Here is a 144,179-nt window from a genome sequence, read left to right on the forward strand (position 1 = left end):
CAGAGAGAGGAACTGGCGGACTATCCGCGCCGTGTCCAAGATCACCGCCTTCTGCATCAGACCCTTGATCCAACCACCTAGCGAGAGTCTCTCAAGGTGTTGGTCGAGACTCTTCGCTATGAGACCGTTCGCTGAAACGACTATCGGGACAATGATCGTCGAATCAACATCCCACATGGCGGTTATCTCGTGAGCCAAGTCTAGGTACTTACTGGACTTGTCCTTCTCGGCTTTCACGAGATTCTCATCATGGGGGATGGTGATGTCGACGAGCACGGCCCGGCGCTGTGATCGATCTATTATCACAATGTCAGGCTTATTGGCTACAATAGTCCTGTCAGTGATGATAGATCGATCCCAATAGAGCGTGGCACGACCATTCTCGAGAACTGGTACAGGTAAATACTTGTAGTACGGTACTTCGCAGTCCACAAGGCCGTATAGAAGAGCAATCTGCTGGTGAATAATCCTGGCTACGAGATTATGTCTGTGCAAGTACTCGCCGTTAGCAAGATGAGAACAACCGGAAATGATATGCCTGAGTGACTCTCCGGGACGGCGGCATGCCCGACAAATGTCGACCGTACCGTCCTTCAGGATATATTTCCGATAGTTGTTCGTCATCATAACTTCGTCCGCAATTGCACAGGCAAAACCCTCGGTTTCTCCGAAGAGGTCCCCGAATCGTAACCAGTTCACCGACGCGAGCAGGTCTACATCAGGTCCCATGAGGGCCTTGTAGAACCGCCCGTGTAGCACCTTACTCTCCCATATCGCCCTGCGGCCCGCAGCACTTTGTACCACAGGTTTGTGCCAGTTCTCGTTTGCCAAGGAGAGCGGCGTGAAGTAATCTTTGAAATTTGTTGAATTTACAACCTCCCCAGCTGTACATGCATAACCGCACACTTATTGACACCAAACTCCATTCTGATGGCGGTACTGAAAACTTCTGTGGTTTTCAATAGCACCATCACCTATTATTATTATTATGACTTTGAATCCCATCGACTTATGGAACTAGACATGGTAATACGGGATGAGCTGAAAGCCAGACCACAGATCGGCTACGAAAGCCATACGCGGGCACATGAACGTCTTCAGCAGCGGAGTTGAAGCAGTCGCCATATATACATAAATATACATAATATTCCCGAAGTTTGAATTTAGTTGTAAAATATCCCATGTAATGTGGTAAACCTACCCGTGACCGTAGTGAATGCACATGATTAATGGACACGTTGGCTGACGCTAGAGGTGCGAAGTGACACTGGCCTTGGGATCTCAGATAATGAAAAAATGCCTGACATTACTTTAACAGCGGTTTTCTTATTGTGTAGTGGATTTACCAAATTCATTTTTTAGGTTTCTAGGACGGTAACCAGAATGAGTCGTTTATAAAGACTATGATTATGATTATATCATGATTAAACTTCAACGCGACGCGCAGAAACAATCGCCGTCGTTTAGGTACCTCGGTGAGGTAAAAATGCATCAGGTGGGTTTTTGATGTCTATAAAGCACATCACTTATAGTAGTACCTCCAAACACCAGTGAACTTACCTAAATTCTGACAAACCATTTCCGTAACTTAGGGCATCAAGACATCAAGTATTTGCGGACACACTAATAGATAGATTTTAAAATTTGCACGCGTACCTAAGCAAATAGATACATATTATTCCTGAAGGTAGTTAACTGAATTCATGATTTAATTTTATTCGGTAGGTTTCTGACGTAAAATATAAGTTTAAGTATGTTTATAAAGTATGTTTATTTTTACCTGTTTTATCGATCATATTTTAGTATTTTAAGTTAATAAAGTAGCAGAGTAGATATTCTTTAACAACTAATTGAAAAATCTGCTCTACTCGATCACACTGAAAGTCAAGTCATAGTCATAGTTCAGTCATGAATGAATGAATGAATTTGAAACCAGACTGTACCTACCCAAGACATTACCAAATGGTTGAAAATCACACCATAAGAGGAAAGGGGACAGACGTTTCTCCATACAAACGTACTCCCCATTTTCCTCTCTGAATATTGACATTCTTCTTTGTCTGTCCCTCTTCCCAGTTTATCTGGGGTCGGGTCCCCTTGTATGTCTGCGCCAGTGCTCTGTTCTGGCTTGTCTGTGTACTCAGGTTCTCTTTCCAGCGGGCTTAGCACGGCAGCATGTTTATCGCCTGTCACCATGCCTGTATCGCGTTCTAACAAGTATATAGGTAAGTGTGAAAGTGACAGGCATAGCGACAGGTGATAAAATGTAACCATGCTGACACCGCAGGTATATAATTGCCAACGCGTACATATAATTTGTATGGCAGTTCTTATGCCAGAAAAAAAGCTAAATCGAGAGTCACACCGTGGCAGCCGCGTAGAAAAATGTTAACAACCTGTACATAATGAAAAGAACCCACCTGAGAGGTGACTAAGAAAATTTGTTTTAGTTTAATTAAATCTGATTTAACTTGCAATGTTTAATAAATTAAAAAAGTATATATAAATATATAGGGACATTCTTACACAAATTGACTAAGTCCCACTGTAAGCTCAAGAAGGCTTGTGTTGTGGGTACTCAGACAACGATATAATATATATATAATGCAAATACTTAAATACATAGAAATCATCCATGACTCAGTAACAAAATTAAATATCTGTGCTCATATTTACACACACAAATATATAAATGCCCTTACCGGGATTCGGCTACTACCCACTAGGCCAGACCGTTCAAAATAATGTTTACTACCTAGGTATTATTTATTTAGGTCAAATCTTACAAGCAAAATTTAAAACTGTTCCTATAGTTTCCAAGACCAAAATAGGTACTTAAGTTTTCATGACGATAAATTTGACCATTGGCGGTGGAGATTTTAATCCGTTGATTACGTCCGTTAAGCCCGTTGTTAATTAAAAGTATTTTATCAATAACCCCATCAACTTCGCACTAACCAACCAACGGACTACAATTAATTGCTATGGGACGAACGCGTTCCTAGCATGCGCGAGCGCCTGCCACGCGTCAGTAGGCAGATCGTTGCCTCGCGCTGCCGTAAGTAAACTGATTAATTCATTCACTAACCACCCGAGTATGAATAGCTAGTACAAAATGGCTCGATATACCCCGCTGATTACGAGTTGAACCGAAAGACGCACGCAGCCACCGTAGCGTTCAAGCCTCCCGCTAGAGCGTCATTATTCAAATTTTCGCTGTGCCAGTTGCCCGCTTGTTCCGGCCTCAGCTTTCTGCCCTATTTCCTAGCGGTCTGAAATTACGATTAGTCCGGCCGAAATGAGCGGCGGTCATCCGTGGTGGATGGCCGTGTGAACGGCCCGTTATGCAAACAGTTTACGCGTTATACGGATAAAATTGTAGCTTAAAACCTATAAGTCGAATGTTCAATGCGTTTGGACAGTACTTAGGATCTATACATCTGTGACACAAAGAAATTGTAGTTCAAACAAAATGGAAGCTTGTCATTACAGTAATTGTTAAAAATAACATTTCTTAGAATACCTAACGGCAACCAGGGCATTGTTTAAGAGCATAGTTTAAGAAAGCCTTGTGATAAGCATATGTCGGATTTTACATGACGTAGTACCTTCCATTAGATTAGGTCTTAAACAATCAACACTCATTTAAACACCCAACAAATCAATTATATGAATGTCATCAGCACGTTGTATGATATCACTAAATGCATTTTCAGCGGCAATTTATTATTTATTTATTTATTTCAAACTTTATTGCACATTAAAAAAACTGTACAAAAGGCGAACTTAATCCCTCATGGCATTCTCTACTAGTCAACCATAGAGCCAAAAATGTCAAGGTGGGTGCAGTGAAAAGCGTTTAAAAGCAATCAATACAGAACACACATGGCGAAGTGATAGTTATCACAATACCCATTTCTTCGCTTTGAATTGAATGTCCCTTGCCATGTCATGAAACATGGAGCTCCACTAATTTTATACTCACTTGTTCGGTAGGTACCTACTTGTATAATCATATCTATCGGAAACACCTACTAGGTCCTTATCTAGTTGTTGTTATATTTATGTCTTATAAAATCATTACTATCTTCTTTAACTTAAGCTTCACTTTTAAGCTTTCACGAAAATAGAGTAATCGCGAACGGCCTTCCCTCGTTAAGACTCGTTTGAATGCGTATGTAATCCACATACAGCGGGACATAATTCCCAAGTACGCCAGTAGCGCCTCCGATTACTACCTACAACCAATGGTTACTGGAATACTCAGCCCAGCACTTACGATTCAAGCCTTACCTTGAACTGCCACTTAGCCTAACCTAACCTACGAGAACATGCACTACATACGCGTATTATTGACTGTTATACTCAGTTGACATGAATAATCATGTTGACGTCCCATTTGGTTGTAGGTACACAGTGGTTTAACAACACCATCTGAGGGAGTCCCTTGGAAAATTAGTCTAATGGGGACCTCATAAGCCCTCCTAAATTTTTCAGTCCTTATAATATTATATTATGTTAGGATTCCGGGCTTGTAGCCAGCGGGGCCAGGTATTTTGCTCATTCAGTTCAGCCATATTGTAGTTTTGCTACGAGACAAGTACTGATTTTTATTTGTAAGCAGAATGGGGTTGGCCGGTGGAAGTATTTACAGACGGCGCCAGCATAGCTTGCCCTGTCAATCCTTAGAATTTTGTAAAAAATTTGTTTTTTAATGGAATTTTATGCCAGCCCTTTAAGCCAAATTTCATAGAAAAAGGGGTAAGCTATGATGGCGCCATCTATGTAAATCTTTGACGGTTGCCAACCCCATTGCAGAAGTATATATGTATTATAGTTAAGTAAATACGTACTGTTTTCTCTGCTGCTCAAACCGATTGGAATTTTCTATTGTTTTCGGAAGACGGTCAGGATTAATTATAAAAGGTACCAACCATAGGTACCAAGTACCTACATATAAGTTATGACCAGATTCAGATACTGTTGATATTAGGTATGATACCTATTGTGCACCTGACTGTTAGGTTCAGCACGAGCGCTTCTGATCTTTTCAAAAGTGTTATCTTTCTACTTAGGTGCCAACTTACCTAAGTATGTACTTACTTTCTTATTTTAACATATTCTCATTCAATATTACGGTAAAATATGCAGTTTATTTAATTGGACACATACTGGGAGTGTAAAATTGTAAATAACGGTAACACTTAAGACGTCCGAATTGAATGAGACAGAAACGAGTCATCGCAATTAAATGCTTATTTTATCGCTAACAATTGAAATTTAGGGTAGACGTTTTTGTTCCGGATAAAATTTGAGGTCAGTCGAACTGTATTCCAAATTTTCTAAGCCATATTATATATAGGAATATACCTATTACCTACAGTAAACCTAGGGACATATCAGGCCAAAATTCATAAATTCTAAGCAAATTTTGTCTGGATGAAATATTCACTAGTTCATCTGTTAAGTTCACCTGTTGTACTCTGCTAGTCTGTGTGGAAAGAGAAGATTGATTCGTAGAATGTATGGGCTTCCTTTTAGTTTTTAAAATCTCTTTAAGGGGCCCACTGACTATCAGTCCGCCGGACGATATCGGCCTGTCAGGTTCTAGAACAAAAAAAAAACGGCCAAGTGCGAGTCGGACTCGCCCATCGAGGGTTCCGTACTTTTTAGTATTTGTTGTTATATCGGTAACAGAAATACATCATCTGTGAAAATTTCAACTGTCTAGCTATCACGGTTCATGAGATACAGCCTGGTGACAGACAGACGGACAGACGAACAGACGGACAGCGGAGTCTTAGTAATAGGGTCCCGTTTTTACCCTTTGGGTACGGAACCCTAAAAAGTGTGTGCGTGTAATCTTTACGCGCGATTGAAGTAAAACTTCTTTGACGATGACGTTTTATTGCTATGTTGGCACTTTGACTTGTGGCCTATTGTGCGTGTGTCACTACTGAGCGTTACTTCCGTTAGAAAAAAGTCTGAGTTACTCTTTAGTCGCGCCTAAAGAAGTTCTACTTCACAAGGTTGACAGTTCCGAACAAATGACAGGCCGATATCGTCCGGCGGACTGATAGTCAGTGGGCCCCTTTAGTAGACAGATTTAAAAAATACGGAAGTTGTATCTTTTCATGAAATTTATTTGTTATTCTATCGGCTGTGTCTATGTGACTAACACCGGGCCGTGTTTAAATACGGAAAACACACGTTTTGTTCCAATTCCCACGTATTTAAATAACACTTAACTCGATTTGTCAAGTAATAAAAACAGTGTTTACAAAATTAAGTTTTAGTAAGTTAAATGCCGACGTGACTTCTTAATGGCAATGTTTAAGTGATAAGTAGCTGTTTGCTGAGGGATTTTATGTGATAAACTACGTGTCTCTAATATAATGAAAATCATATTATTTTATAGCGGCATTGCCATTGTACTGTGAATCATCGTTGAGATACTTTCTGTATAAACGTTAGAATTGAAATGAAGTAACATAGAAAAAAAAACAGATATCAGAGAGATAGGGATCAGAGAGAAAGGCTTAGGAATGTAAACGTCTATCTAAGTAAGTATTTAGTAGTCTATACCTTTAACCTTATGGGAATTGGTCTAAGAGATAGTTTAGATTAAGCTGATTAGGTACTTATAAGTTTAGGGTAAGCTAGACAAGGCGTCGGCAAAGTGAAGTAGGTATCGCGGGTCACTATCGCCGTTAAGTATCACGAAGGAATTATGTAAATGCTGGCCATCAGGGTGATATATATCTCGTCCTGTTTAAATGTTATATTTTTACATACTTATGTGATAAATTCCATGGTATAATAATATACTCCGCCCGGTACTGTTTTCCGCAACTCGCGACGCTCGCCACGTGACTGACACAAGCCTACGTCATCATGCTGTTCACAGGTTCATGATGACGTACCAGTACCACTCGGAAGACAGTACCATGCCAGCGGAGTATACATGATAAATTCTAAATAATAAGCATTCAAAGTATACTTTATATTCTATCTCTCTGCTTTGCCTTAAGGTTGACGGTAGAGAATGCTTTTTGGCATTAAATCCGCCTCTTATACGATAAATTTTTCCTTTGTGCAATAAATGTATATCTAGTAATATCACTTTCGTAAAGACTAATGCCTACGCCAATTCTTGGGATTAACGGACCCCATCAGGCTTCCATGTTATACATACTCTTTATTAATAAGATACTTTCTCTCTCTTCCTAGCTACCTCTATCCCACATGGTGGTGGGGTCAGTTCGAGCGCCAATAGTCCGAGAACGAAATGATGCCTTTCACCCGAGTTAAAAACACTACTTTTTATTTCGAATACGAGGAAAGTAAAATGCATGTGTTTTTTTTTAAAACATGACTAAGTATAAATTTTAATTTAATTAATTTACAATTTAGGCAAAAGTATCGTTATTTATGGAATGGGGAGTCAAATATCAGAATGGAAATTGTATAACAAATCCATTTAAACTCAAAATTTCAGTGCTTATCGTAAAAGAATAAAAGAAATCGTACTTCGAACGTAAAATGCTCTAGTGCAGACACGTATCATTTTCTGCACACCTTTTAGAACAACAATGACCCTCTTTCAGAGCATGAGAAATGAAAAGAAAATTAAGAGTAATCGGAGGTTGATAGACCTCATCACTCCAAACTAGAGGTCCACGCCGCGCCGGCGTGCCGCCGCCGACCAACCTCAGCGCGCCGCCGCCGCCGCCGGGTTGTTCAAAATTTCGCGCCGACCTCGAAATTCGAATAAATATGATGACCAAACCGACCAAAACAAACAATGCGCTGTCGCCATTCCGTGCGCTAGCGACTGGTCGCTGCATGCATCACTCCCGCCCGCTCCACTGACCCCCATCCCCACCGCATCATCTATCCATCACCACAGATTAATAAATAGTTACTACCATCACGCCGCGTGAGTGAAGTGAACGAACGAACGCTGGCTCACTCACTTCATTGCAGTGCTTGGCTTGACTAGTTTTTTTATGTGATAGTCAGCAAACGAGCAGACGAGCCGGCTGATGGGAAGCAGTAATCGTCGCCCATGGACATAAGCAACATCACAGGAGCCATTAAGCATTGCCGACCCTTGAGAACCCTAAATACCCGCTTCTTGAAGAATCCCATGTCGAAGCGCAAAGGAAATACCTCACGAGGCAACTCATTCCACATTCTGCACGTTCTGGGAAGAAACGAGCGAGATGCCCGCTTATTCTTGGTGTGCCATGTATCTAAGAAGTGAGGATGAGTTTTGCTCCTTTGGCGGGAGGTGCGGTGATAGAAACGAGACGATGGCACCAGATCAAAAAGTTCTTCGGAACATTCCCCATTGTACAGACGAACATGCAAAGAGAGCCAACGTCTCTCCGAAGACTAAAGAGGCTCTAAGCCGTCAGTAAGTTCAGGATCGCCGACACTACGAACTGCCCGCCGTTGGATGGAGTCAAGGGGAAGGAGCTGGTATTGTGGAGCGCCAGACCAGAGATGAGAACAGTACTCCATATGAGGTCGAACCTGCACTTTATATAACAAAAGTCGGTGACCCGGTGTGAAGTACTGTTTGGCTCTGTTAAGCACCCCAAGCTTTTTGGAGGGCAGTTTGGCTTTTTGTTCTAGATGACTACAAAACTGGACTTCGTTCGTAATGTCGACACCAAGTATCGCGATACTTTTAGCGGTGGTAAGGGGAATGCCCTGAAACTTTGGCGCCGTGACAAATGGGGTTTTTTTGGCGGAAAACGCGCAGACTTGTGTCTTACTAGGGTTGAACTGGACGAGGTTACGTCTACCCCATTCGGAGACCTGTTCAAGGGACGTCTCGATCTCAGACACAAGTCTCATCCTGCACTCCGACACCTGCTCAGGGGGGGCGTTTGCACGACCTGTATAACAGCTATCACCAGTGCTGTCATCCGCATAGCAATGAATATTGTTAGTAAATAACATATCATTGATATGCAGAAGGAACAGGGTAGGCGATATTGTATTTGGAACAAAAAAAATGTTTCCTTAGCTTGCAGGGTTGGCGCGGTCACTTTTAAGCATTCCAGCTACAAGTACACCCAGTGAAAGGGTGTTTTCTGTAGCTGGGATGGTTTTGACTGCTAAGCGATCGCGCTTAAATCCGGCAAAGGTGAACAAAATATTTTTTATTCACGATAATTACAACCACTGTAGCTATACTGTAAACAATTTTTAGTCAGTGTTTGGAGATAAGAAATAAATCTTTATTCCTAGCATAGTTATGATTTTTTTAATTATTCCTCCTAAAAAATGTCCTCACGCCGGCGACGCCGCGCCGCGCCGGGTTCAAAACCCAGATTTAACAATTTTAACACATATCTGTAAAAGAACATGGGTCAGTCATATGGCGTTCTAAAAAAAAAAAATGTGTAGATGGCAGTAAATTTACTGTGACTACAAAATTTACTATGACAGTAACTCTCTATACACTCTATTCTCTTTGGTAACAGTAGAATAAAAAAACCGACCAAGTGCGAGTCGGACTCGCGCACGAAGGGTTCCGTACCATTACGGAAAAAAACAGCAAAAAAATCACGTTTGTTATATGGGAGCCCAATTTAAATATTTATATTATTCTGTTTTTAGTATTTGTTGTTATAGCGGCAACAGAAATACATTATCTGTGAACATTTCAACTGTCTAGCTATCACGGTTCATGAGATACAGCCTGGTGACAGACAGACAGACGGACAGACGGACAGCGGAGTCTTAGCAATAGGGTCCCGTTTTTACCCTTTGGGTACGGAACCTTAAAAACCGGCCAAGTGCGAGTCGCACTCGCGCACCAAGGGTTTCAGACAGAGGACAGACGGACAGCGGAGTCTTAGTAATAGGGTCCCGTTTTTACCCTTTGGGTACGGAACCCTAAAAAACTATACTTATCCCCCTTTTTAGGGTTATGATATGATACTGGCATAAGAAAACGACAGTGTGATTTTTCTGCCTATGCACCGATTCATGACAAACGATTCATACCAAACTTTTTCTATCGACTCAGGCTTAAAATATAATGAGAAGAAGAGCCAGTAGTCTTTGAGAGCGGCCGCAACAGGTCTTCTGCAGAGTTTCCCGCAATCTACCGAGTAACCCAATTTAAATATCTAGGTCATGTTGTTGCGGCCGACCTCAAGGACGATATGGATATTGAACGGGAACGAAGGGCCCTGTCGGTGCGGGCGAATATGATAGCTCGAAGGTTTGCGGGCTGCTCCGGGCGGGAGTCATTTTGATGACGTCATTCCGCTGAAATAGATGGCCGGCGGCCCGGGGGGGTAAAGATCACTCTCTTTAGAGCGTTCTGTACTTCCCTGTATACATGCAGCCTTTGGGTTCAGTATTCGCAGCGGGCCCATGGGGCTCTCCGTGTCCAATATAATAACGCGTTCCGGGTGATTGTGGGACTGCCTCGCTACTGTAGCGCATCAGGAATGTTTGCGGAGGTGCGCGTTGGTTGTTTTCAGACGACCTTGCGCAGGCGCGCCGCATCCCTGGTGCGCCGGGTGCGGGACGGTCCCAACATCATCTTAAGAATGATAGCGGATAAGCCTGATTGTCCGCTAATGCTACACTGCGCGGGGCTACATTTCCCAATGGGCTCCATACAGTGGTAACTTGTAGGTTAAGTGTGTAGGTTTAGGTATAGGTATAATTGTTATTAGGCTTAGGTACTAACTCTTTTGAAACTGTTTTTTTATTTATTTTACTAACAAAATGTATGTGTCACAGTTACATGAAAATAAATGATTTAATTTTTTTTTAAAGACTCGCATCCAGGCCGTAGTTGTTTAAAAAAAATCAACTGACGTATAATGACAGTGACAGTTGACAGTTGATACACGCACGTAGACTCAGTCCTGCGAGGTATATAAATAGGACATGTTTAGCTGTAATTAATTTAAAAACATCTCGCGTGGAAGAGATGAACAACCAAGAGTACTTAATAAGCAAATTAGTTACTTAAAGACATAATCCACGATGATTGAAGGGTACGGGGCAGTGACCCAGGCCCTTCTGGGGACTCTCTTAACGTGGGGACTTACAGCAGCCGGCGCTTCTTTAGTATTTTTTGTACGAGGAAAACAGGTACGAAACTTATTACAACTTAGTTATGAAACCCCCCAAATATGAGAATTATATGATGTGCTCATGCACAAAAATAATTAAAAACTTTAATGTATATTTTGGTGGTTACAAATAAGACAGTAATATTGAACATTGCACGTCTTAATGGAGAGGAATGTCTTAATTATTTGCTACCAATTGAATTTTGATCCCACTCAATAAATTTAAAGGAGAATTTAGATAAATTGTAAAACATAAGTAATTTTATCATACTTGAATCTTATCATAAATCATAAGTAATTTTAACATGAAACTATGATTAGGTATGCTAATTGAAAATGTTTTATTGCAGAGAAAACTTCTTGATGTTTCACTTGGTTTTGCCGCTGGTGTCATGACTGCGGCATCATACTGGTCACTCTTAGACCCAGCAATAACCCTTTGTGAGAAGCAAGGAATATATGGCAAATATGCTTTCCTGCCTGTTGCTGCGGGATTCCTTCTTGGAGCTGTATTTGTATTTGGAACAGATGTATTCTTAGACTATTTGGGACTCAACTCAACCAACATGATGATGTGTAAGTACAATACAATTTCAAATATATCTTTTTTTGTATTCGTTTTTTATTTGGTGGTTTGTAATAACATTCTATGGAGGCTTTTTTTTGTGCTATTAAAAAAAGAGAGGCAACACAAATATTTGGGAAAATATGGCCACATGGTTGCTGATATTACACATATGGAGCATTCTACGAAATTTTCTACCGTTGTCCCGTACGAACGCGAATTTTCTCAGGATTTGCAGTTATAAGAGTTTGCTTTTCTGTGACAATGGGTCAAAAATATCCACAGAACAATAGTCATCTGCTTTAAACGCTGAAAAGAAAGTCGCAACACAGGAAATAAAATGCGTCTGTACGGGACAGCCCGTGGAATGCTCCATATTCAGTTGTTTGAACAACACTGTCATCTATTTTATCTGTAACTAGATAGTCACTCAATTTAGTCTCATTAATCTGACTGTATTTCTATAGTAAGTTGAGGGATTGGAAGCCAGTCCAATGATATTCTGACTGTTTTTATTGAAATTCATAAATGCACTGCGCACATGTGGTAACAATAATAGCAGATAATAGTCAATCATTTGGTGGTTCAACATTTCTGGTAACAGATTTATTTTCAAACAATAGTTTTGGGTATCATCATCATCATTTTAGCCTTCAGTCGCTTACTGCTGAGCATAGGCCATCTCTTCGTGTACGCCACTTATCCCAGTCCTGGGCTAGTCTCATCCAAAAGTGCCCCGCGATTTTTCGAAAAAGAAAAACTAAAGACAGAGAGAGTATGTGAAAGTGAGAGTTTTTTGTATATGTATGTATAATAAAAGTTTTTGTTTGTTGGGAGTATTTGTATGGCATGTCTGTTGCTGTTGTCCTATGAAGGTTTCCATTACCTATCAATATAAAAAAAGGATTTTATGTATCATTTTAACCTTGAATTAACTTGCCACATAAATATGTATTTTATTAAAACATTGGCACTGAGAAACAATATGCCAATAATTGTATTAGGTATATTAATTCTCTTTGTAATTGAAAGCCAGCATAAAATTCAATGAGTTTCATAATTTGTTCTAAATTCTAAAATGTGCACACAATGCTTTTCAATTCATGACAATTAAGTGAGCTTAGCTTTCAAAATATGTCTATAAATTATTTATTTAAATTAAGTATTACCTAGCCATGACTTTTATATTCATAATACCAATGTATACATATGTATGTATGTTTTCTGAGGTGATGCATTTATTGCACTCAGTAAAAGAATTCAAGTTCTGCATTGTATGAAGTCAGATTAGGTTGTGTATTAAATACTCATATAATATATCATGGGATCAAAAGGTTTGAATACTGTACAGATGAGAAGTGTGTGTTTAATGTCTGGGCAGTCAGTGCTTCAGAGTAACTGATAGATGTTTCAATGCTGATAAGCTATTCATGCAGTACCTTATTGCACCAACATGTCACACCCTTGTGTGCATATGTTATATGATATAAGTAGACTATGTTGTTTTTTTGGAACCTTGTCTTATTGAAACCATACTTCGGTGAATGCTAATATTGCTAATGTGTCCAACTTTATTTACGTTTTTTATTTTAAAAAAATATACAAATTGGGAAGATGTGTACCATATGTTCCCAATTTGTATAATTTATTGTTAAATGGAATAACAGACGTTAAATAAATATGTTTTCTAATTATTTGAAAGGTTACTGGCATATATTTAGTAAAGATAAAGATAGAACCCCAAAATACTTTTTCGTTATGGTGTAATGCGAGTATGTCTTTTTAACGTGGGCTGGTGCTAAATTTTATTCACTATTAAACAACCTACCGACTATTAGTTGGAAGCTGTTTTAATTATTACTTTTATTGCTATTAATTAACTACGTAGTTCAAGTCACGTAGATGTTAATCAAGCCAATGTTTAGTTTCTCATTATCATAACAAGAGATGAAATGCTAACCCTTTTCTCATTACCAAGGAAATAAAAATCTTTGTATTCAAAGATTAGTAGCTTATCAAAGGCTTACAGTTTACTACTGACGACGGACTATCATAAGGCCCCGCTTATCATCGCTGACAATGAACGACTTTATTTATATTTATGCCTTACTTATAGTGATATATGTCATTACGCTTGTAACAAGGACAAAGGCAGTTTCCTTCAAATAAGCCGATTTATGTGAAATGGGAGGCGGGAATGTGAAATATCCTGTATATTTATATAAGTTATCGCGGTCTTTAGGCGTATTTCGATGTGTGAAATATGATATCAATTTGTTTCAATCTCTGCGTCAACCTCGCGCTCATTAGTTCGATGGCGTGGATGTAATTGGTCGCATATTTTATGTATCTGAATTTGCCTCCTTATCTGCCCTGCTGCAGTCGGCATCGCTCATTATTCGTGTTAATTATGCAATTCTTCAGAGATATAATCATATGAAATTGTTCGCTCATAGATGGATTCCGAGAATTTGGTGGGAGCAGAGAGAAATAAAATATGTGCTTCTTATTGAGTATATTGGGAAAGTGATGTACTTATTTAACTAGCGACCCGCCCCGGCTTCGCACGGGTTAACAAATTATACCTACATCTAAACCTTCCTCAAGAATTATTTTCTATTTTATAGGAATATTGTACCACGTCCAAGGTCACATTTTCACTTTTACTATATTTTGTGTGTTTTATTAAAAAACTAACCGCCTCGGTACCGCCGTTTACCGGCGTGACCTTGGTAGCTTTTTAGGGTTCCGTACCTCAAAAGGAAAAAACGGAACCCTTATAGGATCACTCGTGCGTCTGTCTGTCTGTCTGTCTGTCTGTCTGTCCGTCTGTCCGTCTGTCACAGCCTATTTTCTCCGAAACTACTGAACCAACTAAGTTGAAATTTCGTACACATGTAAGTTTGTGACCCAAAGATGGACATGTAACGTAAACATATTAATTTTAAACACGGGAGCCGCTTTTGGGGGGTAAATGACAATATTAAAAAATAAAGCTTGTCAAACTATATCGTGTCACATATGAAATGAAATAGCTCATTGTGAGAATCTCAAATATATTTTTTGTATAATTTTAAAATAAATAGTTTAGAAGTTATTCAAGAAAATAGGCAAAAAATGACCACCCCCCCCTTTATCTCCGAAACTACTGGGTCAAAAATTTTGAAAAAAAAATACACAATAGATCTTTACCTATAGATCACCGGAAAACCTATTAGAAATGTGCAGTCAAGCGTGAGTCGGACTTAATTACTTAGTTTTTGATCCGACCCCTACGGGTTTTTTAAAGACATTTGACATAAAAAATACATTAATACATTGTTTAAATTGTGTAATGTACGGAACCCTTGGAACGCGAGACCGACTCGCACTTGGCCGGTTTTTTTAAACATCTTTAGAGTACATATCGTTATGTATAGCTGTGAGGCCTGGTCCCTAGCTAACACTGAAAGAAGAAAGTAAGCTCCTGGTATCGGAGAGGAAAGTTTTTCGCAAGAGCCTTGGACCTATTAATAGAGATGACGGCACCTGGAGGATCCGGAGAAATGCCAAGATCGAGGAGTTAGTGGCCGAACCCAATATCATCGGCGAAACGAAAGCCCAAAGACTTCGCTGGTTCGGTCACTTAGAATACATCTTATTTAATACATTCTAACACCAAAATGGATGTCACTCAGCATTTGCCGATGACTAAGATACTTAGCATTTTTCAGTATGGTAATTACCATATAGCAGATAGTGTAATAATGTCGATTATATGTATATAGGTATAAGCGTGTGTTTAAATTATCCTCTCTAATTAATACAGTGTATAATAGGAATCTTCAACAGAAAATATACCAGGATTTATTTAAGCAAACAAATAAATGAGTGAAAATATGTATCAGTGTTGCGATCTGTGATATCATTTTGTTACATTGATTGCACGTTTGAGAATAATATCTTGTTATAATGTGCTTTTTATCTATGGAGATTGTTTAAAACTAAACTAACGCGCCTCTTTGTTTTAAATGACGTCAATGCACGTGTCGTTAAATTGCTTATTATACCTAACATTAACATTAGTACATTAACATGCTGACTGATCTAACTTTCTGCATCGTTTGTTATAAACGTTTTTAAAAACCGGCCAAGTGCGAGTCGGACTCACACACGAAGGGTTCCGTACCATTAACTATAAAAACGGTCACCCATCCAAGTACTGACCCCGCCCGACGTTGCTTAACTTCGGTCGAAAATCACGTTTGTTGTATGGGAGACCCACTTAAATCTCTATTTTATTCTGTTTTTAGTATTTGTTGTTATAGCGGCAACCGAAATACATCATCTGTGAAAAATTTCAGCTGTCTAGCTATCACAGATCACGAGATACAGCCTGGTGACAGACAGACAGACGGACAGACGGAAGGACAGACGGACAGCGGAGTCTTAGTAATAGGGTCCCGTTTTTACCCATTGGGTACGGAACCCTAAAAACGGAAATAGGATTTAATGTCGGATGGCCTATTAAATTAGGTACTTCCCATTTTTATCACAGGTTCAATGTAGTTTTTACATAAAAAGCGAATGATCGTGTTAAAGCTAAAAAAATCAATTTTAAATTTTATACCAGTACAATCAAGGCCTAATTACTAAGACTCCGCTGTCCGTCCGCCTGTCTGTCTGTATGTCCGTCTGTCACCAGGCTGTATCTCATCAAAGATAGATATAACTCCGTAATAGATGGATACAGTCTAAGAAAAAAAACGTGCCTCGAAAATCAAGAAAATTTGATTCTTGTTCAGAGGGCGCTACTAGTTTTGGCCTACTGTCGTATAGATGGCGTTGACGGTTTCGTTTGTTATTTAACAATTTTAACGCATATCAGTGAAAGAACATGGGTCAAAATTATAAAAATAATTAATGCAAATTAAAAAAATCATTTATCCATATTTAAATACATTTTTTCGTATTTTTATAAATCTTCATTTTTAGTTTTAAAGTGTGTCGACAGATGGCAGTGAATTTACTGGGGTTACAAAATTTACTATGACAGTACCGCTCTAGTATAAGTTACTCTATGATCTCATGAACCGTGATAGCAGACAGTTGAAATTTTCACAGATGATGTATTTCTGTTGCCGCTATAACAACAAATATTAAGACCAGAATAAAATTAATATTTAAGTGGGACTCCCATACAACAAACGTGATTTTTTGCCGTTTTTTGCGTATTGGTACGGACGGAACCCTTCGTGCGCGAGTCCGACTCGCACTTGGCCGGTTTTTTTAAAGTCCGTTAATTTCAAGGGCGCATTCCTGAGCTTAAATTACGTAACTTTCTCAGAAACCGATATTTTAACACTTTAACTGTCCCTCGCTTTCAACAACGACATGGGTCGATACGTCCGTGCATTATATGTGATGCACCAATGAATTAGAGCCATCCATTTCTGACGTCACGTAGACTTGACAGAGTAGTTTGACGGTGCATGTCACGGACAGTAAAAGTGCTAAAATAACTCCATTTTAGAGATAATCAATTATTTATTTTTATCTGATAAGGCCTCTACGAGCGATTATGCCTTGGGGCTTGTTTACTAGATCAGTGTTTAGTATGCGTTTATACATTTGCTACTAAACGCAAGTACAGTCAAGTGTAAAAATATGGGTGCACAAATCATCACAAAAATATGTCCCATAGCTTAATTGGACATATTTTTGAGTAAGTTGTCTACACCCATATTTTTACACTTGACTAGTAGTCAAGTGTTGGACGATCGATATTCGAAATGTCACTGATATGTCATAGTTTTCAATTATTTGGTGGATCTAATTGTAATGTCCTTGTTACAACGACGCTTTTTATAAAAAAAATAACTGTGCCATTCAGTTTCCTTAAATGTACTAAGCCATACCCCGAAATTAACGGAGTTTAAAAAAACACCGTGTCAGATGTACCTAGTGCATAATTGTGTTTTCCATCGTATTTTCTCGGAAACTTTCGTATTTGTCAACCTCAGTACTTTTTGTGCCGAGACTGACTGAAATAGCAAGACACGTTCATACGTTTCCGTGAAAATACTACGATGGAAAATAATTATGCACTATATCGACGTTGTCAATTTGCTAAAAATATATACCGCTTTACAGTTTGACCCATCCACGAAGACGCACCCCACTCTTCTTCCTAATCGCTTATAGTTTATAGTACAAGTGTGCAACCTTTTAGCAGTGTAGTAGTTCTGTCTATGCACATTAATTAGCTATGTGTGCAAATGCGCGTCTTCGTGTATGGCACAAACTATATATAATGTTATGGAAATAAGGCCGTGTATATGTATTTTAACTAAATTGATCCCTTCGATATTGACATTAACACTAGACTTATATTGACCGGGATATAGACCGTGATTACCTTTTGTATTATTTGTGAGCTCCCGATATTTCGACGCAGTTACATGCATCATGTTCACGGGTGACTGAAGATAGCGGGTGGGTGTCAAAGTTGTGTAGACAGCGCTCTGTCTACCCTCATTCTTGCGCGTCGGCTGCGTTCACTTTCAACGTTACCAACGGTCGCATTCACACTTGTTGGTCCGGTCGCGTTCACACTCGTTGGTCTGTCCAAACACACTACACTCACGGTGTCACTACGCCTAGTACTATAAGTCTAGTGAAACTAACCGTGAATCATTCAAAACTCTAATTTGACATTAACAGTTTCACAAATGTTACAATTACATTTTCATACAAGTCAATGTAACCTAACCAACTATGCTCATAAATTTGTATGTTGCATTCCCCAGCCATAACAAAAAGTAAAGAAGGAAAAGAGAAAATAGAAGACTTGGAAATGATGGCTGCGCTGAACCGGCCTTCGGGGCCCACGAGCGTGGTCACGTTAGACCCGGTGCAGCCCACCGACTTCGCGGACTGCATCAACAGCCAGCACTCGGCGCAGCGCCGGCGGCACCACCACTCACAGCACTCGCTCTCGGTAATACATTTGCCTCTTTAATGAGTAATAGCATAAAGTAACTTATACTAGAGCGGTACTGTCATAGTAAATTTTGTAACCCCAGTAAATTCACTGCCATCTGTCGACACACTTTAAAACTAAAAATGAAGATTTATAAATATACGATAAAATGTATTTAAATATGGATAAATGATTTTTTTATTTGCATTAATTATTTTTATGATTTTGACCCATGTTCTTTCACTGATATGCGTTAAAATTGTTAAATAACAAACGAAACCGTCAACGCTATCTATACGACAGTTGGCCAAAGCTAGTAGCGCCCTCTGAACGAGAATCAAATTTTCTTGATTTTCGAGGCACGTTTTTTCCTTAGACTGTATCCATCTATTACGGAGTTATATCTATATTTGGTAATAGCGTAGTCACGTTAGCCCCGGTGCAGCCGACCGACTCCGCGGACTGCATCAACAGCCAGCACTCGGCGCAGCGCCGGCGGCACCACCACTCGCAGCACTCGCTCTCGGTACTTAATACATTTGTGGCATTAGCTATTAATCGTTTGTTTTAGGTCGGGTTGCACCAAACCGTCTGTCACCGTTTTAGCGTTCGCTAAATTGTATTCTATGGGAAGTTGCATAGTTCTCTGCTCAGATTGATCAGTCTGTTAATTTTGGTTGGTGCAACTGGCCCTTAATCTGTCATTTTCACTTATGGAATTGTAAGAAAGGGATAAAACATAAATTAACTAATTGAGGGTTGTAAAGTTTTATGAATAAAGGGGCTAATATTTAAAGAGGTCTTAAAAATTCAATAATGAAATGTGCGAATTTTATATCTTTCAGCATTCCGCTTAAAAGTCAGTGAAATGAAAAATACACAGAATAATAAATTGAAGTTTAAACTACTAAGTATAAAGGCATTGATACTAAATATACCCATATCCGAGACGACACGAGCGAAAATCGATTTCTAGAAGACTTCTAGGCAAAATACCACTCACTATAGTAACTTTGTGCTAATTATTAATATGATAATTATGTTGCTGAAGTTTTTTACATATTTCTCTTATCTTAAAAAGCATTAAAATTGTTTTCCTTTTAACACCATTATTTGTGCCATTAAATCATTAAAATCAATAAGTACAAGAATGTACTAAATGTTCCTAGTAATATAAAATTTGTATGTATTATTTGTGATAATAAAAATGTCATGTGGATTATTAGATCTATGTTAATTTCACTAAACCTCATCGGGACGAATTGACTAAAATATTTTTGCCTTCGTGTTGGGTGTTTATCCTCGTTCCTCAAACCAACAACGGTTGGCAGCATAAATGATTTCATAATTATATTTACACGATTTTGGCACGGCAGTAAGTGTTCAGCTGTTTTTTAACCCTAGTAATCGTCTTGTAAATAACTTCCCGGTTAAAGGTATGTTTCCCGTCTCATTTATAACTATATAACAATACAAACATAGTAAACTATGAGTCAGTCAATATTTAATTATGTACTCAAAGTACACTTAATTGAAGTTACCGATAAGAGAAAATACCCATCAGACTACTGTTTGTGTACAAAGTTAAAAAGATTATAACCAAAGATATTTTATATATTTCAATGCCTCCAACCTTGTATTTTTTCATGCCTTTACAAGATTATAAAGGTTATCTTTATATCCATAAAATAATTTGGAACTATTTCAAGTTTTTTGATTCCAAGTGGTCACAGTCACAGCTTATAGAACAATGTGAACGAATATTTGAATCGCTGTATTAATTTACGTATTAGGTTAAGTATGTACAAAGATAGATATAACTCCGTAATAGATGGATACAGTCTAAGGAAAAAACGTGCCTCGAAAATCACGAAAATTTGATTCTCGATCAGATGTCGCTACTACCTTTGGCCTACTCTCGTATAGAGGGGGTTGACGGTTTCGTTTGTTATTTAACAATTTTAACGCATATCAGTGGAAGAACATGGGTCAAAATAATAAAAATAATTAATACAAATAAAAAAAATCATTTATCCATATTTAAATACATTTTATCGTATTTTTATACATCTTCATTTTTAGTTTTAAAGTGTGTCGATAGATGGCAGTGAATTTACTGTGGTTACAAAATTTACTATGACAGTACCGCTCTATAATATTATATCCTCTTTGGTATGTATAATATAGTCCATTTTAGCAATTTGTCACTTTCGAAATTCAAATTCGTACAGAGCGGTGCGGCGGTCGATATGGGACAGGTTGTGTCTGTTCTCATACACACGGTATTTTTACCCTGTTGATCCAAGTGAATGTTTGTGAAAAAAAAATATATTTTATAATATTAGTTTAAACATAAAATACCCAAAATTGGTAGGTGTCCTATTTTCGGAAATATAAAAAAATAAATATTGAAAAATTAGAAGTGTATATTTTACTACTTACAAGGATATTTGGAACTCTATTTTTTTTAAATAATTCATCTACATTACTCACATAATGTGTATGTTACAAAAAAATCGGTTCAGTAGTTTAGATAATAAAAAATTAAAACCAGTTTTCATTTTTTTCTAATTTTCTCAAAAACCTGCAGCATTTTAGAGTTAATATTTGGTGATATAGCATCTTATATCTGAGCTAATAAATTGGCAAAACGGCAATCAATTTGGCTTCTGGGGCCAATGTCCCAGACAAACACGGCTATACCGTTTCCCTGTAAATTAGTATTAGGTTTTAATTTGGAAGCTAAAAAGCACCATTCTGCTGCTCTAAAACAGCGTTTGATTGGGCACAATCAAACGTCCGACGATGAAGGACCATAAAATATTTCGATGGCAGCGAGGTGATCTGTGATGGTGACCGAAGGTGGCCATAGGAATTAGATAAATCAAAGCAATTCATCAACGCAGTCATTGACTTTCGGTTTATTAGAATCGTATTACCTAGATGACGAATAAAAGAAAAGTACAGTAGGCGAAATAAAACTGCTTTATTTACAACGCAAAATACGTGTAGTAAACACATTCAATCGAAACAGATTGTTTATACAAGATAAATAGAAATGAAATTTTACTGCTTTCTGCACATAAAGAAATTAGAATTAATAGTTTGCCCGAAGCCATAAGATGTGAAAATAAGAAGTCTAAATTTAAATCTATGTTAAAAATACACTACCTCAATATTTTGTAGTAATTGCACTACTATAAAATTAAGTTAAGTACATATGTAACTAGAGACTGATGACCCCACAGTCAAACTCTTTATTGAGTTTTGCGGGGCTATGATTATTGTAAGAATACTCTGTATTTTATTAAATAAATAATAATAAAAAAATATAATATACTCTACCATATTATATTATATTTATTTATGTGCGCTCGTGTTTTGTATCCGACCGAGGCGTTTTGTCGTATCACTGTTAATCTGATGGTGGGAACCTTCTAGTAAACCATCGATTGATCGTATTTTAGCCGAATGATGCGTTTTAATGGTATCAATTATTTGTTGAGCTAGCGACCCGCCCTGGCTTTGCAGGGATAAACCTTAACTTTACTGTCTTGCAGTTTGTCAGAAGAATTAATGTAAAAAAAAGGGTTTATTTCGCCAGAATAAATGATTTAATTATTTTATTTTATTTAACAAATTATGCACCTAAAACTTTCCTCCAGAATCACTCTATTGATAGGTGAAAACCGCATGAAAATCTGTTCAGTATTTTTTGAGTTTATCGCGAACATACAGACAGACAGACGCGGCGGGGACTTTGTTTCATAAGGTGTAGTGATGTGCCAATGAAATCATACTTATTTAATAGCCTATTGTACATTCCAGAAACCCACAGAGAACGGCGAGGGCGACCGCCGCGACAGTCTCCAGCGATCGCTGGAAGCGCGACAGTCGCAGTGGAAACGCATCATGTTACTGGTGGTCGCCATCACCGTCCACAACATTCCCGAGGGGCTCGCCGTCGGTGTGTCTTTCGGCGCGGCGGCGGCCAGCGATGACGTCGCTAACTCCTTCCATGTCGCCAGGTTAGTTTGATTTTGAGCTTTATCTTAATGCGCGCAAGGTCGCTTTCAGGCTGGAGGTCAGAGAGACAATCGCAGTGGAAACTTCAACAACTTCCATGTCGCCAAGTTTGTCAAATGAAAACGTTGAGCCGCGTCAGATAGGGGTTGCGACGATATTATTACACACTTTTTTACACACTGCGTATATACCTTTGTATATATAGTGCTTCAAATCTTGTAACTTAAATTTGAACCACTTCCCGGTATCTGATTCAGTTGAAATTTGGAGTATTATCGTAATTCCGGTGACAATGCAATAATATGCTAACATGGAGGTGTTCTGATGATGCAGCCGGTAGGTAGCCAAAAGAATTCCTTGATGGAAAAACACAAACACATCAAGTTTAGGCTCATTAGAAAGGTCTCAAGAAGTACTTGATAGACATGCAAATGAGAAGAAGTATAGCCAGCAATAAAAGTTTGTGTCACAAAAAAATGTTTTGACAGTTACTTGTTTTTATTATGTCAGTAGTCAGTTGTAGATATACCTAACTTTTCAACAATATGCATGGTTCGATGCCTGGTTGTACTTACGTCTCTAGGCCTTGTTGTCTCTATCGCACAAAGCATCGCGAAAAGTCTGCATCTCTTTCGAATCTTTTGGGACAGTACACAAGATTGTGTCTATTTATGGTGGAAACAGGGATGTTACTCGTATCATGCATTTAGTCATTTCCTAATCGGCGTTTCCACACTTTCCTATTTCGAAAATAAGGCATGCCTGTGCTCCGGCATCGCTGTCTTCTGCAGGTTTATTACATTAAGAATCATGCCATCTAGCGTTAGTTCTTAAAAAGTTTACGACACGTTCACCAAACGCTACCAAGTAAGTGCTGCCATCTACCGACCATGTACGTATTATATTTGTTTCGCAAACGCTAATTAGAATATTCTACAGTCGATAGATGGCGACTCAAGTCACATTTTTTTAAATTCAGATCGTTTTCTGTAATCGAGTTGTGTAATTTTTTTTAAATATTATAGTTCTTTTTTTATAGCATTACAAAAAAGGTAAACAATCTTGACGTCTTTTTATTGTATAATGTTGAAAAACGCTTTTAAAAAATTACTTTATAAATATTTCTTATGAAAATTTACAAAAGAATGTAAAAGATCTTATTATTGTGACATATTTGCTGTGACTTATTTTTCTAGTGATTATTAAAATAAACCGGCCAAGTGCGAGTCGGACTCGCGCACGAAGGGTTCCGTACCATTACGCAAAAAACGGCAAAAAATCACGAAATAAAACTATGAAAACGGATTATATCGCGTATATTGAATTTATAATACATCCCCGATACGATGTATTATAAATTCAATATACGCGATATAATCCGTTTTCATAGTTTTATTTCATGAGTAACTATCGCGGTAACCGAAGACAATGGCAAAAAATCACGTTTGCTGGAGCCCCACTTAAATATTTTTTTTTGTTTTTAGTACCTATTTGTTAATATAGCGGCAACAAAAATGCATCATCTGAAAAACTTCAACTGTCTAGCTATCACGGTTCATGAGATACAGCCTGGTGACAGACGGACAGATAGACAGACAGACAGCGGAGTCTTAGTAATAAGGTCCCGTTTTTACCCTTAGTCGTATGGCGTATACTATTTTACTTGACTAATAAAACAGTCGTCGTAAAACATATAAGAAGGATCCGCTTAAGGGTCCCCGGTAAGCTCGGTTCTCCATACAAACGTAGTCTCGCTCTCATTTTAAAACGACTAGCTAGATTGCTCTGAAACTTTGTACTTACAATAGGATAAGATATATCTATGTCTGTAATTAGTTTGTGTGTTTAGGTTATTAATTAGATACCAGTTTAAAAAAAACAGCTGATTTAAGTTTTTCATACAAAACTTGTTTTTGCTCTATTTCGTTTGTTTTATAAACTGGAGCTATATAAACTAATTACAGACCTAGATATACCTCATGCCATTGTATTCAACACGTAGTTTTAAAATGAGAGCGGAACTGCGTTTGTATGAAAACGTGCAAATCGGCCGAGCTTGCCGGGGACTCTTAAGAATATGTGCCGCTACTTGGTTAAGTTAGAAGAAATCCGAAGCACCGTTAAAGTGAAATACGAAAAAAAAAATGTTCACGTTACTTACTAGCCTTTCTCCGTAGACGTCTTGTCTGGTTGCTCTTGGGCCTCTTGGCATAGGCCTCTCCCATCACCTATCTTTCAATAACTCAGACGAGAAATCACAACTGATATTTTTACTTTAACGTTCATGCCATCTACTGGTGGCTTTTGCAAAGTTTACGATATGATCTCTGAAACACCGACTAGTTCACTACTGCCATCTACCGGCAGTGCTCTCATCTCTGCCTTTTAATACTGCGCAAGCGCTTATAATATATTCTTTCGTATAGCCAATAGATGACGTTTAAAATAACATTTTGTAATTTCGTCTAGCTAAGTAACTTACTTAGTAAATGATAGTTAATAAATTCTAATAGCCAAAAACTATTAGTAATCTTTATAAAGTTATTCTTTCACTAAAATAAATAAAAAGGTATATTAATATATATTTTTCATTCTTATACATTATACATCTTACTTATCAACTAATTAGTCGGATTAGCTACCTAATGACGTAGGATTTGTTAAATTACGTCTAGAAGGATGCGCTTAGGAATGCTCAGTCGCACATGTGTGCCGCCATTTTGTTACGTCAGAAGGAACGCGAGGCACCGTTGGAGCGGTGCGCAGGAATTTCATTGATAAGTAGCGGGCGCGAGCGGGATGCAGCTAGCGGCATAGGGCCCGCACTATCACCTTATTACGGTTACAACACTATTGTATAAATAAAATAGTATCGGCGCGATTAAGCCTTAATATAAGTTAAACTAAGGTACTCAAATTGAAAATGAGCGCATCATTTCGTGTAAATATTTTTTTTTTTACACGAAATGATGATGATGATTAGTTTGGCGATTCTAAGAAAAGTATAAATTGTAGGTACAGTCGAAGGCAAAAATATCGATTCAGACAAATGGCTCAAAAATATATGTGGACACGACTAAGGTGTAAGAGCGTATACATATTTTTGAAACTTTAGGAATGTATAGGTATATATTTATGCCCTTGACTGTACTATACTTTTTTGGAAAAGAAAACAGCGCGAACGAAGTAGGTATATTGGCAGAAGATGGTTATTATATTATTTTAAAGGAGGTATATGGGTTTATGAACATTTTAGTTCTGAATGGTAATTTTAAAAGAATTATCGGACATTACTTTGCGTTTAAGTGGATTTTATATGTAATCCATTTTTTAATCCAAAAACGAATCATGGTGTGGATGAATAGGGTCCGCTTGCACATATATGAATACATAATGATATTTACGAAGTTTTTAGATATTTCAAGCATTTTTGTTTTACTTTAGGTGGTATGTTAAATAAAAATAAATAAAAGTTGTTTTTATTTGTAATTACGTAATTAGGAAGACAAAATTATTGTCTTCGGTTACCGCGATAGTTACTCATGAAATAAAACTATGAAAACGATACTATCCGATATAATCCGTTTTCAATTATTCTCTATTTCTAAATAATCAGTGTAAGCAAACTCGAAACTTTGAGTACCTACTTTTAGAAATGGGCGGTCTAAAATAAAGAACACCACTTTTTATCTATTGTTTCTTTTATCAAACAGCCAATACAAGTTTATAGGGAAAAGGTAATAATTTGGAAGTAAATATTAAACCTGTACGGAAATTACGGGACAGTTTTCCTCCTATCCAATTCCTCCTATGTATCTAGTTTGATTTGAGTAGAAATAATGTAAAACTTTAAAAACCAAAAAAATATGGTTCCTCGAATTCAGACATCCTTTTTTTTTAAATTGGGAAACAGCCCAAATTAACTAAAATGAACACGTAAAACTTCATGTATTGACATTAGTGAATTAAAAATATCTATCCCAGATTTTTTTTAAACTTCGAATGTTTGGCATAAGCAGTTTCCCGCCTACTTGTTGGCTTGCCGATCTCATTTTCGCCAGACAGTCAATTTTGCCAGGTTTATTCATACTTTTCGGAGGTTCGTTCCAACTTGATATACTAGATTGTTAATCAAGGGATGACAGGCATACATTTGTGCCGAGGTTGTTAGTCAGCCAATAGTCCGAGGCTGAAATGATGCCTTTCACCCGAGTCTTCACCCTTCTACTTTTCATTTCGAATACGAGGAAAGTAAAATGCATGTGTTGTTTTAAAAACATGACAACATGACTAAGTATAATTTTTTATAGTATTTCTTGAGGGTACTTTCAATTAACAGTTTAGGCAAAAGTATCGTTATTAATGAAATGGGAAGTTAAATATCAGAATGGAAATTTTATAACAAATTCATTTAAACCCAAATTTCAATTGCTTATCGTAAAAAAATTAAAAAATCGTACTTGTAACGTAAAATGCTCTAGTGCTAAAACGTATCATTTTCTGCACACCTTTTAGAACAACAATGACCCTCTTTCAGAGCATGAGAAATGAAAAAATCCTTTTTATTCGGTAATTCTTGCACATGGCAAATTTAACCTATAGAAAGCTCCACGCGTACCTAAATTTTTTCGACTTTCAAACTTAAATATGGACTATGAGGAGTTTTTTGGGTTTTAAATCAAATTTTGTATGCTCTACAGCACAGACAAGGCTTAGCTCAGATACGAATTTACCTCATATGATAGAGAATTTAAGATCTATATGATTACATAAAAAAGCACTATAGTTTTGTTTTGTTATTTAGAATCTAGATTTTTATGTGATCTCTGCATGCGTATATATTACCTACATCAAACCAAAGTTAGATAAAGTTGAAATTATCGCTTCTAAAACCTATGTCTAGGGGTTGAAAAATTACCATCTTCGGTTAGGTTGCTTAAGGCGGTTCCCTGAGCCAGAAGGCGAAAAATCTCCTTATATGATCATGTTTTTCTAAGAGGCGTTGATATTTGTAGACGTGGAAAAAATATATGTAGTTCTTGACTATATTAGCTTTAACAACATAGCTTCCGATACACGAATTATGACACTTCGCTCGATACAATTAATTCCCAAAGTAACCTCTAACTCGGACTTTTAATCCTACTTTACTCGGTTATTTATTATGTGATACTATAAACAAAAAAAGAAGAAAAAACAATCTTAACTTAAATAGTAATTTCATAGCTTTCGAATTTCGATATTGCAAGTAACGTTTTTAAAATAAATAAAAATCGACAAAATTCTATCAAAATTGACACTTGACGCGTATGATCTTTCCCGTTCTTTCTTGCGAAATGTGACAGTGACAGCGGCAAACCGATGGAACGGCCTTAAGGGAATTTAATGGTGGATTAACATTTGTGTTGTTCTGATAGATTAAAAGAAACGTCCTATCACGGTCTAACACGCTTACTACCTGGCACGCTATGGGAAGGGGTTATAAATACCACAAAAATGCACGTTTGTTAAATTCTTGTACCATAGGATAAAGGGTTATCCTTCTCCTTTACAACTAACGGTAGTCATGGCAACCAGTGACACTAAATAGTTGATTCAACCCAATCGAACCATTATCGCCAGCAAAGATACCAAAGCACATGAGTATCGGTTCGCCGCCGAATAGCGTGGAGCGGTCGTCGACCCGCCAGACGCTGCCGTCACCAGCCCGGTAAACTATTTTACTGAAAAATTTGCCGCCGCCGTGTCATTGAAGCCAACCTTGACGTATTGTCGCGTCTGTGCGTGGGCTCCCAGCCATGTTCACAATACACTAATATTGCCACTTCACTATTATGTACATTGACAGGTTTTTAGGGTTCCGTACCCAAGGGTAAAAACGGGACCCTATTACTAAGACACCGCTGTCCGTCTGTCTGTTTGTCACCAGGCTATATCTCATGAACAGTGACAGCTAGACAGTTGAAATTTCTGTTGCCGCTATAACAACAAATATTAAAAGTACGGAACCCTCGGTGCGCGAGACCGACTCGCACTTGGCTAGTTTTTTTATTAAGTAGAGGTTTATTCTCTCAGCTGTGTCCTCTTTGTGTCTTTTCAAAGTTATTTATGACTGACTTTGTTTCACATAGGTTCCTACACACAACACAACAAATTTTCACAATGAAAAATGCAAAACAAACCTATTTTGCAGAGTAGGTATATCGATGAAACTAAATTTCTTAACAATTAAAATGTTACTACAACCATTATGATATATGTATTGATTAGTAGTAGGTAAAACATACTGAACTTCATATTAATGATTAACAAGTTTGGGAACACATCAAATTATTTTATTAAATATTTTGATTTGTGTTTTTAAGTAGTCAGTAGTAGTAGTAAGTAGTGTCTTAGAGCTGGTCAAAGACGCCTAGTCTTAATAAGATGGCATATAGTCGAAAAATTGAGACCGGTACCGCCGTGGCGAGGTGGCCTAGGGGTTCATGGCGTTAGCCGCGATAGCTAAAGACGCCGGTTCGAATCCGGCCTTCACTGGAGGGCTTCGTCACTTTTTCTTTAATATTTGACATCCATTACAGTTTTTAATTCATATTAACGATTGTTTCGGTTTCCATCTGTGTGCGGCACTGTGCGGCACAAGCATTTTTGTCTTGAATATGCTCGTGCCGATGCCTCACAGTGCCTCACAGCACACTGGTGGAATCCTGCCTTAATGGTATCTGATTGGACGTGCTAGTCCGATCCCCTATTTAAACCATTTGGCCCTTATTACCTGCTGATAATAATGTACTTTGATATTTTGCTATTTTTACTAAGTTAAGTTACGCCGCGTGCTGTCTTTTCACTAACTTCTAAATAACTTTGAAGGAAATCTTCGTCTTTACAGTTGAACTTTTAAAATGCCACGTATCTATACGCTACAGACGTCGCTGCTACTGCTGAACATAAGCTTCCCCGTTCGGCAATACGAAGGTTCTATACGAAGTGCAATCCTACCGTATTCATTGGCTGAATTAGCTCCCAGTAAGCCTTAAAAGGTACTCCGCATCTACGCGGGAACACTGCGGTATCTTGTGTACTTTGATGCTCCACTAACCTTTCTACCTCACCTCGAAAATTAAATAAAAAACTTCAGCTAAAGCATATTTTAAAGTTTTTGAATATTTAAACGATAACTTAATCGTAAAACTCAATAAGAAAACGAACGTACTACACTAGAATACCTACGCATGTCGCATATTGAATAAAAGTTTGAGGATTCCTTATTCCTTTGAATTATCTTGCGAAAGTCCTCCAAAAGCGACATTACTCTATTATCTTAAAGTTGTTAGGTGTATTCAAGTTGCCTAAAAAATACTTAACTTAACTTATTTTTGTTTACGAATCGCAAATTGCCCGTGATTTCAAGTAACCGAAGTTATAAAACCGATCCCGATTGAATTTGCATCGCAAAATAACGATCTCGAAATGTTATATCGGCGTTCTTGATGCCACAGTTAATAGCGGGTAACAAGCCAAAACCACCCCTATAAATGAACCCAGTACTTTCCTTGTCGTGCTCATAAATATATAATCATACATATCTTTGCTAATTACCATGACATATGATTTAAATAAAATAGTCTACGTGTTTTTGACTTTCACTGTAAGTTCTACATTTTTCTTCGGAGATAAGTAACAATTCTTTGTTGCGGCCGGGTGCATCGCCCTTATTGTTATAGGAATAGTTGCGCCTCTTGACGAGGTAACTAGGATTAATTACATTGGAACGATTAATATTCAAGATGATAACGCGTACCTACGCGACGTTATGATGAATATGACGATCCATTTCTTGTAAGTTTGCCGCAATACTCTTTATATTGTAAGTACGTAAGTATGAAAAAGCTAAAATTATAAATTTTTTTTTATACCATAGCGCTATAACGATATACTAAACAACGTCTTAAAACTCAAGGCAAGGGATATATATAAATTTTTGACAGACAATACAAATATTCGAGCATTAGGTCATTTAGATACGTTAAACAATAAGCCGTCTTAAAGCTACAAGCGATATTTTACTGACATTCTGTAGGTATGCGATTGACAGCTACTACGGTAATTTATGTAGTAATAAGTACAGTACCTATATATTATCAGAGCCAGGAATTTTCACGGCAAAATAAAAGACTGTCGCAAAGTTACTAGTGTTAGAAACATTTTTTTATCGATATCGAGTAGTTTTATCGAATTTTATATATTATTTTATAATAATTCGCGACAGTTATTTTAAAATATGCAAAGATAATCTAAATCTTAACAATAGTTTGTTATATATATTTTTTTGTTTCAAGATTCTTTTGAAGATAACGTAAATAATATACTTCTACTTTGCACTGATAGTGCCGCTTAATATATGCTTAAAGCTGGTCGTATTTTAAAAGCAACATTTCCTCGTATGAAACACATTACGTGTTTAGCTCATGGTCTGCATCGAGTTGAGATAACTAAATATGTGGACGTGTTGATCTCTAATGTCAAAAAGATTTTCTTGAAATCTCCCGAGCGTGTATGTCTTTTTAAGGGAAAATACGTTCATTCCCTTACCTCCCGAGCCAATAATTGCCAGGTGGGGCACTAGGATAAATGCTGCTGTTTATTTCGCTCAATACTATGAGCAAATACGTGAAATCGTCTCCAATACTTGCTAATGAATCGGTTGCTATAAGAACTGCAAAAAAATGTTTCCGAAAGAGATTACAAAAGGAGATAAATTTCATTCTAGACAACTACGAAGTTATAGCCTCTTCAATAGAACAATTACAATGTTCGACTCAATCGTGCAATGTCCATTACGGAATCTTTCCTAATTCTGGACACTGTTCGTTGTTACATAAATTGAAGTGAACTTTTACCGGTGATACGCAAATTTGAAGCTGTTCTAGACCGAAATCCTGATTACAAAAATTCACGCGAAATACCTGAAAAACTTGCTCAACCTGAACAACATACCAATTATAATGAATTTTATAAATTTGCACCTTTGACGTCGAGTGAAGTTGAACGATCATTTAGTATACGTAAATGGGTTTATAGTGACAAACGAAACTGTCTACTCCCAGAGAATGTCAAGAAATTAATGATTGTCTCCCCTTATCACTATCAGAAACCAAATAAAATGTCATGTGCTGCTGTGTGTACTGACGTGGATTTCGAAGAATAAAATGCTTCTGTTTCATCATGTAATTTTATACAAACCTCACGTATTTTATAAAAAAAATATTTTGTTTATTTGGTGGACTGTTTTTTTTTTCTTTTATTACACAACTATCGAAATCGAAAAAAAATATGTTTCTAACACTAGTAACATTGCGACAGTCTTTTATTTTGCCGTGAAAATTCCGGGCTCTGCCTATTATAAATAATATCCATTTGTTTATTAAACTCATGTATATGCTAACATTGCTAACTCATGCTTGTCGCATGCCTAAAAGCTTACATAAATTGCAATAAACTTCAGCTACTACGGTAATTTATATAGTAATAAGTACAGTACCTATTATAAAAAATATCCATTTGTTTAATAAACTCATGTAAATTAACATTGCTAACTCATGCTTGTCGCATGCCTATAAGCTTATATAAATTGCAATAAACTTCAATGCAAAGACCGAAGCTACTAAAGACGCCAAGCCTTATCCAACTGTATTTGAATCATAACAATTATCGCATAACGCGGATCATTCTCCATAACGCATCGATTAAGAATGGAATGTAATAGGTACATGTTATACAATGTTACATGTGATTGTCAGAATGAGAAGTAGCGGGCGGGCGGTTGAATGGTATGCGATAAGGCGGTCCATTTAACATGGTAGTTAGTTGGTGCTGGGAAGACGCGTTATATCGCGCTGCGCCCTTGGGACACGCCTTGCCACGAGCGGAAATTATTTTTCTCAAACATGCTATGTAATATTGATATTACGTTCTTTATATTAGGCTGGGAAGTATCACGACTCCGGCGCGGCTAGACGAGGGGCCTGTAATGAAATTTCATACAAAGTTGCAGGCCTAGGCCGGGAAGTGGCTCTTGTTTAATTTCCATTTCACATATATTTGTGACGCAGCATCATGGCATTCGGCCAAAAAAAAAACTATAACCAATATTTGCTTATGGTTCGGAATGATATTCTGCCAATACCCCTTAAAAAAACAATAAACGATAATTAATATATTTTGCAGTTTTATTTGTATCGAATTTACAAAAAATATATAAATAAAACATTATTAACAAATTCCAATAATATTGAATTGCAAATTTACCTACAAATACAGATTTAAAATATAGTTGGTCAAACCAGTTTGTCAGTAAATAAGAACAAAAAAACTATACTCATCCTTTTCTTTTGGGTGCTAGTACCAGTGTAAGACAAAGATAGTATGATTATCTCAGTCTATGTTTGAAATGAGACAGTCCTTTGACAAACTATATTTCATTTAAATATTAGCGGTAAAAATGTCTACTCAAACACGCGTTGCTGTTTTTTTAATCGTTTTGGAGGTAAAGTTGAACATTTTTCATTGTGTATCTGTAATTCTATTTTATTGGATTTATTGTGCGTTGTTTATTGTGTTATTTAATATCAGTTCCGACGAAAATATTAAATGAATACCTGTTAACTATACTCCATGTTTAAGGCAACGATGTATGTGAAGCATAATATCAACATAAAAAACGATGTAATCTTATCTTAGTTATGTGGCTAAAACTACAGTCAGAAGGATGCAAGGCGAAAAATCAAAGATACATAAATATACCTTTGAACATTTGTGTAATAAATTGATTAACAACTACATGTGTAAAATATACGACACGTGTGATAAAGATAGGTACAGGTGGTAGTTATATTTTGTGCCTAGTTTACTTTTAGTTTCTTTAGAATTAAAACTTTGATTTCGTGGAGATTTCTTTATTTATTTCATTGCATGTTTGAGAAAAGCACTATACATATACCGGCGTGAAAAGGGGTTGTCGGCCTCATAACTATCCGGCCTCACTACGTTCGGCCGTATATATGCATTCGGCCGGCAATCCTTTACTTCCCGGCCTCTGTAGTAATGTACTATTTAAAGGTGGTAATTTTTACACATTTATATCCTACTTTTATCCTACTAATGTTCATATGCGAATGGCACACTTAAATTGCAAACTTGGATTGTTTAAAAAAAATAACAGCGTTTGTGTTACTAAATTCATGCCTCAACGCCAAGTTAACTGTAACACTCAATTTAATTTTTCGTCAATTATGTTCAAGCAAGTAATAAGCGGATCTATGTATATCGGAATCCCTAATTTTTTTATCCTATTTTTACATTCCCTAATATTGTTTATCATAATGATAATTAGTTCTAACACTTATATGCCCTAATTTTGGTTTCCCTAACATTGTATGCATGAATTTTTTTGCCCTAATATTTTATTTCCTAATGTCATTTGCTATATTAATTATTTATCCTAATGTCATGTTCCATAATTGTTATTGGCATAATTCTGACACAGCTTGGTAGTAAGAAAAGCGCGTTCGTCATATCATATCGGCCGCGAACCATAACGACGATAATAGGTACTCCCGCTGACAATCGCTGGACATTAGACCGCAGCCTGCAGGAGATCTCGCGGGCGAGTGGCGCCCGCGCGTAATGGGAGTCGGCGACTGCTTTGTGCCGACGCTGTTATTATGCAGATTAACACCGTCGGGGATTTGTTCGAAATATATCGTAACAAGCGCTCCTCGAGGCGCCGATGCGCGCCCCTAATTTACGAGGCACCCGGGAATGCGACCGAGCGTTAGATTCTTCCATCTTTTTCCTTTTGGTCGGTTGGAGGTTTCGCGTTCGACGATTGTTGTTGATAATGCTTGGGGTTTTTTTATAGGCACACCGTTTGTAACATGAGTGTTTAAAACTTTTATTACTTTTAGATAATTTAATTACCGTCTTTAGATTCATTTAGAAGCGCTAAGTATACTAATATATAAAATAGTATATTTTTGTAATGTTACTATGATGTTAATTAGTAATTAATTACCTATATTTACATATGTATCATTATTATCTCTTTTTCTCCATTTATCTCCACCGGGTACAACATCATCTTCGGATACCAACTTAACTCTTATAAGCGCGCGGTTGTTTTATGCGGTAAACGCAGCGTTGAACGCATGCGATCAACGGAATGTAGGAAAAATGACAAATAATCAAATGCCACTATATTTCAATTCAATTTCAATTTATTTATATAAAAGACAACAATGGCCCATAATGGTTAGTAACAATTAAGATTAAAAACTAAGTGTTAGTGGAACAAAAACTGAAAGAGACAAACAAAAACAGACAGCACTAAATAACATTAACTATCTAGTGTTGTTAAAAGACTAGTCTTTAAGACTTTTGAACCTTAACAACTCGCGAACCTTTAAGGCTCAAGCTTTGAAAGCTAGAGCGTTAAAGGTTTGCTCACAAAGCGGTTTAGAACCTTAACGACTCAAACTTTTTACGACTTGTCAAAATGAAGTCTTTAAGACTCGGGCCTCATAGGGAACTCTAGCTTTTTAAGTTAAGCTCAAGCCCCCGAACCTTAAAAGCTTGTGTCAAGCTTAGAGCTCATACGTTGAGCTCTCTTTGCAGAAATTATTTTTGTGTAGAGAATTTACGAATATTATAATATACCTATCTATATCGGAAGAGTAACTTAACATCAGTTAACGCATTTACTGCCTGCAACGAATACAGGGTGGACCATTTAGAACCGTGATTCCGTTGCGTATGTACATCCAAATACATTTTCTATGAAACTATATTTTAAAATATTCCCGTTCCGTTCCGTCCTATAATGAGTGAGTCATAAGAAATAAAAATAATAGTACATTATGATACAAGTGTGCTAAGTTGGTCATTACACACGAGGCGATATTGTGCGCGCGAGCTGTAAGCGAGCGCGCAATAAGAAAGCCGATGTGTGTAATGACCAATGCACACGCGTTTCATACATCGTTTTTCAACACACTTGCGTGAAAAAAAGAAACTCATATTAATCAAATTTTAATAGTTAAAACAGTTAGTATTGTGTGTTGCACCTGTCATACTGCCGGCCGCACCTCGCCCCGGCCGCGGGCGGCGCGGCGGGCGGGCCGGCCGGGCCGCGCACCGCGCAGGCGGTCGGGCGCGCCGGTGCCCGCCAGTCTGACCAATTAAAGAAGGCTCCCTTTCCATGCATATTATTAGCAATCAGTTACCTTCTTAACTCAGTTGGATAATATAATGAAAAAGCACGAGTGGAATAATACACTAAAAGAGCACGCGTGTTTAATATCTAGGATTATGAGCCAAAAATCGGTGGAATAAAAATGTCGTTTTGAGCAAGTGTGTTGAAAAAGTATTAAAAAATATATTTGTTACTTAATTAAGACTGGGTGATTACTTGAACCGCTTGAACGTTTTAACATTTAACCGCCTCCGCTATTGACTAATTCATGAACGCAAACTAAACAACTAAGAGACAAAAAAAACAAAACGGTTTCTGCAGAACTGTAAAAATTCCGCGGCATACATTTATGGACTGACAGACAGACGAACGGACAGACATGGCGAAACTATAAGGGTTCCTAGTTGACTATACGGAACTCTAAAAACGCGATAAGTCATAATTATCTTTTTCTGTTTTTCCCTATTTTACAACAACGTATTAAATTTCACCCTACCCTATAGCATAGGTTGATCTTATTTGTTAAAAGCTTTTACTTTTTGCTCCAAACCTTTACTGCTAAAAACCTTACAGACTTAAACCTTCAAAGCTTAGGAGGCTTTAAAGCTTGAGGCCAAAAGACTCGAGGTTTCTTTGCTCGTAAGCAGCAACACGAACTCTTAGTTCGAGTCGTTAAGGTTTCGAGGCTTTAGGGTTCGAGGCTTCAAGGCTCAGCAGTCGCGACTCAAGTCTTGTAGTTTACGCCTCAAAGCTTAAATCCACAAAACTATAACTATGACACACTCAAAATGCCGCATTATAGGTGAGTCGTATCTGTACGCTACAGTAGCCAGGATGGGGTTGGAGCTGGCTCGCACTCTGCAGAGCAACGAGGCAATTCTCTTGCGTATTATGGCATAGTAGTCATTCGTGCGAGCGTATATTGTTTTACGCCGTAAACGCAGAGCGGTAAGCGCATTGTCATTTTTCATACATTCCGTTAACGCATGCATTAAGGCCGCTTCCCCACTTGGCGGCGCGGTATCGGTGCAGTACGCAGTATTTCTTCCTGATTGGCGCGCCCGCGACTCCGCTTGTTTTGTGTTTCAAATGTTTCAATAAAACCAATATAAATCTTGTTAGGTAAGGTACTTCGTAGTTTTGCCAGCCAGCAGACAAGAAATGCCGCGTTGCGATAGGACTATCAACGGGGATTAACCCACAAGCGCCGCAACAAGCATCTACAGCAGATTATGTGGCCAATGATGATGATTATGAAAAAAAGCTGCTCTTACTTATTTTAAGATGCACATAAAATAACAAGGCGTTATTATTGTTCTAACAGTCTAACAATTTGCAAGGATTATCCGTAATAACGTAAACTACATATACGTATTTGAACGACAAGTCCAAATGAGGCCGCGATGACTGAAAGCCTTCCCCTGTCGTAGCTTTTATATTTTTCATGGTGTCATGTAAACATTGCAATTTGTCATGTCATGAAATAAAACTATGAAAACGGATTATATTGCGTATATTGAATTTAATATAATACATCCGACGTTTCGAACCCTTTACAGCGTTCGTGGTCAACGGGTGACTGACCCACTGACTGGTCGGACTGACTGTGAGACCTTTGTGTTGGATGATGTTGGACATTCTGACGTATAATATGTTTTGAAAAGATGTGTCCCGCCCCGCCGAGTTTGTTGCCGGTCCCATATTGGGATACCCTCCTACAATTTAGGAGGGAATTAAATCTTCTCGGGTCTGAGGTGTAGGGTTGGAGCCGGCGTAGTTTTATCGCGTAGCTCACTAGCCTTAAGGCCAAACACACGGCGTGACGAAGCGCCGCGTCCGCGCCGCGTGATGCCTGTTCAAATAAGTCGTGCGCGGATCGCGCCGGCCTCGCGCTCTCAACACGCCCTCATCGCGCGCGCGCGGAGGGTTTTTCATTCCTTCCGATGCCATACATAATCCATAATCACAATCACAAAATAACTAATATATTGCTACGCTCGCACCACGCATCGCGCGCTGCCTAACGTCCGACTGATGTGACCCAGCGTGCCGCCGTGGGCCGCCGCGTCCGCGCCGCGTGGACGCAAGGGGCCGCGCGGCGCGGGGCTTGACAGAAGCGGGGCGCGATACCGGCGGGACGCAGTCTGTTTGACGACGCTAACCTGTTAGCATGGGCGGCGGTCGCGCCGCGTGACCGCGGCGCTGCGTCGTGCCTTGTGTTGTGTTTAGCCAAGCCTTTATGAACCGATTTTGCGTGTACAACCTGCTTTAAAGTTTATAGTTTATGATGGTTCATTATTTTTGTATGTGGGTATTTTGCATTTTGTAGCTTTTCCTCAGTCACCCGTTGACCACGACCACGAACGCCGGCTCCAACCCTACACCTCAGACCCGAGAAGATTTAATTCCCTCCTAAATTGTAGGAGGGTATCCCAATATGGGACCGGCAAGAAACTCGGCGGGGCGGGACATATCTTTTCAAAACATATTATACGTCAGAATGTCCAACATCATCCAACACAAAGGTCTTACAGTCAGTCAGACCAGTCAGTGGGTCAGTCACCCGTTGACCACGAACGCTGTAAAGGGTTCGAAACGTCGGGATGTATTATAAATTCAATATACGCAATATAATCCATTTTCATAGTTTTATTTCATGAGTAACTATCGCGGTAACCGAAGAAAATATTTTATCATGTCATGTCAAACATTAAAACTTAGCACCATCGGATGTAAGTAAATAAACATTGCAAAAAACTATCAACATTTCGGTATTACCTACAGATAAAAATGCTGACAAATAAAAAAGAAAGTTAACTTGACACATTTTGTGGATATCGTAAATTTTAGTTTCTTAAGGCCCACTTGCACCATTTCACTAACCCGGTTTAACCGATTAAACCTGGAATTATCATGGTTACCAGTACAATTTGATACTGGGTTAACGTTTTAACCGCTTAAATTAAGGGTCCTCGGCAAGCTCAGTTCTCCATACAAAGGTAGTTCGGCTCTCATTTTAAAACAACTAGCTAGATTGCCCTGAAACTTTGTACATTACAATAGGATAAGGTATATCTATGTCTGTAATTAGATTATGTAGCTTCAGATACCATAGTTAAAAAAATACAGCGATTTAAGTTTTTCATACAAAACTTGTTTTTGCTCTATTTCGTTTGTTTTATAAACTGGAGCTATATAAACTAATTACAGACCTAGATTATATTATACCTCATATCATTGTATGTGCAAAGTTTCATTACAATCCAACACGTAGTTTTAAAATGAGAGCTGAACTACGTTTGTATGAAAAGGTGCAATTCTGATTTCTGATTTCTAAATGGGATGGGGCAAATGGGCCTAACGGGTTTAACATTTATACTAAATGTCATTTATTTATATTAACTAATAATATTCGTTGTAGGTATCCATGAAACAAAATTGCTAGTAAATGTGCTCGCAGCGGCGGGACGGTAAATAAAAAAAAAGAACCTCCTCATAAAGGCGTGAATTCGCCGTAGTTATTATCTTTCGCAACGAACTTAATTTACAAATGTCAAACTTTTAATATTTTCACATACCAACCATAGCCGCTAACAAACTGCAATTTTTGATAGTTTCAATAAAATAAAAAAACCGGCCAAGTGCGAGTCGGACTCGCGCACTGAGGGTTGTTATAGCGGCAACAGAAATACATCATGTGTGAAAATTTCAACTGTCTAGCTATCACGGTTCTTGAGATACAGCCTGGTGACAGACAGACAGACGGACAGCGGAGTCTTAGTAATAGGGTCCCGTTTTTACCCTTTGGGTACGGAACCCTAAAAACAGACAATTTCGAATAGAAGCAACATAGAGAAAAATGCATGCAGTGAGACATGGAGAGATTGGAAAATCAGTACCTAGCAGCGAAAATAAGTTTGATACCCAGTAAAACTTAACCCATACTTGGTGTAGTTTTTTACTTTTCTAAGACTGCTGCTGTAACAAAGAGGTTGCACAAAATCTTCTGTAATATTAATATAGTTCGCTAAAGTTTAATTACACACGAAGATTTAAGGTTTTTTGCTTAACTTTGTTGTGGTTGATGTCCGTACATTGCGGTCTATGTAACCGAACCTAAATAGAGGCAAATTTCAACGAACTGCAGTTACTATTTTCTGGTTCGATTTTAGCGGAACTAAACGTCAAGTTTTCATTATAATATTTGCAGTATCCTTAAAAAAATTGCTGTTCTCTCGCTTGCGGCGCGGGGCACGGGCAGGCCGCGGGCGTCCGGCCGCATTCCTGCGAGGCTCCCGCCCCGCCCCGCGCTCCCTGAAGGATGGAATGCTATCTAAACATGCTATTCATTAGCCTTTCACAGGCCTGTATCTGACTTATATGATTTAAAGTTTTTCTTAGATGAAAATCACCATTTCCACTACTTTTAGCGTTATCGCGAGTTTGTGCCACTCGCGATGACAAGTCGCTTTTCCTGAAGAATGGAATGCTATTGAAACATGCTATTCATTAGCCTTTCACTGGCCTGTACCTGACTTAGATGATTATAAAGGTTTTACAGCTTAATATCGTAGTTTCCACTAGTTTTGGCGTTTTCTCGCACATTATATTGCGAGTTCATGCCCTGTGCGGCGGCATGTCGCTTTTCTTGAAGGATGGAATGCTGCTGTCCAAACATGCTATTAATTAGTCTTTCACAGGCATTACTTTAATACTTTTAATGCTCTCCTTTCTCTTAAAATCCACTTACTAACAAGTTTCCATCGGTTATTGCGATTCCTCGCATTTCTGTATCTTTGTTACCACTTCTCACCCCTCTCGAAGGCTGATCGCTCTACCTGAAAGATGGAATGCTAGATGGAAAATCTTTCACTCTAGCCTGGGCCAGACTTAGATGACTGTAATATTTTGGGGCTGAAATAATGACCTGAAAATCATCTTTTCTACTAGTTTCCACTCGTTATGCCGTTTCCTCACAGCCTCTTGCCCTGCCCCCTGAAAAATTTATATCTCTTAGATGCTGTTTTAATATGCATTTACTTTAGGTACCTACTTAAAAAACCTTTTGAAGATTCGTTTCATACCTGCCGCCCAACGTTCAGCCGTTATCGCTGAAGAGTGAAATACACTATGTTAGCACGCTATTCATATTGCATAAGCTTTCATCTTGACCTAACGTACATTTTTTAACAAGCAGATACATCTGCGAGCCATACTCCAAATTGTATATTAAAGGAAAAAATGCCGTTAAAAGATGTAATTGTCTTTCGGTAGATATAGGATTAGACAGATACTCTTACTCGATAAATTGGCAGAACTAAATAAGGAAATCACTTCAATTATCTGTAGCAAATTTTACTTTAGCTATACTTCTGGACCGATACTTACTTTACAAACCGACGCACTTCAAATATCTCAAGTCGTCGACTAAAACAAATGAATACCTACGCACGCCGATTTATTTATATTTAGGCAACTTAATGTTACTACTTTACTAGACATTGGTTAGAGGTTTAAAGAATTCAGGTTTCCGTGGCTCGGTAGATCGTTGTACTTGTTGCGCGTGGCGCATGACCCCGGTGGAATGCGCCACGTGCATACCCGAATGGAATGCGCAACTGTTTGCTTTTTCATTTTTTCTCGCTTCCACCACAAACAATACCAAACATGCCATTTCACAACGAATTCTTGGCTAGCGCGCGTTGTAATAGCGTTTAGAATTGATATTTTACTGTATGTATGTCGAACGGCAATTAGTATTAAGATGTCAAAGTAATTGCTTAAAGGATAATTCTGACTGAGATGTAGGTACTTATAAATACTGTGTAATCGGTATAAAAAAGATAGGTGCAATTAAACATAAAAAGCAGTGAATTGTTATTAGGTACCAATTCTTTTATGTAAACACTTAAACAGTCTTAATCTATGTTTATAGAAAGAAAACATTAATCGAGTTTTATTATTTATTGTCATAGAATCGTCACTGTGAATCATCACAACGGTGAATCAGCTGCGTAAAATTGACGTTCAAAGCAGATATTTTTAGGGTTCCGTACCCAAAGGGTAAAAACGGGACCCTATTACAATACTCCGCTGTCTGTCCGTCGGTCACCAGGCTGTATCTCATGAACCGTGATGTCTGGACCGTTGAAATTTTCACAGATGATGTATTTCTGTTGCCGCTATAACAACAAATGCTAAAAACAGAATAAAATAAATATTTAAGTGGGGCTCCCATACAACAAACGTGATTTTTTTGCCGTTTTTTGCGTAATGGTACGGAACCCTTCGCGAGCGAGCCCGACTCGCAATTGGCCGGTTTTTTTTTGTAATTACCCCATAAATGAAACTTTTCGGAAGCTTCTTAACTAAATTGATTACTTTGCAACAGATGTTACCTACTTTCATAAACTATTAATTTAATTAATGTTACTAACGGGTCTAACGCGATTAATTTATTATTTTTGCACAGCTTAAACGTCGGGAAAAAGGTAACATAATGAAATTTTATCGCGTTAGACCCGTTAGTTACATTAATTAAATATGTGTACAAAACTATTAATGTGTTTTCATTTCTAATGAAAAACTATAATAAGCTCCTTTGATGTATTAATTTGGTCTAAATTTGGTTATACTAAGTATTTACAGCTTAAATTCCTTGATTAGATAGGAGGATAATTATTGCGGCCCGAAATAGCGGAGTTTGGCTCGCGGCGCTCATAAAGCGAAGGATATTAGGCGGAAGTGGCCACGCCGGAAAACGCGTTTCCGGAAGACGCATCAATAACGCTCTCGATGCGCTTTTACGATTTCCTGTGCGCTCCGACGGCGCCGGACGCCGGACGCTCGGATCGTGAGCTAAAACTGGGCACAATCGCTCCTTTATTAGTGTCTGTCTGCAAGACATTCTTATTTATGCAGGTTTGCAAAAATTTTAAATTGCAATTTTGAGGATCTGTCGATGATTTGACTCATAGAGAGGTTCTTTTTGGGCGCTTTTATTAACTCATTTAAACTTAAACACCTGCCTGACTGGCAACAGATTATGCAAAGTTATATTTGATTTATGATATCAACTGTTCCGCCAAAAAAGGAAAATGCACCTGACCAAAGAACATTTCTACCGATGATTGCAACATATAATTTCCTATTTTTTCACATAGGTCGAACAAACTAATGTAACAAATACCTAATACGTAAAAATGCAGCGCATCAAACACCATTCGCAAAAAAATTAACGTAGCTTTATCTTGCTCTTCTCACAGCTAGTGATGATGATTATAGTTCGTTTTCGCATGCACTTCCTTTTTCGATTCCGTTCCGTCGTTCCGTTGTTTTGTTCAAAATATCGAATATATCTATTCACCTCAGTAGCTCGAACAAGCCTACTTTCGTCACTCCAGAGAGTGAGGAAAGTGCGACTTTCGTCACTCCAGGGAGTGGAACAAAGAAGCTTTTTAATTTAGTGAAGGCCATGAACTGTCACTTAATACTTCGGGGTCTATTACAAATTCGAAATACATTTTAACCTTTAATATGTTCTCACTACTGAGCTGAAAAATTATATGTGTCACACGAGAGCAAAGTTATTTTACATTTCGTGTTTTTGAGTCAAAATCTCTCGCAAGTCTCTCTCAAAATCAACACTCGCAAGAAAAACCAACTTTCCTCTCTTGTTGCACAAATAACTATTGATTGACAATGTCTTTTTAAAGTTTTTAATAGTTAATCACCAAAATATCACATGGTTAAAAGGACCTACGTTCATGTAGGTATGCGTTTTCCATTTAAGACTTCGCACTTCAAAAGGATCCTTTATTCGCTGGTCATGCAGGCCACGTCGGGCGTGCGCATCTGCGTCATGCGCACGCGCGCGTCACCGATCTAATTGCCTATTAAGCGTTTAGTTTACAGCTCCCATTATTCAACTAAGGGTTGACGTTGGTTGCATTATGTAATATCAGCGACATTGTGTTGCGGGCTTACCCTTGCGATAATTACTCCATTATAGGAGCTTGGATATGATTATGTATGTGCATATTAAACATGTGTAGCCTAGCTTTCAACTGTTTTTATACGTACGACATGGGGGAGTGGATCTACCTGACTTGTATATTGATTTGACGCATGCAATTCTTCTAAGTAAGAGTGGATATTACTAACGAAGTGAGCTACATTTCTGTGTCGTTACTTGACTAGAGAAAAGAGAGAAAACACGGAAGGTATTTGTAGGTCAGTTTGTAAAAATACCTAATGAATGAATGAATAATATTTTATTTCAGATTTAAAAAAAAAACATAGATAGATAGATAGATAGATCATTTATTGATAAAAATATAAAAAGATTTACATGTCAATTTTGCTTATTCCTATTCTATATTATACATTATTATTATTATATTCTTGTTAGTACACATATGTCAAAACGTTGGTTAGTAAACAATTTATGTAGTAGATGAATTAAAATTAAAATAAATTTAATTAAATCATAAGCATAACACATAATGAATAAAATAAAATAAATCTGTGATAAATTACTAATTTGTTATTTAAATCTTATATCCTGTAGCTGTTGCTTAATGTAACCTCTTACGAATAATATTGCCCTTAGGAAAATTCATAATTATTGATATGGCCAGAAAATAATCGCCGCAAATATTTGTGAGATAGAACGATCCAAAGCAATCTTTCATGATTTAATACAGACATGACATAAATTTTCTTTGTAATTTACTCCATAATTTTATATACTTGGTATTCTTCTTAGATATATTCCTCATAATATATTGGATAGGACAAAACATTCCTTTAGTTGTAGTATTTATTAACATTTTTATATTGATATATTAATAATTATTCATTAACTGCTACATTTGCTCCCCTCTATTTTGCACTTCCTCGGAAGTTATTTTTCCTTTCCCCTGCTAAATCTCTTGTGTATTGCTCTCAGTATTAGTCATTATCAGTCTTATAAATTACGCGAATCAGCCATAAACTGCAAAAAAGATTAACCGTTGTAGCTACTACTACTTATTTGAAGTAACTTCAATTCAAGATGACTTGATCGACAATCGATTTGTCTGACCAAATTGAATATAAGTAGGAGGAGGAGTGCCCACTTATTATAATTGTCGTCGGTGCCGGTGCGTGTTGGTGCGTGGGCGTAATGACGTGGCCCATTCATAATTCACCTGCTTACCATCGGCACGATTACCAGGGTTCATTCACAACATTTACTAAGCGTATCGCTTTAGAATAACCAGGATACATATGATCTACGATCACTTAAAGGTAAAACAGCGTTCGGGGACGAGATACACTAGGGAGATAATGCAAAGTCAAAACAATGTTCACTCAACGAAATCCGCAGTAGTGAGTAACTCGAAAGGCTTGCAAGGAATGTTGCATTAGCCGAAGGAAATCCGCATGCACGGCGCCTTATGCATGTACCTACATATTGCTCAGCAATGACATCATGTATTTTGCATAAGATGTTTGTCATAAAGGGACCGTATTAGGTATTGAGCTTGCCTGTGTTTCTAGGAAATAAGCTGCTGGCATTTAGGTTACGAGGAAGGCTAGGCGATTGTGTTGGTACAGCGTCTTATTTTATGTTAATTTAATAATAATACGTGTTTGCTTAATATAGGTCTTGTTTAAAATGTATTTTTTTATTGAGCTTTTACAAAGATTCCATTCATTTTGGGATATGTCGATTTGCGAGTAGATTATCCTTTTATATTTGTTTACTGAAGTAATCGAAGTATATAGCTAAATTAAATGTGCATGTAGGTATGTGGTGTTGTCCCACGTTGCAATTACACATATTAAGGTTCACAGTGTTCACACTCTTGCAATGTTTGAGTTACAAAGATGGGGACGATATGTTCATGGTGGCACAGTCAGTATACATGAAATAAATTCTTGATTTGTAATAAAGCTTTTGCAAATAGGTTTAAGAAACATTAGAGTACACCGCGAGCTCATTTTATGATAGAGGGGTGTTGTTGAATATGAGTAAAACAACCATTTAGAAAAGCATCCATATGCTTATTAAATAGGAGGCCGCATTTGTCCTTACCTTCACATCTATAGGTATGTCCTGTATGTTAGGTGAAATATAATTTCACTTCAATCACACTCAGAAATACCTGTCAGTTCTAGGCTTATGATGTCTAAGTAAATGGTTATTAGACCCTTACAGCTGTTTAGAAATTAAAGTCAAGTATGCGTTTATAAACATACCTATATAAATAACAATATCACGATTTCAAAGAGTATGTGTACCAGGACAACATCAAAGACATGATTTATTTCTTAATAAAAGCTAAGCGCCATTCAGAGTAGGTATATACATACATATATGTATGTATTAGAGAATCTAAAAAATTCGATCAAAGAAATATAACGGATTCATACGGTCTATTTTTAAACCAACACAATTTCGCTCGCATGAAAGTTTCAAAAAAGCATCCAAAATATAATGTTTGCTCTATATTTAGGATTGTCGCTATTGTATGTTTATAGGCGGACGTGACGTGACTAAGCGGCACAGAATCGGGGCGACAATGCTCTATTCTTGTATTGCTCGAGAAACGTTTCGTTCGGAGCTACCCATCAGATCTTCACTTCTCGATGGAGATAATTATTTCCACACGTTATTTGAACACCGCTCATGTAATTTAACGTCGTACTTAAGCACGAGGTTGAATGTTATTAACCTGTTTAAGCTACCCATGGGTCATGTATCGTGCCCTAACCACATTCCACTTAGGTAGCTCGAACACAATAAAGGCGCCGCACGTATTAGTTAAGCGCATATGTTTTATAATGCTGTCTTGTTTGACTTTTCTACCTCGGTACTTCGTTTGTTTACCAAATTGTTTTCGACTGTTTTCGGTATCGATGTTTAATCATGTGACTTAAATAGACAAGACAATAAAGAACGAGCATTGCGTGCGGCCCGGACACACACAAAGAATTAACGGTAACGCACCTCGCCACCTAACTCGACAAACAACCTGTATTTCTCACAGGAAACTGGCGATCGATCAAATCACACCGCCAGTATGCAAGCAAACAGTGGCATCGGTAGATTTGCTGCGCTAAAGAGCGTCTCGGGGCGGGAAGGGGACGCCGCTAGGGCCCTGCACTCACGTGGAGCGAGACATAGCAAGTCCGGCATCAAATCCATGCGCGTGCGCTTACGAATTGCATTCCCATACAGGGTAACGGCGCTCGCTCGCCCGTCTCGTTCTCACCAAAGGTCTTCAGTGACCTCTCGCTCGCGCTTCATGAATGGAGGCGCCATGGAATGCGGTCGCGTGACGTGCCGGCGCCGACGCCAATCTCGGTGCACTTCACCATAGGGCTAGTTGAACCATTGTACTTACCTCTGACTTCCAATTCCAATCGTTGCTTAGCTAAGTGAATGCATGTTACTTTCACACTTACCAACACAATTAATTAGGTATGCGGTAAAGTTTATATCCAGTAACTTAATACAAAAATAGTTTCGTTTTCCTGTTTTTATCCTTGCAACTTTTTCTAGCAATAGAACGTAGGTGTAAATTGAAATCGTCGACGGTAATTATGTCAAAGCCTACTACACAGGTAGTTATAAAAACGTGCGAAAATTGTATTCATACCTAAACGAAAAATGCAAACTCCATTCCCAGTATTCCAATTAAATACTTAAACGTCGATCAAACCTGTTTATTGCCTGAGGACTAGCTGTATGCAAAAAGAAATCTAAACAAAGAACTATGTTCGTCAGTTGATATGGTAAAACAGGGGTGTGCAATAAGAAATAGAGGGTAATAGTGCAGGAGGTCTATTCGAACTTTACAAATTGGTCTCATTTTTACATTACTCGCGCATTTTGCTTATACAATTGCATATATATGTAAGTACAAGCGAGATGCACAGCGAATGATCAATTGGTGAGCATTGAATAGGCCTTCAAGTCAGTTGGCTCTCCAGGGCGATGGCGATGGCGATGGGAACGGAGAGGTGGCGCGCGGCGCGAGGTTGACGGACCACATGCCATGATGCCACAACCGGTCCACGGGACCCTTCCGAACCTCCATACTCGACCAGTCTTCCACTTGATATCTCTACAAGAATTAATTTATTTCGAATAATTTCAATAAATTCCAACATATAATTAACATTTACTGGATTCTTGAATGTTGATCGTTTGATTAGTCATTTTAATGATGCCTTTTTACAGTTAGTGATCTGAATGCGGTGTAAATTTTGTTTGGCAGTCGGACTGTTCCTATCTCAGATTACTTATGTTCTAGACGGATCATAGAAGATTACACATTTGCCCTACGCTCCCATATTAGTTTAGTAAATAGGTATCCACAATAATTGTGTTCTGGGGTTAAACATTTCTTCAACCAAAACCGTAACTTTTCAAACTGACAGATCATAATAAATCCAGAACAAATTCATAATTACAATCAGAATTCGTGTGGTGACCGCGCGTCTTAGTAAACGCTCCAGAAATAACAAAATACGGTTTCCATAGGACATAACCTGTTAGTTATTAAACCTCTCACCTGCCCGATCTGATTATTTATTGATGCTTCATATCTGCCTCGATCTTCCCATGCAATTCGGCGGTGTGTTTTCACACGTGTGGTGCTTGCAAGTCGTCTTAAAAGCTTCATAATGCGCTGTCTGTGAGACATAGTCTATTATTTATAGATGCTTCTTATCTGCCTCGATCCTTCCCGTGCAATTCGGCGGTGTGCTCTTTACGTGTGGTGATCGCGAATCTTCGTAAACGCTTCATAAAAGCCAGCTAGTCAAAATCTATGACTGCTGCTCGACGCAACGTTGGCGCAACTGCGAAGCGACGCCATTTTTCATAGCGCTGACTAGATGCCGACGCTTAAAAGATGCTATGCTAGTGTGGGGTGGCCCTATTGCGGTGTCTGTGGGACATAGTCTATTAGTTGTTAAGCCTCTCACCTGCCCGATCCTTGCCACGGAATTCGGCGGTGCGCTCTCATCTCGCTAATCCTCTACGCTTTCGATTGTTGATTTATTAATTGCTCGTTTGTCTAATGCCCACATTTTACATTCCAAGCATCCGATTCATATTTTATGTGCGATTTTAGATATCGAGCCGATCGATAGATATTTGACTTCTTCTTCGTGTGTTAATGGGGTTGGCCGGTCGAAATAATTAGCAGATGGCGCCAGCATAGCTTGCCCTGTCACAATCCCTAGAATTGTGTCAAATTTTTGTTTTTTTAATGCCCTGGATGCCAGCCCTTTAAGCCAAATCTCATAGAAAAAGGGGCAAGCTATGATGACGCCATCTCTGCAAACCTTTGACAGTTGCCAAGCCCATTATTTGACTCTGATTTGAATAGAAAAGGTTACATTCACTACATTGTAAGTTGTTGGTTACAGTGTACCTAAGAGATAGAAACAGAAATGAATTCTAAAATGAAGTAGTTTCATTCAAGGAGGTTGCGACATATAAATACGGGTCAGCCAGACACTATCATGAGTAGGTACAGTTAGGTAGGGGTACAGTTAGCACCCCTGCATATAAAAATGTATGCAGAGGTGCTAAGCTAATAGTTTTGCTGACTGTACATGACATTACTATATACTGTACCTTACCTACAGGACATAATCCGGGCATGCGTGATCTGGTGTATTTCAACTAAATCGGTTCAGGGTTTAAGCGTGAATAGGAGTTTAAAAAAAAGTCATTTATTGTCTTCGGTTACCGCGATAGTTACTCATGAAATAAAACTATGAAAACGGATTATATCGCGTATATTGAATTTATAATACATCCCGACGTTTCGAACTCTTTACAGCGTTCGTGGTCAACGGGTGACTCCGGGGGGTTCGGGTGAACGCTGTAAAGAGTTCGAAACGTCGGGATGTATTATAAATTCAATATACGCGATATAATCCGTTTTCATAGTTTTATTTCAAAAAGTCATTTGTTTAAAGTTTATATGTTTTTACTTTGGGAAGGTGTCAATGTTGATTCCATAAATGAATTTAGCACCCCCGATTTATACGAAAACGTAACCAAACCCGGCCTAGGAGCTTCACTGATGTAGATAATCAAGATAGAAATGAGAGCCCTAAATAAACCTTCAAGAGCGGATATCTCAAAAACTATACAAGATATCAAAAAACTTGACCTAATAGAACTTGTAATAAATTAAATCACTTTTCATTTCGTATAAGTGGCCATGTCGCTCAGACGCATAGTTTCCGAGATATAATCGAAAAACCGAAAAATTGAACCTTCAAACCCCCCTCTCCCCCCAGCACCAGGGTTACGGTCGGGGACTTTTGATATGTTCATCTCCTTACTAGTCCAAACAAAGCTACGAAGTCAAAAATTGTGTTCCTAGCATTTCCCTCTATACCTTCTTATTGCTTGGCCTAACCATACACTAAAGAAAGTATGCCACCATTGCCACCTTGCTGGGTTTTTCAGCGTGATAAACGACCCCAAACACAAATCCAATCATGTAAAGGCTTTTTTAAATCGTGAAAAAATCTAGGTTTTTGAGTGGCAGTGGGAGTAGTCAAGGTCTGATCTTAATGCTATTGAGCTTTAATAGAAAGCGTTGGATCGTCCAGTGAGGTGCAGAAATAATTCTAACAAGGGGGGTTTTTCCCAGTACTACAGTCAGAATGGACGAACATATATATGATCAGTAATCACAATACAGAAGTTAGGGGACTCTATGCCGTCTCGATGTACTGCTGTGAGGAAGGCCAGATGATATGCCATTAAATATTAATGAAATGTTTTATTTAACCGGCTTGCCAGTTCAGCAAAAACATTTCATATATTCTATTCATAAACATATTGAAAGAGGTTCTTGTCAAAATACTTTTGATCGCTACTGTATATAATGGTGTAAGTCACAGACAACCTAATGTTAAATTATGTTTGTAATTTTATTATGTAGTTTGATAACCACAAATTGTAAAAAAAGTACTGCTTGATACTGCGCATTCATTTAAATTTAAAATATTTACCGTATCATGCATGCCCGGATTTTGTCCTGTACAGTCTTAAGTTATAGCGTGTAATTGGAATGAAGGAATAACGGCAAGTATGTATGTATGTAAACACTTTATTGCACATAAGACAGGTTAAGATATACAATTAAACAGAAAGTATACAATGTACAAAGGCGAACTTATCCCTGTAAGGGATCTCTTCCAGTCAACCTTTGAGCGACTGAGAGTACTGATAAATATCTTGCTTCAGTATTGACAGTGTACCTAATGATTGTAATGATGGACATTAGATAATTAAATTAAATTAAATATTCGTTTATTTCAGGCCTGGGGCCCATAAAAATGTTGTTAGTAACAATGCCTTACTCTATATTAATATATACAACAAGTAATAACAATTAATTATTAATTAATTAATTAATAATGAAGCTATTAAATAACGCCGTTCGTAAATTAAACCTTGTGTTTAATTAGATACAAAGGACAAACTTAATTTCTCATAGCATCCGCTACAAGAATAGACAATAGAATTCGCTACTTTGCAACATATATTTAAGTATCTATAATACAACTCAAATGTCCAGTCAAAGATGTACCTATTAACTAACTCTCCCACTTATAAAAATTTTTTTGTGTTTTAAGGTAAAAAGGTTTTAATTGACAACGAACGAAGTGACACACATTTAATCTGACAACATCACTATTCACCGTGGACAATTCATTTAGTCTTGGCGAGTATGAAAGTTCAGTATTGAGTGGCTGTCTTATTCACATCGTCATCACAAGCTCTGAGGGAAATCAACAGACCTTGATCCGATTTCCATCTTTTTTATACGTTTGTGCTCATACTTAAAGGTAAAATATGCATCAATTAATATTGCAAGCTTGGATAAGAGGGCTTTCGAATCGAGTTTAATAACAAGCTTTATAGATTAAATATTAAGTTTTAGGTACTACCTAATACAAATATTACGCGATTATAGAAAATAGAAAAAAAAAATGTGTATAACGAACAGCTATCTTAATGTACACTAAATATTCGACTCATAACCTCTTTATTGAAGTGACAAAATACATCACACTCTTGGGAGTAAAATCCACCATTAATCCCTGTACGCCTACATGAGATAACGCTTTACCAGAGCATAGATACTTACTTGACTGGGCTGGGCATGAGTTTTTTGCTTCTGCCTCCCATTTTTACAGCCTGCAGCAGAAGTAGGTACCTAAACGAGCGAGATGTTAAAAATGATGTGTACACTTATTCTCACAACATTAAAGAGATATTTAAATTATTTTGAATACCTCGTCTGCTTATTTACTTCTGCTGCTGACTGTACTTAATGTTAGTATTAATTATTTATACTGTGATCGAGCTGCGCCCGCGCCGCAACTCTTAAACATAATTTTCACAAGTAACGGTCGCCAACGGCCCCAAGATTACCGCCGTCGTGGTGTATGCTCTACTTGGGTTTGTCTAACGCAGATTAATAAAATTATAAACGTTGAAAATTTAAATGGGTTTAGTTGAAATATTATTGTTGACTCTTGTGTCAGTGAGTAAGATACGTCGTTACAATTTTACGCCAATTCGAAGGACTTTTTATCACTTTAAGAATTTAAGTTTTTAATGCGAATCCCATTTTTTCAAAGACCTACCTATACTCTATTTCATACACCATACAATAACGTATTATTAAAACAACATGTTTCTGCTCAGCTACCCTACCACTGCGAGCTGCAAAATTACATTCGTAGGTAGTGTGTTCTTTTTTTTGGGCTTTTTAATCTCTCGTTGCGGTCATTACTCAAAACTAACTAAACTTATAGTAAAAACCAACATTGCTCTTTTGTTTTTCAGTAGGTAGTTATTAATCTATATATATATATATATATATAAACGTAAAAGTCGTGACTGACTGACTGACTCACTTAAATCAACGCCCAGCCCAAACCGTTGGACCTAGAGAGCTGAATTTTTCACAGTGGGTACATTTTATAACGTTAGTATCCACTAAGAAGGGGTTTCTCAAAATTCATCCCCCAAGGGGGTGAAATGGGGGTCCAAAGTTTGTATGGGGTTCAAGTTTTAATCTATGAATTCGAACCTTGGGTAAACAGATATTTTATTAAAAAACAAGAAAACTACTTTCAGCGTTTTTGAAAATTCATCCCCTAAGGTGGTGAAAAAGGGGTTTGTATGGAGATTAAAAATTTTATCTAATGCGGGACTTAAAACTTTGTATATAGGCATATTATTAGAATACAGGAAAAGTAATTTCAGCGTTTTTAAAAATTAATCCCCTAAAAGGGTTAAAAAGGGGTTGAAAATTTGAAACCATTACAAAAACTTCTTAGAAAGGCATAAGAGCCGCTTAAAAAAAAAATATTACGCTTTTGGAAATTTAACCCCTGCGGGGGTTAAACAGAGGATGAAAGTTTGTCTTCGGGTTTAAATTTTATTATAAGCCAGGAACTTGAAACTTTTCAAAAAGGTATTATAATAAAAAAAAAACAAGAAAACTAATTTCAGCATTATTAAAAATTCATCCCCTAAAGTGGTGAAAAGGGGGTTGAAAGTTTGTATGGAGATCAAACATTTTATTGAGTACGGGACTTGAATATTTGTATAAAGCTATATTATTAGCATAGAAGTAATTCTAGCGATTTTAAAAATTCACCCCTTAAAGGGGTTGAAAGTTTGTATAGGGTTCAAATTTTATTTTTAAGATAGAAATTAGAAACTTCGTAAAAAGGTATATCATTAAAAGAGTAGAAAAGTGATTTTAGCGCTTTTGAAAATTCATACTCCAAGGTGGTGAAACGGGGGTTGAAAGTTTGTATGGAGATCAAACATTTCTTTAAGTGCGGGACTTGAATCTTTGTTTTAAGGCATATTATTAGAATACAAGAAAAGTAATTTCAGCGCTTTTATAAATTCATCCCGTAAAGTGGTTAAAAAGGGGTTGAAAATTTGTAGGGGTCCTAATTTTATTTTAAGCTAGGTACTTGAAACTATGTAGAAATATATTTAATTAAAAGGGAAGAAAACTTATTTCAGCATTTTTGAAAATTCATACCCCAAGGTGGTAAAAAAGAGGTTGAAAGTTTGTATGGAGATCGAACCTTTTTTGCGTACAGGACTTTAGTCTTTGTATAAAGGCATATTTTTAGAATACAAGAAAAGTAATTTAAGCGTTTTTAAATATTCATCCCCTAAAACAAATGCTTTGAAATTTCTTAGAAAGGCATTGTATAGTATTACAAAAAAAGTTATTTCAACGTTCTTAATAATTCAACCCCTAAGGGGGTTAAAAAGAGGATGTAGTTTATATGTAGTACAAGTTTTCGTTTAAGCTAGGATCATGAAACTTGATAAAAGGGCATTATAATATAATAGACGAAAACTGAGTGCACCGTGTTTGAAAAGTGTATTAATAAAGTTTGCATCGGGAGCGAACATTTTATTTTAATAGTGGACTTGAAAATGTAAGTGTTGAGAAGGATTATATCGAGAACAATTTTTTTCAGTTAGGGACTTGAAACTTCGTACTTTGTGAAAGACAAATTTCATGCGTTGTATAATTATTAACAAATGAATTAACCGTCCCTACTGATATCTTTTGCTGCATAATGTTACAAATCCACGCGTACGAAGTCGCGGGCAACAGCTAGTATATATATATAAACTTAAAAGTCCTGACTGACTGACTCACTTAAATCAACGCGCAGCCCAAACCGTTGGACCTAGAGAGCTGAATTTTTCACAATAGTTAGTTTTTATAACGTTAGTATCCACTAAGAAGGGGTTTTTCAAAATTCATCCCCTAAGGTTTTATTTTAAGCTATAAATTCGAACCTGGGGTAAAAGATATACTATTAAAAAACAAGAAAACTAATTTCAGCGTTTTTGAAAATTCATCCCCTAAGATGGTGAAAAAGAAGTTGAAAGTTTGTATGGAGATCAAAAATTTTATGAAATGCGGGACTTATTTATATAGGGTTCAAATTTTATTTTATGATAGGAATTAGAAACTTCGTAAAAAGGTATATCGTTAAAAGAGTAGAAAACTAATTTTAGCGTTTTTGAAAATTCATTCCCCAAGGTGGTAAAAAAGAGGTTGATAGTTTGTATGGAGATCAAACCAATTTTTTAGTACAGGACTTCAGTCTTTGTATAAAGGCATATTAATTCTAGACAATACAGCAGGGGAAAGTCTCTTATTAAATTAGAAAAGAAAGGAGAGTATTTCGAAATTAAACGTGGCGTAAGACAAGGAGACCCAATCTCGCCCAACTTATTTACGGCTCTCCTAGAATACATATTTCGAAGACTAGACTGGAAAAACTGTGGTATTTCTGTAAATGGAGAACGGCTTCATCACCTACGTTTCGCAGGCGACATAGTTTTGATGACGGATGACCACGACGAGCTCGTATATATGCTGAAAACTTTACAACATGAAAGTAAAAAATGTGGTTTAGAAATGAACTCCGAAAAGACATGTATTATGACTAACGGCGACGTTAAATCTACGACAATATCATCCGAAAATATAGAATTCGTTAAAGAATACCTATACCTTGGTCAAAATATAACTGTCAAGGATCGCGACCCGGTTCAAGATGTCGAGAGACGAATTAAAAAAGCCTGGCAGGCGTACTGGTCGTACAAACACATATTTAAGTCTAAATTTGACATAAAATTAAAGAAAAAAGTCATGGACTCGGTAGTAACGCCCACTCTATTGTATGGATGCCAATCATGGCCATTAACTAAAGAAATTGTGCACAAACTCAAAGTGTTTCAAAGATCAGCCGAAAGAAGTATGCTAAATCTTAAGTTAACAGATAGAGTACGCAGTTCAGATATCCGCCGTCGCACAAAGATAATAGATGCAGCGGAAATGGCTTCCAGATTAAAATGGCGATGGGCTGGGCACACGGCTCGCACTAATGACGGACGATGGAGCGAGAAAATCCTGCACTGGTACCCGCGCGGCGCCACGCGGCACGCGTACCGCCCGCGGCGACGCTGGCGAGACGACATCGTCGCCGAGGCGGGCATCACCTGGACTCGAGTAGCCGCCGACAGGAACGAGTGGCACAGGAGGGAGGAGGCCTATGTCCAAAAATGGACAGCCCAATAGAAATAAGGAAATAATTATAATAAATAAATACTTAGTTAAAATTATCACATCCTATATGTAAATTACCTAATAAATTCTACGAATGAACGCTGTACTAATACTAAACTTAATTATTGATACGTTAATAGTTAATGATGTGTTAAGTTTATGATATGATTTTAATGTAATTAATATATTTATGCATGAATGTAATCTTATTATGTTAGAATCTATTGGAAATAAAAGGCTTAATTATTTATAAAGGCATATTATTAGAATACAAGAAAAGTAATTTAAGTGTTTTTAAACATTCATCCCCTAAAAGGGTTAAAAAGGGGTTGAAAGTTTGAATCCATTACAAATTCTTTGAAACTTCTTAGAACGGGATTGTATAATATTTAAAAAAAACGGGCAACAGCTAGTTTTAACTAAAAGTGCATGCTGAGTGGTATGCATTATGATGTGATTTTATTAATGATAAAAAAACGATTTAGCTTGCGCTGGTGCTGCTAAACTCATTTGTCAACATATTTTTCGCGAAACACCAACCACATCTAAATTCTAAGTGGAGCATACTCCGCGCGTATCCGTTTCAACGGTGAGCAGTGAGCGATGCAAGAGGTTGCTGTTAGCCTCCCATGCGGAGCCCCGCTGTCTGGCAGCCGGCGCCCCCCTCCCCCACCCGCCCCCTCGGCCTCACCTCACCTCCCTTCACCTCTCACCGACGCCGTCTGCACCTGCGACACCTATCACAACCACCACATAATACCAATTCAACATTATATGCTTATCAATCGCTTTGTTCTAACTCGGCGGGACCAAGCGCGCTGCCGACAAGCTACCATCTTCCGCCCCATATGAAAGTCAAATGCTTTAGAGACAAAGAAACAGGGCAAAACATTACGGCGTCAAGCTCAAAATAGACCAATGCACGAAATTTAAGCGTCAAACTACAAATAAAACAGACATAGATTGCGTTTCAATCTAACAAATGACATCAATGTCTGTATGTTTTTCTGAATTAGCGGCTATTAATTTAAATTCGTTTATTTATTCACAAAACTCATGGATCACGAAAATATAACTCAATCATAGTTTAAGATCTTTATTTTTACTACGATTCTGAATCGCGTCAACGTTTGAAACATTGACATGGCTCTATCAGTAGAAGGCCTAATGTTCAATTTCAATATGATTTCTATTTACGAAAATAAAAACAAACATTTAATACGTTTTAGTTAATTTGATGCCATCAGGCATTAGCAGGTTTCCGAATAGTCGTTTTATGAATGTTCGTTAACATAAAACGTTCTAAATTGCGCGGATTGTATGAAAAGAATTTGTAAATGGGAACGTGTGAGTGAACATGTGTTTCTCACGTTTAATCCTCCAGTAATCTGCGGACGTGCGTGATGCTGGCTCAGATGACATCACTTGCTGTAGCTTCCACGGCGTTTTAGTTTCATGAAGCTTGTCAATCGACTATTTCATTAAGGTCACTAAGCCTAGTTTCATAAACAATGTGCGTACGTAACATTCATGATTGTCGCTTGTTTAGGTATAAAGAAAGACATGTTTAGCTTGTTGATTGCGCGTATCATAGGTGTTTGATTGTACAAGTGTGGTGATGAAGCGGCCTCGGCAGCGGCTCCGGCACACTAGTCCTATTTCGACAGCGAGTTGTGCAAGTCGATGGAAATTCCGGTGTCGCAGCAGCCAAGTGTGCGGGCAGGTCCTGCGCGCGCCGCGCCGCGGTATGAATGGAGCTTCGGTATGTGGGTCACGATGTCGTCAATGGCCCGTCGGCAGGGCCTCTCGCCACCGCCGTCTCTTGCTCCCCCATCGGGCCGTGAAAGTTGTCAGTACTTTCGCGACCGAACCGTCAAAACAATTTATGCTCTAACCCGCTGAAACTGAGTCATATTTCGTACGGCGCTTACGAACGTTCACATCCGCTTCGGCGATTCGTGCGTGCCTTCGAAACATTCTACTGCAGTTTACTGCTGGAACTCTATAGTCTTAGATTTTCGGTCGTGTTTAGCTTGTCCAGCTGAAATTTCGGCCGCGCCGTATGCTCGTGCTTAGGTATTCACTTCCGGGTAAGTCGGAAAGTGAAATGGACTCGTCTGTGATGTAATTGGAATTCGGATATGTCCGGACTCGAACCATTCAGTTCACCGAAATATCTGTACGGTTGACATAATAGGTTGCGGGCCTCACAGTTTTACGTGACAAAAAAAACTGTTAAAGCGACGATAGTGCGTAAGATATTCTTTTGTCACTGCGGGATAACTTTATTGCCACATAACTGAATAACTTAGAACGTCACCGATGCGATACGGCTCATTTTAATTTACAACACAAAGTAATTTATTAGGTAATTGATCACGCCACTTGACTTAGATCCGACTAAGTTGATTATTAAAATAGAAATTTGACTTACTTTTAACAAAGGAAAATCGTGAAAATATTCTTCATTGCGCAACTATACTTATACACGTGTTAAGAATTCCTTATAGCATCATTAATATATATGTATATATATAATTAACGATCCTGTAAGAAGTCAACAAACTACGATTCTGCTGTTTATTGTATAACTGAGCCAAACTAATAAAAATAACGAAATATAGTTTGCAAATGCCTTATCTTTACATATATTATGATGACCAGAAGTACGAGGGTTGATCCGTATGCACCACCCCTGACCTCTTTGCTGTCACTTGGTTATTAAAACTTTTTTGCTGTAGGTTTATAGACATTTAGACGTTATTAAAAAAAAAAAAAAACATTTTTAAATGTCGAACTATTATTGAGCTACAGCTTACTGTAATTGTTGAGTCGTGGTTTTTTTGTATGAAAATTGATTTTGTTGAGCAGAGGGCGGTAATAAAATATCTACAAAAAAAATATTTTACACCAACTCAAATCCATCAAGATATTGTGGCAACTGTAGGGGAGTGTGCAGTATCCTATTACATAGTGAAACGTTGGTGTCGAGAGTTTAAGTGCGGAAGATCAAGTTGTGAAAACCAACATGGCGGTGGACCACCTGTAACGGTCACTCCAGACGAAAACATTAATAAAGTTCACGATATAGTGTTACAAAACCGGCGAATACGTATCAGGCAAATTGTTGAAGAGACTGGCTTGTCATATCATGTAGTGCAACAGATACTTACTAAAGAGTTGGGTATGAACAAGATCAGTGCAAGATGGGTGCCACGAATGATCAGAAAAGACATAGAGTATTGATTTGCCAGCGTCTGTTGGATATGTACCAAGCTAATAAAGATAATTTTCTCTATAGATACGTAACCATGGACGAGTCTTGGGTACATCACTATGATCCCGAAACTAAAATTCAAAGTAAGCAGTGGAAACACAGTGGTTCTCCGCCACCACGTAAATTTAAAGTGGCATCGTCTGCAGGAAAGGTTATGCTGTCTGTATTCTGGGATGCTCAAGGAATAATCCTGGCTGACTATTTGAAAAAGGGAGAGACTATTACAGGGGCCTATTATGCAAACTTAATTGTAAAATTGCGAGAGGCTATTAAAGAGAAACGCCGGGGCAAGTTGACAAGTGGCTTACTCTTCCACCAAGACAATGCTAACGCCCATACGTCCTGTGTCGCTAAGGCTGCCATACACCAAGCAGGCTTCGAATTGGTTGAGCACCCACCGTATTCGCCTGACTTGGCCCCCAGCGGCTACAGGCTATTCCCAAAATTAAAGGAATTTTTACGTGGAAAATTTTTTTTGGATAATCAAGAGGTGATATCTGTTGTGGAGGAGTGGTTTTCAGAGGTCGGACATTTTTTTTTCAGGAGGCTATTGAAATGCTGGAGCACCGATGGAATAAGTGTATTAGTGTTGAGGGAGACTATGTGGAAAAATAAAAAATAAATCTTGAATGTAGTTTCATTGTAAGAGGGTTAGGGGTGGTGCATACGGATCAACCCTCGTAATAACAAGCAAGAACGCTCGTTGATGTAAAGATATAATTATGTAGGTATTATGTAAATAAAGTGTTACATGTAAAATTCTTCAGCGCTGTGCTGTAACAAGTTCTGCTTTAAACCCGACTGATTAAAACATTATAAGTCAAACCTTAAAATATATAAAATTGCCTACACCTTACAATCAATCAAATGGTCGGAGCAACGGGCGCTGCTAGTATAGGTATACTAGCACCTACAAGTATTCGATTTGTCAATGGATTCCATGAATCGCCATAAAAGTAGTAAAACGGTCGATGATCAAGATAAACACGGGGATCGGAGAAGTGGATGCTCTGTGTACTAACACTAACAGCCACTTTACTGATCACTGTTAGTCCTTATATTATTGCAATAAGGTTTACAAATGGACAGTTATCTGTGTGTAGTAAACAAGCAGCTCGTGGTCCAGTACATTCCTTCAATTCAGCAGTAGCTCCGCGGCAGCTTTCTCCTCCTCAAAGGCTCTGCCGCCTCGTGCATGTTTATTGAGTTAACCATCTCAGCAGGAATCGTGCGCATTCCGCTACATATACACCCAGCGACTTGTCGTGTCCAAACGTAAATACACCTTTAACCGGTAAAGATTAAGAGCCAATTTAGCCAGATACACACCACAATATCTGTTACTCATTGTACTTACTTGATGTGTTGTGTACTAAGTTGACGGACCTCGTTGAAACATCAATTCAATAAAATTTGCTATTAAGTAGCGAATATAAATTTTATTTAATATTCTTTTTATGTGATGATTGGGAGACATAAACAGCTTTACACTGAATACGATGACGGATATTATATTTAACATATCGGTAGTTCATATTTTAAATTGATATACCTACTTTGCATTATTGTCACGTGATTTGGTTTTCCTCTTAACAAGCCTTGGCATAAAGCTTAGCATTAGCTAACAAGTAAAAAGTTTTAAAACTTAACCCCGGTTACGGATCTTTGCGTAGAGAATCTCCTCCTTTTTGAAAATTTGCAAAACAAGTATGTTACAGCCGCAAAACGAATCGATTTACACTTCAATATTATAAATCAGCTCAGTAGTCTAAACGCTACTGTGGAAAGATTATTTTCAAAAAAACACTTGATCATATTCAATGCATTTTGTATTTATAAAGTTTATATCTTGTTATCAGAGTTAACCTGGCATCGCAGGTTGCAGGGTGTACAGTTAATCGCATTTCTAGAGCGCTGCCAGACGTCCCCGCTTGGAATGCACTTATCTCCTTAAGCAAAATGGTTCTAACTATGTTTAAACTGACATACTACCTACTACTTTATTCTTTTAAACAACTCCTGCTCGTATAACGAGGTACGTTGTCCGTCACTCTTACCTACTCTACTCGTTAGCTTTGCGTACGTGCTTGATCTTTTGTGAGGAAAATAAATAGTACTGGAGATTAGGAAGTAAAGTTAGGCTATATCTAAAGAATTTAAAGATACATTGTACATACAAAAAAAAATGTGACTCCAATAAACCAACCTGAAGAACTCGACAGCTTGTTAAACGCATTCTCATTAAAGCTTCCACCTTTTTCAACTCCTAATGTGATGGTTGTTGGGATACTTAAGATTAAGGAAAATTTTCCGAGATAATAAAAACCTACGGGATTACCTCATAAGCTTCTCCAGAACTTGACTATGTATCTCCATTCAGAATTCCATCTAAATCAGCTTAGCGGTTAAGCGTGAAAAGTTAAGCAACAGACATATATATACACCATGCTGAGTCGGGACCATTTCGTGGCTTATATTATTTATGTTGTGTTTCCTATGTACGTGTTTCCTCTTTTTTGCCGCGAATAAACGCTATCTATCTATCTATATAATAATAGTACATTATGATATAAGTGTGCTAAGTTGGTCATTACACACGAAGCGCGCAATAAGAAAGCCGATGTGTGTAATGACCAATGCACACGCGTTTCATACGACGTTTTTCAACACACTTGCGAAAAAAAAAAGAAACTCATATTAATCAAATTTTAATAGTTAAAACAGTTGGTATTGTGTGTTTCATCTGTCATACTCGTACTGCCGGCCGGCCCTCGCCCCGGCCGCGGGCGGCGCGGCGGGCGGGCCGGCCGGCCGGGCCGCGCACTGCGCAGGCAGTCGGGCGCGCCCGTGCCCGCCAGTCCGACCAATTAAAGAAGGGCGAGCGAGGGCCGACCGGCAGTACGAGTATGACAAGTGAAACACACAATACTAACTGTTTTAACTATTAAAATTTGATTAATATGAAAGTTTTTTTTTTTCTCGCAAGTGTGTTGAAAAACGTCGTATGAAACGCGTGTGCATTGGTCATTATACACATCGGCTTTCTTATTGCGCGCTCGCTTACAGCTCGCGCGCACAATATCACCTCGTGTGTAATGACCAACTTAGCACACTTGTATCGTAATGTACTATTTGCATACATAATATTTTAATCCAGATGAATGACACTAGTTCGACAGATAGTTTCATAATAGGAAAATTGCTTATTTATGTAATATTTACTACGTGGTAAATTGAGCCAGTAGATGTTTAAATATGTACCTAGTTTAACACGCGTGTGATTGATAAAATACGAACGAATATCTTTCCCGAATGTGATGTTTTCGACATAAATAATGAAATGTAGGTACTTAATTAAATAAATTGAAGCATAGCATCGGCTCATTTTGTTCTTTTCTTCAAAAAATTAAGACGAAGTGTCAGTAATGGTTGATAGTTTGTGATGGTTTGTGTTAATTTTATCAACTTGATACAGATAACATTCCAGCTGCAACTTGTATCTGTATAACAATAAGGTCAATAAGCCACGAAAGAAGAACCATTTTTTGAACAAAAATTTCAAAAGGAGGAGGTTATATAGTTGTATGTTTTTATTTTTATTTGTTATTCTATATGTTTGTTACCTCAGAGCCGACTGCATTTCTCAAACGACTTGGAAATATTTTTCGTTTTGAAAGGAAAGGATTATGTTAATTTGCCTTGTGTAATGTTTTTTAGAACTCATTGAATTCAATCCACTTATTTTTTTTATGTTTTCTGTTGTCAACAGGACACTAGCCCTGGGCATCGGCATCCAGAACTTTCCAGAAGGCTTGGCGGTTAGTTTGCCGCTGCAAGCCGCAGGATTCTCCACTTGGAGGGCGTTTTGGTAAGTCATTTGGGGCATTCCACGAGAATGTCGCTTACGAAATTCTTTTGCCTTGTGTGGCAGCTGCCTCAATCAAATATTGTAAAGATCGAGAACATACTATCGTACTGCCAATTTATTAGCCAAGTCATGAAATATTACCAGACCAAATAATTACTTTCTCAGCATTTTCAGAAGTATTAGAAGAATGGGAATTCGTAAGCTTTCTAGTGAAATCGTCCGATTTCAGTTTTAAAGTTAGGTCCTTGTCCATTGTTGATGTATTAAGTCGACATTCAAGTTTCGTCAAAGGCAAACGTTCACGCGTGCCGGTTTTTTTTTTATCAGTGGAAAATAATAGGAGCCGCCTTGCTTGAACACTTCCCTAATAACGGCCGAAGCAAGCTCAAAACACCTGAAATTATGTATCCCAAAGTCGTTAATCCTCTCGCCACATGCACCGTTTTATGTTAGTAAACTGCGGATCTTAATGTTTTTTCCCGCCTCTAACTCACTAGTGTATCATTTGTGTCAACAATTTGTCGTTAAACTATAAAATAAATTTAGTTGGCAGTGGATGTTTTGAAAGCCGCAGTCAGACGCACCGCGTCACGTCCAGACGCTTTAAATTCTTTTATATCGACCACCGGAAAATACTTCCAACACATTCACTCTTAATACGACACTAAACTCGATGTTCATTTTCTGGTGAAACAACTGAATTATTTATAAGCCGCTTTATAACAGTTCCATGACAATTTATGAAAATGTTAAAGCTTTATTTCTCTTTCATTTTATTGTTAGATCAAAGTCTGAATAAAAGAATCTGTCATCAGCCTTAAAACCCTGAAGATTGTATTTGTGTAACTATGTAGTTAGAAAAGCTTCTGTCAACGCAACTGAGGACATTTTCGTAGGAAAAATTCAAACATAGGAGAGGAAAGGAAAAAAAAGGCCGAAACAAAGTGATATCTAAGAATCATTTGACATTTCAAGTTACCTGTGATACACTTTATGCATGAAAATGGAGTCGAATCACTCAAAGCGCGCTTTGATAGAGTTAGTGGCGCTGTCGTTACGTTAAAACGATCTCAAGGGACCGATGAATAACGCGTCCTCTGCGAGAAATAAGCGAAGAAAAACCTCAAGGGACGGATTGAAAAGGCGTAACTGTATCGACACACAGTATCAAATATGTAACATATACACGTACGTTTTAAAATGAGAAAACTCTTCGTCACTACAAATAGGGAGAGATGTGCTCGCCTCCGTCTAGATCTTATAGACTTATAAATAAAACACAAATTAACTAATAGGGAGTTAATTACGAGACAGAGTGCATCTATGTTCAGTAATAGCAAATATAGCAACGGCCAAAACCGCGCCCCAGTATCATTGGAAATAGAGATATCAATATCACACCGTCAAAGGGACAACCTGTTAAAATTGGAGTTCTAAACAAGCCACCGTTTAAAGTAGGTAGTGTTAGATGTTGTCTCCCGCTTGGATGTGATGTGGCTCGCTAGAGAATGCGCCAGCGCGCCGTTAGGCCGGATGCCAACGCAGCCAGACTGGCCGACCCCATTCCTGTGTGGCTAATTCATTTAGCAACTGCAGCCGGCCTCAGCTACCCGACTCGCCTCATAGTAGATTTGTAAAAAGTAGTTTATCTACAAAGAAAGGTAATTCTGCTTGGAATCAACAGTTTTGAGAGCACATATTTTACATTATCTTAAATGCTTTTTAATGTAAGAGTCTTAGTCTCAACATTACTATGGTGTAAAATATTCGATTTGTACACAGTTGTAAATAGTCCCAGAGGTCCTAAATAGTAGTCCCGTTTGAGAGTCTAATTTTCATACGCGGAGAGCGCGCAAAAAAAGTGACTATGCATGCTGCAAGTATACCGCAAGCTTTGATAACTTCCTAGATAAATCGTGATACGGGTTCACTGCGTCGAGAATTTAACGTCGGACGTTACGCTACGAGGACTCCTTGTGGTCGTAGATAAATTACTGTCATTGTCGTTATACTGTGTCCGTGCTCCCTCGGCTATTGGGTTATAATTAGACATAAAAGTTATGTTGAATTAAGCATTAGCTTTGTGTTGATGTTTCTCTATATTCTGATGCAAATTAACAAACGGTTGATAATATTTTAATTAGCTACTTGTTTTTTCTTTACACGTAATATTGTAGTAGGTATGCAAATATCACGTTATTCTTCAACTATTTAAAATAGTTCTACATTAAAGTAAATTTAATATGAACATTTTGTAAGGGTTGACAACGCTACGGTAATTGCGAAAAACTTTTAAACGCCAAATTCTTTAAATACCAAAAAAAACAAAGGTACATCCTTAAGAGACCTATTTCCTGTATAGTAAGGCTTTAGGGCAAATGTAGCTGAGGGAAGAACCTAAGCCATAGTTCACTTAATCGAGTAGGTACAATTAACCGACCACAAATGCGTTTTACAGTCGTAAACTCCAAAAACGCACTTCTTTTCCTCATACTCGCGCAAGACGCTTGCATCATTACCGCGTAGCGTCGCATTGTAGTACGTGTACGTATTGTAAACGTTACCAAATAGGTAAAAGATGTAAATAGTCGCATTCCGGCGTGTTCGGGGAACCGCTGGCGCCGCTGCCCGCCGCGCCGGCCCGCCCAAGCGCTACGAAAACACCCTGTAGATACGCTAGTGTTCATTTCTTAAGGACCATCCCACACTAGCGCCTTTTGAGCGTCGGCGTCTAGTCAGCGCTATGGAAAATGGCGTCACTGCGTAGTTGCGACAACGTTGCGTCGAGCAGCAGCAATGCCAGCAATAGAGCTGACTAAGACGTAGACACTCGGGAGACACTAGTGTGGGGTGGCACTAAGAGTCACACGAACCCTCCGCCAAAAGGCCGCTCCTATTATACGATCAAAATTACGTTGTCATTTTAAAACGACGTCCTTAAGTTACATGAAACTTGACAAGATCATTTACGTAACATATACCCATGTCTAGCAGGTACTAGTTTTCGTTGGCAAAGTTGTTATACAAAATAAATAGAGGCAGTAGAAGTTTTGTATGTAAAACTTCTCCTCGCTCTAATTTTAAGTTATATGAGAATGTCGTTTTACAATAAGAGCGTAATTTCGATTGTATGACGGCGACTAAGGTTTGTGTGACTTAATAATTAAGGAAAATACGGAAATAATCACTCGGGCGAAATTCCAAACTGTATACTAATTGAGATAGACAAGCTGAGGGTGCGAATTATTTAATACCTACATATTTCTTTTCTTTCCCAAATTGTGATTTCGTTAGCGGGGGTGGCTTTGTTAATAAAACTAGTGTATTTGTGTGCAAACAAACTTTTGTAGGTATTATAAGTATTATAACCAAGATTGGCTTTGTTAACCGCATAAATAAGAATATATATAATGTAAAGTGCAAAGTCCATGTAAAAGAAAGTAAAAAGCATTCTATGCTCAGAAGATTTATATTTTCTAAGTCGAATCAACGATTTAACCAAGCAAATGCTACGATATCAGTACCTATATATTCAGGAAAACGCTCTTACGGCGGCGTCTAGAAAATAAATTACCTACCAGCTCCAGCCGACATGTGACAGCCACTTACTTATCTTTTCCACATAATACAACGCATCGTAAGAAACATGTCGTGGCCAGATTTTAGAATTGATCATTTTATTGCCACAGCAATCATTTCATGAAGTGATCGGATCACATCATGAAAAAGTAATAAATAATCTAACCATATAAAGAGTAAAATCCCTAATGTAATGACACATTTTCATTATTACCGTGTGTATCATGTCGGTATTCAGTAGCACCTCCAAAGCAATTCGTTTCCTAACTTGTTGTGTTCGCCGGGAAGAATGCGCGCGAGTGGGATCCTGCGCGAGCGACGACCTCGTCCACCCTAGTGTCCGCACGTTCCCTATACGGAATCATTTTACTACGTATCCCGCATTCCTTCTTTTCGCGATCACTTCTGGAAAATTCTTAGCTTTTGTACGAATGTAATTAAATATCCAAACCAGTTTAAAATTAGAATAATTCTACACTCGTTCGTTCCTTATGCGGAATAATTGTACTACATATCCCGCATTCCAACTTTTCGCGATCACGTTTGGAAAATTCATAATATATGAAACTTTCGTACGAGTGTAATTGAATATCCAAACCAGTTTAAAATTAGAATAATCCTACAGACTGCCTCACTCGTTCGCTCCTTATACGGAATAATTTTATTACATACTCCGCATTCCTCCTTTTCGCGATTACCTACGTTTGGAAAATTCTTATGAATCTTTGGTACCTGTGTAATTAAATATCGGGACCAAATTATACCTACACAAAAGAAACTCATTTTACTGCAAATTATGCAGTGCATAGGTACCCCGCATTCCTCTTATCGATAATATCACCTTTGGAAAATTCTTATGAAAGTTTTGTGCCATTGTAATTAAATATCTGGACTCAATAAATTAAAAAAGTAGGTATTGTCCGTGTGTATCTCGCGCCCATTCTATTCGGGTTAATTTTACTACATATACCCCGCATTCATACTTTACGCGCTCACGTTTGAAAAGTACACTACTATTTGTACCAGTAAAATTAAATATTATCCGAACCAGTTTAAAAGTAGAATAATCGTACAGACTGCCTCACTAGTTCGTTCCTTATACGGAATCATTTTACTACTATGGCCTCAAGGAATTATTTTACTCCATGCCCATGCCCTTTCTTGATATTCGCCCTCGCGTTTAAAACATTTGTTCCAGTAAAATTAAATATCCGGACCTTTAAAAGTAGAATAAACCTAAGCATTGTCCGTAGTACCTGTCTCGCGCTTTCCTTATACGATAACTTCTCGTAATTTTACATGTCACCCCTCATTCTTGGCCTTCGCACTCGCGTTTGGAAAATACTTATGAATAACATCTGCATCAGTAAAATTAAGTTTCTGAGCCAGTTTATAAGTTAGTATAATCCTACGGGCCGCGTTACGCGTTGCTTATACGGAAACATAACCTAACAAAAGCGATGGAAAATTAAAGAAACATTTACACTAATGAAATAAAATATCCATCATCATCTCAGCCGAAAGACATCCACTGCTGGACAAAGGCCTCCCCCAAGAATCTCCACAACGAACGTTCATTCGCTGCCCTCAACCATCGGTTTCCCGCGACTTTAACCAGATCGCCCTGGCAGGAAGGCCTGCGCTGCGTGTTCCGGTACGTGCTCGCCAACTCGCTACTCGAGAACCTTTCTGCTCCATCGGCCATTGGTTCTGCGAGCAATGTGGCCAACTGCCTCATACAAACTCCGCAATACCTCAATGTTACGATAGTCTATTTGGCACCGCTGAAGAGACTGCAGCACGGCCTAAGTCTCGACCGAATCGAAAGCCTTCTCATAGTCCACAAACGCTAAGCATAATGGCTGGTTATATTTTTCAGCCTTTTGTATAACTTGCCGCAGCGTATGGATGTGGTCTATGGTGCTGAAGGACTTCCGGAAACCGGCTTGTTCGGGAGGCTGGAAGTCGTCAATCCTGCTAAGCGAGACGGTTCGTAATGACTCTCGAAAACAACTTATAGACATGGCTCAGAAGTGAGATGGGCCTTTAATTCTTTTAAAGAGTCTTGTAGCTCTTCTTGAAGAACAGTACCACCACGCCTTTGGCGTTTTTCCCTCGAGTATGACGGTGTTAAACAGCCTCTGAAGAGCTTTCATGACCGGTTTACCACCAGCTTTCAGAAGCTCTGACGTAACTCCGTCGTCACCCGCCGTCTTATTATTTTTAAGCTGTTTGAGAGCCATTAAATATCCGGAAAGTATATATGTAGGTACATATGTAGTAATGTACAGTCAAGGGCATAAATACATTCCCAAAGCTTCAAAAATATGTGTACGCTCTTACACCTTAGACAATAAAGTCGTGTTCAAATATTTTTGAGCCATTTGTTTGGATCGATATTTATGCCTTCGACTGTAGAAAAACCCCACTGCGGGCGCACGCGTTCCCTATACGGAATAATTTTACTACATACCCCACATTTCTGGTATTTATGCTTATGTTCGGAAAATTCTTAAGAAATATTTTTGCCGGAACAGTTTAAAATAATGAAGTAACAATTAAAGTCGATGATACGTTGTAATAAACACGCTCTATAAACCCATATAGGGTAAGGCGCTCATATATAGGTATATCCCATAAATGGCAAAACTCGTTAATCGGGACTTGTCACCTAAAATGCCAGAAATTGACACCAGGTTTTGCAACACTTTCGTTTTGTTGTATTTACAATTCGACTTATTGGTTGGGAGCCTTTCCACTTTTTACCCTAGGCTTTTCCAGGTTTCTGTAAATAATAAGTAGGTAACTTATTACGTTTCCGCCGTAACTGCCGTAAGCCGTAATTATACAGACACTCGTAGGTGTAGTAGTAGTAGTAGTAGTAAACTCTTTATTGTACAAATATACATATTAAAAATTACATGGTACAAATAATAAGATGTACAAAGGCGAACTTATCCCTTTGAGGGAGGTGTATTAGTTATATGGGAGGTGTATTAGTTATATTACATATAGTATTACATGTATTAGTTATATTACATATATATTACATACACAATACTTTTAAAGTCTGCCACGTGCGTACCCTGAGCGTAGGTAATAATTTAACTACATATCAGGGGCCCATTTCTCAGGCAGAAAATTCTTATTTATTAGTAGTATTTTTTCTAATAATATAACTAGGATAGTTCAAATTATGTAGTAGAATAAAACATAAAATTGATGATGTTATGTGATGTGATATGGCTCTATGAACTTATATAACATTTTAATTGACACTTGTCACCTAAATTTCCAGACATTTACACCACTTTTTGCAAGGATGCCACTATTTCCTTGTAATTAAATTGGACGTATCAATAATTAAAGGGATGCCGCTTTACCCTATGTTTTGTCGGTGCTTGTTTTGAGTTTTAAATATACGTAAGTCATTCTGAGTTTTATAATTACACAGGCTTAATGATGATACACTTTATTAAAGGGGTGGTGCTTCTAAAGAATTTACTTAACGTTTGACAACACTTCTTTACTTAGTTTCTAACTGGTTAGAAGTACCTACTCAGTGAGATTTACTTGGTTTATAGTTCAAGTATAAATAATCTGGACTAAGCATCATAGTTATAGTTATTATTTTTTTCACTGCCAATTACCCTGTTATCACCCTATAAAGGAAAGAAGTTCTCGGCAGTAGCAGAGGTCATAAACGAGTGTTACTGTTAGTGAGTGCGCGGCAAGGAATGCGGGGCGCCAGGAATGTGGCCCGGGCAAGAAATGCCCTCGCCAGTACCATCGTGGACACATTTAACTGACAATTCTTAAACCTTATAACAAAGATATAGATGCGAATGATCATTGGAAAATGCTGCTTAGTACAGCGCTCGATGGAAAACATTCGCAAGCTCTTTGGTGCGTGCTCTTTCAGTCCATACACTGACGGCCCGATACGAACTTTAAGATACGTCAAATAATAGGTCTAGATACGATATGGATCGGATATGTCAGTGTCAAAAGTGAAGTTTCTTCAAACAATAACGTCACTTTTGACACTGACATGACCGATCCATATCGTATCTAGACCTAATATTTGACGTGTCTTAAAGTTCGAATCGGGCCGTTCGAACGTTTTTCAGTGCAAAAGATAAGTATAGATGTAGATATGTATGCAAAAATATAGTCGCATCTATAGAACAATGCGGTCTATAACTTTGCTTTACCCTAGGAAAAATGAAAGGAAAGCAATGCCTAATGCCAGCAATCCCCTGGTCAAAACACCACGTACCAATTTTTTTAAGTATAATATCTTTCACATATGAGTGAATTGCATAAAAAGAGTACTTTCCATAATCTGAAATGTCTTCAACATTAAAATATCTGTAAAAAAATAATTACACATACAATCATTTTAAACACTTACATATTGTGTAACTCAAATGCTAACAGGAATTTTACAGTAAAACATTGCTTTAAGTACTTATAAAAAAAAAACACGAAAATATTGTATTTTTTCTCCCATACAAAATGCTTAAGTCCTCGCAACACCACTGTAAATAAAAATTTATAACTGGTGTAAATTGACTCAGCGTGTTTTTTTAAATGACGTCTGATAAGTTCCTGCCTCGCACAGCTAAACTGTGGAATAAATTGTCGCCTGCGGTATTTCCGGACCGAAACAACCTTCAAACCTTCAAGAAAAGAGCGTACTCCCATCTTAAAGGCCGGCAACGCACTCCCAACCCCTCTGGTGTTGCGGGTTTCCATGGGCGGCGGTAATCGCTTACCATCAGGTGATCCGTCTGCTCGTTTGCCTTCTATATCATAAAAAAATGAATAAGTGCAAACAAAACCTGATTATCAAAATGTTTGATGGTTTTAACGTATATTTTATATACCTAGCATAATCTTGTGTTTAAAATCGGTGACATATTTCGTTCCCTTGTGTTACACACCTGTGTTACGCTATTTCACGCGTTTGAAGGAAAAATATGAACGCATGTGTTTATTATTACTTCTTAAAAACTTTAAACCTACGCCGGCGCAAACGCACGTGTCGTCAGCTATATTGGTTTTCGAGCAGTGGTGAGAAAATGTGTGTTTCAGTATTTAGTTGCAAAAAAATAGAACTTTGGATGGCAGTTAAAACTGATGATAAGCTAACCATTTTCTACTACTGTTTTCACGTTGTTCTATAGATAAATTACTTGGCTATCGGCATGGTATTTGCGGATTCCTGAATTCGACGCCAGCTTTTATTCTACACGCGGTGAAACGTATTGCGTCGTCGTCGATTTTGTCTTCCTTTGTGTGACATAACACAAAGATTTTCACATACATTTTCTTAATTTTTGTGTCATTTTTGCATATTTTTGTAAATATTCCATTGTGTTTACGTACACTTTTTTTGCAATTCACTCATATACTAAATGGAAGCCTTTGCAAGGCCTTTGCAATAATTGCAAACCACAAGTAAAGAGTCTTTGTAGTGTCAATTTCGATTTTAGCGGGCGTTATAGGCTCTTTCACTCAGTTATTTACTAAGGTGTTTTGTATGTAATTTGTTTAACTACCGCGTACAAGCAGTTAAGTCGAGCAGCAGAGGTCATAAACGGTTGTTATGAGCGCGCGACAAGGAATGTGCGGAGCGAGGAATGTGGGCCCGCCATGATGTGCCACCATAGGAGAAAAAAGTTTGCCAGCTCTATGGCGCGCTCGAGTCTCAGTCGTTTTCACCCGGCCACGAACTAAAAACACAAACCAAGTGGGAGTCGGACTCGCGCACGAAGGGTTTCGTACCATTACGCAATAAAACGGTAAAAAAATCACGTTTGTTGCATAGGAGCCCCACTTAAATATTTATGTTATTCCTGGTGACAGACAGACAGAGGAGTCTTAGTAATAGGGTCCCGGTTTTACCCGTTGGGTACGGAACCCTAAAAAAAGAGCCTAATAACTATAACCATTGATCATGTTCTATTTTTTTTGTTGCGTCGGTGGAAAACAAGCTTACAGCCCAAAACATAATAAGTATTTACAGTAACTTGCAACCCTAAGGATATCACAACTGTCGCCTCTTTGTTTTACTGAAAAAACAAAGTGAAAATATTACCGTGCTTTGTTTATGTAAGGAAATAATGTAATAATGTGTGAATGTATGTGTACTCTTTGAAATGTGTAAAACAATTGTAATCAAATCACCTACCTACTTGTAGCTTGTAGCCCTCTTATATTGCTGTGCCATTGCAGGGCGTCACATGTATACCTTTATGTTCTATTCCATCCATGTTTGTAATGTGATATGCAATAAAACAATTCTTATTATTATTCTGAAATTATAAGAAGCGGACTTAATAGGGCCGATATGTACAACAGTATAAAGGTCCTGTAAAATAATAAATTAAAAAAAAAATCTTATTATAATTCTAATAACAATACCTAATTTTAATTTGCCCTGTCAACTCTCAAAAGATCACACTTTCATATAATTTTCCGCGTACCATTTCACTATAGGTAATACCGTTTTGCTATCCTATGTATTAATCCAGTTCATATACATATAAACTACATATACATATATTTGTGTGCAAGTGCCAATACTTATATTCATCCACATCCTTCAAGTTGTTTTTGAGCGACATCATCAACCAAACATCCAAACACGTAAACATTCTTAGATTCTTACTAATGATTCAATGCGGATCTAACTAAAGCCAATAAAATTGCAGTGTCTTTGATTACTTGTTTAGATAGGTACTATAGTAAAGGACTGTGCCTCCTATTTTCCTTATTCCGTTGCCATTTGCGAAACCGGCCCGCACAACGTTAGGCGTGGTGTTGTACATATTACATGATTGGGCGGGCGGGCCAGTACATAAGTACAATCGCGTTTAACAGCTTGAATAGCTGTAAAGGAACTGGAAATAAAACCAATGCTGAATACCTACCATTCAGCATTGGTTTTATGTATATTTGTCTGCCTAAGAAAAAAAGGTAGGGATTTTAATGTGTACAAAGGTAAATTCTTCGTTACTGTCACCACATTACTGGCCGTTATAATCATTGTGACAAGAATAGCAGAAGCACGGGAGTGCTACAAGATAACCGAAAATGATTTCACCATTTATACGCAGTTCGTCAATAATGTGGGAATGGTAATGACACGATTGGTGCGACTGAATAATCGCATAGAACTACCCGCCCACTGACTATCAGTCCGCCGGACGATATCGGCCTGTCAGTTGTTCGGAACTGTCATATTTTTGTTCTAACTGACAGGCTGATATCGTCTGGCAGACTGATAGTCAGTGGGCCCCTTAACGCTATCTAGCTGAGGATACCTATACCTATATGTATGTTGCATGTGCGTTTGTATAATTGACCGATTTCAGTATACTATGAGGGATTTTTTTACATTCATTTACATTAGTGCCATCTCGTTAAATGGCCGATTTTGTTTTTATCCCTGTCCAGCCAATCTGGACAATACAGGAGCAATACAGGAGCTCAGTATGCCATAATTGCAATTAAAATTTCGTATATGTTTCGGCGCTACGGCTTATGCATTATTAATGCCGCCATTACTATGCCTGAACAAAATATCTGTTCTAATGGCTTGCTTGTGCAAGAAAAATAACAATCATATTCATATCTTGGTAAAATATCACTATAATTAATACATAACACTTATTTAGGGTCGGGTAGGCAACAGTGACTAGGATTTTTTCCGTACATAACACAATTTTTAACAATGTACCTATTTTTTGGGAAACGTGAGATCTTTAAAAATCCGTAGGGATCGGATCAAAAACTAAGTAATTAAGTCCGACTCACGCTTGACTGCACATTTCTAATAGGTTTCCTGTGATCTATAGGTAAAGAGCTATTATGTATAATTTTTTCAAAATTTTAGACCCAGTATTTTCGAAGATGAAGGGGGGGGGGGGACCTTTAAAATAACATTTTAATGACACTTCATTAAAATGTTGTTTTACGAACGTTCTTACCAAGTCGTTAAGAGAATTAATGCTTTCCTAATAAAAAAATATATTCCCAATAAAATGTTAATAGCATTGACTGACTTAATTGACTTATCGAATACTTCTTTCTCTTGAGATTAATATTAAATTATCGAGGTGATACCTCTCTATAACAAACATTGTATTGAACATATTACTAGAATCGGGCGCAGACACCGTCAGTAATGAGATTCACGCTATTTGTTGGGGCGTAGAGTCCAAACTCATTTTTTGTTTCATTATATGACATAATGAGATCAAGTATAGTGTAGTGATCCATTGTTGTAGACAATGCGTCTAGCAAACTTTTCTCACCGCGCACATGACTCATATAGTCGAGCATGGCTTGATGGCTTCACGCAATCTCCTATGAGGCTTGATAGTCGATTCGTTGTATAATCACATAATATGAAATCTAAAACTGTCGTTTAATTTTAGGTCGTTTCGCTTCAGTTTTAAGGACGTCTACGACGTGTGTAAATATATTAAGTCGGTCATGTTTTCATTTTTCTCAAAAATGGACGGCAAAATCGACGTTGCCGGTTAAAAAGTAGGTCGCGAAGTACGTAGTTTATGGTCAGTCAAAAAATTAAAAAGTTAAAAACATTGCAGTCTCGATTTCGGGACTGCAATGTTGCATACAAATTCCATTATTTGTCGAGTTCCATACTTTTTAAAAGTTGAAGTGGCCATATCAAATGAAGGCATAGGGTCCATTAAACAGCCAAACAGATGATCAGTATACTTATTATTATAATGTTGGTACCGCGACTATTTAGGTGTCTCAAATGGGTTGGCGTATTTTCAGCAGAAAAATACACTTCTATTTTTAATTTAAAAAATTAAAAGGCGGCAAAGCAAATCTTTTTACTTTTTTCTGTGAAAATATATACATAAGAACGTTGCTTCTGTAAAATATTTCTATTATATTTGTATTTATTGCGCCATTTTTGAGAAAAGCACTATATATGACTCGGCTGGAAGGCTACTTGCTGGCTTCGGATTCAATTAAACGGACTCCCAAGGTCGTCCGTTTAAAACGAATCCTCAGCCAGCAAGTAGCTACTTCCGAGCCTCGACAATAATGTACTACTGTGTTGCAATGCATCTTTCAAGACTGTGCGGCGGCGCGCGCGCCGTCGTACTCGGCGCGGCACCCGCGACCCGCTTCCGCCACTGTTAACTCTGTGTGGTCAAGTATGCAGTGCTAACTGGATCCGAGAAAGTCGTCTATTTCGAAATTGTGTGTTGCGTGATTCCGATATGCGGTGTCGCTGCGGTGCCGCGGAGTCTGGTGCGCGTTGCGATCAGTCGGCGGCGCGCTGTCTGCGCGTTCTTCCGGGCGCAGCGCACAGCGCACCCGTCCAACCAGTCGCAGCGCACCGCCCGCTGCCTGCCGCAGGCGATCGGCCTTCGGAGCCGAATAATTAAATCTAGAGAACAACGCCGGCGTCGTCGGACCCCGAAGAAGCGGTCGCGGAAGGCGCTGCCAGCCTTGATGGCGCTGATCTGCGCAATCGCGGCCGGTTTGCGGTGTGAATTGCGCCGTAGCCCCGCGTTTCTCAAACGCCCTCGTAGACTGTTTGATCGGCTTGCAATTTTGAACGATGACGACTTACGATCAAGAATTTTGTGAAGTTGTACCTGCGTCACAATCTGAGGCGCTCGCTAGTTTCTTTGTTCTACATTAGCTATTATTAGCTAAATAGTCATATGAACGTATTACTTATTCGCTAAAACAATAAATATGGAGTTGACATATTCTACATACGAGTATAAATGTAATTATTCAACACTCTCTGTCATCTTTAACAGTAAGAATTCTTTGTTCTGTGGGCTTCGTCGATGCAAACGTTATCTCTTCTTTTCCGAAAGTTAAGGTTAGGTACTGGAGCCTAATTTCCAGTGGCGACGCATCTAATATACCAGTTGAGATAACTGGAACAAAATATTATTTTGTTGCCTTTATTATTTGCCTAAATTATGGGTATTTGATTAGTGATGGGCGAGCGGAAAGTTTCCTTTATGGGAAACTTTCGGTAACGTAATTTACTGAGAATATTTCCACAATATTCTCCTGACAGTCCTGACGTGAAAAATAGGAAAATTTACATTTTTTTGATGATTATATTGCACTTTTCTTAGTGAGTGGAGCTGTCAAAAGAGTTACTTAGTAATATTACAAATAAATACATATAATACATACCTATAAGGGTTTCTAAGTTACGGATAGGAATATTTTGAAAATTTAAATTTAATAGAAAAATTTACGTACATAAAGTTGTGCCCCATCATTCAATAGGGTTTTAAAAATGATTTCAAAATATTTAAGATCATTTTTTGCTTAAAAAAATACTTTGGGAGATAATCGAACCGAAAGTCTTAAGAGATTATGAACCTGAATAGTGATGGGAAATTGCCGAGAATATTTCCGATTAAGAGAATATTCTCGGTAATATTACGGAAACATTTCCAAAACTGGCAATTTATCTAAAAGCGCGTGTTTTTTGTATAGAAACTAGATTTTTTCTAATGATGAAATATTTTAGAAATACAAGGTTCCTTATCCTTACGTTGAAACCAGTATCATTTCACTTTAATTTCATGAATTTTTCGTAAATTTCTATAAATTACCGTAAAATTCTCATAAATTGCAGGGAAATTTCCCTGGTAATTTATGTTTTATCTTGGAAAAATGGTGTATAAATAACATTTCTGTATGGAAGGAGGGGACTAATTGAACGCATCAATTAGTCCCCTCGATGAGACTGGTTTCTTCGAAAGTTCATTGTTGAGGTCACATAATATTCCTAGTTACCTAATACTAACTTTTTTTTGGTACAATAGTGGTACCGTCAAAAGGGCATAACTGCCGTAGGTTTTTTTAGAACATACGCTCTTCTTGTACACACGTTTCCTTAGATTTTTTTATAATTCTTAAATTTTATACAAATATAAGAAAGCAAAACAAATAAAGTTTAGCTAGAAAAATTATGAAAAACTCTAGGAAACTGTTGATTCAGGTAATATATGATCCCCAATATTTCTGAAACAGAAAACTCAAATCTCTGTATCGCCATAAACGTAGTATGTTTATTTCTTAAAGATATGATCGCATTTTGATAGTCTGATCATCATTACAATCATTAGTATCATTACGATAGCACGTAATTTGGAAATCACCGAATAACGAAATGCGATAATTTCTTATTTAAGTTGACGGCAACGGATGGGGTAATAGAGCCACCAACTGTGTCGAAGCGAGATCGCGTGTAAATGTAGATAAAAGCCGAGCTAAAGCTAATGTCTCTATTTATTGATTCAACGTAATTATTAGCACAGTTGAAGTGGAGGTGGGCAGGACACTTGGCGAGAAGGAACGATGGGAGATAGACAGTCAGCATCAAAAGTAGCGGATCAGACTACCTACTAGTCAAAATTATCTAGCATCCTCTAATAAATTCACCAAAAGAGTCATGTCTTCTATAATTATGTGGAACAATTAGACTTTTACAGATACTTTTGAACGCGAACTGTTGAGATACATCTGTATTTGGAAAAGTATTCCAGGATTGCAGACACTTTTGGCACGTTGTTGAATCCGCTAATACCTATCTGTTGATGCTGTCTGCTTACTGGACAAGACAGGTTACTTTAATGGTGGTTAAGGTGGACAAAAAGATCGACTTGGTGACCATCGACTAAGAAAGATTGTCATTAGTTAGATGGTATCTGCCGAACGGCAAGTGAACACTGAATAAGATTAGCACAAGACCGAAGAGAGTGGCATAATAAAGAAGAAGCCTATACTCGGCCTATACTATGTATACCACATGTACACTAAACAGACCTGTAACGATTGTTATTAATCAACTTTCATTTTCATTTTCTCAGTAGTGGGTGGATACATGCTGAATAGATATGTATTTAGAATTATTAGGGGTACTGTGTGAGGTGAGGGTTGTTTGTTCAATGTCTTAATTAAACGATTAAATGTTTGTTGTATCGTAGATCTAGATTCTCATGTTAGTACAGCCACCATCTAGATCTAGACAGAAGCGAGCTCCTTGTTATAAATAAACACGGTCTCCATTGTCAAGATGTTTTTATCACAGTAGCTATGTTCAAAAGAAAGTTGTAAAGAAGGAAGGAAGCAGTTCTAAGTACATGTATTACAAGTTCTTTAATTAAAGGGTCGGCAGCGCACATTTGATACTTCTGTACTGGTAAGATTTCAAAATGTAAATTGTTGTAATTAAGCCAGCTATCTGGGGGCACGGTAGTGCCCCCGCCAAGTCGAGTCGTACCATCCTTTTCTCGAAGCCACTCAGGCCATTTTCAACGTCCTGTAATTTTGCGATAGCTAAAGCTAGAACCATTTTCAGTGACGTATAGAGCATAACATGATTTAGATATATTCTCAATAACATGTAATTTGAACATGTAGTTAAGTAATTATTACATGTCAAAGTTCCTTAGTTTTGTCACTGACACACTCACGATCATCATAATTCTAAAGTACTTTTAGCAGACCCACAAGCTCCAAATTTGAAACGTAATTAGTTTTTAGCGTATTAAGCCAATAAAAACTTTAAAATACTGTAATATCAGTCACGTTTTAAAGATTTAATAACTGCACAAGTAAGTTTGTAATCCTGTATGCGATAACAAAGTTACGTTTGCAGTTCCTACAATTAGTAGGTTAAGTATAGGTACACTACGTCGTACGATGCACGATGTGAGTATGAATTAAGATGTGTATAATTATGATATGTGTATACATAGTATGAGTATGGTATGGGTATGAGTACACGAAAAGAAGGACTGCCTACAAAAAGAGATGAGATCCCATCAAAAACATTACTTACATGTAAATAGATGCAAGTCTCGCAACCCAGTTCTACTACTACAAATAAGTTTTGAGATGTAATGTGAAACCAAGTCGGTTATTTTAGTCAGTGCAAGGGGGTGTTAACACCGTAACAATATTACCTTTATTTTTTAATACATACATATAATGACTTGGCAATCGCACGGCTACATAGTGCAGAAAGCAAAAGCGTGGCTAGCAGGATTAGGTTAGTTAGCGGATGGTACTTAGATAGAATCCTCAAAATTGAAAACCCTATAGCCCACGTGCGTATTGCTTAGAATGACACATTGGTAGAGTAGAGTGTTGTGATATTACTCAAGTAGGGTATTTTGCCGTCAGAACTTATGTTTATTGTCGTTATTTTTCGCAGTTGTACTCATAGTATTGTCACCACTATTCCCTTGAAATAAGGTCCAACATTCATTTCTTATTTTCAAACGATTTAACAAAACGTATTACTTACGTAGAAGCTTTTATTCAAATTCATCCGTGTCACACGCATCCTGCTTGCGCGAGTTGCGCGGCGGCTCAACAGTCAAACGGTTCTGCGAATCGGTGGATATTGTCGCAAATTGCTGCTTTCGCCGCTTATGAATTATGCATGCGATAGCGTAAGGACATAGCATCACGTCGTGCGGCGGTCGGCTACCCGGCCCTTGTGACTTCGCTGAGCTAACGAATACAAGTTTCCACCCTTATCCTTGTTGTTGTTTCTGAAGCCCAGGCCAACTAAAGCGTTTCAAAAACGAAAAAAAGTTGCGTCGCTTTCTAAGCACGAGACACAAATTTGATGCGTTAAATACTACTATTTTACCTTTTACCAATACCAATAAGAAAAATATTAAATGAAAATGTCCAACGTTAGATAACAGATGTTAGGAGCGAAAAGCAATTCAAAGTGTACAAGAAACTTCTTTCAGATACGAGTATAAGGGACCTGCTGCTCAAATGTTACTTACAGAATGCCTTCCTGAGTGGCAAGAATGGAAAAAATATTTCTCAGCAGAAAAACTGCATGTGCAATGGAGCTGGGTTGCAAAAAAAAATTCTAAAACTTTCCTTACCTAAGCATTTTGTATTTTCTTGGTTGGTGAAAAAAAAAACGGGGCGCAGATAAACCGTCGAATACAATAAATGAAACTATTCCCCGATAGCTTCAGGTGGTGTGACTTTAGAACATTTCAGCAGTGGTAGTGGTAGGTATATAGGCGACGACCAACTCCTTGGCGCACATCTACCTTCATCATACCGCGTTTCAATAACTAATCTATTGGTATGGAAAAAAAACCGGCCAAGTGCGAGTCGGACTCGAGCACGAAGGGTTCCGTACCATTACGCAAAAAACGGCAAAAAAATCACGTTTCTTGTATGGGAGCCCCACTTAAATATATATTTTATTCTGTTTTTAGTGTTTGCTGTTATAGCGGCAACAGAAATACATCATCTGTGAAAATTTCAACTGTCTAGCTATCACGGTTCATTATAGATACAGCCTCGTGACAGACGGACAGACAGACAGGCAGACAGACAACGAAGCCTTAGTTATAGGGTCCCGTTTTTACCCTTTGCGTACGGAACCCTAAAAAAGATGTAATTATGGACGGCGTTTTGACAAATGAAGTATGTAATAAATCAAAATAAATATTAACCACGGATGTAGGTAATAAGCCGGATCAAATACATTAACCGAAAAGTGTGTCCACATGAGAAGTCAATCTAGAGCCCTGCATTTCGTTCTAATTAGGGTGACCATAAGTGATATATATGTGGGATATTAGGATAACATGGAATATATTAGTTAGGGTGTGTCATTTTCTAAATAAATTAAAATATTTTAAGTGGTCACGTTTTTCTCTTCATTTTTAGTCTGCCTCTTTCGTACTCACTCATGGTATGTTTATAAAGGTGGGCTTCCCTTTTGCACACTTCAGCTATTTTTAAGTGTAAGCGTCATTGTAGATCTTTGGTTGCAATTTTTTCAAATTTGCCGCCTTTTTCTATTGACGGAAATGTGGGTCCTACCTATATGGAATCGATTACATATATATAAATATAGTTTGACACACCGTTTCCGATAAACTTACTTTTAATACATTACCTACGTAAATAATAAGAATTCTGTGAGACCGATTCACAACGTGCCGACATCATAGACGCCCTAATGAGTTTGACAATATTGTCTTGTATTTTTATGGTAAAATGTAATTGTGTCTTACTTGTGAAACGGTATTCTATAATTAGCATAGCTTTCACTCCCACAACATTTCTTCACCATTTTTAAGAAATTTTGCATTCACGTGTTTTGAAAATATGTCATCAAGTTGGGGATGCCAATTAATATTCAAAGTTACTAGTATCTCTACCATACTAAAAGTAAAATTAAGAGTCCCCGGCAAACTCGGCCGAATTTCGACTTCCCATACAAACTTTCGTTCTCATTTTTTAAAACTACGTGTTGGATTGTAACGAAACTTTGCATATACAATGACATGATGAATGTCTAGGTCTGTAATCAGTTTATATAGCTCCAGTTTCTAAATAAAACAAACGAAACAGAGCAAAAACAAGTTTTGTATGAAAAATTTAATTAGCTGTATTTTTTTACTATGGTATCTGAAGCTACATAAACTAATTACAGACCTAGATATACCTTATTTTATTGTAAGTACAAAGTTTCAGAGCAATCTAGCTAGTCGTTATAAAATGAGAGCGCAACTACGTTTGTATGGAGAACTGAGCATGTTTTTAGGGTTCCGTACCCAAAGGGTAAAAACGGGACCCTGTTACTAAGACTCCTCTGTCCGTCTGTCTGTCACCCGGCTGTATCTCATGGACCGTAATAGCTAGGCAGTTGCAATTTTCACAGATGATGTATTTCTGTTGCTGCCGCTATAACAACAAGTACTAAAAAGTACTGAACCCTCGGTGGGCGAGTCCGACTCGCACTTGCCCGGTTTTTTTGTTGTGCACATGCTTGGATTAATCAGTTAATAAATGACATCATCATTATCTACAAATTACTTAAAAGATATCAGAACTGTAATCAACACACTAAAATTAGTATTGGGACATTTGGGACCGTGCACAATGGCAGCGCCGCCTAGCGTTCGCAACGTTGTAGGCGCTCGCTGTCAAATAATGAGCGCAACAAAATAAAGATTATTCCTAAAATGTTATTCGGTCAATTTTCTTCGTTGTTGTTCCGTTACAAGGTCAATGAGAAAATGTATGTTTCATTATGTTTTGATCGTCACATCGTGATCCTCTTCCTGGGGATACGTATGATGCTTGCATGTATAAAAACTTCGCCCTTTTTCACAGGTTTTAATCAACACATTTTGTCTTAAAAATTATGTTGTCCCGCTTAACACAATGTCTGTTGTGACACTTGTGACAGTTGTGACAGACGACAGACAACCCTACGTGCCAAAAGTATACTTTTGACGGGCTTTCAATAACTGTCATTACTTATAACATAACTAATATGATAACTAATATTACAATCACCTAATGTTAGTGCACTGTATTAGCCATACTATTTTATTAGCATCCAAGCAAAAATCTGTGTTGACATAGACTAGATAAAATGTTTAGCCGTTACGTTATAATACTATATGATATAAAAATCTAATTTCTAGCTCGGCGTTGAAAATATATAAAATTTACTATTACTGATTCGTCCAGTATTATTGCAGTTTACAACACAACAGCTTAGCTATCGTGACCCATTTTTATCGTAAGTATGATTTTAAAGCTAAAAACGTGAACAATATAACTCAGAAGTATGAGAATTGAACTGCTACCAAACTTGCCATTTTTGGCCACATTAAGCACTGCGATCGTTTCAGCTTCCCCCACCACCCTTGCTTTGCATGGAGCGAATACGAAGGTACCTACTTCATTTCAGTAGTATATTGATATAGATATCTACTACCACAATGGTATTTTTTTAACATTGGCAACATGTGCGAGTGAGACACAGGGCTCCATCCACTTTTGCTATCTCAAGTGGACCGTTTTCTCTAGTCTGGCACGAACACCTTTCTGGCTCGGTGATAAGGTTCAAGTTAGTATGACAAAAAAGTGACAGCGCCCTCCGATTTAAATAAAGCTTCGTGACACCAACTGAAAGTTACCTAACGCTTATTAAATTTGTCTATACGCTTGTTATCGTATCCTTGCACAACTACTTTCCAAACTTTCTCGTGGACATTCTCTCCTTTTGTCGGCTTGCTACAGTGTGATAATATTCGAGCTTTATTTCCTTATAGTACGGTGGTTTTTGGTCTAGAAGTCTTCTGGAAATCGATTTTCGCCCATGTCGTCGCAAATATCGACATATTTGGTATCAGTGCATTCAGTGTGATGTCCTGAACACAAATATATGAGATGACAAGCACGAAAGTGGTGGGTAGTTGCTGTGACGTCAAAAATTAGTCAGTACATAGTTTTTTACTTTTTTTTTAATCATACCATGTGGGGTATCAAATGAAAGGGCTTTGTAAGTAAATCACAAATATATAACATACTGTAACATTTTCACTATTTCGTCTAACAAATTATTAGAAAACGTTCAAAAATTTCACAATCCACAGTTGACTTTGAACTGCTCTAAATTGAAAATGACTGAATGGATCATTCCAAAATACATACCAAGTGACTGTGAATATCCTCTATAAAACGTTGACAAAAATTTAACCAGATATAACCAAAAATAAGAAAAGTACAATCAAGTTGAAAAAAAGTATAATTTTCTGTTACATTAAACTGCAACTATTATTAAAACTAACAAAAAACCAGACTATTTACATATATTTTTGAAATGGTCTTTTCACTAGCTTTCATTTGGCACCCATATTGCTATAGTAAGAAAAATAATTGGTCAAGCCCGAGTCAAAGCTCGAGGCATTTAGTGTTCCGTGCGCATCGTTATACTTTAAAGAGGTTGTTTGCCTGTTTTTAGATAGGGTCCCGTAGTCAACTAGGAACCTTAAAACCAAACGTATTTTCGCCATGTCTAACCATGTTTGAACCATGGGTCGAAAAGTATGAAAAAGAAAAAAACGTGACTGTAGAGTTTAATAAAAACATTAAACCAAAACTATAGGCAACATGATCAGTCAAGCCGTTTTTGAGTTATCGCTTATCGCAAAACGTCTTCCTTTCATAGAAAAACGACGTACAAAGCGCTGTGAAGTTATTCAATTTTGCTTGTTATGTGCAAATGCTACGTACTAGATTTAGATTAAGATTTAGATTTATTTATTTCAGGATAAAAATTACACTATAAATTTGCATCAATGTCAAAATTATGCTTATATCTTCTTATCATGATCGTCAAGCCATTTGTAAGGAACAGATTGGATACGGAAGTGCTAAGAAAGTACTAAGTAGTCAAAGTAAATGATCTTCTTCGGCGGAAACGGGCACGATTAGATGCATAGCCTGCATCAAAAGTACGTCGCGGGAACGGTAATTTGTGTTTTGGGAATGTATCCTATGAAACTCAGCGACACATTCATCCTCAATGTAGTCATTCGCAAGTATATACGAAAAGCGAGCCATTGTATTCGACATAAACCTAGGACATAATTTATAGGAGTTGTCCAGTCAAAACGGCAAATGCAACGTTACATCCAAGCGCTCAGACTCGAATAGGTCAATTTTATGGTTCACCATTATAGCTCGGTATTCTATACTGCTTCAATGGAGTTGGCCGGTCGAAATAATTAGCAGATGGCGCCAGCATAGCTTGCCCTGTTAATCCCTAGAATTGTGTCAAATTTTTGTTTTTTTAATGCCCTGGATGCCAGCCCTTTAAGCCAAATCTCATAGAAAAAGGGGCAAGCTATGATGGCGCCATCTCTGCAAACCTTTGACAGTTGCCAACCCCATTTGAATTAAATTTAGAACTTATTATTTTGATTTGATTTTGTTTCTAGTTCCATGCCATATATATTTATATAGTCTCCATGATATAGACTTTAATATTATTTAGAACTGCTAAAAATGTAGAGTTTGTCTAAGCTAACAAAGTGAGAGAGTGTAAGTAAGTAGTGTAAGAATGAGATAAACGTCATATTTTCATAGAAATTTGATAGTGACACTCGGACTCTATCAATAATTGGGCGTAGTCTAAAAGAATCTAATTCACAATTTGTTTAAAAAAATATATTTCTTTCAAACAGAAAATCGATTAATTTAAATGTCATATTATTTTATGGATAAACTACGCTAAACTACGTTCACTTGATACTGAATTCAGTCCGAGTTTTTATAATTAAGTATTTATAATGTTTTTATAACAATATAAACCGCATTAATGTTATTACTCTACTTAAGCTGTCAAAAAAGTATAAGTTATGAGTAAGTTATTTATATTTTCTTCAGGTCTTGAATTTAGGACGAGGAATAATATATAATATTATCGTGTTTTTCAAAGAATCTAAACAAGAAAATCTTTTCCATTATTGTTTTAAAAGAAAAAAATATTTTAGTAGAACTTGGATTCATGAGTACCAAATCTTAACTGATATTTTTGTCGCTGGCTCTAAGGTTGACGAAATATACTGCCCGATTCGAACTTTAAGATACGTCAAATATTACGACTAGATACGATATGTATTAGATATGTCAGTGTCCGAAAGCCCGTTCGAAATTTAAGCTTATTTGCATTATAACAAGGTTGTATTTTGTAGATTTTTTTTTCTCTCATGCGTTTGGTAGACTATTACAAAAAATGAAATAACCCACAAAAACAAGCAAGTTGAATTAAACTTTGTGTCACACACATAAGTCATTAATTTCAATGCCAAAGTTTTAAGTAAAGATCTTTCTCGCTAAAACGACTTCCTAATATGAAATTACCAGTCTAAGAAGCTGATCCAAGCTAGTAACTGAACCTAAGTAACCTAAGATCAGGCTGCAATTAAAAAACTAATAAAGATAAGGTCAACCTGATAAATTTCCCGCCGTCTCCATACTCGATTTAGTTGGTTACTGGCTGGTTAGCTGCCTGTTAGCTATAGTTTTTTCGAAAATTCCCAGGACAGAGGCGAATCTTTTTGTATGAAAACTTGCAACTTTAAATGCATTTTTTATCAAAACTACTGCAGTCTAAAATGAAGTCAAAATCCGTCCCCCACCCAATGGTACCCCACTCGATTCTTACAAATAAAATAAAAAAGCAGGTTACCCCTCTTTACCCCCTAAATTAAGAAATAAGCGGTTTTGACTTATTTACAATATTAAAGGGCCCACTGACTATCAGTTCGCCGGACGATATCGGCCTGTCAGTTAGAACAAAAATTTGACAGTTCCGAACAACTGACAGGCCGATATCGTCCGGCGGACTGATAGTCTGTGGGCCCCTTTAGTGGTGGTAATTGCTATAACTGTTTCAACTTTTTAGGTATCTATGTCAAACGGTCTCTGAGAAAAACGCATTTAACTGATTTGTAAGACCGAAGTGATCCCATAAGTGTTCCGTTTGTCAAAACAAAGTTTTGCACGGAACACTAAAAACAACCCCCCCCCCTCCCCCCTTCCGTCCCTTTTCCATTAGCGGGCGCCATTACTATAAGGCTATGTCTATGGATGGTATAGAAAGGATGCCAATCTCTTATGGCAGAATTGTTGCAAAAGTGACCGCTTTCAGCTTTAAATAATAGTTCCTAATCTCTCCGGTGGCGCTAGTTAGGCTCTGGGACATGAGTATAACATGAACCATATAAGGCAACAAATAACCCGACCAAATTACGTAGGTTGTTTTTGGTAGTATTTTGGTGTATGGTGGCGCCGCCTAATTACTGTTTTTTGATGGACACTTTTCATATATAGAGATTTGGCTCCTTTATATAGTCTCCATGGCTATGTCACTAACACAATTCTGAAGAATTCAACCACATCAGATCTCATATGGGCTATATAAATTTTGAAAATGGCGCCCGTTAATGAAAAAAGGGAGGGGGATTGTTTTTTTTTCTTACTATAGCAATATGGGTATCAAATGAAAGCTAGTGAAAAGACCATTTCAAAGATATATGTAAATAGTCTGGTGTTTTGTTTGTTTTAATAATAGTTGCAGTTTAATGTACCAGAAAATTATACTTTTTTCAACTTGATGTACTTTTCTTATTTTTGGATATATCTAGTTAATTATTTTTTAACATTATATAGGGAATATTCACAGTCACTTGGTATGTCTTTTGGAATGATCCATTCAGTAATTTTCAATTTAGAGCAGTTCAAAGTCAACTGTGGATTGTGAAATTTTTGAATGTTTTCTAATAATTTGTTAGACGAAGTACCTAGTGAAAATGTTACAGTATGTTATATATTTGTGATCTACTCACAAAGCCCTTTCATTTGATACCCCACATATTATGATTTAAGAAAAACCGGCCAAGTCCGAGTCGGACTCGCGCACGAAGGGTTCCGTACCATTACGGAAAAAAATAGCAAAAAAATAACGTTTGTTGTATGGGAGCCCCATTTAAATATTTATATTATTCTGTTTTTAGTATTTGTTGTTATAGCGGCAACAGAAATACATCATCTGTGAAAATTTCAACTGTCCAGCTATCACGGTTCATGAGATACAGCCTGGTGACAGAAGGACAGACGGACAGACTGACAGCGGAGTCTTAGTAATAGGGTCCTGTTTTTACCCTTTGGGTACGGAACCCTAAAAAGTAAAAAACTTTGTACTGCCGACTTTTTGACGTCACAGCAACTACCCCCACCATTTTCGCGCTTGTCATCTCATATATTTATTTGTGGACATCACACTGAATGCACTGATACCAAATATATCCATATTTGCGAAGACATGAGCGAAAAGTAACCTCAAGCCTGTTTCGCCAAGCCACTAATATGAAGTAGGGGGCTCATTTTGTTTGATAATGTGATAATGGTATTATTTTTATCAATAACAACAATCTGTAATCTTATGTGCTTCCTGCTCGAACGTATTTGTAGGAAACAGATGCTTTCGTTTGACTCCCTGAAAAATGGCCTGAAGTTATGGGGCAATGCTTGTCTGGCTACCGCGCGTCTTTTAAAAGGAAAGTCAAGATTGTTGGTTTGAGAGATTAGGTATGAGCTGCATCGTCGTGTGGGGTGGCCCTGGCGGCGTTTCCCACAGAGGCGGCTCCATGACCAGTCCGTCGGAATGTGGTCGCGGCACCGGCCCGCACTTTCACCAAAACAATTCGTTTGCGGCCTCTTTCGGCATCGCACCGCGCCTCACCCCTCCACCCCGCATACGTGAAAATTAACAACACACTGATACTTGACTCCGCGATCAGTATTTTGGATACGGGGCCCTTTTAATGTACCACGCACCACGCCGACGCCGCGCGCAAGCAAACATGTATTTAAAGTTAAACACTCTGAAATCGTTAATCCTATTACTTTTCGTGTTAGATATTCGTCGCGTATTTACCTGTAACGCACATTCCAAAATACATGAATAAATGATTCTACTTAAAAAAATGGTACAATATGGTTAGATTTTCATATGATTCACTCTTTACACTCTATAGCCGGGCTCGTTTATGAAACGGTCTATGGTTTCATGTAGCAAATGACAACGCCCACATAAACTTCGTAGAGCAGGTACTAACACAACGTAGTAGGCCGTAGGTAACTAAGCGCCACTTGCACCATCCCACTAACCCTTAGTGGGACGGTGCAAGTGGCCCCAACTGATTAAGAAAATGTGACCTTTCGGTATTTCACAGTTCAAGTCATTCCTGTAATTTGTATGAAAGCTTAAAATTTACGTAAAATTATAATTATCCAATACTTTTAGAACGTGTTTAATTTAGGTTACACTGATATTCAGAATCAAAAATAATTTTACTTTTGCGGGGTATTTTAATCGAGAAGATTTAGGAAGATAATTTGTTTAGATGTAAATACGTACATATTATTTAAATCTTAATTACAAAGCACAACAATTAAAAATAAAGTGGTACCTCTACGTCGATACACTATGTGTCGTGTGATAAAGAATTTTGTATTTCTGTATTTTTTGTATTTTTTTTGTGCCGCCGCCGCCATGTTAGAACAATCGGATTAGGACTAACCTCGAAATCTCTGGAACAGTCCTGAAACTTGGTAATACCAAATTGGTATGTATGTTAATAAAAGGTCTCTTTTTTATGTCCACACCACACTATTTGACATTTGGGGACCTCGAGGAACCCGAAAAGTATAAGCGCTAAATCTGGAATCGGCAAGTATTTTTTCCGCAAAGGCGTCGAAAACTTTTTTATGTAGAATTTAATCGGCTTTAATGCTGCCTTATATCATATTGTCATTGAGAACTTAGATTTTGAGTAAAACGCAAATTTCTCCAAGATGGTACACATTTTCCAAGATGGCGGCGGTTCCTCGAGGTGCCCAAATGTCAAATAGTGTGGACATTATGAAAAAGAGACCTTATTAGCATACATACCAAATTTCACGACTGTTCCAGAGATTTCGAGGTTAGTCCTATTCAGGATTTATCGATCGTCCCTTACAAATCTTACAATCGCCCACCAGGGGCTTTCATGTAGGGGTCATCCATTGCGTCCTTATTTAGAGAGATACTTAGTTAATTATATATCTATTTTATTGTTCAGGTATGGCCAGTTGTCCGGCATGGTGGAGCCAGTGTTCGGCGTGCTTGGTGCGGTGGCGGTGGCGGCGGCGGAACCCGCGCTGCCCTACGCGCTGGCCTTCGCCGCGGGCGCGATGATATACGTCGTCGCCGACGACATCATCCCCGAAGCCAATGCCTCGTGAGTAGTGTTTCATATACCTACACTGGCTGGTATTGATTGAACTGGTGTTTTGCGTGCTAAGCCAACGCCTCGAATCTCGAAAGAAGTTTTCCGTGTATACCTACTGGTTTTGCTGGAACGCAACTTTTCCATTCCCAACGGTATCCTTGAAGTTTTTACTGGTATGTAAATACCCACACTCAGGCATATCAGAGGTACTAATGTTTTCAATCGTGTGAACGCCGGCAAGTATCGGACACCAACATTCTATGAATATGTATATGCACCTACCAAACAACAAGGTACGTAAGGCCGCTATCTGTCGGAATAAGTATCTTGCTAAGCTAGTCATCACTGCTGAGTTTCCGAACGAATAGCTACGACTTCAAATCTTCAATATCTTCAAGTGGTCTTCTTTAGCTGTCTTTTGACGTAACCTTAGTTGTTTTTTCATTTATTTATATCTAATAATTTTACTTGAATTCCTGGCAAAACTAGTGTTATGTGTATATGTGCGTTAATATCATAAATTTGCTTGACTTTATTTTATATTATTATTAGTACCAAATTTACACTAACAAATTCCTACCAAAGCTAACAAAGAGCTCAATAAAATATTCTCAAGTACCAATTATTCCCCCAACGAGACTAGAAGGTGAACTAATAGCTGTGTCCTTGAGATTGACCCACAAAGCTTAAGGACGAGCTTTGTGTGGCCGTCAAAGAAGGCCCGGCCCTTAATCCTTAATCCCGGTTCCGGTGCCGATAACGTTACCCTTTATTGCTCCCGTGATCAAACGAAGACACGCAAATATGCCCTTTTAAATACCTTAACATCTTGTAATAAGGTATACGAATGGTTAGGTTAACTGTGTCATCGGCGGTACTCATGATGCGGCACAATGAATGTGTTCGAGATAAGTACTTATCTTATTCATCGAAGTTTGAGACGGACACGAGTTTCCTTTAACTTTGTTTTACTTCGTGAATAATTGCTTTGAATAGAATATCATTAGACATTAGGTACATAATAGCTAAATGCGTTACTGTGTTATTTCTCTAACTGTTAATTTCGAGGTTCTTGCTGGTGTTTCAGCTCTTGTGACAATGGGAATTATGTTTATTGATCACAGCATATCATTCTAGCTTGTCTATGTCACATGAAATAACAATAAGCTCTATTGGGTACCGACGTTGTGATTGGCTGCCTTCGGCTGCTGTCATAATTGGATTGACGAGGGTCGCGAACAATCAAGAAAGGAATTGTTCCATGCATATCCGACATATCGGGATCGGACGGGAACGTCGCAGTTCGTTAGCGTGTGAAGACCGTGGGTACTGCGTCTTGGTTACACTTCCCCTTGCCGACGGTTATTGTCCATTTCGAACATTGTCCGTGACCGGTCTCGGCCCCTCGATACCAGTATACCCTGATTGACTAATTGTTGATGTATCCTTGCAAGCAGCCCAGGATTCGCATTGTCATATCCGCTTCCTAACGTACAATTATTTATTATATTGACTTGACGCGTCGTCGAAGGACAGATGTCTAAGCTAAGCCGACTGATTACCATATAAATATAGCAATGTGCAAGGAACACCTTGTTTATCTTTATCAATTAAGGTTAAAGTGTACCGCATGTAAAGTTAAATTAATTAGAGAGAGAGTGTATATGTGTGTGCGACCACCTGACGCGCCTACGCGAAGCACGCGCGCGCATCACTTAGCCCGATTAACATTGTTATAAAACATGATGATTGTTTATCATTAATAAACAAAGCTACTCCTACTAGATGCCGCCGCACGGAAAGCTTATTATACGGTAGCTTACGTCTGACACTCCACTTTAATGTCGTGTCAACTGAAATTTCCTCGGCTTTTCTTCATATTAATTGAGCGTAGCAGAGCTTGTTAAAGAGCAATTTTCGTATTAAATGAGACAATAGTGCAGCGGTGGTGTTGTGGCGACGGAATGGCACGCAAATACGCCGACAGAAATAGCGGCGCGCCGTCTCACACCCTGGCCGACGCGACGGCTAGGCTGCGGCCACACGGCCGTCGCACCTGCAAAACAGGCGCTTGCTGCTAACATTCATAGATTTTTTTAGTTTATCTTTCTTTGTCCTTACTCACTTATGACGCGACATAAAGTGGTGATTTGGCCCATGGTCCCGATCAAATTTGTCAGCTAGTAGCCATGACGAATTTATTATTATAGGAAAAAGTTGGACTATTTTTAAAATCATGATTAATATTTTTTTCTAAATATAGATTACCTCAAAGATAGATATAACTCCGTAATAGATGGATACAGTCTAAGGAAAAAACGTGCCTCGAAAATCACGAAAATTTGATTCTCGATCAGATGGCTCCACTAGTTTTGGCCTACTCTCGTATAGAGGGCGTTGACGGTTTCGTTTGTTATTTATAATTTTAACGCATATCAGTGAAAGAACATGGGTCAAAATCATATAAAAATAATGAATGCAAATAAAAAAGTCATTTATCCATATTTAAATACATTTTAACGTATTTTTATAATTCTTCATTTTTAGTTTTAAAGTATGTCGATAGATGGCAGTGAATTTACAGTGGTTACAAAATTTACTATGACAGTACCGCTCTATCTTATTATATCCTTTTTGATTACCTAGCTGATTCGGGTTTGAATCAATCGGTCGGTATTTTCATTAGCTTTAGCGTTTACCTACGAAGGAAGATGAATAACGGTTACCGGTAAACTGGGGTTACCTTGTAACACTTTAATCTCGCGTTTTGTACACATAATTAATGTTAGTAACATATTTGTTCCTCCTGGTTATGGATGCTCTGACATCGAACATACAGGAGGAGGCACCCTGGTGTATGCTGTTTGCCGATAACATTGTTCTTGTCGGAGATAATGCACTTGAGGTCCAGAGCAGGCTGGTAAAATGGCAAGAAAAGCTGGAAAGTGTGGGACTGAAAATAAGCAGAACCAAAACGGAGCACATGTTCTGCGATTTCGGTGGTCTATCCAGTTTTTCCCATATTGCCTTAGATGGTGTATCCCTACCAGTCTGCCCCGACTTCCGGTACCTTGGGTCATTGATCCAGGGCGACGGACGCATAGACCGTGACGTGAAAAATAGAATAAATGCGGGATGGATGAAATGGCGACAGGTCTCTGGAACAACTTGCGATCCACGAATGCCTCTTAAACTTAAGGGGAAAATTTACAGGACGATCGTGAGACCTGTTGTAATGTATGGATCAGAATGCTGGGCGATGAAAGTGACGGATGAAAGAAGAGTGCACGCAGCGGAAATGAGAATGTTGAGATGGATGTGTGGAGTGACGAGAAAGGATCGGATCAAGAATGAGTATATTAGGGGAAGTTTGAAAGTAGCACCAGTAACGGAGAAGATAAGAAGTAGTAGGTTAGCGTGGTATGGGCATGTGATGAGGAGGGATGAATGCCATATAGGCAAAAGAATGTTAGGGATGAATGTTGATGGACGGAGAGCGTATGGTAGACCCAAAAAGCGATGGATGGATTGTGTGAAAGAGGATATGAGAAAGAAAGGAGTGAGTGCTGAGGTGACGAAAGATAGAGGAGAATGGAAGAGAAAAACTTGTTGTGCCGACCCCACATAACGTGGGATAAGGGCAGGAAGAAGGAATTAATGTTAGTAACGGCATTTAGCGGGTCTGACATGAAATTTCATTATTTGGCCTTTTTTCCGACGACGTTTCAGCTAGGTTGCACTTTGCACTAGCTGTGGTCACGGAAGACTCCGAAAAAAGGAAATCGTCGTGTGGTCGTCGGAAAAAAAGGTAAAATAATGAAATTTTATCGCGTTAGACCCGTTAATGGCATTAATTATGGGGTTACTTTGATTCACGGAGTACCTAACATTGATCATCGATTTTTAAGGAATTTAAAAGGGAGTTGATTTTTGAACGCGAGCTTATAAATGTTATGAAGTGGTTGACAATCTTAACAAAAGTACTTACATGATACCAGTTTCCGATATTTAATACGAGTACATTAAACGTACTACAATGGCCTCTATAAACCACTGTTGCGGCTCAGAATTCCCGTCACCTATCGATGTAGTACAATTATTTAATACGGTGACATTTCAAACATTTGTCCGCCATATTGTCATTTCTTGACAGGTTAGGCATCGAAGGCACAGACCTTCAGCATTCAGCCACGATTGAAAATTGTGTAAATATGTTTTAAACGCCTATTAAATAAATCAAATTAAATATTTTTAAACAAACAAAAATAATAAATTATAACCGTCAGTATTTTTAAAGTAAAACTCCCTTAAATATACCTTGACTAAACAATAGTTATTTGTTATACAAGGGTGCAAAGTTGTATATTACCCGCGACTGTGGAATTAAACCACGAGCAAGCGAAAGGATTCTATAGTTGAACCAAGAGCGAAGCGAGTGGTTCTAAAATAGAATCCTGAGCGTAGCGAGTGTTTCAACACACGAGAAGTAAAATACATTTGCAACCGTGTATAACACAAAACTTTTCACCTCACTATAGCGAGGAAAGTGCAACATCCACAGGCGTTAGATCATCTTCATCACTGGAATCACTCATTTTTTTACGATATTATAACAAAAAACTCTGGAAATTCTGTATTTTTACGTGAGATGTTTTAAGTAAACGTCAATATATGACGTATGAAATGTCAATGATGCGTTTTGAAATTGCATCGACTAAACTTGTGCGTTCATTGCGTGCGTGCGTTCGTTATATTGAACGTCATTATTAAAAAACATGGGAATAAAGCTTTTGGTATTTTTTATTAGATTCTCAAACCATTTGTTTAATGATAATTAATATCGAACGAACCATTATTATGAGCGCTTTACGTTTTGTTATCTGTCAAGCTACTTAAACACGCTCCATCCAAGGTCAAATTACTTTCCCCACTAGTGGATAAAATGCGTTTTTCCCCGCTTGTTTTAAAGGACAAAAGACAACTTTCCGAGCTAGTGAGGGGAAAAGTATATTACTTACAATCTCCTTAGTACGTATGAATTAGTAACATATATGGTATTGCTTGCTTCGCTTGCATTTTAAGGTTATAACAAATAAATTGGTATTAATTATATATGTAATTAAAAAAGCTCCCTAGGGATTTATAGCTTTTTTTCACAATCAGCAACTCCCGCGAGAACAATATAGGCCTTTAGTCTTTACCCTTCAGTACACCAGGTGCATGAAATAAGATCTTTTTCGAGCAAGTTTGATGAAAAATATTTAAAGTTTCAGCGTAAGAAGAATATCGTACTCTCGTTCCCATGCGCGTCAACTCGCGGCAACTGCACACGATTTGATAAAACACTCAAAATGTTTGACTACAAAACCGTTATCTCTCATTCTTATCACTGCTTGGAATGCAACGGCGCCTGCCGCTGCATTGTGGATGTGGAGCATGTAGTACGGTCGGACAATCTGTGGACAATGTTCCGGAACATGACCACGTGTTGATTGAACATTATGTAAAGCGGGTCACATACTTTAAGGGTCGGATAGCGAGAAAGCTTTTTGCTACTTAGTATTTGTATGTACCTACTTATCTATGACAGGTATTGGTTTTTAACAAATGAAATAGGTAGGTACGTGTAGTGCTTACGCTCATTTCCTAGGGTTACTGCAATTTCTCATATTAAATTCATCATATTGTGGAGACCGGTCTGTTTAAGTTTACACGGGCTTCATGTTACGTCCTATGTAACTTTACTTTTGAGTGGCATTAACGTGAGACACTTCATTCGGTTCTTGTCTGTCTGATTATATTTCTTATCTTATAATTACTTATATAACAATTGAAGTCTTGGAGACCCTTTACACCTCTAAGGATAATTTGACGATCGTTTTTTTTTTATTTATTATATATTATATTTTATCTTTATATATATTTTAGCCAATAATATGTAATTTCTCCAGTACTATTTCCCTATGGCCGAAAGCGAAGATAGTGGAACATTTTGTGGAAGCGGGTGAGAGGTGAAGGTATGTTTATAATATTTCTACATCCTTTTTCTTAAAAAAAAAACTACCGCTAGAAAGTCTGGTTCAGGTAAACATTCCAGGATTAGCCAGTTTCCTGGGAGGGAGGAGAGGAATCGATTGAAGAAAATGACGGCCCGCTGAGTCACAAAATCTTACAGAGAGGTCAAATGTGGCAGTAAAACTGCTTAAAAATATCTTGAAGATATGGGCATCGGCAAACATTCAAGAAAAGTTAAGGTCACCGTCTCCGAAGATAAAAAAAACTGGCCAAGTGCGAGTCGGACTCGCGCACCGAGGGTTCCGTACTTTATAGTACTTGTTGTTATAGCGGCAACAGAAATACATCATCTGTGAAAATTTCAACTGTCTAGCTATCACGGTTCATGAGATACAGCCTGGTGACAGACAGACAGACGGACAGCGGAGTCTTAGTAATAGGGTCCCGTTTTTACCCTTTGGGTACGGAACCCTAAAAACTACTTTGAAAATTTGGGTACGTCATACCGACAAAAAAGTGCAAAAACAGCTGTTTTTGCGTAATGTGACTTATGGTGGACTAATCATATGTCACTTAAAATGGAAATGTATGGCAAGGTAACTATTATTTTAAGAACACCAATGGTCCAAAGGACGAGAATGTATAGGTATGTCGAGCATACAGTTTCCTAAAAAAGTTTTCCTAAGAAGATAAAATTTTAACTAAAAAAAATGCCAACATTTGTGTTTTCGACACCGATGGCTATAAAGGACCACAACTTCCGTTAAAAATCTCGCATTTGAGTAAACTTTATTTTGCATTTAACGTTGTTAAAAACATTATTAAAATACATGAAAATTTATGAAAAATAACTATGTTGTTTTTATTTAATACGACATTGAAATTTGTCCAGATTTCACTCCGCATACGTTATTACATTACTATGAATAAATAAATTGTACAAAATATTTCATTTATTTTGCTGACCCCAGGCTCTCAAACAAGCCGGGACAAAGCGAGGATGAATGATAATTACTCTTAATCGAATTAATTGAATAGAATACGAGTATTGTGTCTTAAAAGGCAAAATGTGTAAACGACAAACTGATTTGTTAATTTCACGATAGTCTGTATCTCGACTTATCAACCTATTCCCGCCAGACATCCCACCCAAACATCAACAAAGCTACAATAATTTCCAGTTAGTTATTTCAACGAAATGTCAACTATAATCCCAATATAAAGCAATGTCTGCGCGTCGCGTCGCGTCTATTTGCAGTGGCGCGCGGGGCGGCCGCAGCCTCGCTTACAGCTTCAGCGTGGGCTTGTCACCGTCTCGCCACTGTCAATAATAAATATATGAAATTACGCGGATGGGGCCGGTGACGCCGGTCTAGTTTGTCTGTGGCTTACGTCACCGTCTGGGAATCCGGCGCGGCGGCTGTGCTCCCTGACCTACCTCCAGCGCGGTGCTGCACTCACCCCCGCTTACTACCCTTAGGGCAGGCTGAAACCGCTCGCAATATATCGATGCATGTCGATCTTACCCAAATCCTACCTGAATAGTTCTGATTTTTTTCGTTAAATCCAAGTGTCATTATAAGTTTGATAGACTTAATAGAAATCGACGAGTTGACCTGTGCTGGCAATCAACAGATTATATTATACTATGTAATCTGATTTTTCAGGAGGTATACAAGTTCTAAAATGTGATAGTGTTTGCGTCAAACATTAGCAAATAAGCAAATGCTAATTTAGACTTCAGAGCAATTTTCAGCAAGTTAGAAGATTGAAGAATACTTACTATTACTACCTCCGTTCCTAGAGGATCTTCTTAAAGTACACACACAGTTTTTTAAAAACCCTAATAACTGCAAAAAAAAAAACTAAGATTGTAGACAAATTTGAAATTCAACCAGTAGGTCCAACAGGAGATCGTATTCAAAGAACTTACTATACCACCTAAGAGTTTACAAACATCTTCCCAGCAAATCTTTAGTGCTTTAGTGTTAGTCTAAAATGTAGATGGCAGTTAGACGGACGCCACGCCTTTGGTATTTAATTAATCTAACCCATTGGTTGACTAGCGACCCGCCCCGGCTTCGCACGGGTGCAATGCTGATGTATATTATACATATAAACCTTCCTCTTGAATCACTCTTATCTATTTAAAAAAAACCGCATCCAAATCCGGTGCGTAGTTTTAAAGATCTAAGCATACATAGGGACAGACATCCATCCAGACTAGTAGCTTGGCGGAACAGGCTTTAGGTTACTTTTCGCTCATGTCATCGCAGACATGGATATATTTGGTATCAGTGCATTCAGTGTGATGTCCTGAACACAAATATATGAGATGACAAGCGCGAAAGTGGTGGGGGTAGTTGCTGTGACGTCAAAAAGTCGGCAGTACAAAGTGTTTTACTTTTTTTTAATCATACCATGTGGGGTACCAATTGAAAGGGCTTTGTGAGTAGATCATAAATATATAACATACTGTAATATTTTCACTACTTCGTCTAACAAATTCGTTCAAAAATCTCACAATCCACAGTTCACTTTGAACTGCTCTAAATTGAAAATGACTGAATGAATCATTCTAAAATACATACCAAAGTGACTGTGAATATCCCTTATATAATGTTAAAAAATAATTAACCATATATATCCAAAAATAAAAAAAGTACATCAAGTTGAATAACAGTATAATTTTCTGTTACATTAAACTGCAACTATTATTAAAGCAAATAAAAAACCTGACTGTTTACATATATTATTGAAATGGTCTTTTCACCAACTTTCATTTGGTACCCATATTGTTATAGTAAGAAAAAAAAGAAAAAAAAAACAATCCCCCCCTCCCTTTTTTCATTAGCGGGCGCCATTTTCAAAATTTATATAGCCTTTGTCACTACCATAATTCTCTCGAATTCAACCACACCTCATATCTCAAAAATCGTCCAACCGTTTAGTCTGTAGGGCGTGCCAAATAAATGGTCATATTTTATACTATTTTTTACTGGAAACGTATTTTTACCCGACTGCATCAGAAGGAGGGTAATGTTTTTCATGTTTTTCGAGCGTGGGTATGTATTTATTTGGCACGCCCCCCTCTGCCCAGACGACTGGACGGTTTTTGACATATGAGGTGTGGTTGAATTTGTCAGAATTATAGTAGTGATAGCCTATGGGCTATATAAATTTTGAAAATGGAGCCCGCTAAATAAAAAAGGGAGGGGTGGGGGGGAATGTTCTTTTTTTCTTACTATAGCAATATGGGTACCAAATGAAAGCAAGTAAAAAGACCATTATAAAAATATATGTAAACAGTCTGGTTTTTTTGTTTGTTTTAATAATAGTTGCAGTTTAATGTAACAGAAAATTATACTTTTTTCAACTTGATGTACTTTTCTTATTTTTGGATATATCTGGTTAATAATTTTTTAACATTATATATGGGATAATCACAGTCACTTGGTATGTATTTTGTAATGATCCATTCAGTCATATTCAATTTAGAGCAGTTCAAAGTCAACTGTGGATTGTGACATTTTTGAAGGTTTTCTAATAATTTGTTAGACGAAGTACTTAATGAAAATGTTACAGTATGTTATATATCACACGGTATGATTTAAAAAAATGTAAAAATCTTTGTACTGCCGACTCTTTGACGTCACAGCAACTACCCCCACCACTTTCGCGCGTGTCATCTTATATATTTGTGTTCAGGACATCACACTAAATGCACTGATACCAAATATATCCATGTCTGCGACGACATGAGCGAAAATACATTTTTCTACTCGTCGAGTATAATCTGTGTATTACGACTTCATATGCAACACTACAACTTTACTCTTTTCAACGTTGGATAGTCTATGGCACTTCCGACTTAAGCATAAGAATTTTATCGATACGGTTTAGTCAAGTATAAAAATTTTGAAAATAGAACCATACATTTCAGTAAAATATTTCTTGTTTAAGGAGCCTCAATTCAATGCAAATTAGCCTACTTAAACACGCTGCTGCGTCGCATCTGCTTTGTGATTGGTTGGCCAACAATTGCTTCACAAGTCATAAACGCGCATGTGACACCCTTCGTATAGCAACATCCATATCCTACGAAAACCGCTTAGCGTTGCTTGTTAGTCTCCGTAGGCTACGGTGGCCAAAATCGAGAAAAAAACTGTCTTAAAATTGAATTTAGCGCGGAGCAGGTACCAGGGCCTCATGAGTTACGAGGTGTGGTTGACCAACCCGCCAGGGGCGCCGGGCCCGGCGGCCGGGGCGCGTACGAGTATGAAGGTATCGCGGGCTGCGGCAGCTCGCGTATCTTAGCTGTATACTTTTGGTTTGTTTACCTAAGTATATGATTGTACTAGTTGAAAGTATTATTTTTTTGTCTTGTAGAAAAAGTATTGTATACAATAGTGATATAATCAAGCTTTTCAATCTCGTACCTTAACCTAAGCAACTCAGCAAGCTTCGTTGCTTAAACACGGTACTCGACTGAAAAGCTCTCTATTATATCACGATTGTATAAAATACTATTTTAGAAGACTTGTAGACCAAACACCGTCCCTCTAGACAGCAGGAAGCGACCTTGTTTTATACTATCACTACGATTAGCCTATAATAGGGACCATTTATGCAATATTGTATAAAGTCCGTTTAGGTTTGGTTTTGGTAACCGGTGGGGATAGTAAGCACGGTAATTAATTAATGATGATGTTTGCGCTAAGAAAATAACAACGGTTTTCAATTTTCAATAACTTTCCAACGCAGTGAGTGAGATACAAATAGGGTCGTTGACATAATTTAGGTATATTATAATCGTTCGATGATAATACATTTTTTTACACAACGACTTGACAGTTGGATAGTACCAAAGATGATATAATTAGGATAGAGCGGTACTGTCATTAGTAAATTTTGTAACCACAGAAAATTCAATGAAGATTTGTAAAAATAAGAAAAAATGGATGAATGATTTTTTTTATTTGCATATATTATTTTTATATGATTTTGACCCATGATCTTTCACTGATATGCGTTAAATTGTTAAATAACAAACGAAACCGCCAACGCCATCTGTCCGAGAGTAGGCCAAAGGTAGTGGCGCCATCTGATCGAGAATCAAATTTTCGTGATTTTCGAGGCACGTTTTTTCCTTAGACTGTATCCATCTATTACGGAGTTATATCTATCTTTGATAGTACTAAGTAACTAGTGATATCGCCTATCGGACTTTTTTTTTTAAATTTTATATCTAAGTTGATCTGTTCAAACTGTTTTTCAGGAAATAATACTATACGTCTATTAAGAATTTGGGTATTCATGGTCTTCCGTCACCGCTTAAAAAAGGTTACTTAACACCCAATTTAATTTCACGTCAGCTTCAATTGCGCGTAGGCATTCCTTGCGTTTTCATGATGTCAGATTATATTTAGGTGCGTATCATGTCTTGTTGGGGTTTCCCGGGGGACGTGATCGGAATCCGTCGCCCTCGCCCGTGCCGAGTTACAAGGCGGATGTAAGAACTAATCCGGTCAACTGAGGTGTAAACCACTTTATATGTACTTGATATTATTTGAGATGTATGTATTTTACATTTAGGTATTCTTTTTTATATCGACTATGGCAGAGCGAAGTGTATATGTATTACATTACTATTCGTGTCATTAAGAGAGGTTGTGCAAGAACACCCTGGAGCATACACAAAATGTACACAAAATATAATTGTCGACGATGTCTCGTTTCGTTACAAAGCAGTGGAGAAAATCAAATAGCTAAGGTGCTCTAAGATGCGCAGCGGCCCTTCACAAAATATTAGTCTCCAAGATTATGCGCCGGTAAAGCAAGATACATGTTTACGAAACCGTCATTAGATCGATCTTAATAATAATGTTGGACATGGACTCTGAAGGAAGAAAATAAGCTGCTTGTTGCTCAAAGTAAAAAAATCGGAAAATCTTGGAGCAAACGCAGCGAGAAGATGGAACCTGGCAAATCCGGAAAACCGGCCAAGTGCGAGTCGGGCTCGCGTTCCAAGGGTTCCGTACATTACAACAATTTAAACGTATTTTTTATGTGAAATGTCTTTAAAAAACCCGTATAGGGGTCGGATCAAAAATTAAGTAATTACGTCGGAGTCACGCTTGACTGCACATTTTAATAGGTTTTCTTGTGATCTGTAGGTAAAGATCTATTTTGTGTATTTTTTTCAAAAATTTTGACCCTGTAGTTTCGGAGATAAAGGGGATGAATGGTAATTTTTTGCCTATTTTCTTGAATAACTTCTAAACTGTATATCTTAAAATTAAAAAAAAATATATTTAAAATTCTAACAATGAGCAATGATTTAATTTGATATGTAACACGATATAGTTTGGAAATTTTATTTTTTAATTTTCTCATTTACCCCCCAAAAGTGGCCCCCGTATTTAAAATTAATTTGTTTACGTTACATGTCCGTCTTTGGGTCACAAACTTACATATGTATACCAAATCCAAATTTCAACTTAATTGTAGTTTCGGGGAAAATAGGCTGTGACAGACAGACAGACGCACGAGTGATCCTATAAGGGTTCCGTTTTTTCCGTTTGAGGTACGGAACCCTAAAAACCAGGAGCTTGAAGACCTAGTGTCCGAGACTCCGCTGGATTGGTCATCTCAAGAGGATGCCAGCGGATAGGACGATCGACTAGTATCTACCGCTGGAAGGACCAGGTTGACAGAGACCTACTCACCCTATAAGCGCAGAATACTATGATTAAATCGCAAGACAGGGCGCGGCCGCTTACTCGTGTCGTAGGCCAAGGCCAACTTTGGGTCGCTAAGCCAACGGACTAAAATAAGCCATTAAGAGAACAAAGGTATAACAAAAAGTGCCACAGTGCCAGCGTACTGCTGGCGTACGCCAGTGCTGATCTTCCGATGTCACCATCTAGCATGCCTTGTTGTTGTTGTCGCCATAGGTATGCTACTTATTATGTAGCTATTTATGTTTGACCGTAGTGTCGAAACTATTAGACTTATTATTATGAACAAAGTGTCATCGTTTTTTATGGCCCGGGTGACATACGCTACATTTTAACCGACTTGCAAAATGGTGGAAACTCACAAAAAAAAACCGGCCAAGTGCGAGTCGGACTCGCGCACCGAGGGTTCCGTACTTTTTAGTATTTGTTGTTATAGCGGCAACAGAAATACATCATCTGTGAAAATTTCAACTGTCTAGCTTTCACGGTTCATGAGATACAGCCTGGTGACAGACAGACAGACGGACAGCGGAGTCTTAGTAATAGGGTCCCGTTTTTACCCTTTGGGTACGGAACCCTAAAACAAGTATTTTTGTACACAGATAGTCAGCCAATTTTTTAAACCTGAATAAAAACCTCAAATCATTTATTCACTTCTCTAATGTGTCAAAACGTATCTTAATAATTATGAGTCAAAACATAATCTGAAATTATTGTATAAATTATTTTAATGGTTAGAATTGAATTCATTTCAACGACAGTGGCGACAAACTTCAGCTTGACATATTCTACCCTTAACACATAGGACAAGTGACCTATAATTATTGCTGCCGATGTGCTGATGGTCGCGTATCGCTATAACCTTTTATTTGCAGACAGTTTGCTGGTTGCTTATCGTCCTAGGATAACATAAAACATAACATGTTCTTATAACGAAATGATTATTGCATTACTACACAATAAAAAACTTCATTGATCGGAATATTATCTAATACACACGGAGAAATAATTTCTGCAAGCGTTATGCATTTTTTAATGCGGCGCGATGTCGTTTGCGGTTTTTGGACGTACTTGCCTGAATTATTTGTCTTGTTTGTGCTTTAATGCCCGCTAAACTGGTTTACGAACGATTTAGACAACTCTTAAATTCTGACATGAGCTATTATAACGTTTCTTTAACATTCTTGCAAACGTTACACGATAAGATTTAGTCTGGTGGAATTTTTATTTTTGTAATTCTCACAATTTGGAATTTTTTCGCGAATTGGCTATGGATGTCTATTGGTTTTTTCTTTACCAAGGAAGGATATGCAACACGAATATTGATTAAAATGCGTTGAAAAACTCGTAGCATCAATTGCCGAAATAAATTCCTAGCATGTGTAGGTATTTGCCCGGGGTTCAAATACTCATTTCCCGGAATGCATCAATTTTTTTATCGATTTTATATTAAAACAAGACGCTTTATTGATTTTGCATTACTATTATTGTAAATTATGAGTATTTATCTAACGCAAGCATCCCATCGCTGGAACGGCATCATACGGAAAAGAGTACACAAACATTTTTGAAGGGTTCCTTTATCGACGACTTTTCTCAAAGCTGTCTATGTGAACAATATTGCAACCGGATTAATTTTTCGCCATTTTACCTAGGTTCTCTTTTCAGATTTTGTAATAGATATATTAACAGAATCGTAAAACTTGTTTTTGCAATTTATATTTTTTTTATTTAATTGAATACCTAATACCCGGTTATAAGTACTATCCTGATAAGTGATAAATTACATCCAATATCCAATTAACCATAAAAGGTCAAGAGAAATTGTTTATAATTCAATAAAGGTTGTCGAACAGCCGTTAAACTCTCGACTACGAGGAATTATTTTAATCGGCCATATTTCCACTTATTGGATTCCGGTCGGCTATCAATGACTATTGTTTCTCTAAATCCGGACGCGTGAGCCGCAAGCGCCTTCGGCGTCCTTGCACCTTATTCAGAAATATCAATTCAAAACTAATATAATATCAATTGAATAGAGCGTACTCCCATCTTAAAAACAGGCAACGCACTAGCACCAATATCAACCTCTCTGGTGTTGCGGGTGTCCATGGACGACGGTAATCGCTCAGGCGATTCGTCTGCACGTTTGCCTTCTATATCATAAAAAAAACAGTAGAAATATCGATGCACCGCGCTTTGCACACATCTATTGTGCCCAATTAACTACATAGCGATATATTTTTTACGCCAAGTGCTATGTCAAGTAGTGCACTCCCACATACACTGCCACTGCAAGTCGGTTACTTCTAATTTTTTACATAATTAATGTCATTACCGGGTCTAACGCGATTAAATTTCATTATTTTTTTATTTTTCCGACGTTTCGGCTAGGTTAATTGCACTAGTTGTGGTCACGGATGTGGATGTCCAGCCAGATCGTAATGGTATCCACCAAAACTCTTTCTATTTGTGGTTCGAGTTAAATTGGCTCTACGTTGCAAAACGTACTTAGAGCATGCAAGCACATGAAACCAATTCGTTTTCGGTATCAGTATGACACGTCAAAAGCACGTCCGAGAATGACGCCGCTTTCCGTATCGTAATTTTGCTGGCTCGTTGGTATTCAAATATCGTTTGCTCGTTTATTTCTCAATGGCTCGAACTATACGAGCATTTTATAACGGTCCTCATTGTATATTTCGCGTACATACTATGAGTATTTTAACCATAAATTTACAAGCATAATAATTCTATGCGTGAGCGTTAGCTTGAAATGTCGTTTTATCAGTGGATTCCTCGTATTGATTGAGTTTAAAGAAACGTGTCATTATTACATATTAATGAAACGGTACTTGATCGCATATGGATCAGATGTCAATCATCCTATGATTCCTCATGCTCATCAACTCATGACATCCTATGATTTAATAGGCGACATTTCAAGATACTAACATTTTTATTAAGTAGTTAGGGTCCAGAAAACTTAACCGTCGGGAAAGTGCACTTTCTAATGGGTTTTTTAAAATTATTACTCCCCTTTGGGAAAACTTCTGGATGCCTTCTACACGAAAACAAAGTCTCATAGGTATCTTACTCGTACAATCTGATTTAAATTACGTCTTATATATGTCAATAGCTTCTAATCATTTCCTACTGTTGAAATGACATGGGTATTATGAAGCTCTATCTTAGTCATTTAAGCGCGCAGTTGTTTTATGCGATAAACGCAGGGTTGAAGTTTGAACGCATGCGTTATATAGCGGAATGTATGAAAAATTACAATGCGCCTAGCGCTGCGTTTACCGCGTAAAACATTATAGTGTTAACGTCAATAAATTTAAATGTCACTTTTCCTACATCCCGTGGATCGCATGCGTTCAACGTTGCATTTATCGCATAGAACAACCGTTTAATCCTTATTACAGGATTGGCCGACATTATTTGAAGACTCCTGAAATATTTTGCTGATATGAAGGCTCGTTTCATCCAAGTTTCAATTAAAAACGGAAGGCTTTTATTTGTCAGAAAGAGCTAGCCATATATACAAGTAATTGCTACTCCAGAGATTGATTGATATTTTTTACTGGCTGGTACTGTAACTCCTATTTCCGTTCATTTAAATCCTGTGTAAAGATCGCTAAAGAAAATTGCCAACTGATGTTTTCTGTGAACAGAGGCAACGGCAAGCTGGCAACGTGGGGCTGCATCGCCGGCTTCATGGTGATGATGTGCCTGGACGTGGGGCTCGGCTAACGGCCCGCGGCCTCCCTTCGTGTCTTCTCACCGCGACCACGGCTCCCAGATAACGATAACTTTAGAGCGCAAGACAAACTGAAAACACAGAGTAGAAACATACAACCTGGGCTATGGACTAAAAGTATGGGAAGAAGACTAATATGAAATTTGTGGAATATTTAATGTTGGTGATACACAGAAATGGCATACGGTTATTTCTTGTTTAGTCTATCTTGCGCTTTATAATAGCAACTGCAGATGCCCTTGGGCCCCAATATTTGTGCATCCAATAAATTTGGCATATGAGTTGGTTTATATATATCACCGGGCCTTGCATTGTTAAAAGATTAGTTCAATGTTAGTGATATTTGTTCTGTGGTATTTAAGTATATCTTTGCTCATTTTCTTACAAAAAATTTACTATAGTTGTCGGTCGGTTATGTTCTCACTTTCGTAACTACTTTTTCATGATGGTGATGATGTTGATGAAATATGCACATAGTATCGTTTTATTGAATATAAATATCTTGCGGTAGGTATAGTTCAGAAGGTTATTTACTTTCCGAAAGTATATTACTTAAAGTATTTAAAGTTGCCATAGTCAATGGATGGAATGTGGATGTAATGTTTTTCGGTTAACGAAATACACAAGTAAATGTTATAATACGACATTCCTTGTAAATATGTACGATAAAATAATGTTAACTAATTAAGGTACTGCCAACAATTGATACCAATTAATAAATGTAAATTTAAGAATGCCTTTAGTTTGGAATTTTATTACACGTAATATGAACCGCTACACGCTATCAGAGGCTGACTTTACTTCCGAGTAATCTAAATAGGTACTTCCCACAGTAATTTGACCTAAAATAACAATTACTTGTTATAAATACTAGATATAAAACAACAACGGCAAATTCTAATAGTTACACAAACCGTCACGTATCTAACTTAAGTTGTATCACACATGGTTGTGCCTATACCTATTTACATTTAAATACCTACCTAGTTTTTACGAGGTCAACAATCTTTTATCCCACTTCTAAATCAACTGCCCAATTATCCTGGTAAATTGTTACTCTGAAAGAAAATGAAATACGCCGATAACCGTGTATGGATACATTTTATTTAAGTGCCGATGAATTGAAACATTGTAAGTATTGTAATTTAATGTCAAAATATTTAAACGTATAATTTTTTGTCTTTGCAAAGAAAATGGACATCTTAAACCTGGAAAGAAGTGACGCTATTGTAATTTAGCCAAATCCCTCTTTACCTTATGAAAAAACACTGATGCCCCTTTTTCCCCAGACAAATCCGCAATAATATCTTAGTGTTAACTTGATCTTAGTGACACATGGTTTAAAAGACTTCAATGTTGAGGTAAACAAAGTCTAAGGATTAAGATTAATAACTACCTATATCTATATTTAAGCGCTATCCATCATACCTATCATTGACATATTTTATCATTATTTCGAAATTATTGAATACAGCGTAGAAACTATTCCTCCTTTTTCTATCACGGTTTTAGTTTATCTCCGTGGCATAGAATAATATGTTCACCTAATTGTATTTAGACTTCATAACGTTGCAACATGGATAGCTAACGATGATTAAGATTAATATGATAATGACAATGGCATACTGTATCAAAAGTGTGAGCAACCGCAAGCAAGTCGCTGTATCAACAACGCTTTTAATGTTCCCTAAAACTGTAGATAGGTAGCAGTGTTGGGCAAAAAGTAATTTAATTTCCATAGAAATTATTTTTTTTAATTACATGTAAAAAGTTATTACGCATTCAATTAACAATTGCAATTGCAAAATGTTATGGTTAATTAAATTTTTAATTACATTTCGAAATTAAAATTTGTATTTGATTACTTTACTTAATTACGATTACTTTTATTGAATGCAAGTTTTCGATCATCTTTATTTCCAAAATCAAATGAAAATTTTGAATGAGCTTTAAATTTGAATAAGCAACATTGTAAATATTTGAATTTTTATATTTAAAAAATGCAAATGAGTACCTATTGTTGCAAGATCTTGGTTGGGGTATAGCAAAGGGGGGCCGTTCTTGGGACTTTCTGTGTCATTTTTTTTTCGAACAACACCAACTTTTTATTACTTCATTATGAAAGAAATTTTAAAATAAGTATCTTTTGTTATGTATCATTTTTCTCTAAGATCAACCATTATGAAGATAGACGGGGTAGTAATCGACAATTTTGTTATTGTACCTACTACAACCCCCCCCCCCCCCTCCTTTGTTATACTCTAACCATAATATTGAACTACATATGTTCTTATGGTGGTCGGAAGAACGGAACTTACGCCATTATTAGCGGCGCCTCAATACTTATACGGTGCTATGCAACGTAAGCGCCGACCGCCATAAGGTACCTTTCGACGTGGTTTGTCACATTTTACCCTCTAAAGGGATGATTCCCGGGATAAAAAATATGTTATAACGTTATCCAGGGAATAATGGAAAAAAAATATTTTTTCTAATAATTACTCAAGTAAATTTGTTCATCTTTGCAAATTAATAAAAAGGTTAACGAAAAGTAATTAAAGAATTTAATTACCAATTAATGTAATTACAATTGCAAATTACACATCAAATTGCATTACATGTAATTAAATTACACAAGTAAATAATTACGCCCAACACTGGTAGGTAGCGAGGTGGCACCAATCATCGACACTTTTACGAGATAGGGTTCTCTATAAAATAGAGTTATTTAGTCATCATTAAGCCAAAAGTAACGATTGAGTATGGTAAGGTATTCTTAAGACTTATTGGTATGGTGTATTATTTTTATTAACTATACACAGGCTAGAAGAAAATCCAAAAAAGGAAAAAGGGTATAAATCTCCAATCATCGACACTGAATCTCCGGTAACCAACACCCAGTTATCGACATTACCAGTTACCAACGCCCTGTTATCGACTTATAATTACCCGTAATGTGCATCTGCCAGATCACCACAATGATACCATGATACCTTAGTCGGTAATTAAATAAATTTAACTATTCAATAAGTATTCATTTATTGTCTACATTACCCATTATATTGAAAGCATTCGTGCTAGTGTATTAATTATACAAATACACACACTCAAATATTATAATAGGGTCTGTGCGTAAAAGGGAACAGTCGTGGATTAAAAGGGAACCAAAACATACTCTGACTCTTCTCTTTTCGCACAGACGCGTACTTCGGTGTTTACGGTAGGCCCTCTGGTAGCTAGTCTACTTTGATTAATCTATTTCAAATATCTATCAATCAGGAAAAGCAAAACGGATCATACACATTACCTTGTCAAATGAAAAATATTAAAAAATATATTATCGACACGTGTCGATTATTGGAACAGTCACGTTTGGGAAAATCAGTAATCGACACCAACAATTTCTATTAAAATAGTTAACCTTATACTTTCGTTATAACAAAAATAAATCCCATAGTTCTTATAATAACCCGTGAAAAACATCAAATCACATTACATTGGGATTATTAACAAAAAAAATATTCACTTCTTAAGAATTTCTATGTTATTTTTACCAGATCTCTAGCCGCACTGGATTTTCGCGCTGCCATTTTCAAACAAAAAGACGAATTTCGCTCAAATTTCAATGAGTGCCAGTCAACAGTGTGCTATCTAGTGCACAGTGTTGCAAAATGAAGAAATCGGTTTCGTACTCTTATTATCTTAGGTCAAAAAAAAGTGTCGGTTATTGGTTCTTTATGGTCATTGCCTCTACGTTACTTTTCATTTAAATTTTGTCCCAGTACTTTAAATACCTACTGCAGCAAAAATGAGGTCTAAGTATACTGCCCTCCTAATAAAGAGTGCAGTAACTCGTGTTTTTGTCAAAATAGAGTTACATACATATTCGGAATCAGCAAGACGAGCTCTACAACTTCGTCTTTGACGTGCAATATAAAATATGGCAGGAACTTGACTTTCCATTAACGATAACTGCAGTAACTTAGAATTCTATATATAGTTTACCAAGCATAAGTGCAATAAGTTTAGATACTGCGCAAGTTTTTGGAATATATTTGTTAAACTGTTAGTATCTTTTTTGTTAAAAGTGCAGTAGCTATAGTTACTGCCCTTAACAGTGGAAGAATCTATTTTTGACTTTATTGAGCACACTATCCATAAGGGCAGTAACTATACTTACTGCACTTTAAATTGTGAGAAACGTTCTTAAATATTATTGCTTATTGGTCATTACTGCAGTAAACGGTATTACTGCGGGTATGCTTAAAAATAGTTTTTAAGTTTCGTAATATTCTTAATTATATGAGCAGTATGTCGAAGTTACTGCACTTTTATCCTAAGAAAGGATATTTTTTGCGGATCAATTTGGTGGCGGGGGGTGGTGCGGCGGCTACGGTAATAGAGGTGGGGACTGCGGGGAGTCAGTTCGGCGTAGATTATTACAAACATAGTTTGAAAGACATGATTTTCCCAATATCGGAGTGAGTTAAATTAAATAATTAGTTACTACGTTTATACTTAAGCAAACCTAATACTTTATTAACTTATTCTGTAGCGATAACTGCAGTAAGTACTTTTTGTAATCATAAGTGCAGCAAAAGTGTTACTTACTGCAGTTATGGTTAGAAATAGTTTTGTCAAATCCTACGGTATAAGTAATAATTAATGCGTTTTCGTAATTTTTGTCCCATTTGAATGCGTTTTTATATTTTCAGTAATAAATACAAATTCTGTAAACAGTAAAAATTATTTTGATATATGATTGATGCCTGTCACTAAAATAGTCTATGAGATACAGCTAAAAAAAGAAATTAATTTTCAAACCGCTTTTTCTTAAAAACTGGTTTGAACGAGTTACTGCACTTATCATTAGGAGGGCAATATTAGGGCGTTTTCTAAAACAAATATTGAAAACCTGATTCTTTCAAATCTGGACATTCTTGGGCTCATTCTACTCAGAATCGACAGCATTCTCCATTCTGCCATTAAAAAAAGATGTCCCAAAATGTCCGTTCCATTACGTCACGTTTTACTGTTTTTTTTTTCACTTGTATGTGCGTGACGTAGTAGAATGTACAATTTTCATTAAAAAAAATTGGGACTGTTTTTTTAATCATCAGAATTGAATATGCTAATAGTGATCTGAGTTGGAAGAACCCAAAAACACCAGTATCTGTGAGAATCGGGTTTTCAATATTTATTATAGAAAACGCCCATTAATGAGTAATTATGAAGTTTTATTTTTATTTTATGTATTTTAAAAATAACTCCAAATGTATTATTTTAATAAAGTGTACGTTTTTTAGCGCGCACAACGGATTAGACTAAATTATGAAAGACAATATTATTAGCTGTTTATATTTATTATTTGTGTTTAAAATTGCACAGAGATATTATTTGATGCTAATGTTAAATGCATTTGAGTAGCCGCGTGAGGCTAACGGGTGCTCAGTAACGTTTAAATAAGCTTTAAATATAGGGTACTTATTCCATAATTCCGACTGCATTTGGTCATAGGAAGCGTTAATAAAAAAACTTTGTTATGGCCTGTCAAAAACATGTATGAGTGACGTTTACTTTGCCTAGACACCAAGGCTCCATACCTATTGTAAAGTGTAGCCCAGTGCCTCACTACGCATAAAAGCCGTATCAGCCATTGAAAAACAAATCTGTCAAATATTGGTTCTTGCTCAGAATAATAACTAGAGCATAGAAGCCGGGCAAAAATGCTTCGCAAACATGTATACCCGTCCCTAACTTCCTTACGAATTAGATAATGTGTCAAAAAGAGATGTATATATGTTTGTCAGTCCTCATTTGTATAGGGTGTCACAAGTTTGATAATTTGCTAGGGATGTAACTGTGTCGACTTTTTATATCGATAAATTATGCATAAGTTTATGTGCCGTGTAAAAAAATAATGACGAAATTGGCAAATTGATAATAGTCTGGCTAATGACGCTATGGTTCTGCTAAGCGCATCAGTTGGTGGCATACGTAGGCTGCTGGAGGTGTGTGAAACATATGCAGAGACTCACGGCTTAAAATATAACGTAAATAAAAGTAAATAATTATATGGTCTTTGAGGTCGGCCGTGGCAGAACAGCCGAAGTGACACCCATCAAACTAAACGGGGCAGACCTCGAAAGGGTGGACATGTTTAAATATCTTGGGCACATAGTCACGGCAGACCTCAAAGATGATAAAGACATAGAGAGAGAAAGGAGGGCCCTATCGGCCCGGGTGAATATGATTGCTCACAAATTTGTGCGCTGTACCAGGGAGGTGAAAGTGACACTCTTTAGAGCTTACTGCACCTCACTGTACTCTTGCACTTTGTGGCTTTCATATACGAAACGGGCCTACGAAGCCCTCCGCGTCCAGTATAATAACGCGTTCCGGGTGTTGATGGGGCTGCCGCGCTTCTGTAGCGCATCAGGGATGTTCGCTGAAGCCAGGGTCGATTGTTTCTATGCCACTATCCGTAAGAGGGCCGCATCCCTGGTGCGCCGGGCGCGCGCCAGCCCCAACATCATCATGAAGATGATAGGGGACAGGCTGGACTCCCCCTATTTACTATGCTGCAGTCGGCTACATGTGCCGTACTCAGCTGACAACAAAAATAGTTTATAGATATAGATGTATCCCTAGGTTTAAGAAATACTAATACATAATTTAGAATTAAGTTTTACTAACCACATTATGAGTGTCTTACTTGCAATAAATGAATTAATATATTATAATGAAAGTTGAACCTGAAAAAACGCGGCAATTTCATAAAATCGGTAGCAGGCGGCTCGTTGAATACAAGGATTGCATAACTTTTATACTTTTTATAATTTTCATATTCTAGAAATCATAAAAAGTATAAAAATTATGCAATCCTTGTAATCAAAGAGCCGCCTGACATGAGGATTTATGCATGTACCTATAATATAGCTTTTTACTGTCTACCACTCGGAATCGTCTAACTATACCTCTCGTTTTTTAGGGTTCCGTACCCAAAGGGTAAAAACGGGACCCTATTACTAAGACTCCGCTGTCCGTCTGTCCGTCCGTCTGTCTGTCTGTCTGTCACCAGGTTGTATCTCATGAACCGTGATAGCTAGACAGTTGAAATTTTCACAGATGATGTATTTCTGTTGCCGCTATAACAACAAATACTAAAACAGAATAATATAAATATTTAAATGGGGCTCCCATACAACAAACGTGATTTTTTTGCTGTTTTTCCGTAATGGTACGGAACCCTTCGTGCGCGAGTCCGACTCGCACTTGGACGGTTTTTTAGAGTTCCGTACCCAAAGGGTAAAAACGGGACCCTATTACTAAGACTTCGCTGTCTGAAGAAGGCGAGCGACCTTAACGTGTCGTTTTATCGAAAAACACTTTTGAAAATAAGTCACAACAAATATAATATACGATCATTTACATACTTTTGCTTTCATAAGTAAAATATTGCTATATTTAAAAAAAAAAAACTTTCAACACAGTGACAAAAAGACACGTGCAAATGGTTTACCTTTTTTTCTAATGCTGAAAAACTAAGTATAGTTTCTACTTATGTACCAATAGAAAATGAAAGGAAATGTTCATGTAATATATTTTTAGGGAATATTACGCGAAACTCGGTGTAGGCGGCGCCACTACCACAATCTGAGGCTGCGAAACAAGAAAATCGAACTTTCGTTATCTAACATCTCTGTCACTCTTGCGTATTCAAGCGATAAAGAGGCAGATAACGAAATTTCGGATTCGCGTTTCCCGGTAGGTCCTCTAAAAACTTGTTAAAAACCTGTTAAAGGTACAGTATGTATAAGTTGCTCTACGATTTACAAAAAAGGCTAGTGCTGCACTCTGGTGGCAGAACATTACAGTAACCCTATTCCTCGTCCTTTGGAAATCTGAAATAAAAAGTCGACTTTTGTGAGATAGGTAAACCAACAATATTAATAAAAGGAACATTCATCAATGATCATTAATGTCTTTTTTAGTATTATACTATAGTCTGGCAAACACAATCTGTCAGTAAGTAAGAACAAAGAAAACTATATTCATCAATTAAAATGAGATAGTCCAGGGCCAAACCATAAGAAAGCTGTAAATGTCGACTGTTATTGATCTGAGGTCGATAAATACACAGTACATCACTATGCCAAAAATATAACCTTTCATAGTTAGCAGAAATTTTCGAAAATATATAATAATTACATAAACATCACTCAAAGTTAATCTGAAAAAACTTTGGCTTTCCCACGAACTGTGATTTGGTTGAGTGCTAATATATATATAATATTTATATATATATAATATTTATTTAGTACTATATATTTATGTATGCTAGTACATATTTATTTTATTGCATAATGCTATTGATGTATTTTAGTTATTCGTAGACGTTAATATTGTAGTTTTCCTTTTTAAATATTATTGTACGTTCTGTAAGTTTGTCTATCTAATTCGAATTTTCCACTCATTTACTCTAAGGTTAGCTGGAAGAAATCCCTTATAGGGATAAGCTCGCCTTTGTACCTAAATTTATATGAATTTCATGTTAACAATTTTTGTTTTGTACAATAAAGTGATTTACTACTACTACTACATCATATCGATTTCAATGTTCAGGTCTTATAAATTAATTTCTTCAAAATTGAACAAAACTCACCGATTAGAGGTTACCGGTTCGTGCGCATTTTCTTTTCTTCCTGTACGCGATTTACAGCCCTCGATCACACAAGACATTATCACATAGGGAACTTCAAACCATTACAAATAAAAACTCAGCACGTTTTCCAACAATCTTTCAGGAATAGCAACAATATAATGAAAAATCAGCGAGATGACCGCGAAATATTTGAATTGATTTAATACGACTACGTAAAGTTGCTACAGTTGACACCTACCTGTCAAATAACGAACATATATTTTTATTTGGCTGGAATAAATGACAACCAAAAACAACCATTTCACATTTTCCTCTCAGAATAATGACTAAAGCATAGAAGTCGGGCAAAAATGCTTCGCAAATATGTATACCCGTACTTTACTTCCTTACGAATTAGATAATGTGCCGAAAAGAGATGCATATATGCTTGTTATTTCTCATTTACGTACGGTGTCATAAGTTTGATAATTTGCTAGGGATGTAACTGTGTCGACTTTTTATATCGATAAATTATGCATAAGTTTATGTGCCGTGTAAAATAATAATCACGAAATTGGCAAATTGATAATAGTCTGGCTAATGAAAGTTGAACCTGAAAAAACGCGGCAATTTCAAGAAATCTGTAGCAGGCGGCTAGTTGAAATGAAATGAAATGCGTGGAATACAAGGATTGCATAACTTTTACACTTTTTATAATTTTCATATTCTAAAAATCATTAAAAAGTATAAAAATTATGCAATCCTTGGAATCAAAGAGCCGCCTGATATGAGGATTAATGCATGTACCTAATATAGCTTTTATCTCATTTGCAGTCTACCACTCAGAACCGTCTAACTATACCTCTCGTTTTTTTATCATTAGAAAGAAGGCGAGCGATCTTAACGTGTCGTTTTATCGAAAAACACTTTGAAAATAAGTCACAACAAATATAACATACGATCATTTACATACTTTTGCTTTCATAAGTAAAATATTGTTATATTTATAAAAAAACTTGTCAATAAAAAGACACGTGGAAATAGTTTACCGTTTTTTCTAATGCTAAAAGACTAAGTATAGTTTCTAGTCATGTACAGTCAGCTGCAGAGAAAAGGCACCCCCCTGCATACAAAGTTCTGTAAATTAGTATGGACGTGGGGTACCTTTTCTCTGCAGCTGACTGTACCAAATAGGAAATAATAAAAAAAACGTTCGTGTAATATTTTTTTTAATAATAGGGAATATTACGCGAAACTCGGCGTAGGTGGCGCCACTATCACAATCTGAGGGTCTATCGCGAAACAAGAAAATCGAACATTCGTTATCTAACATCTCTGTTACTCTTGCGTATTCGAGCGATAAAGAGGCAGCTAGATAACGAAATTTCGGATTCGAGTTTTCCGGTAGGTCCCCTGAAAACTTGTCAAAAACCTGTTAAAGGTACAGTATGAATAAGTTACTCTACGGTGCACTAAAAAAGCTAGTGCTGCACTCTGGTGGCAGAACATTGCAGTAATATCCCCTATTCCTCGTCCTTTGGAAATCTGAAATAAAAAGTTGAGTTTTGGGACCAACAATATTAATAAAAGGAACATTCATCAATGATCATTAATGTCTTTTTTATTAGGGTTCCGTACCCAAAGGGTAAAAACGGGACCCTATTACTAATACTTCGCTGTCCGTCTGTCTGTCACCAGGCTGTATCTCATGAACCGTGATAGCTAGACAGTTGAAATTTTCACAGATGATGTATTTCTGTTGCCGCTATAACAACAAATACTAAAAAGTACGGTCCCCTTGGTGCGCGCGTCCGACCCGCACTTGACCGGTTTTTAGTATTAAACTATAGTCTGGCAAACACAATCTGTCAGTAAGTAAGAACAAAGAAAACTATAGGTACAGTCGAAGGCAAAAATATCGATCCAGACAAATGGCTTAAAAATATGTGAACACGATTTTATTGTCTGAGCGTACACATATTTTTGAGACTTTGGGAATGTATATATATTTATGCCCTTGACTGTACTCATCAATTAAAATGAGACAGTCCTGGGCCAAACTATAAGAAAGCTGTAAATGTCGATAGGTTATTGATCTGAGGTCGATACATCACTATGCCAAAAATATAACCTTTCATACTTAGCAGAAAAGTTCGAAAATATATGCAAAAATCTATATAGACTTGAATGCAAGTAATAATTACATAAACAACATATCGATTTCTATGTTTAGGGTCAGGTCCTATAAATAAATTTCTTCAAAATTGAACAAAACTCACCGATTAAAGGTTATCGGTTCGTGCGTATTTTCTTTTCTTCCTGTATGCGATTTACAGCCCTCGATCACACAATACATTATCACAAAGGGAACTTCAAACCATTACAAATAAAAACTCAGCACGTTTTCCAACAATCTTTCAGGAATAGCAAAAATATAATTAAAATAAACCAAGATGACCGCTGAAACATCCCGAAATATTTCAACTAAAATAATACGACTATGTCAAGTTGTTACAGTTGACACCTACCTGTGAAATAACGAACATATATTTTATTTGGCTGGATTATATTATAGAACCACATAGGACCATTTGACATTTCCCTCAGTTTATCTTATGACAATACTGAAAAAAAAACGAAAGAACTTGCGGATTGTTGTCTCACTCACTCATAGACAAAAAGTAATAACGTGTTGTGAATACGATATCTTTTACCAAGCTTTTATTTTTGCCCGGCTTCTTTGCTTTAGTCATTATTCTGAGATTTTCCTCAGTTCATCTTGTGACAATACTGAAAAAAACGAAAGAACTTGCGATTGTTGTCTCACTCACTCATAGTCAAAAAGTAATAGCGTGTTGTGAATACGATACCTTTTACCAAGCTCTTATTTTTGCCCGGCTTCTATGCTTTAGTTATTATTCTGAGAGTTCTTACGTTGCCAACTATAATTTATATTTTATTGCGCAAAAATGTAATGAGTTTTCCGATAGTTGTTATGGTGGTGGGGTGGTGCATAGTTTTGAAGGTGTTCTTAAGTCAACGTTACCATTGTCAGTTGTCAATAAGGTGCTTCTGACAAAATAAATGTCAACCAAGCGTGTATCTACTAGTTGAGTGTTTTCAGGCCATAAAAAGGTCAAATACGGCGTTCTCTGAACAAAAGATTTCTTGTGGCAGAATTAATCTATGTGTGTTCCTGAGATGTATTTAAGAAGTGGAGCCACCCAGATATTTGATGCAGGTGGGGGGTTTTAAGCGTAGGCGACGTTTAATGTTAATAATTGCTTATGTTTAGGTTTTAAGTCAAGTTGAAACAAAATGATACTACAGACGTAGATTTAATCTAAATCGGTTCAGCGGTTATTAATTCCTCATACATTCTACACCATCCTTTTCACTTTTAACGGCATCTTCGGCATCCCTGATTTATACGAAAACGATAACAAACTTGGCCTAGTAGCTTAACTGATGTAGATATCAAGAAAAAGGTGAGAGAAAGGTAAATATACATCAAAAATCTTCGTGGCTCCACTTCTTAAATCCATCCATGGGTTCTAAGGACCAATCCTGCCAAAGGAAATCTCTTCTTCACGCATCGCCGTATTTTAATACCAGCACACCACTATACGTGGTAACTAACTTTACTGTCTGAGAACGCACCTACGAGTAATAGGTAAAGTCCAGCGTTGAGATAATCGTGTAAATCAATTAACATTGAAACAAGTTTAGCAGAATTGAGATATACGAATTTAATGTGTAGGTAAATATCTACCTGACTTATGGTATTTTTTGTTATTATAATTTTAAAAATATATAAATTATGAAATGCAGAATTGTACGTAATTTTATTTTATCCTTATGGAGTCCTGTGTATATAGCTTCAATTTATTTTTATTACTTAAACAATAAAACGTTTCCAATTCAAAAACAAAAACAAAGTTCATTCATTATTATATCTAGGCTAAAATAGCAACCAAATTGGGTCCCCCAAAATCAAACCCGAGATCGCTGTATTACCTCGACGACGATGACGAGATGACCTCAACGGCTTTGACTGAAACTGGTCAAGACCGGGATACGTGCAATGGGGGACGGCAGCCTTGTTCAGCAGTGGGGCACTTGAGGCTTAAATCAACAGCCAGGTCAATCGCGTAAGATGGGCTGGGGTTGACTCGGATGTGTATAGGCTGAAATGTGGTGTAAGGCAGGGGGGGCTGTCATCCCCCGTCCTATTTAGCCTATATGTGAACGAGTTGATCGAACGGCTCAGCAGGACGCATGTCGGCTGTCATATAGGTGATATCTGTTTCAATAACATAAGTTATGCAGACGACATGGTCCTGCTGGGTCCGTCGGTTGACTCTATTAGGATGTTACTGAGAGTGTGCGAGGGCTACGCTCTACAGCATGGTCTTAAATATGATGCGAATAAAAGCGAGGTGCTTATTTTTAAGGCAAAAAAATATAACCCAAACACCCCGCCTAGGATCATGCTGGGGGGCGAGCCCCTGAAGATAGTGAACCAGTTTAAGTATTTGGGCCACATGTTAACTGCGGAACTAAATGACGATCTGGATTTGGAGAGGGAAAGGAGGGCGATGGCAGTAAGGGGGAATATGCTTGCCCGCAGGTTTGCACGCTGTAACGATCAAGTCAAGTGGACGCTCTTTGAAGCATATTGTCAAACTTTTTACACGTGCAGCCTGTGGGTAAGCTTTACGCAGAGGTCCTATAACACCTTAAGGGTGCAGTACAACAACATCCTCAGGATGCTGCTGAGGCTGCCGAAGCACTGCAGTGCATCAGCCATGTTTGCCGAGGCGCGGGCGGATGACTATTAGGCGGAAAATAATTGCCTCGATGCTAAGGCGGGTGCGCGGCAGCAGCAACAGTATGCTGAGGGTATCAGCGGAGCGCCTGGACTGCCCGCTTACCAAGTACTGGGTGGAAGTTGTCATTGGCAGGGCCAGGTAGTGAATAAAAATATCTACTACTTGCCCCTGACAGTGGAACATTTATTTTTATTCTTCTTTAAATTATTTGTTGTTTTTTTTTGCTTTTATCTTTATTTATAATTAACATGTAACACTAACATAGCCTTTTAAGTTTGTACTACAACTAACATTTTTATGGACACTATGTCTGAAATAAACTTTTTTTTTTAAATAAATACAAATAGTCTCCACTGCGCTGCTCACTTCGCAGAGCTACGCCGTAGTCCGTAGCAAGTGATTCAATTTTAAGTTCTTTCCTAATACTCCCCTTTGAAAGTTCTAAATCGTTTTACAGTGCCGATGCCGATCTGTTTTACTTGCTCGTCAACATCCTTACGGACGTTTTAGGCCGTCTATGTAATTTATAATATCACAACTAGAACAGCTATATTTTGATGCCGTGGACAAGAAAGCTGCGTGCTTTCTACATTGGGATTATTAGAGCCATCCAGGGTTAGCCACTAACTCGGAGTTAATTGTACTGGCAACTTCTGGTTTAACCGGTTAACCCCGAGTTAGTGGCTAACCCTGGATGGCGCAAGTGGCCCTTAGCTACATATTTATTTAGAATTATGATTGAGCACATATATTCGATCCTATCAATTTAAGGGTTGAAGACATTTTCTTTAAACTCGTTCTCATATAGAAACACCAATAATAGAATAGTTTAAGAGCCCATCGACGTGCTCACTAGCACCACTGGTAAATAATTGTGATTATTTAAATTGAACGTTAGATACTCAAAACTGGGGGCCGCTGCGTACTGTATTATGTATTTAGGTACCTTTTGAATACATTATAATAAATTTTATATTAAAGGAAAAAATGGAAAAAGTTACACTTCCGGCAGAATTTGAACCCGCAACCTCCTACCTGCCTTATACCTCCCTCCTACATTATAATAGTTTTTACGTTGCTGGATTCGTCAATCTATGCGTCCAAAGTTAAAACGGCCGTTTTTGTTTTGAGTTCATAGATCGACGAATTCAGCAACATAAAAACTAGTTTGATGTATTCAAAAGGTACTTAAATACAAAATACAGTACATAGCGGCCCTCTTTTAGGGTTCCGTAGCTAAATGGCAAAAAACGGAACCCTTAATGATTCGTCATGTCTGTCTGTCTGTCTGTCTGTCCGTCCGTATCTCACAGCCACTTTTTTCCGAAACTATAACTTGGTAAGTAGATGTATTCTGTGAACCGCATTATGATTTTCACACAAAAATAAAAATAAAACAATAAATTTTGGGGGTTCACCACACTTAGAACTGAAACTCAATTTTTTTTTTCATCAAACCCATACGTGTGGGGTATCTATGGATAGGTCTTCAAAAATGATATTGAGGTTTCTAATATCCAAAGTGGTAAAATGTGTGTGTGTGTGTGTGTGTGTGTGTGTGTGTGTGTCTGTGTCTGTAACTTCTAAAATAAGAGAATGATAAGCCTAAAAAAATATACGATGTACATTACCATGCAAACTTCCACCGAAAGTTGGTTTGAACGAGATCTAGTAAGTAGTTTAGATTTAATACGTCTCAAATCGTAAACCGCAATTAACCTTTCACTCACGTTACGGAACCCTCGGTGCGTGAGTTCGACTCGCACTTGGCCGTTTTTTTAAATATCTATCGTTAATTTTAAATAGTCACAATTATTCAGCAGTGGCGCTGGAGAGCACATTGATGTGCTCTTAACATGTAATTACCTCTTTTGTTTAACTCCTTATTCATTATTATTCAAGTCCTTTTCCGCGAATCGGGTTATCTACAACAGGAAACTGTAGCTCCTATTTATAATTCTTGAGCTATGGGAAACCACCATGATTATTGCTTTCCGCTAAGATTGAGAGTCCTACAATGTATTGAGGGACAAAATTTCCGTGAGACACAAGATATATTAAAACGGGTCACACGTATTTTATTTAAAATGTATTGAGTGACTAAACAATTTGTTAATTTCATCATTTATTTATTTAATCTTTATTGCACGAAAGAAAATAAGTAGATAAAACATCGCGAAGAAATCCAACTTAATTCCAATAAGGTGTTTTACTCTGGGTTAGAAGGTCAGATGTCTGTCGCTTTCTAAACCCTTTGACCGCCAATGACATCAACTGATGCGCGCGGCTACACTCCTATCCTTTCCAAAACCATGCATTCTGACAAGGTTTACGATGACACGCAGCACAAGATAGACGTGGCGATCAAAGGGTTAATAAAATCCTGTATCAATACTTGGAATCTGCCAAACTGAGCCCAAGCTATATAACGCTAGAAGATCTTCACCCTTCAACACGCTCTTATCATTTAGACTAAATAGGTAAATACTATACCATTGTATAGGGTAGGTATGTGGTGTGCTACTCTGCAGCGTCGCCACCAGTCGCCACCATAATGAATATCAATGGGTTATATGGTGAAATGATGTACCTAAAAGGTACATCATGTACCTATAATGTTTATGGCTGTACCTGTGATAGGAAACGAAATAATGGGCATTGAAAGTGGCGCCGCTGGGGAGCATACTCTCCAGCGGCGCCACATAGTACTTATAGATAGAAATGTTTTTTGAAATTTTTTTCTTATGTAAATCGATCTACTAATGCCGTTTGTTACGTACTATTGAAAAAAATATGTTTTTCATGAATTTGTGATTTTATTTACTTTCTTTAGTTCCTAACCTAACCCACTAGGCCAGAGCAGTCGTTATTGGCCTGTATCTGTTTTTTTAAATAAAGAAAATAAAAATATGGCTGGGTTTAACTGGAGTGGAAGATAACAATGATAGAAGTGGTTTTCTTAGTTCATTTGGTACCTACGATAGTACAAATGAAACAAAGCAAAAGTGGCGTACGTAGTATTTAAAGCGATGCGCATGTAACGCCCGCCCCTGAAGTTCTAAAGTTGCAGGTGTCAACAGGCTACAGTGACCGTTCACCATCAGGTTGGCTGTATGTGCGTTGGCTACCGTTGTGGTATAGGTACAAAAAATAAATAGACAGAATAGGTACAACATAATAAGTTCACCCGTCGATTGAAAAATATAAGGAAGGAAATTGAAATATTCTGGAGATAACTTATAGTCTCGTAGACCAGGTCGAATGATGAAGATTGTCGTAAAAGACTTAGAATTTTGAGCCTAGTGATTGCAAATCCGGGCATACTAAACAGAATCCGGATTTTCGGAAAATGATTCGGTTGAAATCCGAACTTCGGATAAAATCCGGATTTTGGTGTGTTACAAGTAAATTTACGAAAAATTGAGTTAGGTACAACCGCAATACTTGCTATATTTATATCAAAACATTACTTTTTATTGTACTCTACATGTACCTACATGAAAAAATGAAAATGAAAAATGAAAAAAAATATTTATTTTGCACACACAAAATAGTATTTTATACAATCGTGATGTAATAGAGAGCTTTTCAGTCGAGTACCGTGTTTAAGCAATACTATTGTATATAATACTTTTTCTACGAGACAAAAAAAGAATACTTTCAACTAGTAGAATCATATAGGTAAACAAACCAAAAGTATACAGCTAAGATACGCGAGCTGCCGCAGCCCGCGATACCTTCATTCGCCCGGCGCCCCGGCGGGTTGGTCAACGACACTTCCTCGTAACTCATGAGGCCCTGGTACCTGCTCCTTGCTAAATTCAATTTAAGAGGCCGGTGTCGATTTTAGTCGCAAAAGTGTAAAATTGATAGATTTAGTCGGTGAAATTGTACACCTTTTGTTACCTAATTGAAATAACAAGTACTGGTTTCTATTAGCGCATCTTCTTATCTTACCTTTTATCAGATCAATTTGTTGAAAACAGACTCACTAAATTAGTAATATTTGCTTTTCTGATGGACGTTTAGGTAAACGCGCGTAAAGCACTGATTTTGTCGCTCTTATTTGTAAATTTCGTAAAGTTTGGACGGCTAAACATGGTAATTTTGTATTACACATATCCTGTACTTGACGTTTATCAGACTACATTTTTATTATTATGACTTTGAAGTAGTGTAAATGAAAGTTAGACGAAATCAATTTTCTCCAGAAATTACTTCAAAACAAGTGACAATTTCTCTGAAAATCGACTTAATTTCAACGTAATTTTGATACGTAAACAATCTACAACATTTGTTGAAACTATTCTTATACATCAATTTGTATAATTTACCACCATAAATTTTTGATCAATTTTTAAAAACTGCCCCTTCTTTTCATATATTACCGGTGACGCACGCTTGCGACCTCATTATTAAAAGGCAAGATGAGAAGACGTGCTAATAGAAACCAATACTTGTTATTTAGATATTACGTAACAAAACGTGTATAATTTCAACGACTAAATCTATCAATTTAAAATTTTTGCTCCAAAATCGACTACGGCCTCTTGACAGTTTTTTTCTGAAGCAATTGTTTCTACTACAACATAAAATAAAATGTTTTTGTTAGTCGACCAATCACAAAGCAGATGCGACGCAGCAGCGTGTTTAAGTAGACTAATTTGCATTGAATCAAGTCTCCTTAAACAAGAAATATTTAATCGAAATGTATGAAGTTCTATTTTCAAAAATTTTATAATTGACTAAACCTTATCGATAAAATTCTTATACTTGAGTCGGTGCCATAGACTATCCAACGTTGAAAAGAGTAAGGTTGTAGTGTTGCTTATGAAGTTCTAATACACAGATTATACTCGACGAGTAGAAAAATGGGTTTTACAATATGGAATACAAATGAAGTCGATTGCATGCATACAGCGGGATTTTTTTATAAAACAGTATGAACAGGGGTCCCCAAACTAGGCATAGCCTGTATCTTGGGGGACCAGTTAATGAATTAAACAATTAGATTGAAAAAAGTATGCCGTGAACGTGATATTTAAAGCATTATACAATGTTTCTTTTCTCCATACAACTGCACCGTAGCGTCACTGCACTATCTCCTCAGTCTTACTATATAATCGATAGTTAGCAACCAGTCAAAAATAACTCGCTTTGCCTGTTAAACAGGGAGGTCCTTGATGTAACTACTTATGTAAATCGTTGTTTATGACGGATATTGTTTAATTATTAAGTTTTGCTGAAAATACAGATTAGTAGCTTGAATATTAGGTTTAAGATGATTTCGACAAGTGCGGAGGAGTCCAAAGGATTTTAGGTACGTTTAATAGTGTAACAATTTTTTTTTTCGTCGATCTTTTTATCGGTTAAGGGATGGTAGCTATCAATAGTTACATACAAGTCAAAACAAGTCGAAAGAAATAGTATATTATACCTAGGTCAGGTGGTGATTGTTAACTTGTTAGTCGTAATTTGGCTCAACGCCCAAACCTACAGTGAATAACACTGCAAATTTACAATGGGTAAAGTTGAGGCAAAAATAGGGAACCCGAAGTGAAACTAAGGTTAAAAATAACCGAATGTGGGAGAAATATATAATATAATAAGTAGGTATAAATATTTTTGACTGACGCGTAGTCTCATATATGCTATTATTTTATGCTCACTGAATAAATAACAAAGATAATTTACGCGAAGTGCCTTGTATGATTTTGTAAGTAATCTTATTTTCAGTGAAGATTTTCAGTTAATAAATAATACTTTCACCGCGAAGCTACGCTACGGCGGCGTAGCACGCTGCGCTGTAGCAGGTCCGGGAGGCTAATTTAAACTTACATTCCATTCCAACATTCGCGCGTGGCGTGCATTTCAATCGTACCAGTGCGTAGATACCCAGCGAGAGTGACGCGAGAGAGACGCATGAGCGAATGATAACAAAATGACATCATTTTAACATCGGAATGTAAGTTCGAATTTTATTGGCATATCACCTTGATAAGTACACATCATGCGTCATGCGCTATGAAAGAATTATTGGGACACATCGGGGACACTATGCTTTCGTACCTGTATAACATAAAAGAAAAAACCGGCCAAGAGTATATCGTTTCAGGCAAAGAGGATATAATAAGATAGTGCGGTACTGTCATAGTAAATTTTGTAACCACAGTAAATTCACTGCCATCTATCGACACACCTTAAAACTAAAAAGGAAGATTTATAAAAATACAATAAAATGTATTTAAATATGGATAAATGTTTTTTTTTTCATTTGCATTAATTATTTTTATGATTTTGACCCATGTTCTTTCACTGATATGCGTTAAAATTGTTAAATAACTAATGAAACCATCAACGCCATCTATACGACAGTAGGCCAAAGCTAGTAGCGCCCTCTGATCGAGAATCAAATTTTCGTGATTTTCGAGGCACGTTTTTTCCTTACACTGTATCCATCTATTACGGAGTTATATCTATCTTTGGTTCAGGTATTGGGTTCTATGTATATGTAGCCTTGTATCGCGGCATGGCTTTTAGGCCGCAATGAGACTATCATACTAATTAAAGAACCTATGACGGTGTAATAACAACATGTTATTCATTATGAATATCGTCTAATAGCCTATTTTAGATATTTTTTTGCAAAAAATAAAAAACGTCAACTGATTAAAATAGTTGTGTACAAACTCGGTGGACCTTATTACAAAAGACATATAACAGATGGACAGTTAACAGTGTGGGTGATGGCACTGCGTAAAAACGCATTTTTCTATTAACCTCGAATGCCGAAAAGTGGATGCGCGCAGTTACTATTGAATTCTAATTAATAAATAATTAGAATACCTACTGACGTAGATCTGCGTTCATTCGAGAGGTTAATATCTACCTTCGAGCAAGACCGGCTTTGATCAGTTATATTCCTACTGTGTGAGGCTGACCTTACATTTTTAAAAAGTTTTGAAAAAGTTTTATTAATTAAAACTCCATTTTAATGTAAAATTATCACCAACATTTTACATCTTGCTATCCTATTAAAGCAAATAACTCCAAACTAACCCAAAAGTAGTCAATAACCACCAAACTTTAACCACATCTTAATTTAAAATGTCATGCATACTTTATCGTATTAAATGACAACACCTTTACTACTAGCATTTCGTTTCTGTAAGGGTCGCAGCTCTAACCTGGCCTGTCCCACTTTTCGAGTAGTATTTCTTTTCTGTAAGGCTCGCAGTTCTAACCTGATAGCAGTTCGGCTCTGTGAAGATCGCAGTTCTAACAATACCGCCATCACAGCCTCGATTGACATGTGTTAGCCAAATTAGTAGCGCAATAAACGCTATAAACTGTATTAGCGATAACTAGACAAGCAATATTATTGTAAAGAGACTGTAAGACGTAATAGACCTAGATTTTTTTGCAACCAAGTAATTACCTAAAGCTCTCCATGGACCTAACCCTGCTATGGTCTAAACAACATTTTAATCAAATTACCTACCTACCTAGTACCTGATGATGTACAAGAGGTAGAAGGTCTGGAGGAGGTAAAAAAAGCAGGGGGCATTGTACAAATGTACGTGTACATACTCGCAATAACAACTAAATATGACTGCCTTCTGCTTTCCACTAGTTCGAGAAAACCGAAACGAAAAGGAGCAAATCATGCAGCACGCCAGTAAGTACCAGTTTAAGTTACATACAATATAGTGAAGGCTACCACGGCATCGGTGTGTCCTCAAACATGCCAGCTGCTCAGCGGCTTCTTGGTATTTCGATACAAATTAGGCGGTTGAGCGCACGGCGGTGTCCCGCGGTGCATGGCGCCACCTAATCATAAACCGCCTCCCGAGGTGCCGCGTTAAAACGCTAACATGTACCAATACCATCGTTCACAATGATAACTAACAATTCGTAAACCTTAAGCTAACACGTCCTCGAAAGTCGAATTCCGATCCTGTTTCGTTTCCAGAATCGGACAATTATATTGCGCCTGAATTAATATTTTTTTGGCGGCGGGCTGGTAATAAAATGGAAAATAAGATTTTTGACCTGTGATGACGAAATAAAATGATTGATTGAGAAAATGTATACTATTTACCCGAACGAAAAAGGTTATGTTTTAGGCTTTATGTTCTTGGGGCATTCCGCCCTGTGGGGTTTCACTCGGTGGCAAAATTTGTTTATTCCTCGTGCCTTCTTTGCTGCACACCTCCCGACACCCCTGAGCCCATAGATATAGTATATACAAGTAGTTACCTTAGCCGCTCACGCCAGTATTGCGCCTGGTCGTCTTTACGACGCAACATTAGAAATATAAAGATTTGACATAGAAACACAAAAGAGGTCGCATCGCATGCCCAGCCAAGCCAGTCGCCAACACCTTGGTTTCAACTCCCTTGAAGTGAGATGCAACTCCTGTTTGATCATATTTGCATGTGGGGTTCTACGCGGTGACTCTGACTGCCCGGAGCTGGTAGAGAGGCTAGTGAGACTGTGTCTGATTTAAAATAACCATCAGACCGCCGGTGCGGCCTCTGTTAGCATTAGCAGCGCCAGCCGCGCGCACGGTGGCACATAGAATAGAATGGAATGGGACGGAACGGAACAGAATTGAACGGAACGGAATGGAATGGAATAAAATCATTTATTGCATGTCACAAACCAGTTATATAGGACACAGCATCACATAGAACTTCGCCGATCATTTGACTCTTGGCCCTTCTAAATATTGATATAAATTCCTTCTGTATTTGCAATCTTTCTTAATTAAGTATTTTAAAAAATAGTTCATGTTTACTTGTTATTTAAAAAAATATTGAGGTTTGAAGTGAGTCAGTTTTCCATGTTCATGAAAATGGAGTAAACGGGACTCTGAACCTTCTTTTAGTACCGTCTGCACTTGGGTTGGGTCACATGATTTTATACGAAGACGACAAAGCGTCAATGGCGTGTCTAGGAGTTGGAGACCAAATGAGGTGTCTATCCCAGAAACGACCAAAAAAGTAAAAATATTGTACAGAGAGACAGCAGAGATTGTTAACAGCTCGCCGGAATATGTTCTCAATATATTACCACAGTATTTGTCAAAAAAAGCTTTGTGCATATTGGTTGCCGCTGCAGTCCTTAAAAAGGATGACTCGCCGATTCACACGGCTACCGTTCCGATGAGAAAAATTAAGGTGTTTTGCTTTGATTTGCCACATTTACAGGATTTGGACCCCTGCGCCTGCGACTTACGTATATATGTGTCCAAATACTCCAAATTTCATAAAGAGGCTAATACGACAAATAAGTCCACCTTCACCGAAAGTAATTGACGCCAAAAATGGCTATTTTGAGGGTCCTTACAGAAAATTATATAAAAACGGAATAATGGCTCCGGAAATCCTCGGTTTAGTCGTATCGAGCTAGATAGAGCATATGTAGAAAAATTAATTAGTTAGTCGGATTCAAATATCTTTGTTTTTTTTGTCTTCGTTTCGGAAACTTATCAATCCGCCCTCGTATTAGTTATTATAAGACTTTCATGCTGTGTTAATAGGTAGTAAATAAACATAATGAAATGAAATCTAAAATCACATGCGACTTAATTGTTGCAAGGTGATTAGAGGTCTTAACACTCATTAATGAGATGAGTTATAACAGTTCCTATGACCACCTTCCCATTACAGCATCGGATTAGCTCGATGGCAATTATGTCATCCTCGATCACAACGCTAATTGTGGCAACGTGTCACTGACATTCAACTTCATACAAACATTAAATTGTCTGTTGCAAGATTGATACACATGAAATTTGTATGACTTGCTTTCAGACAGAGAGGGGATCTAATCTCTGTACCTCAAAGTGTATTGTGATAACGTCCGAATATGTCGATCTGTTTACGTTACGGCACGCAACCTCATTTCCATTCATTCGTTGACAGCTTCGTGGCGTGGTGGTCAGAGGGCGCGGGGCGCGGCGGGGGTGGGTAGGGTTACCATCATTCGAGGTTTTTTGTTCGCTTTAATTATTCTAAAACGTTTAGAATTGAGAATACTTAGTTAGATTTTAACGGTTTACAATAATGGATAGCAAAGAGGATATAATAGGATAGAGCGGTACTGTCATAGTAAATTTTGTAACCACAGTAAATTCACTGCCATCTATCGACACACTTTAAAACTAAAAATGCAGATTTATAAAAGTTCGATAAAATGTATTTAAATATAGGTAAATGGTTTTTTTTACTTACATTAATTATTTTTGTATGATTTTGACCCATTTCTTTCACTGATATGCGTTAAATTTATTAAATAACAAACGAAACTGTCAACGCCCTCTATACGAGAGTAGGCAAAAGGTAGTGGCGCCATCTGATCGAGAATCAAATTTTCGTGATTTTCGAGGCACCGTTTTTTCCTTGGACTGTATCCATCTATTACGGAGTTATATATATCTTTGTGGATAGGTATTTTTCATATGTTTAGATATTCCATAGTATTTATCTCGTCTACAAGTTTATGCAATGATTTTCAAACTAGGATTAGGTGCGTTTAGGTAGGTATGACTTAGAAAAATACTTACGACTTACTTATTCAAACGAATACATAAAATAGTCAGAAATCATAATATTACTACATACATAGTATTATTACATTTAAGTATTACAGTACTTACCTGTTAATATTAAATCTTAAATCCCTCTTTGCATTATTGAGGTTTAAAGAGACGATTGTAAAATTAACAATTTGTAAAGTTATTTTCGGTTCATCATTATCAAACCATGTCCAGATTGTGAAGTAAAAGATGGATTGATTTATTTTTCGGGGAATTTTTGTGCTGTTCCCGAAACTACTCAAAAAATGGTAACCCCGCCGCGGGGTGACGTCGCCCCCCGGCTGCAGTCTGCGGCCGGCGCCCGCGCCCCGCGCACGCTGCACCGTTGCACGCGCATCGAAAAACCCGCGAAACGCGCGCGCACAACAACACAACTAAACCAACCGCCCGCCTAATCTCAACTCTATGCCGACGAGTGATGGTCGTCATTCCAACGCGCATCTTAATGCACTTTCAAAATAAAGCAGCTACATTATATCTTCTCAAACAAAAGAGCAGCAAATCACCAAGTAAGCTCATTAACCGTTAATTGAATGTATTTTAATATAGATTTTACAAATGCTATTGATTTTTAACTTAATGGAATGCACTCATGCTATGTTAAAAAAGAACACATTAGAGATGTATTTTTAGTATCTGAATAAAAACAAGCTTATTTTGACCTTTTACATAATTTCGTATTGCAACATTCATTTGAATGGTGCAAGTGATGCACCTCAGAATAATAACTAAAGGTGAGGCACTGACTAAATTGGCACGTTATAAAAAACCGGCGGTCAACGCCCATGTGCAATGCGAATTTTGCATGAGGGTGATTCCTGTTACAGATAAACATCGTGTCTAGATACGAAATATATATTTCACGCTTAAACCACACTTAGACGAAATGAAATAAGTTGAGGCCGGACATTCTAGTCTATAGACGTTACAATCCGTCAACTCTCTCATTCAGTTCCATGTGGAACTTGGATCTGCTTAGTAACGCCACACATGACCACAAGTGTAGCGAACGGTTGAAAAAAGTGGAATCTTGAGCGTTGCGGAGGTTTCAAGGCACGAGAGGTGAACAAACTTTTCTGCCCTGGTGAACCACAAACGAGACGTTTTCACTACACCAACGAGAGGCATATACCAGCTGTAAAATATTACAAGATTTAGTAGTAATAGAATAATTAATGCTTTTAAATATTGACCTTTAAAACCATCACTTAAAAATCCATTATACCGGTTAACATGATGTTGAGGAAACAACTCGAAATTTGCACTCTAGAGGACTGATTGACACACTGTTTGCGTGCAAAATAAATTTTCAAAAAATTTAAATAAAGTTTCTTGATGCAATCTGTAATTTTTACAGGTAAAAGTTAAGTATAGAAATAGTCATAAAAATAAGTCACTACAAAAACTACTTTGTAACGCATACATTTATACAGGATAACAAACTTAATTTTGCGTGTGAGTAAGTGCTATATGTAACTTTCTAGATCGTCTGGCAGGTAGAAAGCCCCGACCAAATCGTCTGGCTTATTTTTTTTATGACTACTTAAATATTGAATGATTACTTGTAAAAATTACAGATTGCCTCAAGACCCTTTTTTGATTTTTTTGAAAAATTATTTTGCACGCGTCTGGCAAGGTTAACCTCGTAAGTCCCCATGTACTTCTACAAGTACAAATTAAATTCGAGTTTTGAACTCATATAGAAATAAAAGAAACTTCCAAATTCAAAAGCAGATCGAGCAGGTTAAAGATTTTTGAGGTGAATTTATTATTACAGTATAAGGAAAGCCAGAGATTGAGATAAAAATGTTTTTAATTTGGATGACACGTGGTTTTTATTATATTCGGGTAAAATATTGCCCCTTACACCGCAATGAATTAGAGTTAAATACGTTAAAAGTCCCCGGCAAGCTCAGTTCTCCATTCAAACGTGGTTACGCTCTCATTTTAAAACGACTCTCTAGATTGCTCTGATACTTTGTACTTACAATAGGATAAGGTATATCTAGGTCTGTAATTAGTTTATGTAGCTTCAGATACCATATAAGAAAATACAGCGAATTTAAGTTTTTCATACAAAACTTGTTTTTGCTCTATTTCGTTTGTTTTATATACTAGAGCTATACATATAAACTAATTACTTACAGAACTAGATATACCTAATGTCATTGTATGTGCAAAGTTTCATTACAATCCAACACGTAGTTTTAAAATGAGAACGAAACTCCGTTTGTATGGGAAGGTGAAATTCGGCCGACCTTGCTGCGGACTCTTTACTTTTGTTATTTTAGCAAAAAGCTGCAGCTGCAAAAAAATAATAAACTAATAAAATTCTCAGGTATGCTTTCTTTTACTTCCTTATATAATTTAGCCCTTTTGTATTGCAGATGAAGAGACGCGATTATTAGATAGATGTAGATATGAACTCGGAGGTATTTGAAGGATGGTTTTTGCAGGTGCCTTATCACCTACTCACATATATCATTAAATTACTTATTAACTACTTTTCAATTACACTTTTATAATATGTCTAATAGATAACCATAACCATAAATGTGTAATAGTATTTTTAACCCTTTAACCAATATTTTTTTAAAGCAATAATTTAAAATTTTGCAAGCACGTACGATGTAGGTTTTTTTTTATTAATTTTGATATGCGAAATCTTACCTACGAACTAAAGTAATAAGTACTAAAGTAAAAAAATATATTTCAAGCGATGGTATGTAATGTAGGCCGCGGCTGCCATTGAGGTACGATTGTTCACGCCTATTGACCATTTCTTGTCCATTTCATTTGCATACAAAAGTGCAAAAGAGAGGGCGCTTTGCTAACTCTTTAAACTGAACAAGGTATAATCACTATTAAATAAATAATAGGTACGTTAGGTACGTGCAGTTCCGAAAATAATTAGGCACATTAGTACCAATTTACAGGGGCGAAGATTTACTTGAAGAAAGGCCAGGTCAAGAGCACCCTAAACCGGCGAGCGTGTATGAGGAATGTTATGAAAGTGAAGGAAGCGAAAGAGGTATGTCAGGATCGTAGCAAGTGGAAATCCGTGGTCTCTGCCTACCCCTCCGGGAAATAGGCGTGATTATATGTATGTATGTATGTATGTTACAGGGGCGTAGCTAGAGGATATGGCGCCCGGGGCAGTCACTAAATTTGCGCCCCCTGACGACTGACAAAAGTCCCTGCTCCTGCCTTTTGCCCATTTTGGCGCCCCTCCTTGGATGGCGCCCCGGGCACTTGCCACCTCTGCCCCCCCTCCCTCCCACCCCCCCCCCTAGTTACGCCACTGCCGATTTACTTACATATATGTTATCAATAATTTCTACATAAGTCTTTCAGTAAAAACGTAGGTATACACCTTGTTTAATAGGTAGTAGACACCGATGTTTTGGTAAGACAGAGACGAAAACAAGCTTAATTGACACATTAAGCTTTATTTTATGATTAGGTGGACTAGTTTCCTGTTAGAATTGTCAGTATTTATATGTGGGTAGATTAAGATGTAGGGTAGGTTGTAGCGGCATGCAAGAAAATAATAAATCAGTCTATAATCAACTGAGGTGGTTTCATTGATCAATTCCCACATCTTTACATGGCGCAGTCGGAAAAAAGACTTAGTTAGTGTAAAAAATAATAAATAATGTGTAAAACTCTGTGCGGACAGTAATATACGTGTGCGTCATTATTAATAAGAGAGTATTGTAAGGGTGAGAATAAATTATCGCCGCAATGGAGTCAGTGCTGCATCCGCCATTACCGTTCAAATTCGAGAACAATTTAGTCAACGTTACATCGGGAAATTTATGCAAAGAATGGGAAAAATGGAAAAAGGCCTTTCTAATTTATTACGAAGCTTGTGAAATCGCGAAAAAACCACAAAAGGTCCAGATTAACATCTTGCTGCATGTAATAGGTGATAAGTGCCGCGAGGTATATGACCAGTTTAGCGAAGAATCAAAAACTGTAGATGAGTTGTTAAAGAAGTTTGACAAATTTTTTGAACCCAAAAAGAACCTCGCCGTAGAAAGGCACAAATTTTTCACACGAAACCAGCAGGAGTTCGAATCTATTGAACAGTATGTCTTTGAATTAAATGTGATGGCAGCAAAGTGTGAGTTTAAAGATCTGTGCAGTGACCTTGTGAGGGATCGGTTAATATGTGGTATTCAGGAGACAAACTTGCGGGAACGACTTCTACGAGAAAGTGACTTAACGCTGCAAAAAGCCATAGAAATATGTAGGCTAGCCGAAATAGCCCGTGCTCAAGCTGGAGATATAAAGCAGGAGAAGGTGGAACATCATGTGCATGAAATTAAAAATAAGCAAAGAATCGCGACAGAACGTCAAGGTCAACCAAGCTGTTGTTATAGACAAGACCGTGAGGAAACAGAGGATAAAGCGGTGCATGCGGTCAGCGCGAACGGGCGCGGGCGCCGCCGTGGATCGTGGCGAGGCGGGCGCCCCGGACCGGCACACGCAGCTCCCGGGCACGACAACCAGCCAGCGGCGCGCGGCAGGTGGCAGCGGTCGTCACAGCCCAACAGGACTGGCGGCCATAGCTGTTCGAGATGTGGGTCTACACATAGAAGATTTCAGTGTCCGGCATATGGTCAGCTGTGTGACAGGTGCCATGGACGCAATCACTACTCGCGAATGTGTCGCGTGTACGAAATAAGAGGGGAATCCACCGATGAGGTAAATAATAAACATAATTTTGATGATGAGTGGTCTGTCACTTTATCCATTAACAATAAGAATATTATGTTTGAACTGGACACGGGAGCTGGGGTAAATGTTTTGCCAGAGAGGTACTTAAAATTATTAGGTATAGATAGGCAGTCCCTTAGTACAACCTCGGTAAAAATATATAATTATTCACGAGACTTGATACCAATTGCGGGTAAATGCAACCTAAAAGTTACGTACAAAAATAATCCTTACATTTTGGAGTTTATTATAGCAGACCTCACGTCAACTCCAATAATTGGTAAATTCTCTTGTAGAGAAATGTGCTTAGTACAAAGAGTCCATGAGCTGTCTATAGATAGGTCAAAAAATGCCACGTCTGTATTAGATGAGTACCCCGACGTTTTTGAGGGTATGGGGTGTCTACCGGGAGAATACAAAATACAATTACAAGACCATGCTCAACCGGTAATTCATGCCCCTAGAAAATTGCCAATTGTGTTAGTAGAACAGGTTAAAAATAAATTAAGAGAAATGCAGGATCAAGGCATCATCGCAAAAGTCGAAGGACCCACCGACTGGGTAAATAGCATGACTGTCGTCAAAAAACCGAACGGAGACCTGCGAATATGCCTTGACCCGAAGGATTTAAATAAAGTAATTAAGCGAGAGCATTTTAAATTACCTACTCTAGACGAAATCACTTCAAGTCTAGCGGGGGCAAAGTACTTTAGCACTCTTGATGCTAAACAGGGTTTTTGGCAAGTTAAGTTGAACCAAGCTAGTAGCGACCTTTGCACTTTCAATTCCGCCTTTGGTAGGTACAAATTCCTACGCATGCCGTATGGAATTTCCTCCGCGTCTGAAATCTTCCATAGGAAATTATATGAACATTTTGATGACATAGAAGGGGTAAAATTATTCATAGATGACTTATTGATTTATGCCGATACTAAAGCATTACATGATATTAGACTAAGGAAAGTGTTACAAAGATGTAGGGAAATAAATATAAAACTAAACAAAGAAAAGTGCAAAATAGGCTTATCGGAAATAAAATACTTGGGTCATAAGATTACGCAACACGGAGTGAGTCCCGATGACTCACGCACTAGTGCTATAATGAACATGCCTACTCCTTCAAGTGTCAAAGACTTGGAGAGGTTTCTCGGATTAATTACATATGTAGGCAACTTTATACCTAACCTCTCTGAAAAAACTCATATATTACGCGAGTTATTAAAGAAAGACGTACACTGGCACTGGGAATCAAGGCACGATAGTTGTTTTAATGCTTTAAAAAAATGCTTGTGTAGTCCACCAGTTCTGCAATATTACGATGTTAAAAAACCAGTGACGATTTCAGTAGACGCGAGTAAGAATGGATTAGGTGGATGCTTACTTCAAAATGGTTTACCTGTTTGTTATGTATCTAAATCGTTGACAAAAACAGAACAAGCCTATGCACAGATCGAAAAGGAATTATACGCCTGTGTTTTCGCTTGTGAAAGGTTTTATACATACATATATGGAAAAAATGATGTCACGATCGAAACTGATCACAAACCATTAGTAAGCATAATTCAAAAACCGTTAGTTAATACTCCCGCTCGGTTACAAAGGATGTTGCTAAGATTACAGCCGTACACATTTAATTTAGTATACAAGCCTGGTAGATACTTATATATAGCTGACGCGTTATCTCGTGCGGTCCAGGCAGGTGCGGGCGCCGATGAAAACATACAGGCGAGCGACCTCGACGTGCGCGCGCAAGTATGCGCAATCTCGGCAAGCAACCCTCTCACTGATACGCACTTCTTACAAATTCAAAAATGCACTCAAGATGATGTTGAATTAAAAGAGCTGACTAAAACTATAAAAAGAGGATGGCCAGATAAAAAAAAAGATGTTAGTGATATGTTAAAACCATACTATGCATATCAAAACGAATTATCAGTTGCTTATGGCATTGTTTGGAGGGGAGATCGAGTTGTCATACCCAAATGCATGCGATCAGAAATGATTAAACGCGCACATAGTAGTCACTTAGGAATAGAAAAATGTAAACTGAGAGCGCGTGAGATTATGTTTTGGCCCCATATGAACTCACAGCTACAAGATTACCTTTCACATTGTCAAGCTTGTTTGACATTTAGAAAACAAAACGTAAAGCAAACTTTAATGCAGCATGAACCTCCAAAAAGAGCCTGGTTTAAATTAGGTATAGACATATTTCATTTTAATGGAAAATCTTATCTGATAGTAATTGACTACTACAGTAAATTTGTAGAAGTAGTCAAGGTCAAATCCCTTTGTTCTAGTGTGATAATTAAAAAGTTAAAAGAAATATTTAGACGTCAAGGCATACCGGAAGTGATAGTTTCAGATAATGGGCCTGAATTTGCTTCATCTGAATTTAAAACATTTTCTAAAGAGTGGTTCTTTCAACATGTTACCTCCTCCCCCCACTACCCCCAGTCTAATGGCCAAGTCGAGCGAGCAGTCCAAATTATAAAAAAAATGTTAAAGAAAACAACATTCAATCAATCTGACTTTAATATAGCGATGTTAGAATATTTAAATACTCCGCTTGATAATGATTTACCTTCACCCGCTGAACTTTTGAATAACAGGAAACTGCGTAGTTTTTTGCCATGTTCTCCTACATTACTAGCTCCAAAAATCCCGCGAAATGTCGAACTTTATCTAAAATCACGTCAACGTAAACAAAAACATTATTACGATAAAGGAGCTAAGCACCTGCGAGAACTCCAAGTAGGCGAAAAGGTTAAGGTAAGAATAAACAATGAATGGCAAAACGGAACTGTACATGGTACTGTTGGACCGCGGTCATATCTTATAAAAATGACGTCTGGTAGAATTCTAAGACGTAACCGCAGACAGCTGATCGTTGACTCACCACAGCGCTCAGATCAACCTGTGGTATGTAATTATGACGATCTAAATATCACTACGCCCTGTGCGCCGCAGCCTCCCATCAGCTCCCGGGGTCCAAGTCCAAACCACTTGCAAATGAATAATACTAATTATTATGTTACTCGCTCTGGCAGGACGGTGATACCTCCTGATCGGTGGACCTACCCTGTACCGGAACCTCGTCGCAATTAGATTAAGGACCTACTCAGATAGTAAACAATTAAATTGTGTTCGTATGATAAATATGAAAATCTAGTTATGTACCTAATGATAAAATTAGAAAGCAGTCTAAAAAAAAAAAAAAAAAAAAAATACGTTTAATTTGAAGGTAATATATAAAAAAAAAAAAAAAAAATGTAAGCGCCAATTCATTTGTAGGTATGATTAATTCTATGAATGTATAATGAAGAAATGTAGATGGATACCTACACTCGCAAGTGTAAGTTTATTTCTCATCTTGTATTAAAAAAAAAAATGTATATATATATATATATATGTGTATAAGTATGTACATATATATACAAATACACATGTATATATAATTAATTTAATTTGGAATATTTAAAGGAAGGAGAAGGTATGATATAGAAAATAGTAATACAATACCTATGTAATTTGCATGTCCTAAAGTAAAATAAAAATATGTAAAAAATTGTTATTTTTGTTTTTTCAAAGGGGAGTTGTCAGTATTTATATGTGGGTAGATTAAGATGTAGGGTAGGTTGTAGCGGCATGCAAGAAAATAATAAATCAGTCTATAATCAACTGAGGTGGTTTCATTGATCAATTCCCACATCTTTACAAGAATGACTTAAGAGGCACACGAACTTAGCCCCCGCCATAAACTGGCATGAACATTCAAGTAACATTTATCTATATATGGAACTAGTTTAGTTTAGAACATTTCGTTGCAAAAATTGTAATACAAAGAAATTAGAGCGAGTAGAAGTTTTACTATTACTCCACCAACTATGTAGTATTATAATTACGAACAAGATTTATATTCAGTGTCTTTCTGGTAGTGCCGATAAAATTTACTACGTAACAAAATCTCGCATCATTAATGCAAGAATGCACATGGTCTGTGCTATCGAGCAACAATGAACTTTGATGATGGTGTGTTAAGGTTGATTCTAGGTTGCGGAAAAATAAAGTCGGATTGAGTCGCAATTCCGCGGCGCGCGCTGCGTCCCGTCCGCGACCCGCACACACCTGCCACTCCTGCCAGTCACGCTGGGTTTGCGCCCCCACTTACTTGTTTTTAGAGTTCCCTATCCAAAGGGTAAAAACGGGAATCCATTGTCTGTCTGTCTCTTTGTCTGTCTGTCCGTCTGTCACCAGGCTGTGTCTCATGAACCAGATAGATAGACAGTAGAAATTTTCACAGATGATGTATTTCTGTTGCCGCTATAACAACAAATACTAAAAACAATAACATAAATATTTAAGTGGGGCTCCCATACGACAAACGTGATTTTTTGCCGTTTTTTGCGTAATGGTACGGAACCCTTCGTGCGCGAGTCCGACTCGCACTTGGCCGGTTTTTTTTAAACTTAAATTAACAGTTACTATTTTAAAACAATCCCTTGGAATTTATATATGATTACTATCCTGATCAATGACTTAATATTAAGTTCCTTAATAAACATATTCAAGTATTGGCTACATACTGATTTACGAGTATAAATTATAATCTCAATGAGTCTACTAAAAACACTCTTTGACACAGGTTCTTCAAAGTGGTCAATCAAATTAAATAGTGACCATAATATTAGCAGTTTTATATAAAATAAACAAACAGTTGTAACCATGAAAGCAGCAAGTAAACGTTTCGATGTAGGTGGTAAACGAGAAGAAAAGAAAAGAGTAAAGGAAATTATTTAGTAAAGCATATAGTATTTTCTTGTGTGTGATGCTGATGTGCAATGATCGGACAAATCATCGCAGAACCATCAAAAATCATTTATATCCCAAAATAGGACAAGATTTATTAAACTCGTATTATGTACAATACAATACAAATCTTCTTTATTGCTCACCAATATAAAAAGGGCATGACATACAAATTAAGCACTTAAACTATGGTAGACAACAGGCGGTCTTATGTACCGTATTTTGGAATAAAATTTCCAGATTATACTCAAAACTACAGTTCAAAATTGTTCAATTTTTTTATCCTGTTCCATACCATATTTATTTTTGCGATAATTTGTCCAAACTCTGCTGATGTGTACCGACACAATAAGTTCACACCATTCGTACATTTTCGTGAGCTAGTCTTCTGGCGGGTTTTTTTTTATTTACCGCTCTAAATTCATCAAATTCAGCCTGATCTTAGGGGGATCTTAATCTTCATGACGCCCTAAGTTAATTGTTTATGCATCACGTACCTATAACTCACTCATTAGTAACGGCTGACTAACGATTGCTAGACTTTGGACCTACTTGTCCTAACATTGGTTTGGTTGAGTCATGCTGGACTGGACTGGACTGGACTGGACTGGACTGGACTGGATATGATAAACATACTATAGGTACATGCGAGTAGGTACTTATTAATGTCGTGTGCAGCGTGTGCTCGTTACTACATTCCCATGGGCATTCATCTGAAACTGCTGAAAGATGCCGAAGTCATAAAGGGACAACAATCTGCTCATTTTAGAGCTATTGAAAGCAGGCGGTCTTATCGCTTACGAGCGATCTCTTCCAGACAACCTTTGGGTATCACAAACTATAGAATTAGAATATACGGTAGATGGCGCTAAGAAAACATATGAAAAGTCGAATTGAATATAACCAAACAACACAAAACATTAATAAAATAAATAAACATACACGTATAACCATAAACATATAGGTACCTCTTTAATTGATTCCTTTTGAATTTTCGGACGTGTGATCGCCACATGGTCGCCGTCAGCCCCCGACGTTGTCAACCCCGGAGAGCCAAGCTAATATTTAATTTAATTTAATTTAATATGTATTTCGGCCCTTGACATTCCAGGGATACTAAGGGTCGGTTGCACCCAACCATTTGTCAACATTAAAGCGTTCGCAAAATTTTATTGTATGGGAAGTTAGTTCACTGACGCTGAGTAACGTCGTTCAGTTCGCTTTTTGTGGTTGGTGCAACTGACTCTATGAGTGCTGGCGTTTCGGTTTCTTATTACCGAGTCCATTAAGTACATAAAGTTACGTCATCATTATCTCACAGCGGTCTATTGCTAGACATGGGTCAGTTTTAAGGCGCGCCAAAACACCAGATTATCTGTTTTTCTCTTATTTGCCACTCTTAGTTTAGACATGATTATGACCAGCACCAGCTCCCTGGCCCTTCAGCCTCCAAAGAGTACAAAGTTTGATTTTTTAACTGATTTACATTTAGAGTTTTATTTCTAATTCCTAGAGATTTATAGCACAGATCTATCCCTTAATTAGGTACTTACTAGTATTAGGACTAAATAAACGTGGATTATCACGAGTAGAGATCCATTTGCTGGACCTGGTCCCGTGATTGATCTTCCAGATTGCTGATCAGATTTCCATACTAACTATCTAACTCTACCCTAGACCAAGGTACAATATCTAAATGCCTAACCTTAAGCTATCGTACCCACTCGCACCAGACATAAAATTATCTTCAGACTTAATGAGCTAGCTTTCTAGGGTGTTCACGTTACGCTATTCTAATTTGCATCTTACACGGTTGTGATGTAATAGTTTCATGTGTAAGTAATACCCCTAGTTTCGTCATTTACTTTTACATTGGCTGTTGAAGCGGTCCCTTACCCGCATGGGGCTCCCCTGGCTACGAGAATTGCTCAATATTGAGCAATAACCAATGGATCGTAGACACCACTTAGGGTAATAACACTAATAAAATAAGTAAAGATGATATGGTCCAAGTAGACGCGATTAGTTGATATTCATACTCATACGAGTAGGTATGCGCGTAGGCAACGCGTCATCTAAGGATTCGCCTGACCGAAGTTTCGCTTTCGGTTTCCGCATAAAAATCATGTTTCAGCGGACGATTCAGTTTCGGTCAAAAACTTCCGAACCTTTCGGCCGCGCTGAAACTTGATTTCCGCTAGAGTCCGACCGAAGTTTAGGTTTCAGTTTCGGTCGGCATAAAAAATCATGTTTCGGCAAAAACTGGTTTCGGTCGGATATTAATTTACTACAGTAAAGGAGGTTCTCAGTTGTTCTGTTCACCGATAGTAGTCTTGAAGTCGGCTCCAGGGCTCCAGCCAAGCTGATTTGGGGCTTTTATTGTTTTTTAAGAGGGTATTTACATGCCTAAATGGTACAGAAAATATCTGACATGCTGTAACTGTACTACTAATAATATTTCAAGTATTTGAACTTGGCTAATAGATCTGAGACACTGGCACAGTCGTCATCAGGTGTGTTGGAAAGGCCAGGGTCTAGACAAATATGAATCTGAAAATGCCTGTATCGCTAAAATGCATGCTTAACTAACTTCCCCCCTTTTCTGGACTTTTTTGACGCATTTTATTGACGAAAGTAAATTCTCTTCATTTAGTTGTGTACAAACAGATGCAAATACAGGAAGTTGAAAGAGAATTGAACCAATTTTGGTCAAGGTACCTACAAAATATTTTACACAGCGTGTCTCTATTGTGCATTCGTAACAACTATACTATATGTAAGTACATACCTACGTAGTGTGGGTCAAACTGACAGTGGTCCATTAAGACTGTTTCAGGTAGATTAAAGTAGCAACAGTTTGTTCTTTATTTCTTAAAATGATAAAATTGAAGTAAGACACTTACCCTACCGCCGGCAAGCAAGCGACTATTTATCTGCCTATTTTCTGGCGGAAAAAACATACGTACCTATAGATTTATGTAAATCCCGTGCGAAAAAAAGATGAGTAAAATCACTTTATTGCACATAAACAAGTTAACACAAAAAAAAGTTAAATGTAATGGCAGCGTCTTACGTAGGCGAACAACACCCGAACGCGACGCGATGCGGCGCAGCGCGGCGCGGCGCGACGCGGCGGCCCACCACGCGGCGGCTCACGCGGCGGCCGACGTGGCGGCCAAGCGAATTAACCGATAATGCGAAGCGGCGCAACGCGGCGAGGAAGAAACAAGCCGTTGATACGTATGGAAGTTCTAGGTTTTTTTTATCGTACTGGTCAATGATGATGATGCTCTCTTGACCGATTTCGGCCACAGCGACTGTGTGCTCTGGAGTAGGCAATTTTTAATTCGCGTTATTAGCGTGTAGCTGATCCGCTCTCTGGTGCGCCCTTAGGTGGCTCACGTACCCTATCTTCTTGCTAAATACTCGAGCATATTTTGGGCACGTCAGCGCACCACCTACATAGTTGTAGCAAATCGAGGTTGGCGGCCGAGCCTTAAGCTCATCTCGTTTCCTGTCGAGCTGGTCAATAGGTCCTCGCTAGGAGTACGGGCGCCCGATTGCCTTTGTTATATTTGGTAGAGAGTTCTTCG

The 144,179-nt window shown here is 37.6% G+C and overlaps 2 protein-coding genes across 2 annotated transcripts; both read left to right on the top strand.

The window, feature by feature from the left end:
* Positions 1-10,872: 10,872 nt before the first annotated feature.
* LOC134745153 (zinc transporter ZIP11) lies at positions 10,873-107,718 on the top strand. Its single transcript, XM_063679133.1, has 7 exons — positions 10,873-11,130; positions 11,462-11,687; positions 18,465-18,655; positions 22,466-22,665; positions 63,118-63,216; positions 90,309-90,467; positions 106,891-107,718. Exons 1-7 carry the CDS (start codon positions 11,023-11,025, stop codon positions 106,967-106,969), a joined length of 1,062 nt encoding a protein of 353 aa, XP_063535203.1. The 5' UTR covers positions 10,873-11,022; the 3' UTR covers positions 106,970-107,718.
* Positions 107,719-134,754: 27,036 nt separating this feature from the next.
* LOC134745162 (uncharacterized) lies at positions 134,755-138,918 on the top strand. Its single transcript, XM_063679145.1, has 2 exons — positions 134,755-135,765; positions 138,828-138,918. The coding sequence occupies exons 1-2, from the start codon at positions 134,800-134,802 to the stop codon at positions 138,843-138,845; spliced, it is 984 nt and encodes a 327-aa protein (XP_063535215.1). The 5' UTR covers positions 134,755-134,799; the 3' UTR covers positions 138,846-138,918.
* Positions 138,919-144,179: the final 5,261 nt, after the last annotated feature.

Source organism: Cydia strobilella, chromosome 11, assembly GCF_947568885.1.
Source record: "Cydia strobilella chromosome 11, ilCydStro3.1, whole genome shotgun sequence".
Taxonomy (NCBI): Eukaryota; Metazoa; Arthropoda; class Insecta; order Lepidoptera; family Tortricidae; genus Cydia; species Cydia strobilella.

What these genes read in the sequence shown, in the direction of transcription:
- LOC134745162 (XM_063679145.1), top strand. Translation starts at nt 134,800, where the DNA reads ATGGAGTCAGTGCTGCATCCGCCATTACCGTTCAAATTCGAGAACAAT.
- LOC134745153 (XM_063679133.1), top strand. Translation starts at nt 11,023, where the DNA reads ATGATTGAAGGGTACGGGGCAGTGACCCAGGCCCTTCTGGGGACTCTC. An exon ending in TTTTTGTACGAGGAAAACAG is followed by an intron (nt 11,131 to 11,461) that starts GTACGAAACTTA and finishes GTTTTATTGCAG; the next exon opens with AGAAAACTTCTTGATGTTTC. An exon ending in CTCAACCAACATGATGATGT is followed by an intron (nt 11,688 to 18,464) that starts GTAAGTACAATA and finishes TGCATTCCCCAG; the next exon opens with CCATAACAAAAAGTAAAGAA.